General features: G+C 33.5%; 7 protein-coding genes and 1 pseudogene across 24 annotated transcripts; 5 read left to right on the forward strand and 3 right to left on the reverse strand.

The window, feature by feature from the left end:
• Positions 1–1400: 1400 nt before the first annotated feature.
• On the forward strand, positions 1401–3225 carry LOC123229129 (pentatricopeptide repeat-containing protein At1g63080, mitochondrial-like). Its single transcript, XM_044654741.1, has 5 exons — positions 1401–1462; positions 2313–2657; positions 2838–2867; positions 2925–2956; positions 3044–3225. The coding sequence occupies exons 2-5, from the start codon at positions 2348–2350 to the stop codon at positions 3215–3217; spliced, it is 546 nt and encodes a 181-aa protein (XP_044510676.1). The 5' UTR covers positions 1401–1462; positions 2313–2347; the 3' UTR covers positions 3218–3225.
• Positions 3226–10525: 7300 nt separating this feature from the next.
• LOC123229120 (pentatricopeptide repeat-containing protein At1g12300, mitochondrial-like) lies at positions 10526–107818 on the forward strand. 11 transcript variants are annotated; one of them, XM_044654723.1, is made up of 4 exons: positions 20387–21589; positions 21770–21799; positions 21857–21888; positions 21976–22294. In XM_044654723.1, the coding sequence occupies exons 1-4, from the start codon at positions 20422–20424 to the stop codon at positions 22147–22149; spliced, it is 1404 nt and encodes a 467-aa protein (XP_044510658.1). In that variant the 5' UTR covers positions 20387–20421; the 3' UTR covers positions 22150–22294. The 11 variants fall into 11 exon arrangements, 8 of the variants coding, with proteins under 8 accessions (XP_044510659.1, XP_044510658.1, XP_044510655.1 ...); XM_044654720.1 differs by having other exon boundaries at positions 20387–21799; XM_044654722.1 differs by having other exon boundaries at positions 21770–21888.
• LOC123229118 (pentatricopeptide repeat-containing protein At1g62910-like) lies at positions 38481–42813 on the forward strand. 3 transcript variants are annotated; one of them, XM_044654712.1, is made up of 3 exons: positions 38481–40513; positions 41736–41832; positions 42555–42813. In XM_044654712.1, the coding sequence occupies exon 1, from the start codon at positions 38495–38497 to the stop codon at positions 40316–40318; it is 1824 nt and encodes a 607-aa protein (XP_044510647.1). In that variant the 5' UTR covers positions 38481–38494; the 3' UTR covers positions 40319–40513; positions 41736–41832; positions 42555–42813. The 3 variants fall into 3 exon arrangements, with proteins under 3 accessions (XP_044510647.1, XP_044510649.1, XP_044510650.1); XM_044654714.1 differs by having other exon boundaries at positions 42570–42813; XM_044654715.1 differs by lacking the exon at positions 41736–41832 and having other exon boundaries at positions 42570–42813.
• On the reverse strand, positions 42912–44451 carry LOC123229131 (pentatricopeptide repeat-containing protein At5g03800-like). The gene has a single exon (XM_044654742.1). It carries the CDS (start codon positions 43912–43914, stop codon positions 43153–43155), a length of 762 nt encoding a protein of 253 aa, XP_044510677.1. The 5' UTR covers positions 43915–44451; the 3' UTR covers positions 42912–43152.
• LOC123228731 (pentatricopeptide repeat-containing protein At5g03800-like) lies at positions 43999–45489 on the reverse strand. The gene is made up of 2 exons (XM_044654195.1): positions 45261–45489; positions 43999–44858 (listed from the first exon to the last, which is right to left on the reverse strand). Exons 1-2 carry the CDS (start codon positions 45487–45489, stop codon positions 43999–44001), a joined length of 1089 nt encoding a protein of 362 aa, XP_044510130.1.
• Positions 66053–68798, forward strand: LOC123229126 (AP-2 complex subunit mu-like). The gene is made up of 7 exons (XM_044654736.1): positions 66053–66178; positions 66645–66761; positions 67486–67576; positions 67648–67790; positions 68123–68237; positions 68376–68420; positions 68490–68798. Exons 1-7 carry the CDS (start codon positions 66078–66080, stop codon positions 68568–68570), a joined length of 693 nt encoding a protein of 230 aa, XP_044510671.1. The 5' UTR covers positions 66053–66077; the 3' UTR covers positions 68571–68798.
• On the reverse strand, positions 72983–76557 carry LOC123228732 (annotated as a pseudogene).
• Positions 105389–107578, forward strand: LOC123229125 (pentatricopeptide repeat-containing protein At1g62930, chloroplastic-like). 6 transcript variants are annotated; one of them, XM_044654735.1, is made up of 4 exons: positions 105389–106590; positions 106771–106800; positions 106858–106889; positions 106977–107316. In XM_044654735.1, the coding sequence occupies exons 1-4, from the start codon at positions 105696–105698 to the stop codon at positions 107148–107150; spliced, it is 1131 nt and encodes a 376-aa protein (XP_044510670.1). In that variant the 5' UTR covers positions 105389–105695; the 3' UTR covers positions 107151–107316. The 6 variants fall into 6 exon arrangements, 5 of the variants coding, with proteins under 5 accessions (XP_044510670.1, XP_044510666.1, XP_044510669.1 ...); XM_044654731.1 differs by having other exon boundaries at positions 106771–107191; positions 107222–107316; XM_044654734.1 differs by having other exon boundaries at positions 106771–106889.
• Positions 107819–117321: the final 9503 nt, after the last annotated feature.

Below are 117321 nucleotides of genomic sequence, written 5' to 3' on the forward strand. Positions count from 1 at the left end.
CCATGTAGTCCTTCCAATCTCATAACTCTAGGACCCTCTGCACCATTTAAGGCATTTAATGATAATTGCAGTAAACTTGGCCCTTCTCCATATTCCACATCTTCAGTCTCCATTGGAAGTTCATCCTCTTCTCCTGCATCTACCTGAAGCTGCAAGTTATACAACTGTTTTTTCTTGCACTTATAGCCAAAGGTGTATTTATCATTACACCAAAAGCATAACCCTTAGCCCTTTTTTCATCTATTTCCCTACTTGTCATTGGTTCTGTAAGACTTAGAAGGGAAGGTATCTTGAAATTTGGGAATATTAAGAGTAGGTAGAAGGTCTGCTTGTGATTGAGGTTTGGTTATGGTACTTGTAGTAACATGAGAAAATGGATAATTGATGGTTGGAATATTGGAATGCTTAGATGCTGCTCCTAATTGAGGTGTCCTATGAAATGTCTTTGGTTGATCCTTCATGGCTGCTATTGTTATCTCCTGCAGCTTGGCTAAAGCATATGCTTTGGTAAGAGTCTTTGGTCGAAACATCCGAACTGGCATTTGTAAGACATCCACCAATCTTGAAAGGAAGAAACTAAGGGCCTGATCTTCACGGATACCAGCCCTTGGATACAATTCATCAAAGGCATCCAAATAACTTAGAGTGAACCATTCTGTCGCAAATTACGTAAATCGGACGAAGGATCGTCATAAGCATAAGTACCAAACCTGGCATTCAGACATTGAACATACTCTTTCCAGATTACGTTCTAACCTCCCTTGGATTTCATGAAACTTTGATGCCATTGTATGGCTCTTCCCTCCAAATGCAGAGCTGCTACTTTAACCCAATTTTCTGGTGGTGTTCCATCCACCTCAAAAAAATATTCTGCTCGTAGGAGCCAAGTATCCAGGTTTTCACCATTGAACCTTGGAAATTCCAGTTTTGTTAAGTGACCCCAGGGAAGATTATGATTCGATTCTGGTGCTCTTCCTTCCTCTGTAAGATCCACAAGCTTTTGTTTAGTGAAAATTTCTGATTGATGCCTACTGAGACCACCAATCAAGCTCTTGATTTCGTCGATAGACTCTTTCTAGTAGACGTTGTTGTCGCAACTCTGCCTCTTGCACCATCTGAGCCATTTCTCGACAGAGCTCCTGATTTCGTGTGCCATCCGCCATGTCCAGGACTTGCTCTGATACCAATTGATACAAACCTTAGGAGAACCATACCTCAAAAGCTAGCTATTGAGATGGGAGAGCCCAAGGCCATATAAACCCCACAGTAGTTGCCCATACTTTCCAATGTGGGATCCAAGTCCCATACCTTGCACTTGGGATCCTAACAGTTAGATTTTCATCTTCATCTATTCTTTCTTCAGTTTCCCAAAATCAACACACAAAATCACCACCCGAACACTTCTCCACTCTTAAGCACCATTCTCAACTTTATAATTTCCTTCGTGTAAACTGCAGGTCAGGTAACTTTTCTCTTGATGAAGCTTTTGATTCCTTCAATTATATGATTCATATGCACCCAACTCCTGCTATGTCTTCCTTCAGTATTTTGTTTTCTGCACTTGTTAAGAAAAAACATTTTGATCAACTTCTTGTGATGTACACGAGATTCATTTCAGCTGGGTTGTTTCCGGATTTCATTATTTTGAATATTTTAATTGATTGCTTAAGCAAAATGGCACGCGATTCTGATGGTTTTGTTGTTCTTCGGAGTATTTTTAGGAGGGGTTTTGACTTTTAACAATCTGATTAATGGTCTTTGTATGGCGGGCAAGATTAAGAAGGCCACTGAATTTTTTAGGAAAATGGTTTCGGTTGGTTGTAGACCGGATGTGGTTACAGTTGGGACTTTGATTACTGGGTTGTGTAGAACTGGTAATGTCACTGTTGCCCATCAGTTGTTTGAAGAAATGAATAACGGGAATGGTGAATTTGGTGTCATTTGTAAGCCTAATATTGTTTGCTATAATACAATTATTGATGGTCTTTGCAAATATGGGTTAGTAGGCAAGGCAAAGAAACTGTTTTCAGAAATGAAGACCAAGGGCATTAATCCAGACATGATTACTTACAGCACTCTAATTTATGGTTTGTGTAATACATCTAATTGGGAGGAGGCTAAAACTTTGTTTATAGAGATGTTGGAGGAAGGTGTAAAACCTAATGTGATGACATTTAGCGTGGTAATTGATAAGTCCTGTATCAATGGAAAGATGGACGAAGCCAATGGGTTGTTCCAACTAATGATTAATAGAGGTGTTTGTCCCGACACAATAACTTATAACATACTTTTGAGTGGTTTTTGCTTGGCAGGTCAAATTGATGATGCTAGAAGGCTATTTGATTCCATGGCAAGTGTGGGGTGTAAGCCTAATGTTTTTAGCTACAATATTTTGATGGAGGGTTTATGCTTGACAAATAAAATTGATGATGCCAAGGAACTTTTAGCCTCAATGTTGAGTATGGGATGCACACTTGATGTAGTTAGCTACAATACTCTGATCAATGGGTATTGCAAGAATCGAAAAATTGATGAAGCCTTGAATCTTTATGAGGAAATGACTTCAGAGGGAGTTAGGCCAGATGTTGTTACTTATAGTACCTTGCTATCTGGGTTTTTTATGAACGGTAATATCAGACATGCAAAAAAGCTATTTGGTAAGATGCAACTTAGTAATTTGCCTCCCGACTTATTTACGTATAGTATTCTTATTGATGGTTATTGCAAAAATGGTTGTGTTTTGGAGGCTGTTGAACTGTTCTATACTTTAATAAATCGAAACATTCAACCTGACATCACAACTTTCAATTGTCTCATTAATGGGTTGTGCAAAACAGGGAGACTCAATATTGCTTGGGAAATGTTCAACAGATTACATAGTAATGGCTTTGTTCCAGATGTTATTACATATAACATTATAATGCATGGATTTTGTAAGGAAGGAAAGTTAGAAATGGCAAGTAAATGTTTCTCAGATATGGAGCAAAATGGTGTTGCGCCAGATTTGGTCACTTTCAATACGCTTATGTCTGTTTTCTTGCAGAATAATGAGACTTTAAAAGTGGTGGAACTTCTTCACAAAATGAAAGAGAGAAATGTGAAACCAGATGCATCCATAGGTTCAATAATATTAGATTTACTGGGAAAGCATGAAGATTATCGTGAAGTCCTGAATTTGCTACCATCCTTTTCAACCCAAGAACCAACAGGATGTTGATTGTTGAGTAGGTGCATTTTCCAGGGGAGTATAGCTTATCAAGAGACCCCTGGCAAACGTTAAAGTTTCCATGTAAAGGTGTGTGCCAACATTGTAGTGGTGATTGTATTTATGTGAATCCATTAATGAAGAAGTCATATAATTGAAGTTATAGATTTTGTCTTCATCTCTGTTGATTTGGCTTGACTACCAAGTTGCTGTATTAGTATACATCTTTGTTTCTGACAGTTGCCTATTTTTGTTTTCAAAGGAAAATACTGACAAAGATGCTCGTAAGGTTGTAGATGGTTTAGCACCTAAGGCCACTGATCAAAATGATGCTATTGAGAAATGGTATGAACATGAATGTCTCATCTGTGTACTCTTAGTGCTACTTGTAATATACATACATAAATATAGTCTCTTCATTTGTTCGTTTTTACCAATCAATGTTAGTGGGAATCTTTATTTCTTTGGAGAGATGAATCCCCTTGATGAAGTCTCTAGTAAGAAGTTGGTGGTAGCTGATGCTAAGTTGAACTTCGATGATGATGCTGCCTTCCTGGTAGAAGGGAATCGTTCTTGTGATCCATCACTAGAGGGTCCTTGAGAGGTTTCGATACATTTACTTCTCGATTTATTGTTTACGTGGAATAATTATTCTTAATAGTAACTGCCAAACAAGTACACGAAGATTCAAGTCTGGTTAGTGATTAAGAGAGTTGTGGTGCTTTTTGGATATTCTATATGGCAACCAAATTCTTCTGATTAATTTGGCGATTTTCTTCTGCATCCTTTGATTTCTTTGCTCTTTTTGGTACCTAAGTTCAGTTATCTCAAAAATGGGCTTTTAAAGTTTGCTAGCAGAATGGAGTTTCAAATTGCGAGTGGAAGACTACTGCTATCACACAACACAAATTAGCCTTCTGCTTTAATTCATGCACTGAAAATAGGGCTTGTCTTTGAGGCTTGTGTCAAAATTAGAGTCTCTCTTCTCAGTATCATCAACAATTAGATTATAAATGTACATGAGGAACTATTAATTATGGTGTCAACAACACTAGTGTGCAACAAATTATAAAGTAGTTTCTCACTTTGCATGATGTTATAAAGTAGTTACTAACTTTTCCCACCAAACACCAAAAAGAAAAATAAAAAAGAAATTATAAAGTTCACATTTACAAAATAATAAAAATGACTTCAATTATACATATATCCACCAATAGAAAAAGCTGCATTTCACACTAATTATGTTAATGGCATTCATACAAATCCCTTAAGTGTGGTGGAGCACTAACTGGAGCGCAATCAGAATCTCGACAAAGTATACTAGCAAAGTAGCAAGATTAAGTCAGAACCCATCCACTTAAATCACATGATACTCAATAACCCTAAAATGCAATAGAAAATAAAAGAGAAAGAAGAGAATAACAAATCGTTATTAAAATTTATATAACACCTAAAAGTAACATAATCCAAATAAACCTATCAAAAAAAAAAAAGAAAGGGTAAACCAATTAAATTAGCATTAAATAGTATTCGTTTCATGAAGAACAATATTATATTTACATAATTTTTATACACAATTTAGATACATAGATGGTATATCATTATATGATTGAATATTATTTTATTTTTAATTCAAAATCATCAAATCATATAGTAATACATTATCTATGCATATAAATTATATACAAAAAAATTTTGAGCGAAGCATTATTCTTTGTTAACAAGTTTGCTTACCAGTTAGCGTTAAATATTTTGGAATCAATATAACTTTTTTTAAATTTTCTTACTCTCAATTCCTTTTTAATTTTATACATTGAAAACTTATTGCAAATTTGCGTGATTACAATAAATTAAATTGAATTAGATGATTGTTTGTTTTATTTCCCTTAAAAAACTAAGAAAAGAAAATATTATTTATTGTTAAAATATATTTTAAATATATTATTTCGGTTAGAATATATTTAAATAGATTTCGAATATATTATTTTATATATTAGAATATATTCTAAATATATTATTTCATAAGTTAACAGATATTCTAAATATATGTTTTCCATTTTTATATTATTGTATATTAATTATCTTGATTTGTATTTTCTTATATAAAATTTATGATAGATAGTTTAATCTACAAAAAAAATTATGTATTATTCAGATAGTTTAATATCCAAAAAAATACAATTTATTCATATTTTTAGATGGTATCAAAGACAAGCATCCTTCTGGCATTTTAGTTAAGCTCACTTATGTCTTCATCTCCACAGATATGGAAAGTGAAAAAATGAGTTTATTACTTTGGACACACTTATGCTTTCACCAATGTAGAAAGCGGAAATATGAGTTTTAGTTTGGGCACGCTCATACCGTCATTTGTGTAAAAAATAGGAAGATGAGTTTATTAGGTTCTCTCATGCCTTCACCTAAGTGGAAAGTGGAAAGATGAGTTTGCAAACTCAATTAAGCAAATATTACGTTTGCAAACTCATCTTTTCACTTTCCACATAGGTGAAGGCATGAGTCTGATAAACTCATCTTTTCACTTTCTACGCAGGTGAAGGCGTGACAATATTTGAATTGAAAACTCATCTTTTCACTTTCTACGCAGGTGAAGGCGTGACAATAATTAATTCTTATTTTAACATTTATAATAAATTAAATTAGATAATTTTGGCTTGTTTCTTCTTGTAAGTTGCAGTTTAAATTTGTTTAAGGATGTGTTACTAACAATATTTTCAACAATTCATTCTTCTATATATTTTTAAAAATTTTTGAATTTTAACCATGTTTAGTATCAATACCATTTCAAGGTCAATGTACAAAGATTTAAAAAACACATTATTGTTTTAGTAATTAAACATGAAAAATAATATGTATAAAAACAAATTTTATTAACTTATTTGTATAATCTAATATAACAATATGCGATTAGATAATGTTAAAATAAGATAAAAAAAATAAGCAATCATATTATTCAATTACAAATTGTCACATCAGTTTATAAAAATAAGTTGATAATATTTGTTTGTACATGTAGCTTTATTCATTAAATATATTGTTATTTGTAAATATGCAAAGTGAAGTGTTTGTTAATGTATGTGATGAGAAAATTTTAAATCTTGATCAGCAGTGACATAGTTTTTGAAATAAATGGGGAAGAAGAATGAAGCAAAATGGGCATGCATATACATAAAAGCAAGAATCAAAGCCTGAAAAGAAATATACATGAGAAGGTTAGAAGATTACCTACTCCTTTGCTTTAGATGTAGGATGATGGAATGAGTCTCTCACTTTAAAAAATCTCAAAAAAGCTGCACCTCCAAGCCAAAAACACCCAAACCCGAGGAGTAGAGAGAATGGAAAGGAATGTTGTTTTTGTGATACAAAGTTTGTTTCAAACGAGCTTAGTTCATCTAAGATAAATTAATGAGCCATTTTTATGTTGGTGGCTAATTAACAATAATGAAATTATTAATCGGTCCTTTAAATTGTTAATTTAAACTACAATCATGCATGTATATCAATTATATATCTTAGCTACCCTAATTCCCCTTCACAAACATTCTAACTTTTAAAATGTTACTTTTGTACCTATGTAACACTTTATATGATACTAATGTTAATTATCCTTCGAAAGGTGTTAGCCAATCTTAGATAATATACTCCTTACTCTTAAAAGCTTGGTTTATTAGTGTGACTCTTTAGGTTCACTATGATATAATCATGAGTCTTTTTTTGAACAATCTGAAATACATATGAAAACTCAATGATTATGATAAACATCTAGCAATGTGTCGTAGCCCCTAAACTACGACGAAAAAACACTTTATTGAACCTAATACCTTCAATCGTACATTTCATGTAGATAAGACCTTTCCATCATCTAATCTTGATCAATTTCAAGCTCATGGTTCGTCAAAGTCCTAATTTCAATTCTATACAAATCATCAATTGATATTTTCAAAACACTTCATCACAAACATCTTTCGTATAACTTATATTATTCTCTGGCTAGAGATTTTGATTTCAAATATGTATCGACATTTGTTTCGGAAATCAAATATGGGTCAAATCAATACATATCCTAAACCTAATATTTTTCGAGCCAATGGATTTTATCTTTATCATCATTTGTCTTCACATACAAACAACACATAACCAACATGGCCTTTCGTCTTGAAACTACTAGTTTGAGTATTCATGAGCATGAGCTTACCTTTCATATTAAGAAGGAAGTTGCCAACCTTATTTCAAATCATATTGAAAAAAACCTAATATAGGTATTCCAATGTTTAGATATGTCAGATTGGAACTCGGTCTTTTGAGTTGCACATTCTAGTGTACCTTTGATTTTGAACCAAGTTGAAGCAAAGTTGGGTCTTAAACCTTAGAAAGCTACACGTGACTATAAAGTGTGCTCACTAAGTATAGTAACATGTCAAGTATGATTCTAAAGTTTGTCTTGGATGAATCAAGGAAACAATCTACTAGAATTGAGTTAAAGACAACAAAAGAAAGGTTGGAATGGGGAGTGCCTTTTGAGATTGGCTTTGGTAGTATTGAGACCATGGTCTCTCATAGTTTAGGGAGGATGTGATGTGAGCTAGTTTGAGTTTGGATTGTTGTTCTGCCCAAGATTGATATCTCACTAGTATAGTGACACTTCATCTCACCATGTGGATGATTCTTCTTCTTCAATGGTTCCTCTTCGGTACTAATTCTTTTTCCTCTTTGATGACTTTTCTTTTTTTTTTTTTTGGCGTCACTTGATCATGAGTTGACCATTCTAGATGCAAGTTGAGCACAAGTCATCCACCCTTCTACATAGTGTTTACATTGTTTAAGCCTCCATAGACTTGATATACTTTGCTTTATTTTCTTTTTTATTTTAATTTTTTAAATAGTATGATTTGTTTGTGTCTTTTAATTAAAGGAAAAAGTGCTAAAGCGTGTTTAAGAGGGAAAAAAACAAAGTATGAGTTGTAAATTGTAGGTGTTTTCTATAATGAATAAAAATCAAAATTATATTTCCTCAAAGATGAAATTCATGCAATGCTTTAATATACTTACCTACGTGAAAATTTAAGAAAAGTATGATTATTTGTTAACAAGTGTGCTTACCAATTATCATTAAATATTTGAGAATCGATAATTTCTTTTTAACTTTCTTTTTCTCAATTATTTATATTTACACATTGAAAATTTATTAGAAGTTTGCATGATTACATTAAAGGTTGTCTCACTTTGTTTGTTCTGTTTCCCTTAAGAAACCGAGAGAAAGTAAAATATTATTCATAATAAATTAAAGGCCAAAATTCTTATTCCCACCTAAGATTTAGTCCATCCTCAAGCTCTCACTCACAATGTTTTAAAAATTCAAATGTTCATTCATCATTCAATTTCTATTAAAATTTTCTATTAGAGTTATGGGGTTAAAATGTAATTAATCAATAATATAATTTTTATGAAAGACGACTCTTTATCATCTAGATTTGGACAATGAAGTATCGTCCAGATCTATAAGAAGAGACGAAGGATGACAAAACATCATCTTTCGTCATGTCTAGACAATGAGACGAAGGACGACGAAGCATCGTCCTTCATCTCTTCTTACAGGTCTAGACGACGATTCGTTGTTCAGATTTAGACAACGAATGATCGTTTTTCATTATCCTTTGTAGCCAAAGAAGACCTACACTTCTTCTTGATCTCTAGTCGGTTTCCTAAGCCACTAGAGATTAAACCTCAAAAGGGGGAAAAGTGAATTTTTTAAAGTTTAATCATGGGGGTAAATGTGAGTTTTTTAAACTAAGGGTGGAATGATATAAAGTTTTTAGGTTTTAGGATTTATGGATAAAATAATGATTTTACCCCTGTCTCTGACTAAAAATTTAGATTATAGTTAGCCTATGAATAGCTATTTGGATTTTATATCTGCCGTGAATATGATTTTGAATTTCGACTAAAACTTTCGTAGAAAATTGTCCTTTTCCTGATTGAATAATGTTGAATTAAAATAAAAAATGAACAATTTAATCATTTAATCACATAATATCACATTATTATATATAAAAAAAATTAATAAAATTATTTGTACATATAGTTTTATTTATTAAATATAGGGAAAAAGACAATTTTCCACCCAAGTTTTAGTTCAAATTCAAAATTATATTCACGATAAATGAAAAACTCAAACATCCACTCATGGGCTAACTATCGTCCAAATCTTTACTTAGAAGTAAGGGTAAAATTATTATTTTACACATAAACCCTAAAACTTAAAAAAATTATATCATTTTCACCCCTTAGTTTAGAGAACTCACATTCACCTGTCATGATTAAACTTTGAAAAATTCACTTTTTTTCCCCGTTCCAGGTTTCATTTTCGGTGGCTTAGGGAACTGGTAGATGATGGGAAGAAACAAAAGTTTTCTTTGACAAAGGATGACTCTTGTCATCCAGAATGGGAAGACTCAAAAAGAAGGATGATGTTTTATCATCGAGTCTAGATGACTGTACTTCATCGTCTTTCGTAGTCAGATCTGGAAGAAAGATGAAAGGCATTGGTCATCAGTCAGAATGATGATGGGTGGAGAAGGAAACAAACCTTAGAGGTGAAATTTAAACTTTTCAAACTTTGAGAATGGATTGAATGTTAGTTTTTAAAACCTAGGGGAAAATTGATATCAATTTCAAAGTTTTAAGATTTATAGGTAAAATAACGATTTTACTCTTGTCGTTAACTGAAAATTTAGATGGTAGTTAGTTCGTGGATGGGTGTTTGGGTTTTCTATGTGTCATAGGTATGATTTTGAGATTAGACAAAAAGTTGGGTGGGAAATAGTCATTCCTTTTCCCTTAAATATATTACTAACTGTGAATATGCAAAATGAAGCGCCTTATTAATGTATGTAATAGAAAAATTTTGATTCTTGATTAACAGTGAGGTAGTTTACATGTTAAATTTTGATTAATATATTGTTAATTAATAATGAAAATATTTCCTTCATTCCATTGATAACAATTATCTTATCTTATATTTTGTTGTGATATTTATGTATCGAAATTAAAGTTGAACAAGAACAAATAGTGTTGGTGTTTGTATTTATAATTTTTAACTTTTAATCAGTTAGTTCTTCTGTTTTTAAATATGCAAATTTGTAGAGCTGCTCAAAGGGAAATTTGAAGAGAAACTATATATTGAAAAAGAAATGTTTGACAGTAAAATGTCTTATAGACGTAGTTCATGCTTTGATAAACCCGAATCGACCTGATTTGTTTCAAAAAAAAAATTGAGGGTTTTTTTTTTCAAATGTTCTCTGAAAATGTTTCTTAAAACTTCACTTGTTTCTTCAAAATCATCTTTCAATGTTAGATTTTCATCTTCATCTATTCTTTCTTCAGTTTCCCAAAATCAACACACAAAATCACCACCCAAACACTTCTCCACTCTTAAGCACCATTCTCAACTTTATAATTTCCTTCGTGTAAACTGCAGGTCAGGTAACTTTTCTCTTGATGAAGCTTTTGATTCCTTCAATTATATGATTCATATGCACCCAACTCCTGCTATGTCTTCCTTCTGTATTTTGTTTTCTGCACTTGTTAAGAAAAAACATTTTGATCAACTTCTTGTGATGTACACGAGATTCATTTCAGCTGGGTTGTTGCTGGATTTCTTTATTTTGAATATTTTAATTGATTGCTTAAGCAAACTGGCACGCGATTCTGATGGTTTTGTAGTTCTTGGGAGTATTTTTAGGAGGAGTTTTTACCCAGACGCTTTGACTTTTAGCAAGCTGATTAATGGTCTTTGTATGGCGGGCAAGATTAAGAAGGCCATTGAATTTTTTAGGAAAATGGTTTCGGTTGGTTGTAGACCGGATGTGGTTACAGTTGGGACTTTGATTACTGGGTTGTGTAGAACTGGTAATGTCACTGTTGCCCTTCAGTTGTTTGAAGAAATGAATAACGGGAATGGTGAATTTGGTGTCATTTGTAAGCCTAATATTGTTTGCTATACTACAATTATTGATGGTCTTTGCAAATATGGGTTAGTAGACAAGGCAAAGAAACTGTTTTCAGAAATGAGGACCAAGGGCATTAATCCAAACGTGATTACTTACACCACTCTAATTTATGGTTTGTGTAATACATCTAATTGGGAGGAGGCTAAAACTTTGTTTATAGAGATGTTGGAGGAAGCTGTAAAACCTAATGTGGTGACATTTAGCGTGGTAATTGATAAGCTCTGTATCGATGGAAAGATGGACGAAGCCAATGGGTTGTTCCAACTAATGATTAATAGAGGTGTTTGTCCCAACACAATAACTTATAACACACTTTTGAGTGGTTTTTGCTTGGCAGGTCAAATTGATGATGCTAGAAGGCTATTTGATTCCATGGCAAGTATGGGGTGTAAGCCTGATGTTTTTAGCTACAATATTTTGATGGATGGTTTATGCTTGACAAATAAAATTGATGATGCTAAGGAAGTTTTAGCCTCAATGTTGAGTATGGGATGCACACCTGATGTAGTTAGCTATAATACTCTGATCAATTGGTATTGCAAGAATCGAAAAATTGATGAAGCCTTGAATCTTTATGAGGAAATGACTTCAGAGGGAGTTAGGCCAGATGTTGTTGCTTATAATACCTTGCTATCTGGGCTTTTTATGAACGGTAATGTCAGACATGCAAAAAAGCTATTTGGTAAGATGCAACTTAGTAATTTGCCTCCCGACTTATTTACGTATAATATTCTTATTGATGGGTATTGCAAAAATGGTTGTGTTTTGGAGGCTGTTGAACTGTTCCATACTTTAATAAATCGAAACATTCAACCTAACATCACAACTTTCAATTGTCTCATTAATGGGTTGTGCAAGACAGGGAGACTCAATATTGCTTGGGAAATGTTCAACAGATTACATAGTAATGGCTTTGTTCCAGATGTTATTACATATAACATTATGATGCATGGATTTTGTAAGGAAGGAAAGTTAGAAATGGCAAGTAAATGGTTCTCAGATATGGAGCAAAATGGTGTTACGCCAGATTCGGTCACTTTCAATACGCTTATGTCTGGTTTCTTGCAGAATAATGAGACTTTAAAAGTTGTGGAACTTCTTCACAAAATGAAAGAGAGAAATGTGAAACCAGATGCATCCATATATTCAATAATATTAGATTTACTGGGAAAGCATGAAGATTATCGTGAAGTCCTGAATTTGCTACCATCCTTTTCAACCCAAGAACCAACAGGATGTTGATTGTTGAGTAAGTGCATTTTCCAGGGGAGTATAGCTTATCAAGAGAGCCCTGGCAAACGTTAAAGTTTCCATGTAAGGGTGTGTGCCAACATTGTAGTGGTGATTGTATTTATGTGAATCCATTAATGAAGAAGTCATATAATTGAAGTTATAGATTTTGTCTTCGTCTCTGTTGATTTGGCTTGACTACCAAGTTGCTATATTAGTATACATCTTTGTTTCTGACAGTTGCCTATTTTTGTTTTCAAAGGAAAATACTGACAAAGATGCTCGTAAGGTTGTAGATGGTTTAGCACCTAAGGCCACTGATCAAAATGATGCTATTGAGAAATGGTATGAGCATGAATGTCTCATCTGAGTACTCTTAGTGCTACTTGTAATATACATACATAAATATAGTCTCTTCATTTGTTTGTTTTTACCAATCAATGTTAGTAGGAATCTTTATTTCTTTGGAGAGATGAATCCCCTTGATGAAGTCTCTAGTAAGAAGTCTCTAGTATGATGATGCTGCCTTCCTGGTAGAAGGGAATCTCTCTTGTGATCCATCACTAGAGGGTCCTTGAGAGGTTTCGATACATTTACTTCGCTTGAGCAGGGCCCAGCTCTTTTTCAGAAGATTGAGCCTCAAGCTCGGCTCGGGCTTGCCAAGCACGGTGGAACATGGGTTAAGGTTTGGCTGACTTCTTGATTTTAAGTTTGTGATTGGCTCGTACTTATCTTGGGTTCATGTGTACTAACCAAACTTTGCTCGGGTTCACATGACTCGGCTTCGAGCTCATCTTTTGGACTCATGTCAAAACTAGAGTTCTCTCTTCTCAGTATCATTAACAATTAGATTATAAATGTACATGAGGAACTATTAATTATGGTGTCAACAACACTAGTGTGCAACAAATTATAAATTAGTTTCTCACTTTGCATGATGTTATAAAGTAGTTACTAACTTTTCCCACCAAACACCAAAAAGAAAAATAAAAAAGAAATTATAAAGTTCACATTTACAAAATGATAAAAGTGCCTTCAATTATTCATATATCGACCAATAGAAAAAGCTGCATTTCACACTAATTATGTTAATGGCAATTATACAAATCCCTTAAATGTGGTGGAGCACTAACCGGAGAACCATCAGAATCTCGACAAAGTATACTAGCAAAGTAGCAAAGCTAAATCAGAATCCATTCACTTAAATCACATGATACTCAATAACCCTAAAATGCAATAGAAAATAAAAGAGAAAGAAGAGAATAACAAATCGTTATTAAAATGTATATAACACCAACATTGACAAAGTTTGGGAAGCAAGTCTTCGACATGGTTTTCAACCTCTTACCATCCCATCAAATCAATCCTATTGCCAGCTTCATTAGATTTTGCTAGCTGCTTCCTTTGTTTTATTTGCAGACTCTCTACAACATCTCTATTATCTTATCATAGATTAGATCATGTTACTTATTTAGTCAAACGCTAATTTATTTATCGAATGTGACATATCGTACGACAAGTTGCTGAGTGTGGGAATAACCTACTTGTAATTTATTCTGGCCTTGTGTGGGAATAAACTTTTTGGCCTTTTAATTAATATGCCCTTGAAAATTGTAGGTGTTCTTTATAATGAATAAAAATCAAAACTATATTTACTCTAAGTTGAAATTTAGGCAATGCTTTAATTTTTTTGTCTATGTGGCTGAAATTTTGAGCGAAGCATGATTCTTTGTTAACAAGTTTGCTTACCAATTAGCGTTAAATATTTCAGAATCAATAAAACTTTTTTTTAATTTTCTTACTCTCAATTCCTTTTTAATTTTATACATTGAAAACTTACTACAAATTTGCGTGATTACAACAAATTAAATTAAATTAGATGATTGTTTGCTTTATTTCCCTTAAAAAACTAAGAAAAGAAAATATTATTTATTGTTAAAATATATTATTTTATATATTAGAATATATTCTAAATATATTATTTCCTAAGTTAACAGATATTCTAAATATATGTTTTCCACTTTTTTATTATTGTATATTAATTATCTTGCTTTGTATTTCCTTATATAAAATTTATGATAGATAGTTTAATATACAAAAAAATTTATGTATTATTCAGATAGTTTAATATACAAAAAAATACAATTTATTCATATTTTTAGATGGTATCAAAGACAAGCATCCTTCTAGCATTTTAGTTAAGCTCACTTATGTCTTCATCTCTACATATATGGAAAGTGAAAAAATGAGTTTATTACTTTGGACACACTTATACTTTGGACACACTTCATCTCTACATAATGCGTAGAAAGTGGAAATATGAGTTTTAGTTTGGGCACGCTCAAGTCGTCATTTGTGTAAAAAATAGGAAGATGAGTTTATTAGGCTCTCTCATGCCTTCACCTAAGTGGAAAGTGAAAAGTGGAAAGTGAAAAGTGAAAAGATGAGTTTGCAAACTCAATTAAGCAAACATTACGTTTGTAAACTCATCTTTTCATTTTCCATATAGGTGAAGGCATGAGTCTGATAAACTCATCTTTTCACTTTCTACGCAGGTGAAGGCGTGACAATATTTGAACTAAAAACTCATCTTTTCACTTTCTACATAAGTAAAAGTGTGAAAAGATGAGTTTGCAAACTCAATTAAGCAAACATCACGTTTGCAAACTCATCTTTTCACTTTCTATGCAGGTGAAAGCGTGACAATATTTGAACTGAAAACTCATCTTTTCACTTTCTATATAAGTGAAAGTGTGAATGTACCCAAACTAATGAACTCATCTTTTCACTTTTTTCATATGTGAAAGCAAGGGCGTGAGCAAGCCTAACTAAAATATATATTATTTTCTATTTTATTTGCTTACTTAAGTTTGAGGGGTGTGTTGGAATATATTTCAAATATATTATTTCAGTTATAATATATTTGAATAGATTTCGAATATATTATTTTCTATATTAGAATATAATCCAAATATTTTATTTCCTAAGTTAGCAAATATTCTAAATATATATTTTCCCTTTTTACATTATTGTATATTAATTATATAAATTTTATTTCTTTATGATATACACTTATATATTATTCAGATATTTTAATATTCTAATATACAATTAACTCATATTTTAACATTTATAATAAATTAAATTAGATAATTTTGGCTTGTTTCTTTTTGTAAGTTGCAGTTTAAATTTGTTTAAGGATGTGTTACTAACAATATTTTCAACAATTAATTCTTCTATATATTTTTAAAATTTTTTGAATTTTAACCATGTTTAGTATCAATACCATTTCAAGGTCAATGTACAAAGATTTAAAATACACATTATTGTTTTAGTAATTAAACATGAAAAATAATATGTATAAAAACAAATTTTATTAACTTATTTGTATAATCTAATATAACAATATGTGATTAGATAATGTTAAAATAAGATAAAAAAATAAGCAATCATATTATTCAATTACAAATTGTCACATCGGTTTATAAAAATAAGTTGATAATATTTGTTTGTACATGTAGCTTTATTCATTAAATATATTGTTATTTGTAAATATGCAAAGTGAAGTGTTTGTTAATAATGTATGTGATGAGAAAATTTTAATTCTTGATCAGCAGTGACATAGTTTTTGAAATAAATGGGGAAGAAGAATGAAGCAAAATGGGCATGCATATACATAAAAGCAAGAATCAAAGCATGAAAAGAAACATACATGAGAAGGTTAGAAGATTACCTACTCCTTTGCTTTAGATGTAGGATGATGGAAGGAGTCTCTCACTTTAAAAACTCTCAAAAAAGTTGCACCTCCAAGCCAAAAACACCCAAACCCGAGGGGTAGAAAGAAGGGAAAGGAATGTTGTTTTTGTGATAGAAAGTTTGTTTCAAACGAGCTTAGTTCATCTAAGATAAACTAATGAGCCATTTTTATGTTGGTGGCTAATTAACAATAATGAAATTATTAATCGGTCCTTTAAATTTTTAATTTAAACTACAATCATGCATGCATATCAATTATATATCTTAGCTACCCTAATTCTGCTTCACAAATATTTTAACTTTTAAAATGTTACTTTTGTACCTATGTAATACTTTATATGATACTAAGTTAAGTATCCTTCGAAAGGTGCTAGCCAATCTCAGATAATATACTCCTTACTCTCAAAGGTTTGGTTTATTAGTGTGACCCTTTAGGTTCACTATAACATAATCATGAGTCTTTTTTTGAACAATCTCAAATACATATGAAAACTCAATGATTATGATAAACATTTAGCAATGTGTCATAGCCCCTAAACTACGATGAAAAAACACTTTATTGAACCTAACACCGTCAATCGTACATTTCATGTAGATAAGATCTTTTCATCATCTAATCTTGATCAATTTCGGGCTCATGGTTCATCAAAGTCCTAATTTCAATTCTATACAAATCATCAATTGATATGTTCAAAACACTTCATCATAAATATCTTTCGTATAACTTATATTATGCTTTGGCTAGAGATTTTGATTTCAAATATTTATCGACATTTTTTTCAGAACTCAAATATGGGTCAAATCAACAGATATCCTAAACATAATATTTTTCAAGTCAATGGATTCTATCTTTATCATCATTCGTCTTCACATACAAACAACACATAACCAACATGGTCTTTCGTCTTGAAACTATTAGTTTGAGTATTCATGAGCATGAGCTTACCTTTCATATTAAGAAGCAAGTTACCAACCTTATTTCAAATCATATTGACAACAACCTAATATAGGTATTCCAATGTTTAGATATGTCAGATTGGAACTCGGTCTTTTGAGTTGCATATTCTAGTGTACCTATGATTTTGAACAAAGTTGAAGCAAAGTTGGGTCTTAAACCTTAGAAAGCTACATGTGACTATAGCGTGTGCTTACTAAGTATAATAACACGTCAAGTATGATTCTAAAGTTTGTCTTGGATGAATGAAGGAAACAATCTACTAGAATTGAGTTAAAGACAACAAAAGAAAGGTTGGAATGGGGAGTGCCTTTCGTGATTGGCGTTGGTAGTATAGAGACCATGGTCTCTCATAGTTTAGGGTGGATGTGATGTGAGCTAGTTTGAGTTTGGATTGTTGTTCTACCCGAGATTGATATCTCACTAGTATAGTGACACTTTATCTCACCATGTGGATGATTCTTCTTCTTCAATGGTTTTTTATGTTCTTCTTCGGTATTGATTCTTTTTCTTCTTTGATGACTTTTCTTTTCTTTTTTTTTTTTTTTGGCATCACTTGATCATGAGTTGACCATTCTAGATGCAAGTTGAGCACGAGTCATCCACCCTTCTCCATAGTGTTTACATTGCTTAAGCCTCCATAGACTTGATATATTTTGCATTATTTTCTTTTTTATTTTAATTTTTTAAATAGTATGATTTGTTTGTGTCTTTTAATTAAAGGAAAAAGTGCTAAAGCGTGTTTAAGAGGGAAAAAAAACAAAGTATGACTTGTAAATTGTAGGTGTTTTTTATAATGAATAAAAATCAAAATTATATTTCCTCAAAGATGAAATTCATGCAATGCTTTAATTTTCTTATTTATGTGGCAGAAAATTTAAGAAAAGTATGATTATTTGTTAACAAGTGTGCCTACTAATTACCATTAACTATTTGAGAATCGATAATTTTTTTTTAACTTTCTTTTTCTCAATTATTTATATTTACACATTGAAAATTTATTAGAAGTTTGCATGATTACATTAAAAGTTGTCTCACTTTGTTTGTTCTGTTTCCCTTAAGAAACTGAGAGAAAGTAAAATATTATTCATAATAAATTAAAGGCCAAAAGACTTATTCCCACCTAAGATTTAGTCCATCCTCAAACTCTCACTCACAATGTTTTAAAAATTCAAATGCTCATTCATCATTCAACTTCTATTAAAATTTTTTATTAGAGTTATGGGGTTAAAATATAATTAATAAATAATATAATTTTTATGAAGAACGACCTTTTATCATCTAGATCTAGACAATGAAACATCGTCCAGATCTATGAGAAGAGACGAACGATGACAAAACATCATCTTTCGTCATGTCTAGACAATGAGAGGAAGGACGATGAAGCTTCATCCTTCGTCTCTTCTTACAGATCTAAACGACACTTCGTTGTTCAGATTAGGACAACGAAGGGTCATTTTTCATTATCCTTTGTAGCCAGAGAAGACCTACACTTCTTCTTGATCTCTAGTCGGTTTCCTGAGCCACTAGAGATGAAACCTCAATAGGGGGAAAAGTGAATTTTTTAAAGTTTAATCATGGGGGTAAATGTGAGTTTTCTAAACTGAGGGTGGAATGATATAAAGTTTTTAGGTTTTAGGATTTATGGATAAAATAATGATTTTATCCCTGTCTCTAACTAAAAATTTAGATTACAGTTAGCCTATGAATAGTTTTTTGGATTTTATATCTGCCATGAATATGATTTTGAATTTCAACTAAAACTTTGGTGGAAAATTCTCCTTTTCCTGAATGCATAATGTTGAAATAAAATAAAAAATAAACAATTTAATCATTTAATCACATAATATCACATCATTATATATAAATAAATTAATAAAATTATTTGTACATATAGTTTTATTTATTAAATATAGAGAAAAGGACAATTTTCCACCCAAGTTTCAGTCCAAATTCAAAATTATATCCACGATAGATGAAAAACTCAAACATTCACTCATGGGCTAACTATCTTCCAAATTTTTACTTAGAAGTAAGGGTAAAATTATTATTTTACCCATAAACCCTAAAACCTAAAAAATTTATATCATTTTCACCCCTTAGTTTAGAAAACTCACATTCACCCGTCATGATTAAACTTTGAAAAATTCACTTTGTTCCCCCTTTTCAGGTTTCATTTTCAGTGGCTTAGGGAACTGGTAGATGATGGGAAGAAACGAAAGTTTTCTTTGATAAAGGATGACTCTTGTCATCCAAAATGGGAAGACTCAAAAAGAAGGATGATGTTTTACATCTAGTCTAGATGACTATACTTCATCGTCCTTCATAGTCAGATCTGGAAGAAAGATAAAAAACATCGGTCGTCAGTCATAATGATGGTGGCTGGAGAAGAAAACAAACTTTAGAGGTGAAATTTAAACTTTTCAAACTTTGAGGATGGATTGAAATGTTAGTTTTTAAAACCTAGGGGAAAAATGATATCAATTTCAAAGTTTTAAGATTTATAGGTAAAATAACGATTTTACCCCTGTCGTTAACTGAAAATTTGGATGGAAGTTAGTTCATGGGTGGGTGTTTGGGTTTTCTATGTGTCATAGTTATGATTTTGTGATTAGATAAAAAGTTGGATCGGAAATAGTCGTTTTTCCCTTAAATATATTACTAATTGTGAATATGCAAAATGAAGTGCCTTATTAATGTATGTAATAGAAAAATTTTGATTCTTGATTAACAGTGAGGTAGTTTGCATGTTAAATTTTGATTAATATATTGTTAATTAATAATGAAAATATTTCCTTCATTCCATTGATAATAATTATCTTATCTTATATTTTGTTGTGATATTTATGTATCAAAATTAAAGTTGAACAAGAACAAATAGTGTTGGTGTATGTATTTATAATTTTTAACTTTTAATCAGTTAGTTCTTCTGTTTTTAAATATGCAAATTTGTAGAGCTGCTCAAAGGGAAATTTGAAGAGAAACTGTATATTGAAAAAGAAATGTTTTTTTAGGGTTTTTTTTTTCAAATGTTTCTTAAAACTTCACTTGTTTCTTCAAAATCATCTTTCAATGTTAGATTTTCATCTTCATCTATTCGTTCTTCAGTTTCCCAAAATCAACACACAAAATCACCGCCCAAACACTTCTCCACTCTTAAGCACCATTCTCAACTTTATAATTTCCTTCGTGTAAACTGCAGGTCAGGTAACTTTTCTCTTGATGGAGCTTTTGATTCCTTCAATTATATGATTCATATGCACCCAACTCCTGCTATGTCTTCCTTCAGTATTTTGTTTTCTGCACTTGTTAAGAAAAAACATTTTGATCAACTTCTTGTGATGTACACGAGATTCATTTCAGCTGGGTTGTTGCCGGATTTCTTTATTTTGAATATTTTAATTGATTGCTTAAGAAAAATGGCACGCGATTCTGATGGTTTTGTAGTTCTTGGGAGTATTTTTAGGAGGGGTTTTTACCCAAACGCTTTGACTTTTAACAATCTGATTAATGGTCTTTGTATGGCGGGCAAGATTAAGAAGGCCATTGAATTTTTTGGGAAAATGGTTTCGGTTGGTTGTAGACCGGATGTGGTTACGGTTGGGACTTTGATTACTGGGTTGTGTAGAACTGGTAATGTCACTGTTGCCCTTCAGTTGTTTGAAGAAATGAATGACGGGAATGGTGAATTTGGTGTCATTTGTAAGCCTGATATTGTTTGCTATACTAGAATTATTGATGGTGTTTGCAAATATGGGTTAGTAGACAAGGCAAAGAAACTGTTTTCAGTAATGAAGACCGAGGGCATTAATCCAGACGTGATTACTTACACCACTCTAATTTATGGTTTGTGTAATACATCTAATTGGGAGGAGGCTAAAACTTTGTTTATAGAGATGTTGGAGGAAGGTGTAAAACCTAATGTGGTGACATTTAACGTGGTAATTGATAAGTTCTGTATCAATGGAAAGATGGATGAAGCCAATGGGTTGTTCCAACTAATGATTAATAGAGGTGTTTGTCCCAACACAATAACTTATAACAGATTTTTGAGTGGTTTTTGCTTGGCAGGTCAAATTGATGATGCTAGAAGGCTATTTGATTCCATGGCAAGTGTGGGGTGTAAGCCTGATGTTTTTAGCTACAATATTTTGATGGAGGGTTTATGCTTGACAAATAAAATTGATGATGCCAAGGAAGTTTTAGCCTCAATGTTGAGTATGGGATGCACACCTGATGTAGTTAGCTACAATACTCTGATCAATTGGTATTGCAAGAATCAAAAAATTGATGAAGCCTTGAATCTTTATGAGGAAATGACTTCCATGGGAGTTAGGCCAAATGTTTTTGCTTATAATACCTTGCTATCTGGGCTTTTTAGGAACGGTAATGTCAGACATGCAAAAATGCTATTTGGTAAGATGCAACTTAGTAATTTGCCTCCCGACTTATTTACGTATAGTATTCTTATTGATGGTTATTGCAAAAATGGTTGTGTTTTGGAGGCTGTTGAACTGTTCTATACTTTAATAAATCGAAACATTCAACCTGACATCGCAACTTTCAATTGTCTCATTAATGGGTTGTGCAAAACAGGGAGACTCAATATTGCTTGGGAAATGTTCAACAGATTACATAGTAATGGCTTTGTTCCAGATGTTATTACATATAACATTATAATGCATGGATTTTGTAAGGAAGGAAAGTTAGAAATGGCAAGTAAATGTTTCTCAGATATGGAGCAAAATGGTGTTGCGCCAGATTTGGTCACTTTCAAAACGCTTATGTCTGGTTTCTTGCAGAATAATGAGACTTTAAAAGTGGTGGAACTTCTTCACAAAATGAAAGAGAGAAATGTGAAACCAGATGCATCCATAGGTTCAATAATATTAGATTTACTGGGAAAGCATGAAGATTATCGTGAAGTCCTGAATTTGCTACCATCCTTTTCAACCCAAGAACCAACAGGATGTTGATTGTTGAGTAAGTGCATTTTCCAGGGGAGTATAGCTTATCAAGAGAGCCCTGGCAAACGTTAAAGTTTCCGTGTAAAGGTGTGTGCCAACATTGTAGTGGTGATTGTATTTATGTGAATCCATTAATGAAGAAGTCATATAATTGGAAGTTATAGATTTTGTCTTCGTATCTGTTGATTTGGCTTGACTACCAAGTTGCTGTATTAGTATACATCTTTGTTTCTGACAGTTGCCTATTTTTGTTTTCAAAGGAAAATACTGACAAAGATGCTCGTAAGGTTGTAGATGGTTTAGCACCTAAGGCCACTGATCAAAATGATGCTATTGAGAAATGGTATGAGCATGAATGTCTCATCTGAGTACTCTTAGTGCTGCTTGTAATATACATACATAAATATAATCTCTACATTATTTGTTCGTTTTTATCAATCAATGTTAGTAGGAATCTTTATTTCTTTGGAGAGATGAATCCTCTTGATGAAGTTTCTAGTAAGAAGTTGGTGGTAGCTGATGCTAAGTTGAACTTCGATGATGATGCTGCCTTCCTGGTAGAAGGGAATATCTCTTGTGATCCATCACTAGAGGGTCCTTGAGAGGTTTCGATACATTTACTTCCCTTGAGCAAGGCCCAGCTCTTTTTCAGAAGATTGAGCCTCAAGCTTGGCTCGGGCTCGCCAAGCCCGGTGGAACATGAGTTCAGTTTTGGCTCACTTCTTAATTTTAAGTTTTTGTTTGGCTTATACTTATCTTGAGTTCGTGTCTACTAACCAAACTTTGCTCAGGTTCACATGACTCGGCTTCGGGCTCGTCTTTTAGGCTCATGTCAAAACTAGAGTTCTCCCTTCTCAACATTATTAACAATTAGATTATAAATGTACATGAGGAACTATTAATTATGGTGTCAACAATACTAGTGTGCAACAAATTATAAAGTAGTTTCTCACTTTGCATGATGTTATAAAGTAGTTACTAACTTTTCCCACCAAACGCCGAAAAGAAAAATAAAAAAGAAATTATAAAGTTCACATTTACAAAATGATAAAAGTGCCTTTATTCATATATCGACCAATAGAAAAAGCTGCATTTCACACTAATTATGTTAATGGCAATCATACAAATCCCTTAAGTGTGGTGGAGCACTAACTAGAGAACCATCAGAATCTCGACAAAGTATACTAGCAAAGTAGCAAGGTTAAATCAGAATCCATCCACTTAAATCACATGAAAATCAATAACCCTAAAACGCAATAGAAAATAAAAGAGAAAGAAGAGAATAACAAATCGTTATTAAAATGTATATAACACCTAAAAGTAACATAATACAAATAAACCTATCAAAAAAAAAAAGGGTAAACCAATTAACTTAGCATTAAATAGTATTCCTTTCATGAGGAGCAATATTATACGTACATAATTTTTATACACAATTTGGATACATAGATGGTATATCATTATGTAATTGAATATTATTTTATTTTTAATTCAAAATCATCAAATCATTCCAACACTTCTAAACTACTTCTAATTTATTCTGGCCTTGTGTGGGAATAAACTTTTTGGCCTTTTAATTAATATGCCCTTGAAAATTGTAGGTGTTCTTTATAATGAATAAAAATCAAAACTATATTTACTCTAAGTTGAAATTTAGGCAATGCTTTAATTTTTTTGTCTATGTGGCTGAAATTTTGAGCGAGGCATGATTCTTTGTTAACAAGTTTGCTTACCAATTAGCGTTAAATATTTTGGAATCTATATAACTTTTTTTTAATTTTCTTACTCTCAATTCCTATTTAATTTTATACATTGAAAACTTACTACAAATTTGCGTGATTACAATAAATTAAATTAAATTAGATGATTGTTTGTTTTATTTCCCTTAAAAAACTAAGAAAAGAAAATATTATTTATTGTTAAAATATATTATTTCGGTTAGAATATATTTAAATAGATTTCGAATATATTATTTTATATATTGGAATATATTCTAAATATATTATTTCCTAAGTTAACAGATATTCTAAATATATGTTTTCCATTTTTATATTATTGTATATTAATTATCTTGATTTGTATTTCCTTATATAAAATTTATGATAGATAATTTAATATACAAAAAAATTTATGTATTATTTAGATAGTTTAATATAGAAAAAAAAATACAATTTATTCATATTTTTAGATGGTATCAAAGACAAGCATCCTTCTGGCATTTTAGTTAAGTTCACTTATGTCTTCATCTCCACATATATGGAAAGTGAAAAAATAAGTTTATTACTTTGGACACACTTATGCCTTCGCCTATGTAGAAAGTGGAAATATGAGTTTTAGTTTGGGCACGCTCATGCCGTCATTTGTGTAAAAAGTAGGAAGATGAGTTTATTAGGTTCTGTCATACCTTCACCTAAGTGAAAAGTGAAAAGATGAGTTTGCAAACATAAAAGGTGAGTTTGCAAACTCAATTAAGCAAACATCACGTTTGCAAACTCATCTTTTCACTTTCCACATAGGTGAAGGTGTGAGTCTGATAAACTCATCTTTTCACTTTCTAAGCAGGTGAAAGCGTGACAATATTTGAATTGAAAATTCATTTTTTCACTTTCTACATAAGTGAAAGTGTGAATGTACCCAAACTAATGAACTCATCTTTCCACTTTTTTCATATGTGAAAGCAAGGGCGTGAGCAAGCCTAACTAAAATATATATTATTTTCTATTTTATTTGCTTACTTAAGTTTGTGGGGTGTGTTGGAATATATTTCAAATATATTATTTCAGTTATAATATATTTGAATAGATTTCGAATATATTATATTCTATATTAGAATATAATCCAAATATTTTATTTCCTAAGTTAGCAAATATTCTAAATATATATTTTCCCTTCTTACATTATTGTATATTAATTATATTAACTTTATTTTTTTATATAAGATTTATGATAGGTATACACTTTTGTATTATTCAGATATTTTAATATTCTAATATACAATTAATTCATATTTTAACATTTATAATAAATTAAATTAGATAATTTTGGCTTGTTTCTTCTTGTAAGTTGCAGTTTAAATTTGTTTAAGGATGTGTTACTAACAATATTTTTAACAATTAATTCTTCTATATATTTTTAAAATTTTTTGAATTTTAACCATGTTTAGTATCAATACCATTTCAAGGTCATTGTACGAAGATTTAAAATACACATTATTGTTTTAGTAATTAAACATGAAAAATAATATGTATAAAAACAAATTTTATTAACTTATTTGTATAATCTAATATAACAATATGTGATTAGATAATGTCAAAATAAGATAAAAAAATAAGCAATCATATTATTCAATTACAAATTGTCACATTAGTTTATAAAAATAAGTTGATAATATTTGTTTGTACATGTAGCTTTATTCATTAAATATATTGTTATTTGTAAATATGCAAAGTGAAGTGTTTGTTAATGTATGTGATGAGAAAATTTTAATTCTTGATCAGCAGTGACATAGTTTTTGAAATAAATGGGGAAGAAGACTAAAGCAAAATGGGCATGCATATACATAAAAGCAAGAATCAAAGCATGAAAAGAAACATACATGAGAAGGTTAGAAGATTACCTACTCCTTTGCTTTAGATGTAGGATGATGGAAGGAGTCTCTCACTTTAAAAAATCTCAAAAAAGTTGCACCTCCAAGCCAAAAACACCCAAACCCGAGGGTAGAGAGAAGGGAAAGGAATGTTGTTTTTGTGATAGAAAGTTTGTTTCAAACGAGCTTAGTTCATCTAAGATAAACTAATGAGCCATTTTTATGTTGGTGGCTAATTAACAATAATGAAATTATTAATCGGTCTTTTAAATTTTTAATTTAAACTACAATCATGCATGCATATCAATTATATATCTTAGCTACTCTAATTCTGCTTCACAAACATTTTAACTTTTAAAATGTTACTTTTGTACCTATGTAATACTTTATATGATACTAATGTTAAGTATCTTTCGAAAGGTGCTAGCCAATCTCAGATAATATAGTCCTTACTCTCAAAAGCTTGGTTTATTAGTTTGACCCTTTAGGTTCACTATGACATAATCATGAGTCTTTTTGTGAACAATCTGAAATACATATGAAAACTCAACGATTATGATAAACATTTAGCAATGTGTCATAGCCCTTAAATTACGATGAAAAAACACTTTATTGAACCTAATACCATCAATCGTACATTTCATGTGGGTAAGATCCTTCCATCATCTAATCTTGATCAATTTCGGGCTCATAGTTTGTCAAAGTCCTAATTTCAATTCTATACAAATCATCAATTGATATGTTCAAAAAACTTCATCACAAATATCTTTCTTATAACTTATATTATACTCTGGCTAGAGATTTTGATTTCAAATATTTATCGACATTTTTTTCGGAACTCAAATATGGGTCAAATCAACAGATATCCTAAACTTAATATTTTTCGAGTCAATGGATTCTATCTTTATCATCATTCGTCTTCACATACAAACAACATATAACCAACATGGCATTTCGTCTTGAAACTATTAGTTTGAGTATTCATGAGCATGAGCTTACCTTTCACATTAAGAAGCAAGTTACCAACCTTATTTCATATCATATTGACAACAACCTAATATAGGTATTCCAATGTTTAGATATGTCAGATTGGAACTCGGTCTTTTGAGTTGCATATTCTAGTGTACCTATGATTTTGAACCAAGTTGAAGCAAAGTTGGGACTTAAACCTTAGAAAGCTACACGTGACTATAGAGTGTGCTCACTAAGTATAGTAACATGTCAAGTATGATTCTAAAGTTTGTCTTGGATGAATGAAGGAAACAATCTATTAGAATTGAGTTAAAGACAACAAAAGAAAGGTTGGAATGGGGAGTGCCTTTCAAGATTGGCGTTGGTAGTATTGAGACCATGGTCTCTCATAGTTTAGGGTGGATGTGATGTGAGCTAGTTTGAGTTTGGATTGTTGTTCTACCCAAGATTGATATCTCACTAATATAGTGACACTTTATCTCACCATGTGGATGATTCTTCTTCTTCAATGGCTTTTTATGTTCTTCTTCGGTATTGATTCTTTTTCTTCTTTGATAACTTTTCTTTTCTTTCGTTTTTTTTTTTGGTGTCACTTGATCATGAGTTGACCATTCTAGATGCAAGTTGAGCACAAGTCATCCACCCTTCTCCATAGTGTTTACATTGCTTAAGCCTCCATAGACTTGATATACTTTGCATTATTTTCTTTTTTATTTTAATTTTTTAAATAGTATGATTTGTTTGTGTCTTTTAATTAAAGGAAAAAGTGCTAAAGCGTGTTTAAGAGGGAAAAAAAACAAAGTATGACTTGTAAATTGTAGGTGTTTTTTATAATGAATAAAAATCAAAATTACATTTCCTCAAAGATGAAATTCATGCAATGCTTTAATTTTCTTATCTACGTGGCAGAAAATTTAAGAAAAGTATGATTATTTGTTAACAAGTGTGCTTACCAATTACCATTAAATATTTGAGAATCGATAATTTTTTTTTTAACTTTCTTTTTCTCAATTATTTATATTTACACATAGATATTCATGTAGTTTTTCAAAGTTTAATTGTGAAAAAATTTCTAGTTTTCTAAACTAAGGGAGAAAATGATATAAATTTTTAGAATTTTAGGGTTTAAAGGTAAAATGATGATTGTATCTTTACCTTTAATAGAAGTTAACCTATAGGTAGGTATTTAAGTTTTTGAAATGCCACATATGTTTTTTAGAATAGGCTAAAACTTGGATGGAACATAGTTTTTTGGCCTCACCAATATCTCTCTATTCGTTAGGTTTTGTTGTATCATTCTAACATTTCCTTCATTTTCTATCATTTCCATTATTAATTCTTCAACCATTTCCACAATGGATCCAAAGTACCAATTGTAGCCATGGAAACTAGAAAGTGCATCAAGCTACAATTTCATCTTTACCTGTCCTTACAAACCCATTATCAACAACTAACATAAAATATTACCAATTGATGTGTTGTGGGAGATTGAGATTGAGATTGTAGAGACTTATAATTAAGAAGAATCTAGAGATGGAAAGTTAACATTGATATGAAAAGGAGGTGGAAAATACTATTTATTCCATATTAATGTTTATTACAACCTTATTGTGTCTATATATGTTTTCACTAACCAACAAAAACAATCAAAAGGTGGCAACTGGCTACAACATAATACTTATTCATATATATTTTGTATATTTCCTTTCTAAAAGATGATATTGACTTCTACTCTTGTGCATTGTTCTATTGTTAGAGATTTAAATGCATGTTAGTTTTCCCCCCTTCGATAGACTTGTCTTCAAATCTAAAATCTAAAAAGTGTAACCTTATCTCATTTGTATATTTCCAAGTTGCTTTTAATGGTGCTAACCCTTGCCACTGAATAAAGAGCTAGGTAGCTACGACACTCTGTCGTTTTAACATTTGTTTGTCAAGAACTGCTATAGGAATTAAATCAGGAAAAGATAACATTCTAAGAATGTTTGGTGAAGTGTGAATTTGAGCATGACCAGGTTTAACGAGTGATACGTGAAAAACATTATGAATCTTTGAATTTAGTGGTAGTTTCAGCCTATAGGCTACAAGACTAATAGTATCCTGTATTTGGAAGGGTTCAAAATATTTGCCTTGAAGCTTGTGACTCCTCTGACATATTGTCAAATAAGGCTATAATTTAAGATATACCTAGTCACCTATTTGAAATTTCCTTTTTGTTCTTTTTTTACCTATCATCAGTTTCATCTTTTGCTGAGCTCTTGTGAGATAATGCTTTAGAATTTGCAATGTCACTTCCCCTGTCCTTAGGAGGTGTCTACTACCTTTGTTTTTGCATCATTTGGAAAGTATGGAATGTGGATGGTGGGATGTACACATATGATGCTTCAAATGGCATCATGTGAATATTGCAATGGTATGAAGTATTGTACCAAAATTCTACTAGCAACAATCACTGATTCCATGTATGTGGTAAATCTCTAGTCATGCACCTTAGATAGTTCCCTATACATTTATTCACAACATTTATCTGACCATCTGTTTGAGGATGATAGGTAGTGGACACTTGAATTCCTACCCCTTATATTCGAAACATCTTCTATCATACTCAATTCACAAAGATAGATCTCTTTTCACTAGTAATGGTACTTGGCATTCCATAAAGCTTATAAACATGGTCCATGAATGTATAAGCTATAGCTGAAACTAAGAAGGGCTGGCTAAGGCAAACAAAGTGTGCATATTTAGTTAGCCAATCCACGACCACCAGTATAGCTCATTTTCCCTTTGACTTAGGTAGCCTTTCCATAAAATCCATTGTGATATCACCAAACACACCTGTAGGCACTAGTAGGGATTATAGCAGACCAGGACATGCTATGTTTCTGGTTTGTTCCTTTAACAGACTTGACATGCCCTAACATAGTTACGTACATCCTTTTAAATAACTTTCCAATAGACCATAGATGCCAACCTCTTGACGATCACATAGACTCTAGAATGTCTCCCAACTACAATTTCATGGAAGAGTGCAATGATGTTTTGCCTCAGAGTGGGGTCTGTACAAATAACATATTTCCATTCTATTTTAATTTCCCTTGTATCCAAAAGTAATCTTTATATGTTTTGAGGCCTTACTACTTTGCTGCTATGATTGCTTGAAGTTGAGCATTTGCACTCCAGGAATTTTCAATTCTCTATAATAATTCGGATGTTAGTAAAATGGTAGTCAAACTATTAAATTCTCTTTCGGTGCTACTTGGTAGTCTAGAGAGTGCATCTGCCATCAAATTCTCTTTCCTTTTTTTGTATTGAATTTCATACTCATATCGCATGAGTTTAGCAACCCAAGCTTGCTTAGATGAAGTGGTAATCTATTGTTCCAACAAGAATTTAAGGCTTTGGTGATCTATTTTAATTACAAAGTGTTTAATCATCAAGTGAGGCTCCTTTTTTTTTTTTATAGTAAATAACATTTCCAACACCTCCTTCTCATATATGGAGAGAAGTTGATTTTTTGGAGATAAAGCCTTGCCATTATAGGCTATAAAATGCCCTACTTACATAAAGACAACTTTAATTCCATCACCACACGCATCCGTCTCCACCAAGAAGGTTTTTGTAGGGTCAGGTAACGCTAATACTGGAGCTGAAATCATGGCTGCTTTAAGCTCATCAAAAGCCTCTTGAGCTACACTACACCATTGGAATGAATCCTTCTTCAATAATTCTGCTAGAAGTCTGGCGATGTTACCATAATTCTTGACAAATTTTCTGTAGTAACCAATGAGGCCAAGGAACCTCCTGAGCTATTTAAGAGTCCGTAGACTAGGCTATGCTTAGACTGTTTCAATCTTTGTAGGGTTTGTTTTTACTCCCTTTACCGAGATAATATGCCCCAAGTATGATATTTCTGCACTCCTAAATACACATGTTCTTCTATGCAAATAGCTTATTACTTCTCAGAATTTGAAATGCAGTTTTGAAGTGTTGCAAGTGGCCTGTTTGGTTTCTACTATATATGAGTATATCATCAAAAAATACCAACACAAAACTCTTCAGATGGCTTTTGAAAATCAAATTCACTAAATTCTGAAATGTTGATAAAGCATTGGTAAGCCGAAAAGGCATAATCAAAAATTCGTAGTGGCCTTCATGAGTCTTGAAAGTTGTTTTTTTATTTTATTGAGTCTAGATGCATACAAATTTGCCAATAACCAAATTTTAGATCGATTTTGGAGAACATTATAACACCTGCAAGCTTATCTAGTAACTTATTGATAATAGGGCTAAGATATTTGTTCCTCACGGTGAGTTTGTTGAGGCTTTGATAATCAATACAAAGCCTTCAAGACCCGTCCTTCCTTTTAACCAACACAATAGTGTTGTTGTATTAGTTATTGCTGTTGCAAATGATACCTGCCCTCATCATTTCTTGCACCAATTTTTCTATGACATCCTTCTACACCCCATTATACCTGTAAGGTCTTAGATTAACAGGTTGGGCTCCTTCCTAGACTATAATCTGGTGGTCTTGGTCTTTCCTCAGTGGCAAACCTTCATGCTCCCTAAAAACATCAGAAAACTCTTCTAACAACAAGTCCAACTCTTCCCATTTAGTCTCTTATCCCCCTTTTATTGCTTGTAAACTATAAACCTCTCCTTCATTAGAAGGCAACATCACTTGGAGATTGGCTATTTATTAAGTCTTTTGTTGTATCTTTTCTAATTATAGGTTGCTAACTGCAGTCACCCTTGGTTCCTCCAATCCTTTCAAAACAAGAGGTTGTCTTTTCACTGTGAAGGTCATTTTTAGCTCCTTAAAATTTCATAATATGTCCCCTAGAGTCGATAGCCATTGAATGCCTAAAATAAGGTCATAAGTGTTTAAAGGAAGGATGTGAGCATCTATTGAAAATTGGTGTCCATGTACCTTCCAACAGAATTCTTCACACATGGAATTATAATTCAACTTCTCCCTATTAGCTACCTTCACCGTAGTCCCTTTAATCAGCTTTAATTTACAGTCTATTTTGAGAGTTATATGCTTAGTTAAGAAATTATACGTGTTGTCAGAATCCACCAAAATGTGCAATCTCATGACTTGATGGCTAGTTAGTCCCTTCAAGGCATTTGAAGATAGTTGCATTTAGGCTTAGTTTGACTACCGTTTCTCCTGCATTTCTTCCACTTCACCCTTTTCCCTTGTATCAACTTGCAACTAAAGTGTATAGACTTGCTTCTTTTTACACTTGTGGCAAAAGGAGTATCTTTCATTACACCAAAAGCATAGGCCTTTTGCTCTTTTTTCATCAAACTCCTTATTTGATAATGTTTTGCTGGGTTTTTGGGATATTGTGGTTGAAAATTGAGGGACATTTGGGGTAGGCAAAAGTCTTAGTTGAGATGATGGTTTGGTGTACGTCACAAGGTGGATGTTTGTGTTGGATTGAGAATTGAAGGATGATTTGTGTGTTTGGCTAGCGAAAGGTGTACGGGTAGATGGTTTGGGTTATTCTTTAATTGCAACAATAGTGATTTCCTATAGTTTAGCTAGAAAGTAAGCTTCAGACAGTGTACTAGGCTTAAACATACGCACAGACATATGTAGAGCATCAGTTAATCCAGCTAAAAAGAACCTAAAGGCCTAGTCCTCCTTAATTCTAGCCCTGAGATATAATTCATCAAATGAGTTTAGATATTCCTGTAGAGACCTTACTTGCTTCAGATTTTCGTAAGTGTGGATCCTAAATCTAGCATTGAGACTCTGCACATAATCTTCCCAAGCCATCGGTTGATCGTCTTTGGTTCGGATAAAGCCTTGATGCCATTAGATAGCCTTCCCTTCAAAGTGTAGAGCAGCAATCTTAACTCTGGTATCTCCTGGCATTTCGTCGATCTTAAAGAAATACTCTGCTCAAAAAAGCCAATTATCTAACTCTTCCTTATTGAATTTCAGAAACTTCAACTTAGTTGATTGATTCCACGATTACTTCTAATCAGTCACCTCTACTACAGGTAACTATACTGTCTTTTGTTTGTTGAGTATCTCTAAGGCGTTCAATTAAGCCTCTGATTTCTTTTGCCAGTTCTTGCAACTAGTGTTGTTGCCTGTTCTCTAACTCGTGCATCATTTGCATAAATTCTCGATGTAGCTCTTCGTTTTTGGTGCCCTTTGCCATGACCCAAGTCGATGCTTTGATACCACTTGATGCGTTGTGGGAGGTTGAGATTGTAGAGAATCAAAATTAAGAAGAATCTAGAAAAGGAAAGTTAACATAGATATCAGAAGAAGGGGGAAAATATGTTTATTCCATAGTAATGGTGTCTATGTATGTTTTCACTAACCAACCAAAACAATCAAAAGGTGGCAACTGGTTAAAGCATAATACTTATTCATATATATTTTATATATTTCCTTTCCAAAAGACGACATTGACTTCTACTCCCGTGCGTTGTTTTGATGCCGACGATTTAAATGCACATCACCAATGCTATATTTTATTTATAAAAAAAAAAAAGAAAACTTCTTTTCCAAATAGTTGTTAGAAGGCAACAATTAGGGAATGAAAACAGTGTCTCATTGAGGTGCTTCCTCAACCCAAAGAACCAGATTGTTGTGTCCCTCATCAATAAATTATATGACAATCACAAAATAAATATGTACTATATTGTAAACAAAATATAAGAAGCTACAACAGATGCCAAAAAACTTTGTCAAGAGAAGGGAGGGAATGTGCATCAACGAATTTCAAATGTTTTGTTCAAGTTTACTTTTACATGAATACTTGTTTGTGGAGCTACAAAAGGTGATTGAGACATGGTTATGTCGAGAAATTAAAAGAAAATAAAGGCACCCAATTGGGTATCCTAAATATGGTCTTAAATTTAGTTTTCAAGTCAGTTTTGATTTCTTAGAGAGTGAAAACAGAATCAAAATCAAAACCAGAACCTACCCAAGGTAAGTTGGCTTCATTTAGTGATCGAAATAAAAAATTGGGTGCCCATTGGGTATTCTGCTCACCTTTAGTCACACATATTGGGTTTCAATCATGTATGTTTAAAGAAAAGCAATTCAAACTTCAAAAATAAAATCAACAGACCAATTATTATAACATTGAAACTTAAAGTTAATTGTTTGTATAAAGACCTCGATGTATAAATTTTTCATCCTTGATTTCAAATTGCAAAGGCTGATTGTGAGTTAGAGAAAGTGGAAATGAGATTTCTAAAAGCTTCAGGGACTCCTTGGATCGTTTGTTCGTTTGAAAACATTTGGGTCATAAAAGGTTGGGTCAAGGGGTTCTTTTAATTAAATTTGAATTTTGCTCATATTCATGTAGACTTCGAAGTGGTGTTTAATTTCTTATACACCAGCATCGTTCCAAAGAGGTTATTTTAATTAATTTTCCTATTTAAGACAATTAATTAGTATATCTGTTAAATGTTATAAAAATAAGAATATAATTTTTGCAGATATTGGAACGTATTTGTTATTTGAAATTGAAGAGGAATTTAAAATATCTATAATTAGGGGTGTGCATAGTTTATTTTTGTGTGGTTTAAAAGATTTTAAAATGAAATAAAAAAAGACAGTTTAAAAAATTTTTAAATTAAACTAAACTAAACTAAAAGAATATAGTTTAAATTATAATTCGAACTGATTAAAATAATTTATTTTTTAATATATATTATTTAACAAAATTAATTAAATTTTAATTTTTTAAAGTATAATATAAATATATAAAATAAATAAAAAATAAATTATACATTTAATTGCTTATTAAAAAAATATGTCAAATATGGTTTTTTATATATATATGATTTATGATTTGTTTTAGTTTGAAAATTATTCAAACTGAAAAGTATTTTTAAAAAAAATTATAAATTTAAATTAAACTATTTTATAAATTGAATCAAATTAAACTATAATTTTTAAACTGTTCGATCTAATTTTATAATTTGAACCAAAATTATATACCACTCAATGCATAATCATGTACTAAGATGATATTTACTAGGATAACCATGCCTCTACGAGGTGCGGATTCCGTGAAATAAGTAAGGATATAGATGGCGATGTGCATGAAAAATTCAACAAGCAGAAACATGGGTAGAATGGAGATAGATGTTTGCCCACCTCACACCTGCCCCACTAGCACCCACCGTCTCTGCCTAATTCACTAAAATACCAATTGCATTTTATAATATTTGCCAATATTCTATTAATATATAGGCCTAAAATACTATCCCACCCAAGGTATGGTGAAACCCTAGTGACCCCTTTTAACTTTGGAAAATTCAAACAACTACGTATGAGTAAAATTCTATTAGAAAACTTAGTTAAAATTAAGGGTAGAATTATTATTTAACAAAAAAATTTAAAAAACATAAAATTAATTATATTTTCCCCTTAAGTTTTAAAAACTAATAACTTTACCTCTGTCTTAAGTTTTTAAACTTTAAAAACTAGCATTCCACCCTAAAAAAGACTTAAGGTTTTTTTTCTCCCAACTCTAGCCACCATCTCCGATGAATGACAACTTGTCTTTCTTCCTCCCAATAAGGCCTCTTCCTCCGATAACCTCTAAAGATGTCTGGATCAAAAAATCTAGACGTCTTTTGTCATAATTTTTTGACCTAAACAAAGGGTCCTTTGTCTGGATAATGAAGGTGTCATCTAGACGATAATGATGTCTTGGTCTCATCATCGTCATCTGTCATGAAGACTCATCTGGATGACACCTTTATTGTCCAAACAAAGGACCCTTTGCCTGGATCAAAAAATCTAGATGAAAGACGTCTGGATTTTTTGATCTAGACATCTTTTGAGGTTGTCAAAGGAAGAGGTTTCATCGAGAGAAAGAAAGACAAGTTGTCATTAGTCGAAGATGGTGGTCAGAGTTGGGAAGAAGAAAACCCTAAGTTTTGGGGGGGAGGGAGAAGGAATGTTAGTTTTTAAAGTCTGAAAACTTTAAGCATGAGTGAAGTTGTTAGTTTTTAAAATTTAGAGGAGAAAATATCATAACTTTTATGTTTTTAAAATTTTTTTTGTTAAATAACAATTTACCCTTAACTTTAATTGAGTTTTTTAAAGGAATTTTTCTCAAAGGTGGGTGTTTGAGGTTTCAAAAGTTAGAGGGGATCACTTTAAGGTTTCACTTTACCTTGGCGGGAAATAGTTATTTTGGCCTAATATATAAAACTCAAAAAGCTAATTCATTTTCTTCCCAAGACCTTAGTAGTCTCATTCTCTACCTACTCATTGGAGTCGATTATTTATTCTAATTGCATAAATTATTTCGAGTTTTCATGACTTCCATGGTTGATCGATAGCATGCGAATGGATTAGTTTCATTCTTTCTTTGATTCTCCCTTTTTTTTTCCCATTTGTTGTCACTCGACTCTTCTCTCATGGTTGTGAAAGGATGGGGTACTAATGGGTTAGACAATTATGGTAGGGTGTTGTTTGGTGGTTAATAGAAAATGGTTTGCTATTGCAAGGTTCCGAGTAGCGGGGTGAGATTAGATAACAAAGGCATAAAGAAATAAAGGTGTACAAAGAAAGAAAATAAAAACAAACATTAAAAAAAGGAATTAGACCTTTGACATGATCCATTAACTTGACACGATATGATACAAAAAAATCGGGTTAGAGTTATAAGTTTTGACACAAATAGTAATTTGGGTTGGGTTAGGGTTTACCATTAAAAAATGAGATTAGATTCGGATTGATACAAAACTAACTCGAATTGACTTGAATATTTAAAACAAATTATTGCATAACATGATATCATGAAAAAATCTCTAATATTATTTATTTTATTTATTTAACAAAAAGAGTTTCAATATATAATTTATATTCTTTAATTCGAATCAACAAAGAAATTGACATTATATCACCAAACGCCAAATTTGCATCACTCATCCACTGTTTCTTAAAACATTATATAGGTTAGCTAGATGTTTTTTTTTTTTTAAATAAATTTTGGATACCTACTTGGAGAAGCTAGTTTTAGACCTTTTCCAGATTTTTATCATTTTCTACTAAAGACATTCATTTTAATTTAGTAACAAACTTGTAAAAACTATTTGTAGTTTTCTTTTTTGTTGGTTTGTTATAGATACAAGTAAATTGAAATTATTATGTTTGATATGTTATATTTATATATTTGTTAATGATTTTAAATTTATGATAGTTACATTCAACATATAAAAAAAAAATTAAATTTTTTAAATATTTGACAAGTAGTTATTAATCACGTTAATTATCAATTACGTTCTTTTAAAGTTGAGATTGTAGGCTTATTTGAGTTCTTGATTATGATATTATGTTTTCATCCCTACAATTGATTATATAAAAAAACAATAAGTAAATTATTAGTATTACTTTGAAATAAAATAATTATGTTTTAACAAAATGTCATTTTATGCCAAAATGTATTTTCATATGTTATTTTGTAATAAATTGAGTGATTATTTGATATAGAAAATGTGTTATTCAATAATAAATTATGTCCTTATATGTTAGATTAAGTCTGGTCAACATGTAAATATTTGAGTTTAGTTTAAGGTTGAAAAATTTTGATACGATTTTGTTTTGGATTGGGTTAGGTGTAGGGTCTTGAATTTGAAACTCAAACTGGTAATATAATCTAATAACATGAATTATCAAGTTTAGAAGGAATACAATAATAAGAAAAAGAAGAACAATTTGTGGTAATTTTTTGTTGGGTTTATGGTTTAGCCTTTTGTGGTTCAAAGAGTTATGCATTTTGTCCATTGCTTGTTTTATGTTTGGCCAAATTGTTGTTCAAAGAGTTTGTGAAATATAATAATAATTTTTTAATTTTAGTAATAAAATATTCTAAAACTCAACATCTCTCAAACTTCTAAAACATTACCTTGAAAATATAAAATCATTTGATCTAGCTGCACTTTTGGGCTGCCAAACGCTGTCGGCCTATGGTTTTTGACCAAACTGAGGCCTAATTGGAAGTAAGCTTGATAAGCTACAGACGATTAGAAGTAAGCTTGCCATGTCAAGTTTGATTGCCCTGTTTGTTCTGGATGAACTAAGGAAAAAATCTACTCAAACTAGGTTAAATATTAAAGCAAGTAAAATTTTAGAAAATTTAACAATTATATTTTATAAAAGAATTTACTTTTAAAAAATAATTAAAAATATAAAATATCATTTTACCATACCATTTTAACTAAGATAAGTTTGCGCCTACGAATTTTAAATTGTCCCTTAATAGGCACAATGCCTACCAAATAAACCCCCATGAGATATACCATGCCCCTGATAGTATGAACTATTTAGTAAGCGTGGTTGCATCTATTGGGGTATTTCAACAATTTTCTTGTCATAATCAGAGTTTCACTTAACAAATCATAGTATATAACTTATTATAAATATTTTTTGTCAACTAACAATTAATTTCAATTTAAAAAACATTACATTATTAAACAAAATTCAAATATCTAAACTTTCTACATACTAAAAATCTACCCCTTTTTTTTAATCAAATTTCTAGATTCAACCCATGCATTACACTCTAGTCTAATGAAAAAATGTATTTCCATCAATCAACAACAAAGTTCAAACGAAGAAACGTGACATTTCTAACAAAAATTAAAAAATCTAGGCAGACCCGATTCGACCCGACCCGATTTATTTCTTCTATAAATATCACGGAATCTCACGGAGAGAGCAGATCCTAATATATATATATATATATATATATATATATATTTCAACTCTTCCCGGTCCCAAGTCAGAAGTCCCTTGTGTAAATGTTTCTTAAAAGTTCACTTGTTTCTTCAAAATCATCTTTCAGTGTTAGATTTTCATCTTCATTTGTTCGTTCTTCAGTTTCCCAACATCAACACGCAAAATCACCCAAACACACCTCTACGTCTAAACGCCATTCTCAACTTGATCATTTCCTCCATGTAAACTGCAGGTCAGGTAACTTTTCTCTTCATGAAGCTCTTGATTCCTTCGATTACATGATTCATATGAATCCCACTCCCGCTATGTCATCATTCAGCCTTTTGTTTTCTGCGCTTGGTAAGAAAAAGCATATTGATCAACTTCTTGTGCTGTACACGAGATTCATTTCAGCTGGGTTGTTGCCGGATTTAATTATTTTGAACATTTTAGTTAATTTCTTATGCAAAATGGCCCGGGTTTCTGAAGGCTTTTTGGTTTTGGGGAGTATTTTTAGGAGGGGTTTTTATCCCGATGCGGTTACTTTTAATTGTCTGATTAATGGTCTTTGTATGGAGGGGAAGATTAAGAAGGCCATCCAATTGCATAGGAAAATGGTTTTGGTTGGTTGTAGACCCAATGGGTTTACGGTTGGGACTTTGATTACTGGGTTGTGTCGAACAAGTAATGTCACTGTTGCCCTTCAGTTATTTGAGGAAATGAATAACGGGAATGGGGAATTTGGTGCCACTTGTAGGCCTGATATTGTTTCCTATTCTACACTTATTGATGGTCTTTGCAAATATGGGTTAGTAGACAAGGCAAAGAAACTGTTTTCAGAAATGAAGACCAAGGGCATTAATCCAAACGTGATTACTTACAACACTCTAATGTATGGCTTGTGTAATATATCTAATTGGGAGGAGGCTAGAACTTTGTTTATAGAGATGTTGGAGGAAGGGGTAAAGCCTGATGTGGTGACATTTAGTGTGATAATGGATAAGCTTTGTTTGAATGGAAAGATAGATGAAGCCAATGCTTTGCTCCAGCTAATGATTAATAGAGGTGTTTGTCCAGACACAATTACTTATAACACACTTTTGAGTGGTTTTTGCTTGGCAGGTAGAATTGATGATGCTAGAAATCTATTTGATTCCATGGCTAGTACGGGGTGTAAGCCTAATGTTTTTAGCTACAATATTTTGATGGATGGTTTATGCTTGGCGAATAAAGTTGATAATGCTAAGGAATTGTTTGCTTCAATGTTGAGCAAGGGATTTATGCCTAATGTAGTTAACTACAATACTCTGATCAATTGGTATTGCAAGAATCGAAAAGTTGATGAAGCTATGAATCTTTATAAGGAAATGACTTTAAAGGGAGTTAGGCCAACAGTTGTTACTTATAGCACCTTGCTATCTGGCCTTTTTATGAACTATAATGTCAGACATGCAAAAAAGCTATTTGGTGAGATGCAACTTAGTAATGTGTCTCCCAGTTTAATTACGTATAATATTCTTATTGATGGGTATTGCAAAAATGGTTGTGTTTTGGAGGCTGTTGAACTGTTCCATACTTTAATAAGTCGAAACATTCAACCTAACATCATAACTTTCAACTGTCTCATTGATGGGTTATGCAAAACAGGGAGGCTCAAAATTGCTCGGGAACTGTTTAACAGATTGCGCAATGAAGGCTTTGTTCTGAATGTCAGAACATATAACATTATGATGCATGGATTTTGTAAAGAAGGGAAGTTAGAAATGGCAAGTAATTTGTTGTTAGATATGGAGCAAGACCATTGTGCTCCAGATTTCATCACTTTTAATACTCTTATGTTTGGATTCTTGCAGAATAATGAGACTTCAAAAGTTGTTGAACTTCTTCACAAAATGAAAGAAATGTAAAGCCAGATGCAGCTATAGCTTCAATTGTATTAGATTTACTGGAAAAGCATGAAAATTATCATGAAGTCTTGAATTTGCTACCATCCTTTTCAACCCAAGAACCGACAGGATGTTGATTGTCAAGTAATTGCATTTTCCTGAGGGAATATAGCTTTTCATCAGAGCCTTGCTAGATGTCAAAGTTTCCATTTTAAGGTGTGTGCCAACATTGTAGTGGTGATTGTATTTAAATGAATCCGTTAATGAAGAAGTCATACACTTGAAAATGTTTTTGAGATAGATCTTACTAAAAACCTGTTGGGATAAATTAAATCATGATATTTTATTGACTGCAATGCACATCTCAACCTCTTAGTCATAGTCAATCTGCTAGATGAATGACTGATGGTGAATTTTGCATTCCTATTTGTGTCCAGCCTAGTGTCTCTCTTCATTCCCAAAAAACATGAGACGGTGGTGTACTAAATAATACGTTTAGTATTCAACTCACCAGTTTGTTGGTTTGCTGAAAGTCTCTCTTATTTATTTTTATAATATCCAAATCATTGAAGTTTTTAATAATTGTATGGTTGAGTGTATGCATTTTTTCTTACTGGAATAACATGTTTAATAGTAGCAGTGAAATTATTCATTTAAACACAGTGATTTAGTTTCTGAACGTAATTAATTTTAAAGTGATATTAGATAGTTAATCCATGTCTTCATCTTTGGTGATTTAGCTTGACCATCAAGTTGTTATATTAGTATGTGCCTGGCACAGTTTTGTTTCTGAGTTTGACAGGTGCTTATTGATGTTTTCAAAAGAATTACTGACGAAGATGTTTCTAGGATGTAGATGGTTAAACATTTAAGGCCACTGATTGTAATGATGCTTCTGAATCATTGAAGGAGTTGTATGAACTCTTTTGCAAATGTGAGTCTACATTACTGGAAGCTAGCTAAAACTTTTGTAAACCTAAAATTGTTGTTGATCTGTATATTCATTATTTTGTGGGTCACAAGTTCTACTTGTCATAGACTTATATATTTATATATATATTATTACCAATAGATATGTTGGTGCAACTCTCTTTGAAGAGATCAAAAATCTCTACTCTGGATCAAAACCACACTCTTTGTCAAGGTAGGTTGATTTTTACCTTTAATTTTTGTGCGTTGATTACTTTGGGGTTTGTTGTTGGTTGTGAGGATGATACTTTATTGTTATTTCAGCAAAACGTCAAGTCCTGTATAAAAGGAAAGTGAAAAGAGTCTGTTTGTCTATCCTATCATGTTCCAACCCTGCCTGTATGAACTCTAGTTGCCAATATAGTTTAGTGGTTAGATGCCAATTCCTGTCGTGCCTCAGATTATATGAGTTTGTTTCGGAAAATGAATATATTTGGGAAGGAGATTAACCTAGACTTGGCTGATTCAGGTTCCTCTTGTGGCTTCAAATAGCATTGGGACAGAAATAACCGAGACAGAGCATGGAAACAGTGATATTGCGTTTTATGGGAATTCCTTTACAGCTGGTACTTAGTTCTTGTATTACCTTGCTATTTAGAAATTAATAAGACATGCCAGTGGGAATATATCAATTAAATTACCGGAGTTGGAGCAACAACACACCTTTCCTCTAGGATTATGTCTTGTTATACAGCCTAGCAAATTGTTAGGGAACTCAGAAATGTTTTTATCCATATCTCTGCATACATTGACCATTTTCATTTATGGAATTTTGAAGCTTTTGTTGTACATTATTTTGTTTATTAACTTCTGGTTTTTATCACTTTTGCTGCTTATTTTATCACACAAATCCTTACTGGTTTAATCTTAGTGATGCTTGTTTCCTGGGAAAATCCTCAGAGGAAGTCCCTCCATGTCTCAGGCCAGTGGGCATGAAGTGCTCTCGCTTTTAAGGAACCGTTAGCCAGTCCATCTACCACTTTCTTCTCTTGGACTCTAATCATAAATTGCATTTTCTGTTTGTTTGTAATTTATATGAACAGAATACTTAAATATAAATACGGGCAGATGCTCACACACTCATGTTTCTAGTTAATTTATGGGGGGTACATGACAGGCTGCACATTTAACATGTGATATTCATTGGTGCCCATTCATATATTATAAAAATAATAAAGTTAAATATGATTTATTAATCATATATTTATAATTAGATGAAATAGTTTTTAGAAATTAATCATATAAATCAATGATTAAAATGTAATTGTTTGTGTTTATTAATCAACAGAAGGTGTAACTGCAGGAGCCAAGACAACTGCTGTCGCTAGCATTGCCACTACCATTCTGATAGGAACCCAGTGTCGGATTTCTGGTAAGCAGCTTAGACGCCTTCGATGCGGAGTATTTGGCTGTCACAACAATCAGACTATAATGGATACGAGAACAATGTAACTGTGAATGTTGTATGAAATGGTGTAGTGAACAATAGACAAATGGATGTTTTAGAATGTATCCTTGATATTGAAATAAAATAACAGTCAACGAAATCACAAGTGCTATGTTTCTCTTTCAACAAGCTTAACAATAAAGATAGAAAATCAAGAAAGTAAATACTAAAGAGACCCAAGCTCTGGACTGAAGGAACTCCAGCTCAGGACTCCACCACCAGGCTGGGCTCTCCTTCTCCTCTTTGCTTTCTGATTTTTCTCCCCATATCGCCTAGCTTTCGAGAGGCTAAGTACTCTCCTTCTCAGCTGAAGCTGCTTATTTTTTCCTGAAAAATGTCTCCTCCCTCTCTCCTCCTTTTCTTATATTTTTATACCCTTTTCTCCTCTAACTACCGTTGATTTTATTTGCCACGTGTCTGCATTTTCATAGTGGTCCAGTTACTGCCTTGCTTTTGTGTCTTCCTCTCTGTCTTGCTTTTGTGGTGTGCCTTCGTTTTGTGCCTTGCCATTATATGAAGTCTTAACAATACCTTGCCCAACAAGAATCACCTTATCCTCAAGGTGAAAGCTAGGATACTTCACCTTCATTGCTGCAAAACTCTCTTGAGCGATTTCAAAGGGAAGTACGTTCTGCCTTTTGATAAAAAACTTCTGACAATTAGTAAGCACAAAAGTTGTGACAATATTTGATAATTTTCCAGAGCTGTGGTGGTAAAGAGAAATTGCGTGTTCTGGTTGCCCATTTTGAGCATACCCACATAACATCGATGTCCAAATTATGGAGCTTTCCTGATATGATGGCCATTGGTGGAACATCTTCTCAGCATCTGCCATCCTCTTACACCTTGTCATCATATCCAAAAATGTTGCTTCAATGCAAGCATTTGAACCAAAACCAAACTTTAAAACGAACCCATGAATTTGCTCACTCAATTTTACTTCTGCGAGTGACCCACAAACGTTAATAACGCTGGTCAAAGTGAAATCCATTAAGACTAAACCTTCCTCCACCATCTTAACATAAAAATCAATTGCTCTCATGCCTTTGCTATTCTTACAAAATCCAGCTAGAAGAGCATTGTACGAAATACAATTCTTCTTTGGCATCATATCAAATGTCTCCACTGTAGAATCCACTACCCCAAATTCCATGTAGGCTATTACCATCTCCGTCCCAGTAATAACATCTCTAATAGGCATCCTCTCAAATATGGCCTCCACATCTTTTACACTTCCACACTTGGTGTAGAACCCAATAAGCCCATTGTTGACACTCAAATTGCACTATAACCCAATTCTAATAGCATGAGCACGAAGAGATTGGCCTTCCATGCAACTAAAACTTCCAGTCAAAGCCGTCAAAAGGGTCGAAATTGTGATATAATCAACTCTAAAATCATCATTTCTCTTCATATCACGGAACAATTCAAATGCTTTCTCATACTTAAGCTTCTTAACCACGCTAGAAATCACAGTATTCCAAGACGCAATGTCTCGTTGAGACATTTCATCAAACACTTTAACTACATACTCCATCAATCCACTAAATTTACCATAAAGTCCCATAAGCACATTAGCAACAAAAACATTGTCCAAATAGCCCATTTTGACTATCAAACCATGAACTTGTGAACCAAAATTCAAGTTCAAAAGTCTAATACAAGCAGTCAAAATAGCAACAAAATTGTGTTCATTAGGCTCAATACCTTCATCTCGCATCTTGAGAAATAACTCAATTGCTTCCTCCTCTGGACCAGACTTCGTAAAACCTGAAACCAGAGACGTAAAAGACACAACATTAGGGTTTGAAAGTCTAGTAAAGACTTTATAGGCATCAATAGCAAGACCCAGTTTGACATAAGCTGAAATAAGAGGATTATCGAGACAAGTATGCTCTTCTTCTTGAATTTTTTCAATTAAAGCATGCACAACTTTGGCAAGTGACACATCATCGTATTGAATTGACAAGCGAAGCAAAGTGAAGAAGTTTTCAACATCAAGGTCAATGTTGGTAGTAACGTTATCAGGTGAAGAAGAGTTGTGGATGTTGAGAGGGTAAGAAGAGATAGGTGGGTGGTGGAGTGAGGAGTGAAGGGGCTGAGGAGTAGCGGTGGAGGTGGAAGTGGGGTGAAAAGAAGGTGCGGCTATGGAAAATTTTGTGGCTTGGGAACAATTTCCTAAGCTTATTTCAGTTGGATTTTGGGTTTTTAAATTTGAGATTTTGTGGCGTAAGATTTTGGGTTGGGATATGGGTTTTTTAAAATGTAAAATATGTGTTAGGCTTGTGGAAAAGCAACTGGAAATGGGGTGGGTGAATGTACAACAAACACTTGGGCCTGGGTCATATATTTTGGTTTGGTTAGTGAGGTGATTAATAAAAAATGAAAGTTGGGTTGGGTTTGATTTGTGGAAACTAAAGTTGGGTTTATATTGAAATTGGTTTGGGTTTGAATTATGTGATAAGGCTTTTGGGTTGGGTTGGGTTTTTGGACTAGGTGGAATTCAGGTAGGGTTTTTAATTCCCACTTTTTCTTTTTCCTTTCCACCTGCAGCCTCTTTTTCTTTTCTTTTCTTCACGCTTCCAACACTAGTTTTTATCTCTTTTGATCGGAAAGCATGAAGGTTAAGCATGGGAGTTGATTCAAGTGACCGGACTTTGTCAGAACCAACAAAACCCCCATCGAAATGTACTGTTTCCACTAGATCTACCTTGATTTTGCCGAAGATTACTTCATCATCCCTGGATATTGACGCCCCTCTATCAAAATCTCCCATTTCAATTGACCCATCTTTCTTGCTCTCTGCTTCCCTACTAGTTTCCTGTTTTTGGACTGTTGTTGGTGCCCTAAGCTCTCTCAAATGCTCTTACAGTTTATTTACAGAAGAGAGACCCAACTTTCGGGCAATCCACAAAGCGTTTTCAAAAATCTTTCTCCAGTTTTTGTTCATGTCTCTATTTTTATTTGCATGTTTTTGTTTTCCAACTCTATTTTTCCTAATTCCAGATCTATCCAGGAAGGTGCTCTGATACCATATGATAGGTACCTGGTGTCAGATTTCTGGTAAGCAGCTCAAACGTCTTCGATGCGGAGTATTTGGCTGTCACAACAATCAAACTATAATGGATACGAGAACAATGTAACTGTGAATGTTGTATGAAATGGTGTAGTGAACAATAGACAAATGGATGTTTTAGAATGTATCCTTGATATTGAAATAAAATAAAAGTCAACGAAATCATAAGTGCTCTGTTTCTCTTTCAACCAGCTTAACAATAAAGATAGAAAATCAAGAAACTAAATATTAAAGAGACCTAAGCTCTGGACTGAAGGAACTCCAGCTCAGGATTCCACCACCAGGTTGGGCTCTCATTCTCCTCTTTGCTTTTTGATTTTTCTCCCCATATGGCCTAGCTTTTGAGAGGCTAGGTACTCCCCTTCTCAGCCGAAGCTATCTATTTTTTCCTAAAAAATGTCTCTTCCCTCTCTCCTCCTTTTCTTCTATTTTTATACCTCTTTCTCTTCTAACTACCCTTGATTTTATTTGCCACGTGTCTACATTTTCATAGTGGTCCAGCTGCTGCCTTGCTTTTGTGTCTTCATTTCTGTCTTGCTTTTGTGGTGTGCCTTGGTTTTGTGCCTTGTCATTACATGAAGTCCTAACGCATTCCAACAGTAAGTCTTCCAACTCTAAAGGGTGTTTATATGTCTGAGTTACCCATCCATTCTATTCCTAATCTCCTGAAAGTTTTTTAAGGGTTGGATTTATTTGCCTATCCATTGTATTCCTACGTCTGAGTTACCTGTCCATTCCATTCCTAATCTCTTGAAAGTTTTTTAAGGGTTGGATCTATTTACCAGTACATATACATGCCCTAATTTGTATACCTGAAATGGTTTAGCCTTGTTTAATAATTAAATGAATTAACTAATGTAAACACTAAAATATCCCTAATCATGCTTTTGGAAGATGTTGATGAATGAAACTGAATTGTGAGTGGTCCATCATTTACCAGATTTAACTTCATGAATTGAAATAACCAAGTTAGAGAAGAGTTCTTGAGCAAGGGAGATGAAATTAAAACAAACACACACACACAAATAAACTTACCTTGTCATGATTGTTTCGTAATTGTTTGGTGCCGCTATTAACACCCCCACACACACACACATATAAACACACACACACGTATTTCTTTCCAATGAAACCGAATTAATTTTGAAATTTATTTAATAGTGATACATTCAACTAGTATTGACAACATTAATTCAAAATTTTTCATATTCAGTACAATATTTCACATCAAATTGTATTAGGGGGATCAAAACAAGAAAAATTTGGATTTCATAATATAGATGTGTGTGTGTCTACATAGATACACACACACACACACATATATATATATATATATATATATATATATAGAGAGAGGTCTCAAGTAGAAATCAAAACCTCAAGGTCGATTCCAGGTAGGAATCAATCTTATAGGTTTTAAGTTTCGATTTCGGTTATGATTTTTTAAATTTTTACAAGATATCTAAACCTGCACCCCGTTCACCCCTACTAAAGTCAACCAAAACAGACCAAGGGCATAGTTTGTTGACCAAAGGTGTGGGAACCAAACATCCAACTAGTCATGTTTTAAAGATATTTGTGAATGTTAAAGTCTAAAACGATCTCCAAAAAATGTGAAAAGGGTAGCAAGGGAAAACTTGAAAAGGTGATTGTATTATGATGTTTGGAAGAAGTGATTTGTTAATTCATTTGGTATATTTGTATGGTGTTTTCCGTTAGCCACAGGTGGACAGGTTCGTAAAATTATAGGTAATGTTTTTTTTTAATGGATTGGGTCGGCATATGGGTTGATCTGTCTCTTGACATATCTTAAATAAGAATGTTAATTTAGGGATAAATATAATAGATAAGTTATCGATAAAAAAAATTAATAAGAAAATGGATTTATATAATAATATAAATTACTTTTAAAATGATTAAAAAAAAATTTAGACTTGTGATCATTTTGTTTAGGATAATAAAAAATTACCCTGGTATCGGTAATCTATCTATGATTATCTTAGTTCATTAGATGATAAAATATTTTAGTAATCTTTTATAATCAAAGATGATAAGAGATATAGGAATAATCTAAATTTACTCTTTCTACCTTAGGTATTTAAAAATTAATTAGATAATCTAAAATTTCTTATGATTTTATCTTATATTATTTTATTTTAAGACATAAATAATCTCATTTTATTGTAAAATAACATACAATCCAACTACTATTATTTTATATCTCCGAAAGAACTACAGATTTTGATGCCCTCAGTTTCCTTGGCCATTGGGACAAGGAGATCTGATCTTCATAATCAATGGGATGAATGTTTTGATACCTCCAATAGCGAATGAATTCCTGTCTTTTTTCACCGAAAGAGCTTAACACTTCAGGATGCATTTTCTTCGATTCCTGTTTAACCAGCTTGGCATCAGATCGTACAACCAAACGGTGCTACTCCACCAAGGAGGAATTGGGACCTGCAACATAAGACCATGTGAAAACATCTTTGTATTCACCTAGAAGAAAGGTAAGAGCAATTTTTTTCTCGTCTGATGATTGTAGCCCATAATTGAGTAAGATGGGGGCTGTCCTCGCGAGTGTGACAAATGCTGCTTCTTAGACTAGCAAGGAAGAGTCGTCTTCAATCTGAGTTGGTGTTGGTGGTAAATTCCACTTCTTTGCCAAGATTGAAACTTGTAGCGAAACAGGGTCGGCCAATTGGAATATGTTTTATGCAAGTCATGAGAAAAATGTGGTGATCGAGAGCCATCTCTTCCATCGGAGATCCCAACCCGAGGTAACGAAGAAACCAACCCCATGATTTTGACTCTTTAGGCTAGAAGTAGCTATTTCCCTTGCTGAGAACTATTAAGGTCCAGTGTGTTGGAAATGCAGCATAGATGATAGGACTTTGAAATGGAGCTATGGGTCCTCACATTCACTGGCTATTGGTACCATGCTCAAAATGCATATAAGACTTATCCTTGATGTGTTGGTGGGTTGTTCCCGTATGTATCAAGTCGGTGACTGATAGGTAGGAGATCTCGTATATATTTGGATAGATAGATAACTATAAGGAGTAGTGAGTGTGTATTCATTCATGTACAAATGTTTAGGTTATCTAGGTGGTATGTTCAGCCAGCTCATAACAAAATGTTAGACTAATCTCAAGGCTAACACAACAAAATTGATTGAGGAAAAGGAAACCCTAGTGACCAAGCACTCCTGCCCCCATAACGGAGACTGAACACCTCCAAGTTGTCGAGGACACATCTAAAAAAGAGGCGGGCGCCCTCTACCTTTTAAGTTGACCACCCTACCCACTAATGGACTATGATATGAGGAGACCAAGAACCTGAATTGCCCAAGTGAAGCCGGGAATGGGACCGTACCACAACGATTAGGACTCGTGTTGGAGAAGTTTTGAGCGTGAGCTACTACTCATGTAGTGGCAAAGGCTCGTAACTCTCGAAGGGGCCATTAACAGCCTGAATCACTGTAGTAAACCCTTTCTTTACTCAATAGATAACGCTTATCCTCTTTCAATCAACAAAATTCGAAATGGTGAAAAGAAAGAAGTCTTTATTGAAGAGGCTTTGCACTTGAAATAACACTAATGAAAATCCAGACAACGAGTTTGGGCTTTCGAAAAGATGAAGATACAAAGGGTAAAAAGAAAGAAATTTGAACAACAAACCTAACATAAGGATTCTAGCTCACCCACTTAAAGTAGATAAAGATTCTCAAACTATCGGTACTCGACATCTATTAAACAACACCAGAAACAAAGCTATACCATGCCCTCAGAGAAACTAGTGATGATTGCCATGAATGCTGCCCTCAAGGATATGTACAAGAAGGTCTTTGTCGATTCCTATCAATATGGTGCACCTCTCAGTAGAGGGGTGTGAAAACGCCATGGAGACTTTTACTGAATGAATAAGGATCAATTGATAGACATTTGATTAAGGAAGAGAATCCATCATCCAGGATGAACGCTTTTTTTGGTTTACTATGTGCTGATTGGATGCCTACTCGTGTGATCGATTGATGGATGAGGAAATTACATGAATGATGAGACCAGTCTAACCTAAAGTCAAGGCTCTTCCCTCTGGTGAATCTTGATTGACTAATATTAGGAACCGATTTGAAGAAAGAAAAAGCATGGCATGAGATAGACGATGGACAAATTTTTGATAGCAAATTACTTGACTTGATGGATGGAGGGAGGGCCCTTCAACTCAAGCACGAAATTAATGTTCAGTCTAGCACCTTGTATAGGGTTCTAAACCCATGCTTATTCAAATATCCCATAAATCAAGGTATAAGGTAGGGGTTTCAAAGCTTGACTAACAAGTGAGAAACTTGACTTTAAGAAAGAAGACGATACTTATAGGGCTTTTTCAGCTTGATCAGAATCAATTCAATGGTTAAATAGTAAAAGTGCTACTTAGTAATAGAAACTCGGAGAGACATAACCCATAACAAACAAAAGGGGAAAGCTTGTTTGTTGTAGCCTTATTTTAGTAGACTAGGCTTGGTAAGCGTAAGCTATTTAAGTAGGCTTGCAGCTTCGCCAGAAGAGACTAATCACCTATTTTCCTTCGCCAAAAGATGTTTACCCAGAAGTAACGAAAGGGGGAAGCTATCGTAAAAGCTTCACCTCTTGCTTTATAGAGATTGTTATGAACTGACTAGATTCTCCCAGAACACTAGCTATGCTAATAAATAGTATTAGTTCCCTTCAATCAAATCAATAAGCTTTTTTATTTATTGATTTATGGAAAAAACGTCCTTCTTAGAAGCCATTGAGAGGGGTCTCGACCTAGGAAAGAGAGAGTTGTCGAGTAATTAAAAACGACAGACTGTAAATATGTTAAAGTTTTTCTATGTAGGTTCGAATCTTGCCTCTCTCACTTGTTTGTTATAGACTTCAGAGAAAAGAAAGGATGTATTTGTCAATGTAGGAAAGCCCATCGAGCAAAGCTCTTTCTTTATTTTTTGGTCATGCCGTAAAGTGAAATTGTATTGTATGTTAGTTAGAGAGGTTGGCGAACTACTATGATCTATAGATTCCCCATCTATATCCAATCCCAACAAGAATAGAAACGAGTCGCTTTCGGCTTGGCTTGTAATCATATTTAGCTTATGTAGTGGTCGACCTTCCTAGATGCACATGCTTGCCAGAATGCCTCATTGATCCTATTTTGGATGAAGCCAAGCTAATATATGATAGGCGAAGGAAAGACCCCTACTTAATAGCATAGTGCCTGGGGAACGCAAGTTTGATCGAGGATTGGAGAGGAAAGGTGTAAGAAAAGGCTCGGGATAGATTTAGGAGTCTTTGTGTGAGTCATATGCAATGAGAGTCGCACGTACGATAATAGGGGGATTCACGTCTATATGTGTAGTGTGGTGGTTAGGCCTACCACCTTATTTGTTCCATAATCTATGGGTCTACTAGAGCTACCCATTTTGATCACTTAGCCAAGATTTTGACTGGATACGAAATCACAGGTGTTTGATCTAGTGGTGTGTTTATGGGGATTCTATCTATCACTGTAGGATCCTTATTCAAGATCACTATACCTTTTCGGGTAGTTGTAGGATGGATGACCGCCTATAGGTGGTAGGGTAGGGTGGGTAGTCTTGCTCAAATTACAACCAATCTTCCTAACCATGTGCAGGTCGGGCTTTCTCTGGAATGTTGTCACAACTGCTCGCCTAGAAGAGCCACTCACTCTATAGTGTTATCACACAAGATAAGTAAGTTGCTCGCCTGTTGGCCGGTGAATTGAAATTCTCTTCCAATGAACTGTCTATCCAGTCAAGTATAAAAAACATAGTAGAATCACACAACGCATGTTGTTGGTGTGCTTTTTGTTTGCAAAGAAAGAAATAAGAGCAGTAAGGTTAAGTTCAGATTTGACTGTTTGTAGAATGAGAGTTGATTACCGAAAAAATTCCTAGGAATAACTAAAAAAAATATCTCGATAACGAAAACGTTAAGGGACTATATTAGCGAGATCTAATGGTGAACAATTGCCTAAAAGAAAAATCGCTTGGAAGTTCGAGGATTTTTAATACCGTACCTTACCCTTGAACCAATAGGCTTCACGCCAAGCAAAACTACCCTTGTCCCTTTCCTTTCTCCATTCCACCTCTTTCTTTGCTTTGTTCCAATAAAGTTTAAGGCAAAGCTAAAGTGGTTCATATGCGTACTTTATCTACTTGACAAAAGGGAATGAACTTTGTTTCGTTTCCTGGTTTATGGATTGGATTTAGTCAACGTCATGACATAATCAAAAGGAAAGAGTGAAACTTTGGTTACTGGCGAAGGCTTCCAAAGGCAACCCTCTTAAGTTTTCGATTGTTTCCTAGATTGAAGTAGCATTTTGTTGACCTACCAAACGAAAGAAGTCACTATCAAAGAGCTCACCCTACTGAAGTACTGAAAGTGCGCTCCGCTCGATGACTAAGAAAGAAATTGGTTTGCATTTGAATTTTAATGTTGAGGTCGCAAAGAAGGAAGTAGGGCTCTTATTGACTAAAGGTTGGTTCTTCAATTTCCTTTAGAATGAAAGTAGCTATGAAGCCCCTATTACTTACTTTCTTTGATTCAAAAGGCGAATAACCCCTCCCCCCAACTAGTTGTATGGGGTAGGGTGCTTGTGGTAAGCTACCTTGGATGTGAGGAATTTTTAAAAAGTTTGGTATTTGACAAAGATCTTCCCATTAATAGATAGGAATTTTGGTTTGATAGAAGGGATAAGATCCATTTGCTCTTTCTCTCTCTATTTTCTTTTTAAAGAGAGCAAATAGAACGATATAAAAAGAAATTGGGAGATGATAAAGGATACATAGACATATAAAGGGATGTCATCTCCTTTTCATGGACACTATAACGTTGCGCTGTATCCTTAGGTTTTATGCTCTCATAGGCAATTGGATGCTTCTGTTAGATCAAAACTCCTCTAAGAGCTTTATCAGATGCGTTTGTGTGAACTTTAAATGGTAAGTTAAAGTCAGACAGTCGTAAAACTAGCTCTGTTGTGACTGCATCCTTTACCCTTTCAAAAGCTTATTGGTAAATGTTTGTCCACTCCTTTTTTTGATCCTTTTTCAATAAGTCAGTAAGTGGAGCCACTATCTTGGAGTATCCCTCGATAAAGTGTCTGTAATAGTTAGCCAATCCAAGAAAAGACCATAATTTGATTACCTTTGTAGGCAAGGTCTAATCCACAATGGCCTGAATTTTGCGTTTATCCATTCGGATCTACCCTTTGCTAATCTTGTGCCCCAAGAACATAATTTCTCTCATACAAAATTCATGTTTTTCCTTTTTAACGTATAGCTAGTGTTCCCATAGCCTTGCTAACACCTTTTCCAACTGTTGTACGTGATCGTTTAGAGTTTTACTATACACCACAATATCATTTAGATAGACCACCACAAATTGATTCAAAAACTCATACAACACATTATTCATCAAATTGCAAATGGCTCATACCTCGTCACCATAACAGTTTTTGCCTTATTTCTTGTAGTAATACAAACTTGCTAATAACCTGAGCGTAAGTTCAATTTGGTGAAATAACTCACCCTTGACAACCAATCAAACAAGTCAGTAACATTAGGGATAGGGTATTTGTTTTTGATGATTACTTTATTGAAGGCCTGGTAATCCATGCACATATGCAACGTGCCATCCTATTTTTTCTGAAATAGCACAGGTGCACCTTATAGGGCTTTTGATGGCTAGATGTATCCAACCTTTAGCAACTCATTCAATTGCTTTCGTAATTTAGACAACTCGAGGAATTCCATTCGATAAGGTGTATGGGTTAGAGGTTTTGCCCTAGGCTTCAACTCTATTCTATGGTCAATATTTCATCATGGAGGAAACACCTTAGGTAATTTCGATGGCATGACATCATTAAATTTGTCCAGCAGTTCAGATATACAATCAGGGACTTCAACCACTTGGTCTAGTTTAATTTCCACCAATGTTGCCAACATGACTTCCTTCCCGTGTTTAAGACATGTTCGCACCTGCATGGCAAATTGCAACATTAGTTTTTCTATAGCTTGTTTGCCATATTTGGCCTAGACAAAGCATAGGTGCATTTCATCCGTGACAAACAATTCGCGTTAAGTGTGGTATTGTAATAGCTCGTGCTTTCACAAAGGATTCAAGGCCAAGGATTAAATCAAAATCATCTAGTGTTACCTCCATAAACCCACATTCATCATCCCAATCCCCTACTTTTAGCTGGGATGTGGTGGTTTCTAGGATTAGTTGTGCCATAAAATTTACAACTTTGATTTGGCTTGAACATTTTAAAACCATTAGCCTAAGCCCTATCACAACCCGTTGTGTTATGAAATTGTTTATGGTTCTCATGTCCAACATTGCTCGAATTGCCTTTCCATTTATCAATACCTTCACATACAACAAGTCTTTATGTGTGTTGTGTTTATCCTCCATGATGGCATTAAGCAGCCATATAGGATTCAGTCTTGGGCTTCTGTCTGTTTTAGCTTTAAGGACATCATGAGTAATGAAGGTAGTAATTTTTTTCCTTCAGGGATAGTCTCTCACTTGGTGAGATCCATCATAAAGAAAGCAACCTATATTCTTTTTCCTTTGGGGTGGATCCGAACCCTTTGGTTTGGAAATGAATTCTCTTTCCTTATTTTTCTTGTCCTTCTTTCCTTCCTTATTGTATTTTTGAAGCTTTTTGCCTTCAAATTTGGGCTTTTTCTTATCATTGTTAGATGATGATGGTCCTAACTTGTAATCCATCAAACTATCAATAGTTGTAATAGCACTTGCCAAGTCTTTCACGTTTTACTTTTGTAGTTCGGCCTGTGCCCATGGCTGTAAACTTGAAAAGAAATTAAACAATTTGTCCTCACCAGACATGTTCTTAATATCCAACATTAAGGAGCTAAATTCCTTCACATACTTTCGCACTGAGCTCATGTGTTTCAACTTCTTTAAGGCATCTCTTGCTACCCAAGTAGAATTTTGGGGTAGGAATTGATCTTTCAATTCATTTTTTCATTATTTCCCACGTCTCGATCAATGGACGCCCTGCATTGACATTGTCATTTAATCGGGTGCACCACCACAATTTTGCATCACCTTTTAGGTACATGCTAGTAATCGTTACTTGTTCATCTTTCTCAATTCGGGAAGCTTTGAAATACTGCTCCGTGTCTCATAAGAAATTCTTCAATTCTTTAGCATTTTTGCTCGTACCAAACAGTTTTGGTTCAAGGACTTTCAGCTTCGAAGGAATCAAGCTACTATTACTCCTATTATAAAAGCCAATGATAGCCTTCTTTAGGATGTTTATATCCCCGTTTATATTAGTGATTCGTTCCTCCATATGGTTAACAATTAAGAGTAATTGGGATAGAACATCGTTGTATTGATCAACGAGGTATTTCTGAATAACCATGGTGAGTTGATGCAATTCAATAATTGCTTCTAAATAGAGTATAACCTACTCCAAAAAGATGTAACATCTCATGCCGACTCTCCCATTAGCACTATAAGAACTCTAATTCGATCACTAAAGGTTGACATGAATCCAACTTAGCTTTGATACCAATTTATCACGAGGCTTAGAGTTTATATGAACTGTTTTGCCTAGTGGTGGTACTAAGTTACCCATTTAGTCAACCCACCTGTAATGCACACATCGATAAAAGAAATGTAAAAGAAGAAAACTCAATATACGATAAAATTTTCAACATTTTTATTAATGTCAAAAAGGAATACAAAGGTTGCTTTAGGGAAGAGTTCATGCTCAATTTCTTCATACTGCTTCCTTACCTTTCACAGCTTTTATTTATAGGAAAATACAAGTGGTGAACATCCCCCACTTTTAGGCATTATTTAATAGCATTACTAGATCATGACTTAGGTGTCTTTCATGAAAAATTACCACCTGTCCCTCTAAGCCTAGTCAGCCACGTTTTTCCTGCCTACCATCCATGCTTTATGCTAAAGTTTTGGTTTCATAGGTCGTTTTTATGCTCCACTTCCTTTCCCTCACGTATTTGGAAAGGCTTGTTTTGGCCTCTTAGGTCACTCACCAATCTAAACACAGCAGCTTGGTCTTGCCTGTCTGGGCCTAAGCTTATCTACCTACCTGCACACTCGTGTTGTGCACGATAGTGTCTATGTAAATGTCACATGCATATGTCTCTCTACATGATGTGCACATATGTTTGTTTGAGTGTCATACGCGTACATCTGTTCGAGTGTTGCCTAGATGCCTGTCTTGTGTGCCCATGATTTTCGAGGCCTTGTTTGAATGGGATGTGCAAATATTTTGGAGCTTGTTTGAATAGTCGTATGTGTGTTTATGTGTCGTGTTATCTTACGTAGCATGGGTGTGTAGGCAAGCAGATGAGCTTTAGCCTAGATAGGTAAGACTAGGCTGTTGTGTTTGGATTGGTGAGGGACCTAAGAGGTCAAAGCAAACCCTTCCAAGCCCAAAATAGGCTCCCAAAACATGAAGAAGAGCTAAGAACGTAGAGGAAAGTAAGTGGGGTGCAAAGATGACCTATGAAATTAAAACTTTAGCACAAAGCATGGATGGTGAACAAGAAAAATGTGACTGACTGGACTCAGAGGGACAGGTGGCAATTTTGAATGAAAAACACCTAAGTCAGGATCTAGTAGTACTATCAAAAATGCCTAAAAGTAGGAGATATTTGCTACTTGTATTTTCCTATAAATAGAAGCTGTAAAAGATAGGGAAACAGTGTAAAAAAATTAAGTGTAAACTCTTCCTTACAGTAAACTTTGTATTCCTTTTTAGCATCAATAAAAAGGTTGGGAATTTTCCTGTATATTGAGCTCTCTTCTTATACATTTCTTTTGTGTGTGTGTGTGTGCATTACAGGTGGGTTGACTAAGTGGGCAACTTAGTGCCCTCACTAGGCAAAACAATTTATATGAACTTCAAGCTTGGTGACAAGTTGGTATCAGAGCCAAGTTGGGTTTATGTTGACCCTTAGTGATTGAGTTAGAGTTCTTGATGTGCTAGTGGGAGAGTTGGGACGAGATGTTACATCTCTTTCGGAGTAGGCTATGGTTCATTTAGAAACAATTATTGAATTGTGTCAACTCACTTGGGGTATCCAGAAAGACCTTATTGATTTGTACAATGATATTCTATCTTAGTTGTTCTCGATGACTGATCGTATGGAGGAACGAATCACTAATATAAAAGGGGATATAAACATCCTAAAGACGACTATCACTGGCTCTTCTAGTGGGAGTGATAGTAGTTTGATTCCTTTGAAACTGAAAGTCTTCAAACCAAAAATGTTTGGTGGAAGCAGAAATGCTAAAGAATTGAAGAATTTCTTGTGGGACATAGAGTAGTATTTCAAGGCTACCCAAATTGAGAAAGGTGAACATGTAACTATTACTAGCATGTATCTCACAGGTGATGCAAAATTGTGGTGGCGCACCCAATTAGATGACGATGCCAGTACAGGGTGTCCACTGATTGAGACATGGGAAACACTAAAGAAAGAATTAAAAGATCAATTCCTACCCCAAAATCCTGTTTGGGTAGCAAGAGATGTCTTAAATAAGTTAAAACATGTGAGCTCGGTACAGGAGTATGTGAAGGAATTCAACTCTTTGATGCTGGATATTAAGAACATGTTCGATGAGGACAAATTGTTTAATTTCTTTTCAGGTTTGCAGCCATGGGCGCAAGCCAAACTACAGAGGTAAACGTGAAAGACTTGTCAAGTACTAGTGCAGCTGCTGATGGTTTGGTGTATTACAAGTTGGGATCATTATTATCTAACAATAATAAGAAACACAAATTTGAGGGAAAAAAACTTCAAAAATACGAAAAAGAAGGAAATAAGGACAAGAAAAAAAATGAAGGAGAATTCATTTTCAAACCAAGAGGTTCGGATCCACCCCAAAGGAAAAAGAATATAGGTTGCTTCCTTTGTTATAGACCTCATCAGACGAGAGACTGTCCCTAGAGGAAAAAACTTATTACCCTTATTGCTCATGATGACTCTGAAGTTGAAACAGATAGGAGCCTAAGACTGAATCCTATACAGCTGCTTAATGCCATCATGGGGAATAAACACTGCAAACATAAAGGGCTGTTGTATGTGAAGGTGTTGATCAATGGCAATTCAGGCAATGCTGGACATAGGTGTCGCAAACAATTTCATGACACAGTGGGTTGTGGCAGGGTTTAGACTGATGGTTTCAAAATATTCATGCTGAATCAAGGCTGTAAATTCTGTGGCATTACCTATCCTAGGAACCACTACATCACAACTAAAGGTAGAGGATTAGGAGGACGAATGCGGGTTTCTGGTGGTAACATTAGATGATTTTGATTTAATCCTTGGCCTTGAATTCTTTGTTAAAGCATGAGCTATCACAATACCACACTTATGCAAATTATTTGTCATAGATGAAAGACACTTATGCTTTGTCCAACCCAAATATGGCAAACAAGCTACAGAAAAACTAATGTTGCAATCTATCATGTAGGTGCGAATAGGTCTTAAACACGAGGAGGAAGTTATACTGATAACATTAGTGGAAATTAAAGTAGACCAGATGGTTGAAGTCCCTGATTATATATCTGAAGTGTTGAACAAATTCAGTGATGTCATGCCCGTAGAATTACCTAAGGTACTTCCCCTATGGCGGAATATTGATCATAGGATAGAGCTAGAGTTTGGGGAAAGACCTTCAGCCCATGCACTTTACTGGATGACACCTTTTGAGTTGATGGAATTACGAAAACAATTAAATGAGTTGCTAGAGGTCGGATACATCCAGCGATCAAAAGCCCCATATAGTACACTAGTGCTATTTCAAAAAAAACAGGATGACACGTTGTGTATGTGTGTGGATTATTGGGTCCTTAATAAGGTAACCATAAAAAACAAATATCCTATCCCTAATGTTGCTGAATTGTTTGATAGGTTGTCAAGGGCGACTTATTTCACCAAATTGGACTTATGCTCGGGTTATTGGCAAGTTCATATTGCTGCGGGAGATGAGCCAAAAATTGTCATGGTGGCGAGGTATGGGTCATTTGAATATTTGGGTACGTTGTTTGGTTTAATTAACAACTCAGCTATCTTTTGCAATTTGATGAATGATGTGTTGTACAAGTTTCTAGATTGATTTGTGTTGGTTTATCTAGTTGATATTGTGGTGTATAATGAAACTCTAAATGACCACGTACAACACTTGGAAAAGGTGTACATTAAGAAGGAAAAGTGTAAATTTTATATGAGGGAAATTATGTTATTGGGGCACAAGAGTAGCAAAGGGCAGATCCGGATGGTTGAACGCAAAATTCAAGCCATTGTGGATTGGACCTCACTTACAAAAGTAACCAAACTACGGTATTTTCTTAGATTGACTAATTATTACAGGTGCTTTATCGAGAGATACTCCAAGATAGTGGCTCCACTCATTGACGTATTAAAAAAGGATAAAAAATGGGAGTGGCAAACCGTTGCCAACAAGTTTTTGCAAGGGTGAAGGATGTCGTCACAATAGAGCCAGTTTTACGACTACTTGACTTTAATTTACCTTTTGAAGTTCACATAGACGTATCTAACAGAGCTCTTGGAGGAGTTTTGGGCCAGGAAAAGCGTCCAATTGCCTATGAGAGCAGAAAACTTAAGGGTACAAAGCAATGTTATAGTGTTTATGAAAAGGTGATGGTTGTCATTATCCATTGTTTGGGAATTTGGAAGCATTACTTATTGGGGACCAAGTTCACAGTGGTGGCCAACACTTACTTCAAAACCCAAATAAAGTTGTTAGCAAAGCAAGCTCGATGGTAGGAATTCTTGGCCGAGTTTGACTTTGAGTGGGTGCATTAGGCAAGTAGCGAAAATAGAATGGTAGATGCACTCAGCCGTAAGGAAGTATATGGGTATGTAACTGCCCTAATTGAAGTTCAAACTGATTTTCTTGAAAAATTGAGAATGCAGACCAACGAGGACACAACTTACTATAAGTTAAAGTAGCTAGGGTTGGATTCGAGCTGAACCAGCTCGAGCTTGATATCGAGTTTGGCTCGATCGAGCCCGAAACAAGGTCGATCCCAAGCTTGAACTTGAATATTCAGAGAAATCGAGCTCAAGCTTGAATACGAACTATAAGTCGAGTAACTCGTGTAGGCTCGCAATCTTGGTGCTCAACTCGGCTCGCGAGTCGAGCTGCTCGTCTGGGCTCATGAGCAGAACAGCTCGACTCGTCTCGCGAGCCAATTCCCGTTTAACCAAAAACGGTTTTGTTTTTAGTTAAATGAAAAGGGCAATTTGCTTCCTTTCCTTCCTTCACTTCTTCTTTCTTTCAGTCGCATAAAAAGTAAAAACTCTCCTGAGATTCTAAGAACTCCAAGTGCAGCAGCTGCTTTCCAGTTCCAATTCCAGTTCCAGAGTACAACCCTCTTGAATCTTAAGTTTCGGCCTATTGTCTCCTTCGACAAGGGTTTCTCTAGTGTTCTGACGTGCCAATAGAAGACTTGTCCAGCAATCGGGATTGTGCTGGTGAGGAGTTTGGCGATGACGGCAACGTGGACGACACAAATATATTTCAGGTTTGTGTTTTTCCATTTTTTCACTTTCAATTTTTCAATTTTTGCCTTAAATTGATTGAACCCTAACTTTGGAATTAGGGTTTCTGAATTGGAATTAGGGTTTTTCAGACAGAATTACACCTTAATATCAGCACACCAACATGCCAAGAACAATCTCAGACTAGTTGCTCAAGCCAAGAAAATTTTGTCAACATCTTTTATTTTGGTTTCAAGTTAGTAAATTAAACAATCTTCTAATTAATATCATATTTGAATCATTATCCAATGTAGTATCTCTATTAAACCAACATTTAGAGGAATGTGGTGAAAGATTTTGCTCTCTATTTTGGTTAAATGCTTTATAAAAACGACGAAAAGGATGTTGTGTCATCATTATACACTAGCTATTAGAAGGCTAAATTTTTTGTCAAATTTAAGATTGAGACATAATTCATCATATTTTGTTCAGAGTTCATATGTAAACTAAATTTCATTATCACGCTAAAGGTTAATGATATTAGATTCATTTTAATGCAGTCTTTACTTTCACTTTGCTTTCTGGAAATTATATTTGTCTGCATAAGCCATGAACATGATAAGCGTATAATGGGATTTAAACGGAAGGGAGGAGGTAATTAAAATGATTAATTTCTGAAACCAACGGGTCTAATCATCTCTACTAAAACATCAAGGGTCTCTAAAAATTAACCCATTGCTAATACTGTTTACACAAACCAATGAAGGATTATGCCCCTTTCAGCAGTGTAAAAGTATGGTCAAGAGTGGTTGTCATCCAAGCAAACACACTTTTGGTAAGAACGACGATTTTGATGCAGCAGTTGAAGTCTTGCAGGATATGCTTGAAATTTAGTTATTTTGTCTGAGCTTCATGGTGGACTTGGCCAATATGGCAAAGATGATTCAGCAATGAAGCTATTGAACAAGATGGAAATTGGATGCTTTTTGCCAGACACAGGGCATCCAATTTCCATAAAACTAGTGAGAAAGGTACTTCATATCTAATTGTCGATAGTTGAATGAGCCTATTCCTTCCTGTTGATTTTTCTTCATTAAAAATTTTATCTAAAATTTGAGTGAAGAAAATAGTCGGAGACGTCAATTCCTTTTTCCCAAAATTACTGTTTCCTCCTTGGTCTGTGAATTTTAGCTAGAATCAACCTTAGAAATTATGTCAATTGTCAGTTATAAGATATTTTTTCCCGAGACCGACGGTGAAAATTGAATTGAATTTAACCCAAACTTCACTAGTTAACCGCAAAAATTTCTCCCAATGAACCCATAAAATTCTCTTAAATTTACGACAAATGATCTTAAATTTTAGACAACAGCTCCAAGATGATTTGTTCCCTTTGTCGCGAACACATAAAAATTCTAAGCCAGTCAAACCAATTTTCATCTAAAACAAAATGTATCATAGAACTACCATCTTATAAAGTTTGATTTTTCGAAGGTTTGAGTCTTAATATGGCACAATTTAATTGATTTAATTTATGGTTTTGTTAAAAGCTTCGCAATGAAGAAATTTTATTATTTATTTTAGATAGATGGATGGCTACAACGCAATGGTATAATCCTAGAGTTGAAGATTATTTTTGTATCCACCATTAAAAATAACAACTTAAATTAATTTCAGTAAATTAAAAAATTCAGGATTAAAATTATTATTATTATAAATAAAACAAAAAAAAGAAAAAAGAAATATGCCAGTTACCGACGACTAGCTGAGCCACTAGCCCTCCCTGTGTGTGTGTTTTTTTTAAAATCTTTTAATAATATTTTATTATTTTTTGTAGGTATGTTCAATTTAATGTTTAGTGTTCTTTTTAAGTTTAGGTTAAAGGTCAATGTTTGGTATGTGAAACTTGTATTTAAATTAAGTAGTTTAAGGGGTACATTTAAAATACGAGAGGATGTGAGTAAGTCAATATCAGGGAACTTTGATACTGGTTCTTTTGTTTTTACTAGCGAGTTGAGTTTATCTATTTCAGATCAGTGCTTGTATATTTTATTGTTTAATGTGATGCAGAGCAGGGTATCTTGAATTTGGACCGTTATACTATTATGTTGTTTTCTCTGACTAACCGTTGACATGTGATTGTGATGTAGAATATGACATCAAGAAGAGTAGAACCATTTGGAGCAAGTCGAGCTTCATCGCAAGCATCTACTGCAAGCACGATGGCTCCTTCTGTATGTGCATCCATTAAGAGAAAATCGGTGCAAAGTGAAGCACCTATACCTATTGAAACAGTTGGAATTGATGATGTGGATATTGATTTAGCTACAATAGGAGATTTTGATGTCTCAGCTTCAAGTGAAGAAGTCGAAGCAATTGAACGTCCTGAAGGACAAACAAAAGCACCACATTCTGTTATTCCATCTACTAAGAGGAGGAAAACATCAGTTGTTTGGGAGTGTTTTCCTAAAGATAAGTTTGTTACTATTGGAGATGCTACATATGCGGTTTGCAAGTATTGCCAGAAAAAGCTGAAGTTGCAAAAGACCAAGTCTACTTCCCATTTGACACGACATATGGGGCAATATGTTGAAAGGAAGAAAGCAATGGGGAAGGACTTACTTGTGGGGGGACAAACTATCGTGGGTTTTGAGCGTTCAACCTTAGGGGTACCTACTCCAACTGTGGTGAAAACAAAAACTAATTATGAGCATCCCAAGGTCAGTTTGAGTTCAATTAATAACATATATTGTTACTATGAAATTGTTATGAAATTAACTTTATTAACTAATGCAATGATTATGGTGTTGGTGTTTCAGGTTCGAGAGGCCTTAGCTCACATGGTTATGATATCTGAATTGTCATTTAATATAGTTGAGCATGCTGACTTCATTAATTTTTGTCATGTTCTACAACCCTTTTAGGAAAAAGTTGGAAGGAAACAAGTAAAAGCTGATTACATTAGGGTTTATCAAGCAAAGCGTGAGAGGTTGAAGAAGACTTTTGAGGAGAGTAGAAGGATTAGTATTACTACTGATCTTTGGAAGTTAGATCATCAAAATATTGAGTATATGGTACTCGCGACACATTGGGTGGACCAATCGTGGTCCTTTAATAAACGGATTATAAATTTTGTGCATCTACCTCTGCCTAAGAGAGGAATAGACATTACAGCAACAATTTTTGATTGTCTAAAGGGTTGGGGGATTGAAAACAAGGTAAAATCAAATTTACAAATTGTTTAACTTGATACACATATAATTTTATTAATATTCACTAATTTTGTTTGTAGGTGGAAACTGTCACAGTAGACAATGCTACTGCAAATAATAGTTGTGTGAGAAGATTGATAGAAGATTTTCAAATGCAGGGACCTTTGTTGTATGATGGAAAACTTTTCCATATTAGGTGCACTGCCCATATTGTAAATTGTTAGTCCAGGATGGGATGACTGTAATTAAACCCATCATAGACAATATTCGGGAAAGTGTGAAGTTTATGAAAGCTACTGAGGCAAGACAAAAAAATTTTGCGAAAATTGTTATGCAGTGTGGAATAAAAGAGAGGAAGCTAGTTTTGGATTGTGCTACACGATGAAATAGTACATACAAAATGCTAATGATAGCGCTACAGTTCAAAGAGGTCTTTCTTTGTTTTATGTTTGTTGAGTCAAGTTATATATATTGCCCGATAAGGGGAGAATGGGAGGGATTGGAGGTTGTCTGTAACTTTTTAGAAATATTTGATAATATAACAAAATTAATTTCAAAGTCGCAGTATACAATTGCAAATAGGTATTTTCAAGAAGTTTTTAGGATAAAAGAGATCCTGAAAGAGCGAGAATTTGATGAAGATTATTCTATATCAATGATGGTGCGAGCAATGTTAGAAAAATTTAACAAATATTGGGGTGAGGTGAATTTTCTTATGGCGATTGCTAGCATCATGGATCCCAAGTAATTAATTTACAATTGATTGGGTTTATTATAATATAAATGTATACAAAGAACATGTTTCTAACTAATTTGTTTGGCTTATAATGATTTCAGGATAAAGTTTCTTATGATTACTTTGGCATTTCCCATTTTACATGGTGAAGAAAATGCCCTTATGGAGATAGAAAATATGAAAAGAATGTTAGAAAAATTATACAAAGAATACGCTGACATGTTATCATCAGAAAATTCATCAACTGTATTTGCACATCCACAACATCAGATAAGGACCTAACAAGCACCATCAAGTACATCAGGTACATTAGATCATTGTCATTAAATGAAACTTTATAACATATCATAAGTTCTAACATTTAATTTGTAGGTAAATCATCAGGCTCTCGATATTTAGAGAGTAGACATCATGGTCCTAGATATAGTTGGCTGCGTTTAAAGGATCACAAAGAGAAAACATACTCAGAAGAAACCATGAAGTCTGAGTTAGAAATGTATCTGGAAGAACGTACTGTTGAGATACCTGACGATGTCAACTCAGACGACTTTAATGTGCTTCACTGGTGGAGGGACAATCAATATAAGTATAAAGTACTTTCACAATGGCAGTCGATATCTTAATAATTCCTATTACAATAGTGGCTTCGGAAAGCACATTTAGTGCAGGTAGTAAAGTGATTGACACGTACAGGTTATCTCTATTGCCAGAAACAGCCAACATGCTTATGTGTGGAGCCGATTGGATGAGAACACGTTATAATATTAAGAAACAAGATGAGATAGTCAATAACTTATCACAACTGTATGATCTTTAAATTGATTTTTCATTTAACTATTAGCAGTATGATTAATAGCTTTCATTCATTTTTAATTTCTTGAAGATGGAAGTTGAAAATGAGATTGCTGAGCTTATCTTGCCAGATAAATAAAGATATAAGGTAACAAGGTAATAGCATTTATGAACTTTTTTGTTATTATTTTGGGAATGCTATAAAGGTAATTAATTTCTTGGTTAAGTTTTTATAGTCTCTGGACAAAATGGTATGTTCTATTCATGTTATTATGATTCATATATCAACCAGCCTTTAGGATTATTAGAAGTTGTCTTTACTACTCTTGGAATGTTGTGAAAGCCATTACTCCAACTAAGAAAGCTATGAAATCAACATTTAAAATTCTTAAACAAGGACAGAATCACCAAATAGCCACATTGATTACATCCTAACTATATTTTCAGAAATGTTATTTCTTATGAAAATCTTTAATGATTTCGTTTTTGATGTTTCATCTTTCGTTCATTTTTCTGAAACATTTTCCTTCTTGTCCTTGAATAATGCATATGCTGCATCTTCCCTGTGAAAGGCTTAGTTTGTTTTTCAATGTTCATGCCATTTGAGTAGTCTCTAATATTTTGTTTGCATCACTTTGAAAATAAATAGCCCACAGATAAACCTGTACCAAATGCAACATTACAAGTTACAAGTGCAGTTGGTTGGCGCAGAGAGGGCCTTGTTTATAAGAAAAATGAGGTGATTAAATTGTTAATGTTTCTCTCATTATCTTTTTCTTGGTGTTTACCAATGTGCTGAATTTTATTGTACATTTTGTGCAGGTCTTTCTTGATATTGTGGAAAGTGTAAATCTTCTCATGTCATCAAAAGGTGGGCTTATTTTTATTAAGTGTTTGGATGAGTGTTGTCTTGTTTACAAGCAACTTGGTGATCATAGGTAGTGTTCTACGTTGTGATGTTACGGTAAATATTCTTATGAAATGCTTCCTGTCTGGAATGCCTGATTTGAAGTTGGGTTTGAATGATAAAATTGGTCTTGAGAAAGAGTCACAGCTGAAGTCCCGTCCTACTAAAAGGTACTTTCTGATGGCTTCCATGTAATATCTGCTAGAGTTGCCATGTTGCTGTTTTTTCCCCCTACTATTAGGCATTGCAATATTATTTATTTAAATTTTGGTGGGGAAACTGAGGGGTTTACTTAGCCCCACTCTTTTATTAATAATTAACTGAATGTTAGAGTTATTTGTTTACACATTGCTAAATTCTTTGTCTGAAGGATTTATCATTCTCAGAAAGTTATATATTGTTAGCTATTGTTCTGTAATTTTTCTTTTAATCTGGTTGCTTTTGAACTGTAGAAGAAGTTTTATTGAAATTAAAGAGTAGCTTGTAGAAGTATATATGAGTCAAATTTTATGCTCTGTTTCTTCATTATGTTGAGTGTCGCATTTTGTTTGAGATTATATATATCTAAAATAAAAAAACTGCAATATAATTCATTTTTTTCTTCATGTGGTTGATTGAAACTGCTATTTGCTACAGTGGTAAAACAATTGAGCTTGATGATGTTACTTTCCATCAATGTGTGAACTTGACGAGGTTTAATTCGGAGAAGACTGTGAGTTTTGTGCCACCGGATGGTGAATTTGAATTGATGAAGTAAGTTGAGAAATTGTCTAAACTCTTGTTATGCTGGCAGACTTAAATCTTGAAATCATGGTCATAGAACTGTGTGATGACATTCTATTTTATGAAAGCATGTGGACTTTCGTTTTATGTATATTGTGCAAGTGAAATTAGCTTCCTGATACCCATCCTCTGCTGAAGTGAGCTGCTTTTTATAGAATTACCAATCACTTAGCCATAAATTATAGGCCAAAAAACTACTGAGGTTGGTCAAAAAATTTGTTTAATAATATTAGCATTGGTGCATTACCAGTTGACAATTTTTTTACATCATTGTATCAGCCTAGTTGTTCTTTTCCCCATGTATTGTATTACATGTCCTTTAATAGTCCTGCCTTCCCACTTGTTCATCACATATGCTATTCGTCTTCATGTTAAATGTGCAAGTTATTTAAGCCAAACTACTTTATATTGTCTGACAAACTCAATCTTTTTGTCTTTATAAACTGTACTTGTTCTCTTTCTACTTCTTTTCTTTTTCATTAAAAAAAGTAGTTTTTTTCCCACTTTCAACCAACTTTTGTACCTTTAATTCTTAGGTTCTTCATCCATGTTGGTTACTTGGTTGTTTCATTTTGTGATGTCATCACTGTCATTATTACATGAAAGTTCTGGAAGATATTAATGTATTGTACTTGCCCGGTGGCTGCTCAAGCTTTAATTTATTTGTGCCTGATTGCTTGTATGAGTGAATTAGGTATCGTATAACTGAGGGTGTTAATCTTCCATCCCGTGTCCTGCCAACAATTAAGGAGTTTGGTCGAACACGCGAGGAAGTAAATGTTAAGGTCTGTAGTATTCAAAGTTTTCTGTAAAATGTTCATGGTTCTGCAATTAACTAATAAATTGTAAATTTTAGGTAAAGAGTGCTTTTGGTGCAAAAATGTTTGCACTTGGGGTTGTTATCAAAATTCCTGTACCAAAGCAGACAGCAAAGACAAGTTTCCAAGTGACATCAGGTCGAGCAAAGTACAATCTTGCAATTGATTGCTTGGTTTGGAAGTGAGTATTTCAGTTCATTCTGTCGGTCTTTTATTTGATCTTATATTCTGCATTATTTTGAAGTTTTCTCTATTTTGGTTTCAGTGTAATCTTCAGAAAATAGTTGTTTGCCTTATTCTCATTGGATACTTGGATGTCCCAAAAATTTACCTAATGCTTTCATCTCTCTCCCTTTTGCATCTGAAATAGATCTGATTGATGAAAGAATGGTCTCTTTTGGAAAGCTAGTTATGAACCCCGACTGAGATTGAGATGAAATGTCCCATATGGTTCATTTTTCTTAATTTATTTCCAAGACTGTTGCTTGAGTGTCATGTTTACAAAAATTTCAGGATAAGAAAATTTCCTGGCCAAACTGACCCAACCATGAGCGCAGAGATTGAGTTGATTCCCACGATGGCAGAAAAGAAGTCTTTGACAAGGCCACCAATTCAGATGGAATTCCAGGTTCCTAAATATATTCCCTTTTTGGGTTTTTCATTGATTTAGATTTTCATGTGAAGCATTCCATTGTCTCTTGTGCACAATACATTGTTCTTCTCTTTTGGAGGAAAACTCTTATAGGGTTGGTCTATGTTGTTACAGGTTCCCATGTTCACCGCTTCTGGTTTACGTGTTCGATTTTTAAAGGTATTAAATCTTTTTAAAATGCCATTGTTTTAATCAAAAAACACGGAATTGATCCCAGCATTTCTCTAGGTATGGGAGAAGAGTGGCTACAATACTGTTGAGTGGGTCCGTTATATTACTAAAGCTGGTTCATATGAGATTAGATGCTAGCAACATGCATGGGATCGCTGCAGCAGTGAGATTCTACTTGACCTAAGCAGAGATGGGAATGTTTTGCTAGTTATGTTATATCATAGATTTGCCTTGTGAGAAGGTGAATTGCCCTATAGCATCCCTCTCGAATGATACAGATCGGTTTCGCTTTCTTGTATAGTTGGGCATAGTTAATTACTCACAGTAGAGTTGTTCTGTCAATATTATTTATTGTGATTGATTATCTTGGTTTGATGTTTGTGGTGTAAAGGTGAGGCTGGCAACGTAGAAACTGGAAAGCTGAGCTCTTTTTTTTTTTGTTTACCGCTAGTTATGAATGCAAAAGCCGAAAGTTACTATGAACAAGGCGGGCGGAAAAGAAGTAGAGAATAATGGAAAAGTATATTCTGCCTTCAAAGACGCTTTAAGTTTTGAGGGTGTAGCACAAAAACAGAATTCAGCAGCGAGTTGTCCTCTTGTAGAAGAACAAACTTTAATATATCTTACAGATTCCGAACTTGCAAAAATTCCGGTCATTTTTATCCACTAAATCTATAACTAAAACTAGTTTGAAGTCCTGACGCTGTGAACTCCACGCGCATTTGAAATTTCGACTCTCAATGCAGCATGTCTACCTTTAACCAAGCTGGAATATTTTGTTGCTTAACTTTTGGCCCATCATTGCTCTTTGTTTTAGGGACAGCAAAAAGCGCTTTTGAGCTATTTTTGAAATTGCATTACACCTTCTGCCTTGCCTGGCTGATACGTAATTTGTAGGGTTTAGTTTTGGGATCTTTGATCTTATTGTCTTCTTGAGACATGCTTGGAATGTTGCCAATTGTCTCTTTTATTGGTACCGGCAACATGCGACTTTGCTTCAAATTCAATCATGCAATGCGAGTCACCAAATATACAACCACTTTTGTTTTACTATTATATGAAATGCAAGCTAGAAAACAGTTTGCGGTGGGTTAAGCATTTCTATAGTTTTTTTTATTATTCAATTGACCAAGGAAGATTTTCTTCTCTTTGCAACGTGTCACAGACTCACAGGTGGATGGATTGAAACTCACGCTAAGTTGGTCTCCTATTCCAAACTTGCTTAAAAATAGTAGGAAAATTGTTGCAAAATGAAAGTAGGAAAAACACAATCAAGAATACTGAAAGATATTGTTTATCCAATTAAAAAATTATTTTAATTTATTTAAAGAAAAAATTCCAATGAAAATTAATGTATACGGATTAAAATGGGATAAAAGAAATCAAGTCAATTAAGTTAGTACCCGAAAAATGAAAAATTATTATGAAAACCAGAAAACCCTCATTGTACACAACTAACAAACAAGAATGGAAGTTGCAGGGATTGATTATCTGTTGAATTAGTTTTGTGTTTATTCTTGAAAATATTTAAAATATATAAATAGATTGATTTACAAACAATGAAAATGTATTAAACAATGTTTAAACGAAAATAACATTTTGAAATTGAAACTGTGATCTTGTGAACAAGCTCGTTAGGCCCGGCTCGATAGCTCGCTCGATGGCGCGACTCGTTAAGAATAAGCAAGCCTACCTTGATATCTCGGATCGTGAAACATATTCGATTTTCAGCTCATTATAGGCTCACGAGTAGCTCGACTCGGTATGTATTGCGAGTCAGGCTTGTTAAAGGCTTGCGAGACGAGCTTGAAAACGAGTTTCATTTTCATTACGTTCGACGAGCTCAAGTCGTGGCTTGGCTCGAATGAACAGTTATCGAGCTGATACTGAGTTTGCCTATGTTCGAGCTCGGTTCAATTCGAATCCATCCCTAGAAGTAGTAGGTTCAAGAAGGCGTAGTCAAAAAATATTGGCTAGACCACAATTTGCCATATGCTCGTGGAGGCAGATTATACGTCCCTAAGGGTGGGAGACTTTGGCTAGACTTGTTGAAGGAGACATATGACCCATAATGAGCAGGTCATCCCAGAATAGAAAGGATGTTGGCCCTTCTAAAAAGAAGCTATTATTGGCCCAAAATGGAAGAGGATGTAGAGCTATATGTGTGCACTTGTGTCATGTGCTAGCTAGACAAAATAGAGTGGTGACGTCAAGTAGGGTTTTTACAACCACTTCCAATACCTGAAAGGCCAAAGGAATCAGTTTCCATGGATTTCATTAACGAGTTTCTAATAGTAGATGGATTGGATTCAATTTTGTTGGTGGTCAACCGCTTTTCAAAATATGTAGTCTTTATGGTTGCACCGCAGTCCTACCAAGTGAATACAACAGCGGAATTGTTTTTCAAGCATGTGGTGAAGATTTTTGAGTTGCCTAAAGACATTATAGGTGATTGGAATGCTCGTTTCACTGGTAAATTCTGGACTTGCTTATTTAAACTAATGGTTTCGAATTGAAATTTTCAATAGCAAATCATCCGTAAACTGATAGGCACACAGAGTGGATCAATACCTTGTTAGAAGAATACCTATGACATTATGTGATAACAAGCCAAAGAAATTGGGTGACATTACTTGACTCTACCCAATTTTGCTATAATATGCATAAGTCATCGGCTATAGGGATGAGCCCTACGGAGCTAGCACTCAGTCAACAATCATTGACACCGTTGGAAGTGGCAAGGTAGAAGTCCTAAAGAGAGTGTCCGACTGCCTATAAATTTGCTCAAGACAAGATCGAACTCATTGAAGAAGCCTTGGAAAGCTTGGGAAAAGCACAATGAAGAATGAAGAAATATGCAGACCAACATAGACACTCGTTGGAATTCCAGGAAGAAGATATGGTTTTGCCAAAATTGACACCATAGATTTGGAAGAAAATCACTGACCGAAGGTACTATAAGGGGTTGGTACAAAAATATGATGGGTTGTTCAAAGTGGTTAAAAAAGTAAAGGTAGTGGCACATAGACTACAACTCCCTAAACGCATGAAGCTTCACCCAACTTTCATGTTAGCTTCTTGAAGCCCTATCATGGAGACAGAGAGCAACATCAAATTTAATGAGCACTGCCAGTTGTTCAAACTAAATATGACAAACAAATTGTCATGATTTTGGACCAACGAACACAAGGCGCTATAGAAAACATCGACACACAGACTTTCTCATATAATGGTAGGGAGAAAGCAAAGAGGATACAACCTGGGAATAGGACGTAAATTTATGGCAATTTGCAGCGCGGGCGTGTAAGCAGATAGATAAACTTTAGCCTAGACAGGCAAGACCAGACTATTGTGTTTGGATTGGTGAGTCACCCATAAGGCCAAAGCAATCCTTTCCAAGCCCAAAATAGGCTCCCAAAACATAAAGAAGATCTAAGAACATGAGGGAAAGGAAGTGGGGCATAAAGATGACCCAAGAAGCCAAAACTTTAACACAAAGCACGGATAGCGGGTAGGGAAAACGTGGTTGATTAGACTCAAAGGGACAAGTGGCAATTTTCCATGAAAGATACCTAAGCTATGATCTAGTAGTGCTATTAGATAATGCCTAAAAGTGGGAGATGTCCAATACTTGTATTTTCCTATAAATAGAAACTGTGAAAGGCAGGGAAGCAGTACGTAGAAATTGAGTGTAAACTTTTCCCTGTAGCAAGCTTTGTATTCCTTTCGACATCAATAAAAAGGTTGGAAATTTTCCCATATATTGAGCTCTCTTCTTATATATTTCTTTTGTGGGTATATGCATTACAAGTGGGCTGACTAAGTGGGCAACTTAGTGTTATCACTAGGCAAAATAGTTCATATCAACTTTAAGCCTCATGACAAGTTTCTTTTTAAGATATTAAAATGGAAATCAGATAGGATAGATGGATGGATTTATATTTCTATTTATATAGATTACTCAAAAAAATAGATTTTTATATATAGTTAAGTAGCATAGCAAGAAGCCCTAAATCCTTGATTTGGCCAGGAAAGACTACACTGTTTTTGGCCCAGAAAGCGAAAGTAATGAGCTCATTCCTCCACACTGATTTTTCTTTATGCCCGTTTCGTATATGCTTCGCGCACCATTGGTACTTTGCTCTCCCCTTATTCTTCATTGGACTGTTTGGATGGGTTTCACCATTCTTTCCCAACTTAAATCGAAAAGGTTGTCTCACATCAAGATGTCAATTCATTTTTCGCCCCCAACGAGATAGGGGATTTGTAACCCCCTATTTAGACTTTTTGGCCCTTTATCTTTTTGAATCGAGGCCCAGCCCGGCTTGCATCATTTCAACAACCGGTGGGAAGCACCTTAGTATACTATCGCTTGTAGTAACTGAGAGTGCTATTACACCTAAGGCCAACTTTAATTCACCAAACCAAGGTTCATCTCGTGTAGTGATTGTGGACTCATACAAGGATATTAAGTAGACGTTTGATGTATGAAACTCGACTCTATCTTTCGTAGCATGTATTCTTATCTATGTTGTAACTGATTTGGTAAATTACGTGTCAGGTGCACGGAGAACTACCTTTGGTCCCTTAAACTGACTTACTCGTGGCAACCTTTTAACTGCCCAGCGACCTATAACACTAGTCATTACTCCTATGGGGCTAGGAAGTCAGCCCCACAACCCAAACTGACGAAGAACAAATAGAATTTACTACAAAAGTTGGCTGATAGGGGTATTCCCGCTTATGAAAACATAGTAATGGAGAAGGTAATAGCTGAAATAGGATTCATTTTGGCTAGAGAGCCTAAATCCGCTATATATTTAACACGGGTTTGTCGTAATGCTGAAACTATGGTGAATACATCTATCATCATTAATGCATAAATAAAGATACCAATTAGTAGTGAATGAATTCCTTATATGGTTTCACATGAGAAACCAGTACGAATATAACCTACATGTCCAATTTAACTATGAGCTAGAGGTTTTTTCACTTTTGTTTGGGCCATGGCAGCCAATGCTCTTATAATCATAGAAGCAATGCTGCAGAAAAATAAGATTTGTTGCAATGTAGCTCCATAGGAACCATAAATAGAAACATGTGAAATATTAGTAGAAATCAAGATTTTAGACACAATAGAAAAGAATGTTGTAACTGGGGTGGGTGAACCTTCATAGATATCAGGTGCCCATATATATAGAGTCAAAAGAGATATGAACCCTGAAAGGGAGGGGGTTTTCTTTGAGTCTCGAGAAATGGAATAAGTAGATAGGGCCCCATAAGTTTCAAATTCGTTGTTGGGGAATTCACACAAAAGGGAATGAGGAATTCTCAACGAAAAAAGTGCTCTCTGAATCAAACGTGAAAGTAATTTTCCATAAAACGGTTGTTCCCGTAACTCCACTCTCAACTTGGATTATATATCCAAAAAGGTCTCTTCTCGACCATTCCACATGCTGCCTAGCGGAGGTATGGTTATCCGAAGTATATTCTTTTTTTTTTAGTAGATGTTGAACCTGCTGCCCTATTGACTAAGAAGGGGGCAGATGTAACAGCTACATGACCCCTTCCTTGTTGCCAATGCTTTTTCTAGCAGAGCTAGAATTCTTTATTAAAAAGGTTAGGCAAAACTCGAAGGCTGTTATCCCATAGGCTAGCGAGCGGAACAAGGAAAGGCCCTAACAATCATACCACTGCGGTCAAAAAAGCCTTTCAGATAACACGCAATATAGGCCATCCTCAGCCTTCTTCGTTTTCGATAAAAAAATAAAATATCTCAATCTCTGAAAACGTTTTCCTTCCCCACGTGCATCTCCCTCCTTTCATCGAGCCTTTCCCTAGAAGCATTCCCTTATCTGAATTTGGCAGACATTCTTTCTAGCCTTATTAAATCAAATAAGGGGGGTTTGAACATAGGCTCAAACATGATTTGAAGATCGTAGCTATGACATGTGTTCAATAAAAAATCTAGAAAGGAAAGTTGTTGGGATGACAAAAAAAAGGCGTTGTCTTGTGTTGCACTGAAAAAGGACCTAAGAACAGAACATCTTCTCTTAGGTTTCTTCCTCCCACGCATGCCGCCGTTTAGCCCACGTTAGAGGGGAAGATTAGCAAAGTGAGAAAAGATAGAATAAGGCATTTTATTCTCTTCGTGAGAACTTTCAGATCGGAGAAGCATTTGGAACGGGCTCCATGTTCATTTCGTTAGCAAAAATAATCCAATCCATTTGGGGCTTTGGAGAGACAGAATTTCAATACAAGAATAGAAAAGTGTATGAGGGTGAAGTACAGATAATTCTAGCAATACAGACCGGGCCTGCTTCCCATTCATTCTTTTATAAGTATAAGGATGCTCTTCGGTTGGTCAATAAGGCGTATCGCTTTTGGTTCTGTAATAGAGGTGGTGTAAAGGGCACGTTTGGCTAACGAATAAAAACGTTAGTCCACTTTGATTGGTCTAGTCCGGTCATTGCTTATCTTTTTCTTCTCTATCGATGAATTAAGGGAAAAAGTGCACCAATTAAGGGAGGTGAAAAAGAAAGAAATAGGGGAGTATAGTAGTTGGCACACATTGGTCAATTCGCTACATACATCGCTCTCGTTCTTTCTATTCAATATCCCATTCCTGGTCGTATTTGTTTTATTCAGCTAATCCCTTGTTGCTTGCTTCATCTTGCCTTGCCTGGTCATCAGTTGTACCCTATCTTGAATCTGGAATCAAATTTGTGTTGGCATTTGTCTTACTGGTTGATGAAAGACATCCCTAGAATGCCCCATTTCATGCCTATCTCACTTGTTTACAGCTTTTACTATTTTTTTAGTGTTGCTTTCACATGATGCAATATCTAGGCCTCTTAGACCTATTCTTTCGCCCAAGCCTCATATCATATTCCAAGTACTAAGTATTCCTTGCCTGCTCAGATATGTTAATTCGTCTATCTGTACCCTTTTCCTTACATTGAGAGCTATAGTTGTTCTTGGTAAGACGAAACTAATACTGTAGATAAGGTTCATTGCTATTTTCTCTCCTGCTACGCTAGCATTTAAAAGACTATCTTAGCTTAGAGTAAGGGATCACAATAAGGAGTAACCATAGTAGGCAGTACCGCGGTGCTAGTCTATGACTACCATTTCTGTAACTTAACTTCCTTGCCCCCTATTGATTCAGTCTGATTTTTGGACTTCAAGAGCATTGAGTAAAGGGGGACACGAGGGCAGGATCTATTCATTCAAAGGGAAAGTACACCGCTTTTTTATTCTCACAAGAAGAAAAGCTAATGAAATGGACCTTTTCTTCATGCCTGCAGGGGAAAGAAAAGAGGCCCACTTCGAAAGGAGAAAGTGATTCAACTGTTAACAAGTGCAGGTTTTTCATTAAAAAAATGATTATTCAAGAAATGTCTATTGATGAGAAGGTTATACATAGTTAAAAAAGGAAACCAAAGGGCAGATTCAACTTGGGCTCCATTCGAAGAGACGACTAAAGGTCTTTCTCCCCCACATGCTCCTTCCCATAAGGAACCCTATTGGCTTCATGAACGAGAGCGTTGATCACCCTCACATAGGAAGATGAATATTGAAAGGACTGAAAAGGTAACGACGAGATGTAGATGTTGATTTTGGAGGTCACGTACTTTAGTTATATTGCCTTCTACATGGCAGAAGCTTATACTTTTCTTTGGTCCCAACATGATTGACCAAACATGACAACTACAAAAGGTATGACTGGAAAATTAATCTCCAAGTCGACAGCATGTTGGGTAGGTCAAAGGTGATCCTGTAATTTAGGGAGAATCGAGAGGTCATGAGAACAGTTGAAGAGTGATGCAAGGGAGAGTAAAGTGATCGATTCAAATCTTCAGTCTAGCTCCCCTAAGCCAAACAGTCAACCAAGATTTCTTTTAGCAGTAAAGTTGCTTAATACCCGTCATTAGCTTTTACTGAAACAGCCTGAGAATATCATGGAATGAGTTTAAAAGGTGTCATGTCAAATTCCTTTCTAAACTTATGATGTGAGAAACAAGAAAAAAGAAAGTACTGCTATTAAAAAACATCATATCGTTCAAGGTGGTTGTCATAGCTCTTTGATAAGTAGTACCAGCATTCTCAGAATCGAAAGGCCCATTATTGATTGAGGATATTAGGGCGAAAGCCTTCTTACGTGATGAAAGCGGTTTCATGTTGATTTTTCATTGGCAGTTCTAATCCGATTAACATAGGAAAATCCATCAATAAGAGACAGAAGCTACCAGCAATAATCATATCAATGTTAGGCCAACGAATAAGCGGATAGAAGATCTTTAAACAAAGACAAGTTTTCATTTCAAAACAGACTAAAGAAAACAAAATCAATCGGCTATGAAAAGAATGAGCTGGCATCTAGTTCTCTCAAGGTCGATTTCCCCTCTTTTGCATTTGATCTATGAGTACCCTTTCAAGAGAAACTTCCCTTACATCAAAAACCCATTATATTATTGATTAATAAAGTAGAAAAAATCTATCAATTAAAATAAAGAAAACCTTTTCTTTCTATTGGAGAATCTTGGATTATTTGTTTAGGAGATTGTATATGGTTGTAAATAGCTAATTGACAACTAATAACTATAATTTAGGCTGAATATAATCTTCCTAATTTAGCTAACAACTATGATTCTAATTTAAACAGATTTAATTAGTTTATGTCTGATTAGTAGGAATTAGTTTTTTTCTTAAATAGGACATTAACCTTGTACTATATTAATGTATCTTGTTTATGATCAAAAGTGAAGAAGATTTTCAATTTTCTGCTCATGGTATTAGAGCCTCTCTACGACCATTCTACACCAAAAAATCTTTCTCTAAATCTTTGGTGCTAGTTGTTGAATTCTTCTTCAGTTTTTCCCTCTTTGTCTATCATCATGTCAAAGGGTTATTCTGAGAATTAACCTACTATTATTGAGGCTAACAAAGTTGAGATGAGTTCAGTCAAAAGGAGAACTGTAGAACATTCAGCCATCCTACTGGCTCAATGGCCAAAATTATCTTCAATGGTCTCAAGTTGTTAAAACCTTTCTCAAAGGAAAGGGAAAATTGAGCCATCTTATGGGAATTGGACCTGCTACTGAGGACACCACATTTACGAAATGGGATGAAGAAGATTCCATGATCATGCCATGGTTATAGAACTCTATGACACCCAAAGTGAGTCAGACTTGCATGTTCCTCACAATAGCAAGAGAAGTTTGGGAAACGGTTCACCAAACCTATTCAAAAATACAAGATACTGCAGTGATCTATGAGATCCGAACTAAAATCAACACCACAAAGCAAGGCAATCTTTCTATCATTGAGTACTATAGTACCATGAAGGGTTTTTAGCTTGAATTGGATTATTTTCAAAACTTTAAAATGAAATATAGAGAAGATGTTGCTATGTTGTAGAAGTTTGTAGAAAGGGAGAGAATCTTTGAATTTCTTACAGGCCTCAATATTGACTTTGATCAAGTTTGAGTCCAAATTCTTGGGAAAGAAGTCCTGTTGTCCCTTGAGGGAATTTTCTCAATAATACCAGCTGAGGAAAGTTGTAAAGGAGTTATGCTTGACAATTTTGTCAATGAAGGATCAACCATGAATTCTACAAAGGATGGACAAAAGGTTGAGACCAATAGGAATGAAAGGTAGTCCAACCATGGAGGGGTTTGCTGTACTTACTACAAGAAGACGCATCACGCCAAAGATACTTGCTAGAAACTCCATGGGAAGCCCCGAGGACAAGCCTACATGACGAATGCTGAGGATGTTCCTAATGAAAAACCAAACTAAGATGGACTGGAAACTCTCAAAGAAGAGATAGAAAAGTTGAAATCCATGCTCAACTTTGTTGGGAATCTTAGCAGCTCATGTTCTCTAGCTCAAACAGGTAAGTTCTCTAATTCTTTTGCCCTTAATGCCTCTTTTCCTGTCCAAAATAGTACTTGGATCATAGATTCAGGTGCTATTGATCATATGGTTTTTTCACATCAATTTTTTACCTCATATAAGCCTTATCCTAGCAATAGAAAAATCAAAATTATCGATGGAACCTTTATTACTGTTGTAGGTCAAGGAACCATTCCTCTCTCTTCTAAAATTGTGTTAAAAAATGTTCTACATGTTCCTAAACTAGTTGTGAATCTTCTGTCCATAAAACAAGCTACATGTGATTTGAATTGTCAAATGATTTTCTATCCTACATATTGTGTACTGCAGGAGTGGATCTTGAGGGAGATGATTGGGCTTGCTAAGGAAAGAAATGGGCTTTATATCCTTGATGCTAAGGAAGGCAGTAACTATTCCCTTTCAAAATCCTATTTATCTAGTTATTCTACCAATAAAGAGGACATTTGGCTCCACCATTATCGTTTTGGTCATCCACCATTTAGTTTGCTCAAGACTATGTTTATATTATTATTCAAAAATATTGAAGTGAGTAGTTTACATTGTGATGTGTGTGAACTTGCTAAACACAAACATGCTTCTTATCCTTTAAGTAATACTAGATCTATGTCACATTTTTCTTTAATCCATTCTGATATATGGGGTCTTACTAGAATTTTGATCATTACTGAGGTAAGGTGGTTTGTTACATTTATAGATGATTGCACAAGGGTAACTTGGTCTATCTAATAAAAAACAAATCCGAAGTTAGTGAAATCTTTCCAAAATTTTTTCAAATGATCAAAAACCAATTCGGGGTGAGGATTAAAAACTTACGGAGTAATAATGCAAGAGATTACTTTAATCAAAATCTTTCATTTTTCCTTCAAAAAGAAGGAATTGTTCATTACTCATCTGGCATTAATACGCCGCAACAAAATAGGGTAATGGAGCAAAAAAATAAACACCTTTTAGAAATCACACAGGCACTCTTATTTCAAAATAATGTCCCTAAATTCTATTGAAGGGAAGCAGTTCTCACTGTAGCTCACTTGATAAATAGAATGCCCTCTAAAGTCCTTAGTTTCAAGAGTCCTATGAGTGTGTTTCATGAGCATTATCTCAATTCACAAATAGCTTCTAAATTAACCCCAAGAGTTTTTGGATGTGTGGTTTTTGTTCACATTCATGATACTAACCGAGGAAAACTTGATCCAAGAGCATTAAAATGTATCTTTGTTAGGTATTCTTCCACTAAAAAAGGGTATAAATGCTATCATCCTACTTCTCATAAATTCTTTATTTCAATGGATGTTACCTTTGTTGAAAAATAACCTTTCTATTCTAGTTCTCATCTTCAGGGGGAGAATGTGAGTGAAATGAAAGAATCTGAGCTATTTTTCCCTGATTTACAGTCTACAGTGCAGCCTCCTATATCCAAGCAGCCCCTTGATCAAAACTAACTTACACTTGAATCTTCCTGTGATCAGCCATATGACCAGCCTACTGACTCATCAGAATCAACTCCAAATATACCTCTAGTTACTAAAAAACCTATCCTAGTCTACTCAAGAAGAAGTGAGCCTATTTCTACCCAATTGCAAGTTCAAGATTCAACTCCAAAACCAGGTATGCAGATACAATTACCCTCTTCATTGATTGATGATTTAGATGTTCCTATAACAGTTAGGAAAGGAGTTCAAAATTGTACACAACATCCTATTTCTCACTTTGTTTCTTTGGATAGAATCTCACATAAACACCGTTGTTTCCTCACTAAATTAGATACCATTCCTATTCCTCAAACTATCAATGAGGCACTTGTGGACAAGAATTGGAAACTTGCCATGAATGAGGAAATGAGTGCACTTAATAAAAATTGTACATGGGAGATTGTTGATCATCCAAAAGACAAGAAACTTGTAGGATATAAATAGGTGTATACAATCAAGTTTACTACAGATGGGTCTTTAGAGAGGTATAAGGCTAGGTTAGTAGCCAAGGGGTACACTCAAACACATGGGTAGATTATCAAGGGACTTTTGCTCCGGTAGCTAAGATGAATACTATCCACATTCTTTTATCTTTGGCCACTAATTTCAATTGGTGTTTGCAGCAATTTGATGTCAAGAATGCATTTTTACATGGTGATCTTGAAGAAAAGGTATATATGGAACCTCCACCAGGTTTTGAAAAATATTTCAAAAATAATCAAGTGTGTAGGTTAAGAAAGGCACTTTACGGGCTTAAGTAATCACCTCGAGCTTGGTTTGGAAAGTTTACTAAAGTAATGCTTCGTATTGGCTTCAAACAAAGTCAAAGAGATCATACCCTTTTCTTCAAACACTCGATTGCAGGGAAACTCACATTCTTGATTGTATATGTTGATGATATCATTGTAACAGGTGATGATGATGAGGAAATTCAGAGGCTTAAGGCTAGACTTGCAAAAGAATTTGAGATTAAAGAACTTGGCAAGCTTAAATATTTTTTATGGATCGAAGTAGCTCAATCTAATGAAGGTATTTTTGTTTGCCAGCGAAAGTATATTCTTGATCTCCTATGAGAGACAGGAATGATGAGATGTAAGCCCATTGATACGCCAATTGAACAAAATCATTAGTTGAGTGAAACAAAAGACGATGAAGCTGTTGATAGAGGAAGGTACCAAAAGTTGGTAGGAAAACTGATTTACCTATCTCACACACGTCTAGATATTGCATATGTTGTAAGCATGGTGAGTCAGTTCATGCATGACCCCAAGAATGTTCACCTTCAAGCTGTATATGGGGTGATTCAGTACTTAAAAGCTACTCTCGGGAGAGGAATTATGTTTAGGAAAGGAACAGAGATGACTATAGAAGCCTACACAGATGTAGACTATGTTAACTCCCTCACAGATCGATGCTCAACCACTGGTTATTGTACTCTAATTAGAGAAAATTTAGTAACTTGGAGGAGTAAGAAACAATCAGTAGTGTCTAGATCAAATGTAGAATTTGAGTTACGTGTTATGGCTCAAGGAATTTGTGAGCTCTTGTGGATAAAGAAAATCTTAGAAGATTTACAAGTTAAATGGCATGGACTTATGAAGCTGTATTGTGACAACAAGTCTGCTATAAGCATTGGCTACAATTTGGTTTAACATAATAGAACAAAACATGTTAAAGTGGACCAACATTTTATCAAGGAAAAGGTTGAAAATGGACTGATCTGCACTCCTTATGTTCCTACAAATGGTCAGATGGCTGACGTATTCACAAAAGGATTGGATAGCTCAACCTTTCAAAATATTACTAGCAAGCTGGGAATGGAAAACATTTATTCTCCAGCTTGAGGGGAAGTGTTGGAGAATCTTGGATTATTTGTTTAAGAGATTGTATATGGTTGTAAATAGCTAATTGACAACTAATAACTATAATTTAGGCTAATTATAATCTTCCTAATTTAGCTAACAGCTATGATTCTAATTTAAACAGATTTAATTAGTTTATGTTTGATTAGTAGGAATTAGTTTTTTTCTTAAATAGGACATTGACCTTGTACTATATTAATGTATCTGGTTTATGATCAAAAGTGAAGAAGATTTTCATTTTTCTACTCACCTTTGAATGGAATGCGACCCTCTTATCCTTATTAACCTATTGAAATGTTTTGACCCTAAAAAAGAGAAAGAATTCCTTTCTACATGATCCCCAATACAATGTTATGGGGCGGACGAGTTCCTACTCAGTCATGAATTGATTGAACACACGAGAATGTTATGAGCCGGGATGGTCTTCAGCGAAATAGGAAGGTCTTTAACACCTTTTTTAGTCAACCCTTTCTTTAACCCTGTTAAATTGCCTATATGGATTGATCCATATCATTGGTAGGCATGTTGGCAATGCGTTTCATCGGGTTTACTATTTGTTGGTAAGTGTGGACTAATGCACAATAATAGTGGACTAATTTCCATTTATTCAGTAGGGGCTCTCTTTCCTTTATAGCAAAAATCACTTGGAGTGAGTGATCCATACGACCTTGCATCCAAAAGTAGGTTGAGCCCACAACGTCGTAAGGCAAAAACTAGCATAGTGAGTGATTTCCATATTTTCGTAGAGAAGTTCATGACATTAATGAATCGGATGATTACGATTTCAAATAGAATCACATAGAAGTGCTCTCGAGGTGTCGAATGGATGTATAAACAGAATGTTGAGGAAGAGATTGAACGGTCAAAGTTCTTGGAGGTTGTCATATTTCCTTCAACTGAATCAATAACCTGTACATAATGGCCTCTTCTTTCTTCCACAGTTGAAACACTCATCATTATACCGTATATATCCTGTGGACTATTGATTGTTTCGTTGATTGCCTTTATTTTGACGTCGTTGAGCTCCCCTTGCTCCAGAGCTCCTATCTCGCCACTCTTCACCCCCTCCCATTGGTTAGTTCTTATGGTCGTTGTTCACTTTCCTTGTTTTGGATCATATTTCAACTCGTGTTCGAAATTCCACTACCCTCCTTCTTATGGGGGTGGATAATCACTTCTGCACACACTCTTTCTATCAAGGAGAACCAACGCTTCCTCAGCTGGGGCATTATGCAGCATGCAATCTACTTGTATTCTACTCTTTTTTCTAAATAGTCGCAGCTTCGTCCAATAGGATTCCCTGCCCAGCTTACTGCCTGCTTTAGGCAGCAGTTGTTGATTCCTTGTTCTCGGCCTATGGGAACGAGGCTCTCTACCGCTTCTTTCCAAGACTAGACTACCGAGGAGACATAACCTTATAAGATTAAGGCTGCTTTTATGAGTGATTTTTTCTCTTAAAAAAAGAAGAAGGAAGGAATGGATGGAAGGAACCTTTATCTTGTCTCAGCAGCGAGAGTGAGAGTTTTCCGTCTTGATTGATGTGTTTGCTTGTATTTTAATACAGTGTGTTGATGTTCATTGACCTTTGGTACAACATCTAAAAATCTTTTTTCGGCTTCCTTCCTAAGCCTAAAAAGGATAAAAGACTGAAAGCGCACCATGTTTAAAACTTTAAAAGAGAGGAGGACAAAAGTGGTTACCCCCAAAACAAGAATTAAGGGTTTCGATCACCCTTGCGAACCACCCGAAATCCAAGAACGCAAAAAATCGCTCTTTAGATGAAAACCAGTAGGTTTCATCATACAACATGATAATGGTGGGCCCTACTTTGGCGAAGAAAGTAGAAAGGCTAACTTCCTTTATTCCTGTTCTAGAGCCGAGAGAAGAATACACACTACCTACCCTGAGTTGCTTGAAGATTACGAGATTAGCAATAGCAATGCTATTAAAGATAAGGCGAAAGCTTCTCTGGAATGTATGAAGGGGAAGATATACCCGAAGGCATCTTTTTAGAAGTATTTCCTACCCCGCCTGAAGCTAGCATTGTGGTTTTGAATCAATTCTTTATCAATGGCCCACCCTTTCTTTGAACTCTATCAATGATCGAACTTAAAGGTATGAACTGAGTTCTATTTGATGAGTAACTGAGAACAAAGGAGAGGGATATATAAAGAATGAAGTAATGAAAAAGGAAGTCATTGCTCGATCCATTGGTTCATATAGAATCCATGTCCTAGGTGTACCAAAAACATTAGTGAAAGGGTCCACCCTGAAACCAAGGGGGTACTAACTAACAACTGAGTCATCTCTGAACCTCAGGAGATAGTTGCCCATTATACAGCTCACTAACTTGACTTGTTTCTATGAGAGGCTTGTCTGGGCAGGTACGGATCACTTACAATACACAGCTCTATGAAAGGGGTTAAGAATGTTTTCAATATGATTCTTTTCCCGTATTTGTTCGATGAGAAATGCGAGAAGAAAAAGGAACCCATCTTTTCGACTGGGAAATATGAGTATGCTTTGTATACTTTCTCCGTCCCCCTCTATCAAAATGATCAAAAAGGAAGGCAAGCTTGCTTCTTATTCCCGTGTTCGATCTCTTCCATCTCTGACCCGCTTGTTGTCACCTATGTTAAAGAAAGGTTTGGAACCTTAACCTTATAGAGAATGAAGAGGGGACAAAGATCTTCCTCTCAATAGTGCTAGTGCTTCTTGAGGTTCTCCCCCTTGAAAAAAAGTCAGGCCCCGCTAGCCTGGGCGAAAATGGGGATAACGAATAAGGATTGAAGCCCCCTTAGCTCTGCCAGGCACTGGACAGGGGTTAGCTCAGTAAATGTGTAGAGCCAAGTGTAGTAGTAGGCACTTCTAGGCCCTTTCCCGGCTACTGGATCATTCCAGTGCTTTGGTACTACGGACCATCTGCCATCCATTGCAGTAGAGCCGTTTCATGAGCGGGGGGGCTAAGTGCAGTTCATTGAATCAAAGGTTGAATGAAATCAATTTTTTTAACCTTGTGAAATTTTTATTTCAAACAAAATTGCCCTTTGATTAACATATAAGATGAAAAAAATGTCAGATCAATTCATTTTTCATAATACTATCTCACTTTGTTTGTATTCCTTAGTAAATAGGATTGATCTCCCTTAACTTGCAACTATGACTCTAGTAATGTGACTCACATGTCATATTCTTTAATGTTATAAAGTTGTTTTTTTGTCTCCCCACACACTGATTTGAAATCTTACTTGTTTATTCATTATTGAATTTGGGTTAAAGTAGATAGTTTGATTTATGATTTAAATATATTAGGGAGGATTCGATTTATTCTTTATACTTTGTGTTTTTTCTTTGCAATTGAATTTTGGGTTTTGATGTGAGTGAATTTTTAGGGTTGATGGTATGTTTGGTTTTATTATTTTTTATTACTAATTTTACGTGACAATGTAAAATTTATGAGGAATACAAACTAAATAATTTTCAGTTATTGCCCTGATTGGTTATAGTGAAAGAACTAGTAAAGTCTTTGATTAGCTTAATTAATTATCTTCAAAAAAATATAATTTCAGAAACTCTTTCATTAAAGGAATCTATTCGTGCAAAGACTTCAAGTCCACAAGATATTGATGCTAAACGTCCCCTCCAGTTTGTTCTTCTTTTTTGTATGATTTTCTTGCACTTTCCCACGGATTCCTGTAAACAAATTAGTAAGGAGTTTTTACTTTGCTCTCCTAACAATTAGTTTCACTTCTCGTGTTATTCATGCTTATAAATCTCAATTTTGGGGCTGATTTTACATATTTTGTATTCTTTTTTATGATTATTGACAGCTTAATGTGTTTAGATCTGTTTGTTTCCTTATAAAATTCAAGAAAATGAATTCAATAAAAAATTTGTATGTTACTTTAGTTTGTGTTTTCAGCCTTTTTTTAGACTTTATTAATTAGTCATGTTAGAGTTTAATGAGATTTTTTTAAGACAATGCTTTTCAGTATACTGATTGTGGCTTGAAATTATGATTAGTTTAAATTTATTCCTGAAAGTAAAGAAAATGAACAAATTGAAAACAAAAGGATTTGTGAACCTTTAAATTACAATAAAAACCAAAAAGGAAATACTAGAGAATAAGGACAATTTTACAGTATGGTGATTTCTATATTTTGAGACGAAGACCAATTACCTATTCAATATCTACAATAAGAGACATTTCTTTGCCTTTAATTTTAAGCTTTTTACATCTTTTAATATTTTCTTTCATATGTTTGCTACATTGTCTAACATGATTGTGGTTCTTTGAAGATAATATATGGGTTTTACATCATTTCTTTCTAAATAATTCTACGTAATTTATTTATTTAATTTATATAATTTTGTTTTAATTTAGAATGATGTTATTCAGTGCATTAATGAAAAAGGATGGCCTTAGCAGGCAAGAATTGTTTGATGTTTGAGAGCATATTTTTTAGAAAAGGTACAAGATTGATTTCTTCTTCGCATTACCCATGCATTTTTTGGAGAAACCATGTGATTAAGCAAGTTTCTAAATATAATGTGTATCATCCCTTCTTCTATCCGTAAAACTGACATGTAGTTTAATATTACATAGCAATTTTTTATAGGTTATTGACTATAACTGTGACATCATTTTGTTGTTTCTTTGTTTTTTGGTCTTGTGGGCTGCTATGCCTTGGACTTGTTGAACTAGATGAAATTCCCTTACATGACATTATTATTTGTTTTAATTGCTTTGGAATCCTTAATTTGTTCAAATTTTGTTGGTTAATAGTGTTGAAAAGTAGTGACTTATACACTAATTCTAATATTTGAATACATTTCTATTTTTCACATTATTACAAAAAAAATACTTTCATGTGTGATCTTTTACATGTTTATTTGATTTTGGTAAAGGACCAAGTTTCTCTATTGTTTTGTTTTTCCAATTTTTTCAAAGGAGTCCAACTAGATGATACATGTAACACTTCTATATCACTTTTTATTTTCTTGTATTCATGTTGATGAGTTTAAAAAATTATTGGTAGCTAATTATTTTAATGTAAAGGAGATAAATGCATAATAAAACCGTTTATCAAAGATAAATGTTCAATATAAAAATAATTTAAAATAAATCAGGGTTTTAGTAATTTGGTTAGCATAGGGTAGATAAATCTCGAAATAATTCATCTCTGGATGAAAAATGAAGTAAAGAAATCAAAACATTTAATAATAAAGTGCAAAGGAAATTACACCCTTAGGGATGGTCTAGTTTGTGTGGAATTCTATAATACTCTTCCGCAAATATATATTGGATATATATCTTTACATGGAATATGATTGAAAAGACGTTCACAACTCAACTTCTTAACATGACAATAGTATATGAGCATGTATTAAAACACTTAATTAATCATGTGCATGCAAAAGGTGTAACAAATAAAAAAGTTCGACTTATAAAGTAGTCATAGTATAACTTCTTCAATATAAATCCACCACAAATTGCAATACTAAAATAACATGTCTGATTCATAAATTATGAAAATAGCAATCTTGCCCATCTGTCTCATGTAACCAACTGAATTGAACTAGTGGCTCCTTTACATGCACCATTATTCACCTCTACTTGTAAAACCATAGAAAAGAAATATGTAAGTAAAAGAACACTCAGTTAGTAGGTGGTCTCTTGGCATCTAGCAAAACGTAATTGAAATTGGCATTCAATGCTAGAAAATCTATGTGCTCATAACTCGACACCCTCATGCCTTAAAGATAGGTCATTTCACATAGTCTAATAAGACCTAACCTAAACTTCATTTATTTGACATCTTGTGAAAGCATTTGACATCTAGAGTGTCCATTAATTATTGTGTTTTGCGCATATATCGATCGAACTATCAGACCAACCAGCTATAACTTTACCTTTATCACACGCGGAGCTAATCATATTCCCTCCCTTGTCACATACGCATAATTACGAGACCACTAATTAAAAATCACCCTCGAGTGACCCCAACCACAAACACATATGTGATACATCCTATTAACGACGTGAAAAACTAACTTTAAAGCCACCCCCTTATCATATTCCCTCCCTTATCACATACGCCTTGACATCAAGTGCATAATACATCTCATGAATATCTATCTCTCATATAACCTTGTTGCTTTTACATAGTTTGTCACTTATGCACACAACTAGTGGTTATCTAACTGTATATGCTTTTCTAAACTTTTGCTATTTTTGATTTGGATCTGACTCGATAAGGTTTGATGTTGCCTTTCACATAGTGTAACACCTTTAATTGGCCAAATAACCCTTTTTCTCTTTCCTATACTTTCCTAGGCTATTCTAGTTTAAATCCCTATCATTCACTTAACTTAGGGGTAAAATGGTAATTTTTGTCTACTTTGAATAATGCTAGATGTCTTCCTCCCTCGGTCTCTAATAGCTACCACAAGCAGATGATCGTCTTATACCGAATGTTCACTCACCCTACAACCTTAGAACGAATGTCTTACATTTAAAACATATGAAGTCATCCCACGAAGTACCTTTCAAAATCCTGTTGGTGTCCTCGGGAGACAAAACTTCACGACCTAAACTAGGCCGATGCTTGGGTGAATTTTCTATTCAAGAGCCAAATACCCATTACTTAATTAATTCTTGGGTTACACTTGAAAATTTCTGAAAATTTTTAAGCATGCAACACACAAAATGTCTATGATTTTCACGGCATGGCCACTTTCATCTATTAGCAATTTTCCTCATGAATAATCCCAAACTACATAAACTTTACCAATGCTACGACTTCAATAATTTATGCCACATAATGAGCCCATGCATCCCACTCATGGAACAACTCTATAACATATTTAATAAACATCACTTACACAGTAAAAAGAACCTACACACTAGCACATTCACCCATGAAAAATCATCCCACAATTTTGCATGCATTAGCTGTATCAAAGCATCAAGATTTTGGCCACAATTCCTTCCATAAATATGTACCAAAATCCTGCAACACAGCCAACAAAAACATCTATCACAGCTGGCCAAAATCTCTAGGAAAGCAAGCAGCAAATCATCGCACACAACACATAAACATACACCTAGGTTTAACACATAAGTATTATATTTTCAAAGGTATTTCCTTACAAAGTTCTTCACCAAGAACCCAGTGTAGTAAACCAGAAAGGTTAACTTTAAATATGCACAAATCAAACAAAGATTTATACACATTGAAGGGAAAAGGATGCAACCTACATGCATGGAAAATTTCCATCGAGATTGTCGCTACAGTCACTTCTTTTTCCCCTCTTTCAAGCTACTACCAGTGGTCCTCTCCTTGGTTGTTGGTGGCGGCTTTTTTTTTTCTCTCCCCTAGTTTCCTTTTTGTTTCCTTACATCTAGGACACGAAAAAGGCAAGGAGGTGGCGGCGGTGGCTTGTTTCCTTCTTCCTTCTTTGTAGTGGCGAGCTCTCCTTATTTTCCTCAATCTTTCTTTAATTTTTGTTATTTTATTATGGAATATTAAAATTTTTGCCATAAAAAGTGAGTGTTTATACAAAAATACAACACATTTGAATGTTTAAACATTTATACCACAATAGTTATTAAGTCTAAAAAATAACCCTGCATTACTATTAGATGCGTGACTCTCTAACTTTGTTGACTATTCATTCGTGAACTGATTTTTACAACCGAAAGTCTACAAATGCAATCACACAAAACCCAAACATGGATTATTGAGAGCAAGTGAGTTATTCTTTCCGGTTGATGGCATGATTCATAGATTATTACAAATAGATGCATTATTTTGTTAGATTTAGGGTTTAGGAATAAAAATCAAGTAAGAACAGGTCGGTGAGGTCTTTAAGCCTTGGCGAAATCCTTCTAAATCGGTATTTGTGTCAATGCAGATTGGTCTCTCATTCCCACCAACATATCTTATCACATCATCATCACCTAAATCCCGTTGTTATCTATAGTGAACCTTAAATGTAGGTTTTTCCATCTTTTGCTTAAACTAAACCTAAAACATAAAACAATAACCTTGGAAAACTAATTAGAAATTCATGGATTCATGGCGACCTCACCAACGATTGGCGAGATCACCTATGGTTGGCAACCTCGCCAACCAGTTCTACATGCTGTTTTTTATCCACAATTTGGCTGGATCTTTGTCAACTCATTCCCAGTTTCACTATCAATACTTTAACTATATTATTAAAATATGAAATCACAACATTAAACAAATAACTTAAATTATATTTCACATTAATCACATACATTGTCTAGCACACATTCTTTGATTTTCAATTGTTAAACAAGAAAAGATATAACACAAAGGGTATGGATCAACATTGACCTAAGCTTAGATAATTTTCCTGCAAGATCTTTCAAAGATATATTCTTTTTTTGGTGTGAAAAGGTTGGCTTTCCCTTGTGTTTATAAGATTAAAGACAAGGTAGTTTAGGTGTTTAACCAATCTTGTGGTATAAATGTTTAGTATGTGAAAAATATGGTAAATTTATATAGGCAAACCTATTTTGTGATAAAACTTTTAATACCCCTAAAAAATCCCAACTTTGGGTGGAATTTGTCTTATGTGGAACCCTAATATAACAAGAAGTCTTATATAGGCAACTTATTTAATTAATTTATTTATTTATTTTAAACTAATTACATAAAATTCATAATTGAACTTCCCTAATATAGGCCAACTATTAAAATAAACTTCTCAATTTCAACCCAATTTTGGTCTGAATTGGATTCAGATCAAAAGCAAAATTTTTGAAATAGGCACTAATATTGTAACATCCCTCCTTAGAAGTGTTGTCTTTCGAAGGAAAAATGCTACGAATTCATATCTGGAGCGTTTATTTTAAAACGAATTTTAAAAAGAACTCGTCATTAAAAACATTCTGAAATTATTTTGAGAAAACTGCAAATTTGAAAGCAACAAAAGATGTTTATATCTCATATGAAAACTCGTATGAAAACATCTGAGATCATAAAGTAATCATATACATGCCCCTATATACAACTATACAACTATTTGAATAGAGCTAAAAGTCAACAATATCATATACATGTAACCAAAAACCATATATAACCTATCTCAGCCTGAATCTATCTTCGTTAACCTAATCCTGCCTTTCAGTTACCTCGATCACTTGTACTTACAATCATGAAAGAAATGGAAGTGAAAGATAAGAACACTCAATAAGAGGAAAGAATGAAGTAAACTATCTCCTTTCTTGTTCTAAATCACCCTCAGGACTCAATCTCACATCATAACCTTTTCAAGGAAATGAGAGGATAATCTAGTTCATCCTTTACTATTGAGTCACATTTTGTCCCCTCTGGTTTCCATTTGATACATTCTGGAAATTGACTATAGGGACTTGACACATTTCTGAACTTGAGCTCTCTTCCTTTCTCTCACTATACCATTTATGAATTTGAATTGTTTTATACTACGAGCATGCTCTATTACGGACATGTCTTACTACAGACATGCCCTACTGTGGGTAGTATAACGTAAAGTGCCCCCTTATAGTTCGTAGCATGCATGCGTGCGTTATCTCTTACTAAGCTTGTTTCCATCTAAAACTATCTATAACCCACCAAACCATACTCTTGGGATGACCCTTGAATCTTAAGCCCCAAATTCCTTTTTTTGCTTTTATTTCTTTTCTTTTTCTCTTCTTTCTTTCCTTTCCTTTCTTTCTTTTCTCCCTTTCTTTTTCTCCTCTTCTTTCTTTCTTTTATTCCAAAAACTGAAATTTATTGTTCATTAGATTGTTCATTTGGTAGGGCAGTCTTTTTGTTCATGCAATTTAACAGTCTAAACGATCTCTAATTCATACAAGTTATTGAAATCAAGATTCAAAGAGTTTTCCAATAAGCTATAATAGCACTCATGATTCATCAGATAAGGCAATCCAAATGTGAGACGAAATCAGTGACAAAACTGTAAATATTTTTTAACTCTCTATCATAGACAAAATCACACACATAGATACCCCAAATGGTAAAACAACATTTATCAACTTCAAAATCATCATTTATAACATAGAGCAAAGGAATCAAAAGTATAAAACATGAAACATATAAAAAATGATTCCACTTACCTTGTTTCAAGTCAATCTTTGTTAAGTTAGCTCCCTCATTTTTGTCTTCCTTCTTTGATCACCAAAACTACCTTAAATCAACACCAAAACACATTAACATCTTCATATAATATGCATCCAATATATATAAACATAGGTAAAAGGAAAAAAAAGAGATCTTTTGGTTACCAAGGCACCCAAAGTACTTCCTCTTTTTTTCTTTCCTTACTTTTCTTTTAAAGCCCTACAAATCATCCACTTTCCTTCCAAAAACAAAGAAAAAGCATGAAGAAGGCTGCTTTCTTATGGAAGAGACGAGAGAAGATGATGGAAAAAGGCATAAATTCTCCTTTTATGTCTTTTTTGTCTTTATATATATACATACTTTTTAATATTTATATATATTTGTCTTTTTGTAATTGTTTTATGTGTGTGTGTGTGTGTGTATATATATATATATATATATATATCCACATATATATTTGAACATATATATATTTAAAACTGAAAATATCTTAAAGCTGAGTCAAAAGACATAAATACCCCTAAAATATACTTGAGGGTATTACAAATACCCGTATAAATTATTTGTAAGTATTACAGGTTTCTCGTTACAAAAAGGAAAAAAATTACACCCTTAAAATTTTTATGTAAAATTAAATGAATCGAAGTATTTAAATGCAAAAAAAAAAAAAACCTTTCAAAGATTTTTTTTCATTTGCTAGTTTTAGATACCCTGTTATGCTTAAGAAATATTTAAAATGAAAGCTGGGTAGAACATAACTGTACATGTGTTCTAATACATGTGAACAATAAGAAACCTAATAAAACACATTTTAAAAGAACCAAAAGTGCCTGGGGGTGTTTTAATGATTTTGGATTTTTTTCTCTAAGGGTTAAAATTGTAATTTTACTGATGAAATTAGTAAAAGTTAGTATTACTAACATGATTTTTGGTAGATTTTTGGAATTTAAAAAGCCCTTTACTTGGGTGTTATTAGAAATGGATTTCCACACCTATTGATTCTTAATGTCCAAATTCAGTACACCAAATTAGGACTAATTCAAAGAAACATCTCAACCTAATAGGCCTCTTTGAATGTTCCAGTACTATCAAAAGACCTTAACTGGATACTAGGCAAGATATGGTAGTCAGGGAAGGAAGCTATAACAAGGCCATTGCAAAATATGGTCAACCTAAACAAAAAAATCACTCATTCTATCTGATATAGCACTATGGATCATCACATGTGGGTATGTATGACTACCAAAAAATTATTCAACTTAACTTGTCTTGACCTATTTATGAAATGAGTTATGTTGTATCAACAAGGTTGTAATAAAGGTGGCACTATCCTTTGTGACTCTAAAGATTTGGTTGAAAACACTAAAGATACATTTGTCCTTATTGTTTGCCTTGAAATAACTATAGATGACTTTCATTACCTTAATGAAACTGATGTCAATGTTCTTTGACCTATTCTTTGTTTGCAGATAGTGCAAAGCAAATCCAATTCTTAATGTGGAAAAACTCAATTTTGAATTAGTCTCTATAACCCCAACATTAGTGCATAATAACCTTAAAGCTATTTGTAAACCCTAACATTAGTGCTTAATTGCCTTGAAGCTATTTGTAAGAGTATTCATGAGCATGAACTTACCATTCTTATTAGAAAGCAAGTTATCAACCTTATTTCAATTCATATGGAGAAAAAACTAACTGACGTATTCCAATATTTACATATGTCAGACTGGAACTTGATATCTTGGGTTGCACCTCCTAGTAGGCTTACAATTTTGAACCAAGTTGAGGAGAAGTTGGGTTTTAAACCTAAAAGAGTTACATGTGACTACAAGTGTGCTTACGAAGTATAATAATCTATCATGTATGATTCTACAGTTTGTTTGGATTAATCAAGGAAAAAGTCAACTAGAATTGGGTTAAAGACAACAAAAGAGGGCTTGGAATGGGAGGTGCATTTCGAGATTGGTGTTGGCTTACTATTAAGATCGTGATCTTTCACAGTTTATGGTGAATGTGATCCAAGCTATTTTGAGCTCGAATAATTGTTTGACCCAAAATTAATATCTCACTAGCATCATGACATTGAATCTCACCTTATAGATGATTCATTTTATTTAGTTACTATTTGTTTTTTTTTTTTTTAAGTGATGATTTTTCTTCTTCGACAATGACTTTTCTTTTGCTTTTTTATGGTGTCACAAAATGAAAAACTTAAACAAACTGAACTCGATCTTAAGTTGACCATTATGGTTGCAAGTTGAGATATATCCATAGTGCTTGCATTGCTTAAGCCTCCATAGACTTAATATATTTGCATTCTTTTTGTTTTTTTTTTCATTTTTAAATAGTATTATTTGTTTGTCTTTTACATAAAGGACAAACTGCTAAAATGTGTTTGAGACAAAACAAAGTATGACTTGAAAATGAGATATTAATTAAAATAGACACAAAACTTTGTGCTTAAACCTTTTCAGGGAAACTTTTAATGAAATTACTTTTTTAAGCAAACTTAGTTTTTATTCCAATAATACCCATATCTGGTAATAACCTCTTTCTTCAGCAGCATTTTCTTCCGTAGCATACTCCAACATCATCACATTAATTATAAATTTGGTAACTTATGAATGAAAACATTCATAAAATTATTCAAAAACAAGTCAATTTTTTGTTTGATTGTTGATATATCCAAATCAGAACAAAAAGTAGGATAGATGAAAGTGTGAGTGTGAAGAGCACGAGAGACAACCATTTTACCCATTCATCCTTATATCTAAAATCTAATAAAACATTTCCTTTCTAAGTAGTAGCTTCATCTTGTTGCATTCAAAAAACATAAAAAGTAACGACGACTCCATTTCTTGCATTTTGAAGATCGACAAACACAATAGCATTTGACAATGTCATTTGAGGTAAGTTTGATTCCTTGTCTTGTTAAGTTTGAAATGAGTTTCTTTTTCCCCCTCAGTTTAGGGTTGTTAAGTTTGAAATGGGTGTTTTTTTGCCTCGATTTTGATTTGAGTATTACGTTTGGCTTGTGGTTTGTAGATTGTGATGATTTACTTTGTAAATAGTTGTATGCGGTATATTTTGGCTAGATTTGATTGTGTTGTCGTTAATAGAGAAGAAAACCGAATTCTGGCAGCACTCGCACCCACACTCTTTGCACTGGCACCTACACTTTTCATGGGATGGATTTTTTTTGTTTAAATGGATTAATATTGTAAATGTTTTTTTCAAGGAATTCTTGTTAATCATTAGCTTAGGGAAAGACGATATAGTGATGCTCATAGCGTCATGGCTACTTTTAAAGTTCAAAGTCACATAGAAACAATTAAGCATATAAAGAGTAATCTTAATTGTCACTAGAAAGAAATGTTCTGGGAAAGTTGTTTCGGACAAATTTTGGATCTTGAAATTCATAAGCATAACTCAACTTTGATACATTGTGTACTCTTTTGACAAGTTAATAAATGAGTGTTAGAAGAGGTATTTTGGTTTAAACTAAATGGGGTGGACTGTAGATTTGACCCTATTGAGCTTGTTATGATAACGAGGTTGAAATTTAGTAAAAAGATAGATACAAGTGATTACGTTACGATGGGGGAAGCGCAATTGAGAGAAAGGTACTTTCCAGGTGCCAAACATATGTCCTACGATGATCTACACAAAATTTTAAAAGAAAAGGCATGAGGGAATAATGATAAAGATGTGGTGAAAGTAGTTGCCTTATATTTGCTTCATTATGGATTGATGAGATCAAATAATAGGAAAGTCAAATCGAAAAAGTATCCTTAGTCTAGTTGATGATTAGGATGCGTTTAATAGATATCCATGGGTGAAAATTTTTTGGACGATGATGACAAGGTAGTATGAATTAAGCGATAAAGGAGAAGCATGATGAAGTTTCGAAAGCATATCCACCATAGAAAGAGGATATCTCTTATGGGATGATGAGATATGCAGTGACATTTTAAATAACTTAAGTATTAAAATAATGACTATTTTGCTCTTACATTTCATGAATGATTATGTAAAACTAATAATGTATTTTTAATATTGTAGTTATGGATATATAAAACTCTAAGTAATCTAGGGGGTTTTGTGGTTTGCAAGTCCAGAGACAGTGTCCCCTAAGTGTTAAGATGGAAAAGTTTGAAAGGCTTAGGGTGGGAGGATGTTGATTGCATCTTTAAGACTTCTCTTGTATGTTATTACAGTTATAACATTATACGTGAAAACAACTATTTTTATAAATTTTTAGCTAAAAATTTGTCACATGTAACAAAATGTCATGACTCTTATTTTGATTTTCTCTATGGTCGAGAAGGAATCTTCATGGTATAGAGATGTTGTGGATTATGTTGGTGGTAGTGAAGAATAAGATAATGATTATAGCCCTATAAAATCTCTCATAGAAATCTAATCTCTTCGGTCATAATATTGAAGTACACCTGTACATAGGCATCAAAAGAGTACACCTATACGTATCACATCATGTTCACTTACATGTAGTTTTGTCATGTTAACTCTTTGGACAACCAAAGAAACACGAAATTGATCAAACCTATCATATTGCGATGAGTATAAAACCATTTCTATAAGGTGGAACATAGAAATTCAAGGAACATCATCACTAGCAACTTGTGTGTGTGTTGTGCGAATGCATTAAACATATTTGTGGTTATGATATTATATCATATGCTGGGAAATAGGCACAAGCCTACCATCGATAGTCAATACCTTCCAAATAAGCTACTGCAATGGGATTTCCAGCGTTAACCATCTACACAACCTCCTCAAAGTTTTTTATTTGATATGTTTTTATGGCTTTCCAAAATAATCTTTTTATATTTTTTGTTTGTTTGTACTGATTACATAAATTCCTCTTTATATAATAGTTGCACCATAACCAACTATGGTGCATATTCAAGAACACTTCTCTCACACAATGAGTGATACCTATGTAACACTCGGAGGAATGGGATCTAAGTTATCATTTCTTCCTTTTCTCTAACACCAAATGCTAATGGATAAATTTGATTATTTTCATCCGTGCCCATAGCAATAAAAAGTATATCTTAATATCGACCTTTCAAGAATGTCTTATCAATACAAATGATAAGACGACAATAATCATAAAATAATCTAATAGAGCATTCTAAAGCCATAAGGACAAAATGGAACTGATTATCCACGTCAGTATCTATTTGTGTTATAGTATCAGGGTTTCGTTGCTCAAGATTATAACAATATGTCAGTAATAGTCTAAATGACTCTTCCGGTGAACCTTTTATCTCATTCAAAGCCTAATTCTAGGCATGCCAAGCTTGTGCATGAGAGATATCGATTTGATACCTATCCATCATATTTGTTATGATGTTTTTTGACCTATACACAAGATCACCTATAGTAAACAATGTTTGCAATATTTTTCCAAGTGGCCTTTTGTCTGCTTTTCTGTGATAAGTTCTTATGACATCCCATAGACAAGTATGTATTCCCAGCTTTCATAACACAAAAATGTCACTGTTACTTAACTTCACCCCTCCTTCTTTCCATTTGTATTGTTGATGCACACATTTTATATCCAATCTTTTTTTAATGAATCCCTAGGTAATATATCTATTAAAATTTGTTTACAAGCAAATTGATCTTTCACTTTGAATCTTCCATTTTGGGATGCAGCTGTGTGAATTTCAATTCTCTCATTTTCTACATCCTTACGAGGCTCTATACCAAAAATTGGATAAATTTTTACCTTATTATAACTTTAATCAATACTCAAATAAGAAGACACTACTTTTACATATCCATCATAATTGATTTTCCTATGAACTGAAACTAATGTCTAAACGCCACCAATATATTTAAAAATATTATCACTTTTATCAAGTCATTGCCCACCAAATCCAAGCATGTATATCACTCCTACCATTTTTCTAATCAATTAATTAATTTTTTGAAACTAACAAGTGCACAGGTTTGTTTAAATCAATTAACTTCTTGAAACAAACAAGTGTTGGTTTGTTTATAAATCAAGGGGTCAAGCCAAACTACAGTAAATAATTTCATCCGCCTCCAAATCTACCCTATCCAAACATTAATGACAAGCAATTGTTTCCATTCAATTTTTTAATTCAAAATTCAAACAATTTTGAAATACTGAAATCTCACACTCTTCACACTCACACTCGTACGATTTGCACTTACATTCACACTCAGATCTATTCTATTTTTTGTTCTAATCTAGACAAATCAATAAGCAAACCAAAAATTGACTTGTTTCTAAACAAGTTTATGAATGTTTCAATTCATAAGTAACCAAACTTACAATCAATGTAATGATGTTGGAGTATGCTATAGAAGAAAATGTTGCCAGAGAAAAAACATGATTGAAGAAAAAGATAATTACCAAATAAGGGTATTATTGGAATAAAAATTGAGTTTTCTTAAAAGAGTAAATTCATTAAAATTTCCTGAAAAGGTTTAGGCATAAATTTTTGTGTCTATTTTAATTAGGCCAAAAGACTTATTCCCATCTAAAGTATTGTAAAATCCCAAAATCATACCCTCCAACTTTCAAAAACCCACATACCCACCTATGAAGTAATTTTTATTAAAAATTTTAGTTAGAGTTCAAGATAAAATTGTTATTTAATAAAAATTTTAAAAAACTAAACTTTTATCACAATTCCCCCCCTCAATTTGAAAATCTCACAATTCCCTCCTGAAATTTTCCTTCAAAGTTTGGAAAGTGGCCTCTTTTCTTTGGTGACGATCCACCATCTTCGACTATTGACCATCCTCCCTTTAAACCCCTTTCTGACCACTGAACAACGAAATTGTTTGGATTTTTAGGCGAATTTTGTATAGATTTCCAAACAATTTTCTTCAATTGGTGGTTGGAGAAAGGCCAAGAGGGAAGACGATCGGCGGTCGAAGACGGCGAGTCCTCTTTAGGGAAAAGAGAAAAAAACCTTAGAGAAAAATTGTCATTTTTCAAACTTTGGGTAGAGGGAAATTGCAAGTTTTTAAAACTTGAGGGAGGAAAATGTGATAAAACTTTAATTTTTTTTAAAGTTATTAGTAAATGACAATTTTACCCTTAACTTTAACTGAGATTTTTAATAGAAATTATTGCATTGGTAGGTATTTGGGTTTTTGAAAGTTTGAGGGTATAACTTTGGGATTTCACTATACCTTGGGTGGGAATATGTCTTTTGGCCTTTTAATTAATATCCCCTTGAAAATTGTAGGTGTTCTTTATAATGAATAAAAATCAAAACTATATTTACTCTAAGTTGAAATTTAGGCAATGCTTTAATTATCTCTTCTATGTGGTTGAAATTTTGAGCAAAGTATGATTCTTTGTTAACAAGCTTGCTTACCAATTAGCGTTAAATATTTCGGAATCAATATAATTTTTTTAAATTTTCTTCCTCTCAATTATTTTTTAATTTTATACATTGAAAATTTACTAGAAGTTTGCGTGATTACATTAAATTAAATTAAATTAGATGATTGTTTCTTTTATTTCCCTTAGAAAACCTAGAAAAGAAAATATTATTTATTGTTAGAATATATTTTAAATATATTATTTTGGTTAGAATATATTTGAATAGATTTCGAATATATTATTTTATATATTAGAATATATCCTAAATATATTATTATTTCCTAGGTTAATAGATATTCTAAATATATGTTTTCCATTTTTATATTATTGTATATTGATTTGCATTTCTTTATATTGAATTTATGATAGGTATAAATTTATGTATTATTCAGATAGTTTAATATACAAAAAATACAATTTATTCATATTTTTACATGGTATTAGAGATGAGTATCCTCCTAACATTTTAGTTAGGCTCACTTATGTCTTCGTCTTCATGTCTGTGGAAAGTGAAAAAATGAATTTATTACTTTAGACACACTTATGCCTTCACTTATATAGAAAGTGGAAAGATTTGGGTACGCTTATGTCTTCATCTGTGTAGCAAGTAGAAAAATGAGTTTATCAGGTTCACTCATGCCTTCACATAAGTGGAAAGTGGAAAGATGAGTTTGCAAACTCAATTAAACAAACATTAAGTTTGTAAACTCATATTTCCACTTTCCACATAAGTGAATACATGAATCTGTTAAACTTATCCTTCTACTTTCTACACAGATGAAGGCGTGACCATGTTCGAGCTAAAAACTCATCTTTTCACTTTCTACATAAGTGAAGACATAAGCGTATTCAAACTAATAAACTCATCTTTCCACTTTTCTCATATATGAAAGCGAGGGCGTGAGCGAGCCTAACTAAAATATATATTATTTTTTATATTATTTGCTTATTTAAGTTTGAGGAGGGTGTTAGAATATATTTCAAATTTATTATTTCGGTTATAATATATTTGAATAGATTTCGAATATATTCTAAATAATTTATTTCCTGAGTTAACAAATATTCTAAATATATGTTTTCTTTTTTTATATTATTGTATATTGCTTGTATTAATTTTTATTATCTTATATAAGATTTATTATAGGTATAAACTTATCTATTATTTAAACATTTTAATATACTAAATATATAATTTATTCATATTTTAACATTTATAATAAATTAAATTAGATAATTTTGGCTTGTTTCTTCTTGTAGGTTGCAGTTTAAATTTGTTTAAGGATGTATTACTAATAACATTTTCAACAATTTATTCTTCTATATATTTTTAAAATTTTTTGAATTTTAACTATGTTTAGTATCAATACTATTTCAAGTTCAATGTATGAAGATTTAAAATACACATTATAGTTTTAGTAATTAAACATGAATAATAATATATATACAAACAAATTTTACTAACTTATTCGTATAATCGAATATAACAATATGTAATTGGATAATTTTAAAATAAGATAAAAATAAACAATCACATTATTCAATTTCAAATTATTATATCCGTTTGTAAAAATAAGTTGATAATATTTGTTTATACACGCAACTTTATTTATTAAATATACTGCTATTTGTAAATATGCAAAGTGAAGTGTTTTGTTAATGTATGTGATGAGAAAATTTTAATTCTTGATTAGCAGTGTCATAGTGTTTGAAATAAATGGGGAAGAAGAATAAAGCAAAGTGGACATGCATGTACATAAAAGCAAGAATCAAAGCATGAAAAGAAACATATATGAGAAGGTTAGAAGATTACCTACTCCTTTGCTTTAATCTTGATGTAGGATGATAGAAGGAGTCTCTCACTTTAAAGAATCTCAAAAAAGTTTCACTTCCAACCAAAAAAACACCCAAACCTATGGGGTAGAGAGAACAGAAAGGAATGTTGTTTTTGTGACAGAAAGTTTGTTTCAAATGAGCTTAGTTCATTTAAGATAAACTAATGAGCCATTTTTATGTTGGTGGCTAATTAACAATTATGAAATTATTAATTGGTTTCTTTAAATTTTTAATTTAAACTACGATCATATATGTATATCAATTATATATATTAGTTACCCTAATTCCACTTCACAAATATTTTAACTTTTAAAATGTTACTTTTGTACTCATATAACATTTTATCTAATACTAATTTTAATTATTCTTCAGAAGGTGTTAGCCAACCCTAGATAATTTACTCCTTACTCTCAAAAGTTTGGTTTATTAGTGTGACATTTTAAGTTCACCATGACATAGTCCTAAGTCTTTTTTTGGACAATCCAAAAGTGCATTTGAAAACTCAACGATTATGGTAAACATCTAGCGATGTGTCGTAGCCCTTAAACCAAGATGAAGAAACACTCTATTGAACTTAATATCTCCAATCGTACATTTCGTGTAGATAAGATCTTTCTATCATCTAATCCTGATTGATTTTAGGTTCATGGTTAATCAAAACTCTAATTTTAATTCTATACAGATCGTCAATTGATATATTCAAAACACTTGATCATGAACATCCTTCATATAACTTACATTATACTTTGGCCAGAGATTTTAATTTCAAATATTTATTGACATTTGTTTCGAAACTCAAATCTAGATCGAATCAGTGGATATCCTAAACTTAACATTTTCTTAGTCAACAGATTATGTCTTAATCATCATTCATCTCCACATACAAACAATGTATGTCCAACATGGCCATTTTTCCTGAAACTATTAGTTAGAGTATTCATGAGCATAAGCTTACCTTTTATATTAGAAAGCAAGTTACCAACCTTATTTCGAATCATATTGACAACAACCTAATATAGGTATTCCAATGTTTAGATATGTCAAATTGGAACTCAGTCTTTTGAGTTGCATATTTTAGTGGGCCTACGATTTTGAACCAAGTTGAAGTGAAGTTGGGTTTTAAACCTTAGAAAGCTACATGTGACTATAGAGTGTGCTCACTAAGTATAGTAACATGTCAAGTATCATTCTAAAGTTTGTCTTGGATGAATTAAGGAAAGAATTTACTAGAATTGAGTTAAAGACAACAAAAGAAAGGTTGGAATGGGGAATGCTTTTCAAGATTGGTGTTGGCAATATTGAGAAAATGGTCTCTCATAGTTTAAGGTGGATGTGATATGAGCTAGTTTGAGTTTAGATTGTTGTTCTACCCAAGATTGATATCTGACTAGTGTAGTAACACTTAATCTCACCATGTCGATGCTTCTTCTTCTTTAATGGTTTTTTATATTCTTCTTCTTCGATATTGATTCTTTTTTCTTCTTTGACGATTTCTCTTTTCATTTTTTTCTTTTTGGCATCACTCGATCATGAGTTGACCACTCTAGATGCAAGTTGAGCACAAGTCATCCACCCTTCTCCATAGTGTTTACATTGCTTGAGCCTCCATATACTTGATATACTTTGCATAATTTTCTTTTTTATTTTAGGCCAAAGGACTTATTCACCCCCACCCCCCCGTCCAAAGTATATTGATTTCCTAAGTTTTCCTTTGTTAACTTTGAAAATCTCATTTACCCACTTATGGGTGATTAAAATTAACTGAGTTCGTTAGTCATATCATTCCCCCCCCCCCCCCCAAACTTTAAAAACTAACATTGTCCCCTAACCCAAGTTTTCAAAAACAATATTTCCCCCCCAGGATTTCCAAACTTTCAAATCCAATTTTTTCGACAACGACCGGTGATCTCCAAACACCTACTCTTCCTCTCTGGTGCCTCTTCCTTCTGGTCATGCATCTTCCGACGTCATGTGGCATTGTCTTTGTCAATGACGACGACGCCACACAGTGTCAAAGTTGCACGGCTGGAAGGAGAAGGCGCCAGAGAGAAAGAGTAGATGTTTGGTCATTATCGAAAAATTAGATCTAAAAGTTTGGAAATCCTACCGGGGGAAATGTTGTTTTTGAAAACTTGGATTGGAGGACAATGTTAGTTTTTAGGTTTGGAGAGAAAATAAAATAAAATTTAAGTTTATTTTTTTATACTTCAGATAAAGTGACGATTTCACCTTTGAAACCCTTAAATTTAACCATCCGTAAGTAGGTAAATAGGATTTTCAAAATTAATGAGGGGAAACTTGAGAAATCAGTATACTTTGGTGGGAAAAAGTCCTTTGGCCTTTATTTTAATTTTTTAAATAGTATGATTTGTTTGTGTCCTTTTAATTAAAGGAAAAAGTGCTCAAGCGTGTTTAAGAGGGAAAAGAAAAAAGTATGACTTGTAAATTGTAGGTGTTTTTTATAATGAATAAAAATCAAAATTATATTTGCTCAAAGATGAAATTCTTGCAATGCTTTAATTTTCTTATCGACGTGGCAGAAAATTTAAGAAAAGTATGATTATTTGTTAACAATTATGCTTACCAATTACCATTAAATATTTGAGAATCGATAATTTTTTTTTAAAAATTTTCTTTCTCTCTATTATTTATATTTATACATTGAAAATTTATTAGAAGTTTGCATGATTACATTAAGGGTTGTTTCACTTTATTTGTTCTGTTTCCCTTAAGAACCGAGAGAAAATAAAATGTTATTCATAATAAATTAAAGGCCAAAAAACTTATTCTTATCTAGGGTTTAGTCTATCTTCAAACTCCTACTTGTAATGTTTTAAAAACTCAAAAACTCACTCATCATTCAACTTCTATTAAGATTCTCTAATAGAGTATGTAATTTAATCAATAATACATAAGTTTATATCATTTTTCTTATTAGTTTATAAAACTAATAATTTCTCCCTAAGATTAAGTTTTAAAACATTATATTCTGCCCCCTACAGTTAATAATTTTTGGCAACCTTCCATCTCTGTCTGGCTACCTTCTCTTTTCGTGATTGACCAATCCATCTTCGACTATCTTCTCTTCATCGTCTTCATCATCTCTGGGTCATCATTGTCACCAAATGGAGAAGGAAAGTCTAGCCATCCTTCATCCAAACAAAGATAAAAATGAATCATCTTTGTCTTTTTCTAAACAACAACAAATCATCCAGGCGAAAGGGATTCATTTTTGTCTATATGACAAATCCTCTGTCATCGGATGAAGCCTTCATCGGAGAGAGAGCCTTCATCGAAGATGAGGCTTGTTTCTTCTTTTAAGTTGCAGTTTAGATTTGTTTGATGCGATGCGTCAGTGTTAGCTGTTCATTTTCAAGAATTTATTCTTATGTGTATCTTTAAAATTTCTTGATTTTATTACTGTACATATTGCTGTCTACATAATTAAAATAAAAAAATATTATATACCTAAATAAATTTTATTAATTCATTTGTATAATTTAATTTATATGATTAAATAATTTTAAAATAAAATAAATTATTCAATTATTCAAGAAATGTTTGACAGTAAAATCTGAAGTAAAACCCGAATCGACCAGATTTGTTTCAAAAAAACATTTAGGGTTTTTTTTTTTTATTTATAGGTAAAATAGATTTACCCCTGTCCTTAACTAAAAATTTGGATGGTAGTTAGTTCATGGTTGGTGTTTGGGTTTTAATGTGTCATAGTATGATTTGAGAGTAGACTAAAAGTTGGGTGGGAATAGTTCTTTTTCCCTAAATATATTACTAATTGTGAATATGCAAAATGAAGTTCTTATTAATGTTATGTATAGAAAAATTGATTCTTGATTAAAGTGAGGTAGTTTACATGTTAAAATTGATTAATATATTGTAATTAATAATGAAAATATTTCCTTCATTTCATTGATAACAATTATCTTATCTATATATTGTTGTGATATTTATGTATCAAAATTAAATTTAACAAGAACAAATAATGTTGGTGTATTAATTACAATTTTTAACTTTTAATCAGTTAGTTCTTCTTTTTTAAATATGCAAATTTAGAGCTGCTCAAAGGGAATTTGAAGAGAGACTGTATATTAAAAAAGAAATGTTTTTTTAGGGTTTTTTTTTTCAAATGTCCTCTGAAAATGTTTCTTAAAACTTCACTTGTTTCTTCAAAATCATCTTTCAATGTTAGAATTTCATCTTCATCTATTCTTTCTTCAGTTTCCAAAATCAACACACAAAATCACCACCCAACACATCTCCACTCTTAAGCACCATTCTCAACTTTATAATTTCCTTCATGTAAACTGCAGGTCAGGTAACTTTTCTCTTGATGAAGCTTTTGATTCCTTCAATTACATGATTCATATGCACCCAACTCCTGCTATGACTTCCTTCAGTGTTTTGTTTTCGGCACTAATTAAGAAAAAACATTTTGATCAACTTCTTGTGATGTACACGAGATTCATTTCAGCTGGGTTGTTGCCGGATCTCATTATTTTGAACATTTTAATTGATTGCTTAAGCAAAATGGCCCGCGATTCTGATGGTTTTGTTGTTTTTGGGAGTATTTTTAGGAGGTTTTTTACCCAAACGCTTTGACTTTTACTAGTCTGATTAATGGTCTTTGTATGGCGGGCAAGATTAAGAAGGCCATTGAATTTTTTAGGAAAATGGTTTCGGTTGGTTGTAGACCGGATGTGGTTACAGTTGGGACTTTGATTACCGGGTTGTGTAGAACTGGTAATGTCACTGTTGCCCTTCAGTTGTTTGAAGAAATGAATAGCGGGAATGGTGAATTTGGTGTCATTTGTAAGCCTAATACTGTTTGCTATACTACAATTATTGATGGTCTCTGCAAATATGGGTTAGTAGGCAAGGCAAAGAAACTGTTTTCAGAAATGAAGACCAAGGGCATTAATCCAGACGTGATTACTTACACCACTCTAATTTATGGTTTGTGTAATACATGTAATTGGGAGGAGGCTAAAACTTTGTTTATAGAGATGTTGGAGGAAGGTGTAAAACCTAATGTGGTGACATTTAGCGTGGTAATTGATAAGCTCTGTATCAATGGAAAGATGGATGAAGCCAAGGGGTTGTTCCAACTAATGATCCATAGAGGTGTCTATCCCAACACAATAACTTATAACACACTTTTGAGAGGTTTTTGCTTGGCAGGTCAAATTGATGATGCTAGAAGGCTATTTGATTCCATGGCAAGTGTGGGGTGTAAGCCTAATGTTTTTCGCTACAATATTTTGATGGAGGGTTTATGCTTGACAAATAAAATTGATGATGCCAAGGAACTTTTAGCCTCAATGTTGAGTATGGGATGCACACCTGATGTAGTTAGCTACAATACTCTGATCAAATGGTATTGCAGGAATCGAAAAATTGATGAAGCCTTGAATCTTTATGAGGAAATGACTTCAGAGGGAGTTAGGCCAGATGTTGTTACTTATAATACCTTGCTATCTGGGCTTTTTATGAACGGTAATGTCAGACATGCAAAAAAGCTATTTGGTAAGATGCAACTTAGTAATTTGCCTCCCGATTTATTTACGTATAATATTCTTTTTGATGGGTATTGCAAAAATGGTTGTGTTTTGGAGGCTGTTGAACTGTTCCATACTTTAATAAATCGAAACATTCAACCTAACATCACAACTTTCAGTTGTCTCATTAATGGGTTGTGCAAAACAGGGAGACTCAATATTGCTTGGGAAATGTTCAACAGATTACATAGTAATGGCTTTGTTCCAGATGTTATTACATATAGCATTATAATGCATGGATTTTGTAAGGAAGGAAAGTTAGAAATGGCAAGTAAATGTTTCTCAGATATGGAGCAAAATGGTGTTGCGCCAAATTTGGTCGCTTTCAATACGCTTATGTCTGGTTTCTTGCAGAATAATGAGACTTTAAAAGTGGTGGAACTTCTTCACAAAATGAAAGAGAGAAATGTGAAACCAGATGCATCCATAGGTTCAATAATATTAGATTTACTGGGAAAGCATGAAGATTATCGTGAAGTCCTGAATTTGCTACCATCCTTTTCAACCCAAGAACCAACAGGATGTTGATTGTTGAGTAAGTGCATTTTCCAGGGGAGTATAGCTTATCAAGAGAGCCCTGGCAAACGTTAAAGTTTCCGTGTAAAGGTGTGTGCCAACATTGTAGTGGTGATTGTATTTATGTGAATCCATTAATGAAGAAGTCATATAATTGAAGTTATAGATTTTGTCTTCATCTCTGTTGATTTGGCTTGACTACCAAGTTGCTATATTAGTATACATCTTTGTTTCTGACAGTTGCCTATTTTTGTTTTCAAAGGAAAATACTGACAAAGATGCTTGTAAGGTTGTAGATGGTTTATCACCTAAGGCCACCGATCAAAATGATGCTATTGAGAAATTGTATGAACATGTATATCTCATCTGTGTACTCTTAGTGCTACTTGTAATATACAAACATAAATATAGTCTCTGCATTATTTGTTCGTTTTTACCAATCAATGTTAGTAGGAATCTTTATTTCTTTGGAGAGATGAATCCCCTTGATGAAGTCTCTAGTAAGAAGTTGGTGGTAGCTGATGCTAAGTTGAACTTGGATGATGATGCTGCCTTCCTGGTAGAAGGGAATCTCTCTTGTGATCCATCACTAGAGGGTCCTTGAGAGGTTTCGATACATTTACTTCTCGATTTATTGTTTACGTGGAATAATTATTCTTAATTGTAACTGCCAAACAAGTGCACGAAGAGTCAAGTCTGGTTAGTGATTAAGAGAGTTGTGGTGCTTTTTGGATATTCTATATGGCAACCAAAATTCTTCTGATTAATTTGGCGATTTTCTTCTGCATCCTTTGATTTCTTTGCTCTTTTTGGTACCTAAGATCAGTTATCTCAAAAATGGGCTTTTAAAGTTTGCTAGCAGAATGGAGTTTCAAATTGCGAGTGGAAGACTACTGCTATCACACAACACAAATTAGCCTTACGCTTTAATTAATGCACTGATAATAGGGCTTGTCTTTGAGGCTTGTGTCAAAATTAGAGTCTCTCTTCTCAGCATCATCAACAATTAGATTATAAATGTACATGAGGAACTATTAATTATGGTGTCAACAACACTAGTGTGCAACAAATTATAAAGTAGTTTCTCACTTTGCATGATGTTAAAAAGTAGTTACTAACTTTTCCCACCAAACACCAAAAAGAAAAATAAAAAAGAAATTACAAAGTTCACATATACAAATTAATTAAAATGACTTCAATTATACATATATCCGCCAATAGAAAAAGCTGCATTTCACACTAATTATGTTAATGGCAATCATACAAATCCCTTAAGTGTGGTGGAGCACTAACTGGAGTATCGTCAGAATCTCGAAAAAGTATACTAGCAAAGTAGCAAGGTTAAATCAGAATCCATTCACTTGAGTCACATGATACTCAATAACCCTAAAATGCAATAGAAAATAAAAGAGAAAGAAGGGAATAACAAATCGTTATTAAAATGTATATAACACCTAAAAGTAACATAATCCAAATAAACCTATAAAAAAAAAAAGAAAGGGTAAACCAATTAAATTAGCATTAAATAGTATTCCTTTCGTGAAGAGCAATATTATACGTACATAATTTTTATACATAATTTGGATACATAAATGGTATATCATTAAATAGTATTATTGTTTCAGATAATCACAAAATTATGTTTGTGAAAACAGTTACACAATAATAACATCTACATTTAAAAATATGCATCAGTCATATTTTTCTGATATGGTTACACAGTAATAACATCCATAGTCATATTTTTTCTGATATCTACTTCTAATTTTTGTCCCTATAATTCCAACACTTCTAAACTACTTGTAATTTATTCTGGCCTTGTGTGGGAATAAACTTTTTGGCCTTTTAATTAATATGCCCTTGAAAATTGTAGGTGTTCTTTATAATGAATAAAAATCAAAACTATATTTACTCTAAGTTGAAATTTAGGCAATGCTTTAATTTTTTTGTCTATGTGGCTGAAATTTTGAGCGAAGCATGATTCTTTGTTAACAAGTTTGCTTACCAATTAGTGTTAAATATTTCGGAATCAATATAACTTTTTTTAATTTTCTTACTCTCAATTCCTTTTTAATTTTATACATTGAAAACTTATTACAAATTTGCGTGATTACAATAATTAAATTAAATTAGATGATTGTTTGTTTTATTTCCCTTAAAAAACTAAGAAAAGAAAATATTATTTATTGTTAAAATATATTTTAAATATATTATTTCGGTTAGAATATATTTAAATAGATTTCGAATATATTATTTTATATATTAGAATATATTCTAAATATATTATTTCCTAAGTTAACAGATATTCTAAATATATGTTTTCCTTTTTTATATTATTGTATATTAATTATCTTGATTTGTATTTCCTTATATAAAATTTATGATAGATAGTTTAATATACAAAAAAATTTATGTATTATTCAGATAGTTTAATATACAAAAAAATACAATTTATTCATATTTTTGGATGGTATCAAAGACAAGCATCCTTCTGGCATTTTAGTTAAGCTCACTTATGTCTTCATCTCCACATATATGGAAAGTGAAAAAATGAGTTTATTACTTTGGACACACTTATGCCTTCACCTATGTAGAAAGTGGAAATATAAGTTTTAGTTTGGGCACGCTTATGCTGTCATTTGTGTAAAAAGTAGAAAGATGATTTTATTAGGTTCTCTCATGCCTTCACCTAAGTGGAAAGTGAAAAGATGAGTTTGCAAACATAAAAGTTGAGTTTGCAAACTCAATTAAGCAACATCACGTTTGCAAACTCATCTTTTCACTTTTCATATAGGTGAAGGTGTGAGTCTGATAAACTCATTTTTTCACTTTCTATGCAGATGAAAGCGTAACAATATTTGAACTGAAAACTCATCTTTTCACTTTCTACATAAGTGAAAGTGTGAATACACCCAAACTAATGAACTCATATTTCCACTTTTTTCATATGTAAAAGCAAGGGCGTGAGCAAGCCTAACTAAAATATATATTATTTTCTATTTTATTTGCTTACTTAAGTTTAAGGGGTGTGTTTGAATATATTTCAAATATATTATTGCAGTTATAATATATTTGAATAGATTTTGAATATATTATATTCTATATTAGAATATAATCCAAATATTTTATTTCCTAAATTAGCAAATATTCTAAATATATATTTTCCCTTTTTACGTTATTGTATATTAATTATATTAATTTTATTTTTTTATATAAGATTTATGATAGGTATACACTTATGTATTATTCATATATTTTAATATTCTAATATACAATTAATTCATATTTTAACATTTATAATAAATTAAATTAGATAATTTTGGCTTGTTTCTTCTTGTAAGTTGCAGTTTAAATTTGTTTAAGGATGTGTTACTAACAATATTTTCAACAATTAATTCTTCTATATATTTTTAAAATTTTTTGAATTTTAACCTTGTTTAGTATCAATACCATTTCAAGGTCAATGTACGAAGATTTAAAATACACATTATTGTTTTAGTAATTAAATATGAAAAATAATATGTATAAAAACAAATTTTATTAACTTATTTGTATAATCTAATATAACAATATGTGATTAGATAATGTTAAAATAAGATAAAAAAATAAGCAATCATATTATTCAACTACAAATTGTCACATCGGTTTATAAAAAATAAGTTGATAATATTTGTTTGTACATGTAGCTTTATTCATTAAATATATTGTTATTTTTAAATATGCAAAGTGAAGTGTTTGTTAATGTATGTGATGAGAAAATTTTAATTCTTGATCAGCAGTGACATAGTTTTTGAAATAAATGGGGAAGAAGAATGAAGCAAAATGGGCATGCATATACATAAAAGCAAGAATCAAAGCATGAAAAGAGACATACATGAGAAGGTTAGAAGATTACCTGCTCCTTTGCTTTAGATGTAGGATGATGGAAGGAGTCTCTCACTTTAAAAAATCTCAAAAAAGTTGCACCTCCAAGCCAAAAACACCAAAACCCGAGGGGTAGAGAGAAGGGAAAGGAATGTTGTTTTTGTGATAGAAAGTTTGTTTCAAACGAGCTTAGTTCATCTAAGATAAACTAATGAGCCATTTTTATGTTGTTGGCTAATAAACAATAATGAAATTATTAATCGGTCCTTTAAAATTTTAATTTAAATTACAATCATGCATGCATATCAATTATATATCTTAGCTACCCTAATTCTGCTTCATAAACATTTTAACTTTTAAAATGTTACTTTTGTACCTATGTAACACTTTATATGATACTAATGTTAAGTATCCTTCGAAAAGTGCTAGACAATCTCAGATAATATACTCCTTACTCTCAAAAGTTTGGTTTATTAGTGTGACCCTTTAGATTCACTATGACATAATCATGAGTCTTTTTTTGAACAATCTGAAATACATATGAAAACTCAACGATTATGATAAACATTTAGCAATGTGTCATAGCCCCTAAACTACGATGAAAGAACACTTTATTGAACCTAATACCTTCAATCATACATTTCATGTAGATAAAATCTTTCCATCATCTAATCTTGATCAATTTCGGGCTCATGGTTCGTCAAAGTCCTAATTTCAATTCTGCACAAATCATCAATTGATATGTTCAAAACACTTCATCACAAATATCTTTCGTATAACTTATATTATACTCTGGCAAGAGATTTTGATTTCAAATATTTATCGACATTTTTTTCGGAACTCAAATATGGGTCAAATCAACAGATATCCTAAACCTAATATTTTTCGAGTCAATGGATTCTATCTTTATCATCATTCGTCTTCACATACAAACAACACATAACCAACATGGCCTTTAATCTTAAAACTATTAGTTTGAGTATTCATGAGCATGAGCTTACCTTTCATATTAAGAAGCAAGTTACCAACCTTATTTCAAATCATATTGACAACAACCTAATATAGGTATTCCAATGTTTAGATATGTCAGATTGGAACTCAGTCTTTTGAGTCGCTTATTCTAGTGTACCTATGATTTTGAACCAAGTTGAAGCAAAGTTGGGTCTTAAACCTTAGAAAGCTACACGTGACTATAGAGTGTGGTCACTAAGTATAGTAACATGTCAAGTATGATTCTAAAGTTTGTCTTGGATGAATGAAGGAAACAATCTACTAGAATTGAGTTAAAGACAACAAAAGAAAGGTTGGAATGGGGAGTGCCTTTCGTGATTGGCGTTGGTAGTATTGAGACCATGGTCTCTCATAGTTTAGGGTGGATGTGATTTGAGCTAGTTTGAGTTTGGATTGTTGTTCTACCCAAGATTGATATCTCACCATGTGGATGATTCTTCTTTTTCAATGGCTTTTTATGTTCTTCTTCGGTATTGATTCTTTTTCTTCTTTGATGACTTTTCTTTTCTTTTATTTTTTTTGGTGTCACTTCATCATGAGTTGACCATTCTAGATGCAAGTTGAGCACAAGTCGTCCACCCTTCTCCATAGTGTTTACATTGCTTAAGCCTCCATAGACTTGATATACTTTGCATTATTTTCTTTTTTATTTTAATTTTTTAAATAGTATGATTTGTTTGTGTCTTTTAATTAAAGGAAAAAGTGCTAAAGCGTGTTTAAGAGGGAAAAAAAAACAAAGTATGACTTGTAGATTATAGGTGTTTTTTATAATGAATAAAAATCAAAATTATATTTCCTCAAAGATGAAATTCATGCAATGCTTTAATTTTCTTATCTACGTGGCAGAAAATTTAAGAAAAGTATGATTATTTGTTAACAAGTGTGCTTACCAATTACCATTAAATATTTGAGAATCGATAATTTTTTTTTAACTTTCTTTTTCTCAATTATTTATATTTACACATTGAAAATTTATTAGAAGTTTGCATGATTACATTAAAGGTTGTCTCACTTTGTTTGTTCTGTTTCCCTTAAGAAACCGAGAGAAAGTAAAATATTATTCATAATTAATTAAAGGCCAAAAGACTTATTCCCACCTAAGAATTAGTCCATCCTCAAACTCTCACTCACAATGTTTTAAAAATTCAAATGCTCATTTATCATTCAACTTCTATTAAAATTTTCTATTAGAGTTATGGGGTTAAAATATAATTAATCAATAATATAATTTTTATGAAAGTCGACCTTTTATCATCCAAATCTGAACAATGAAGCATCATCCAAATCTATAAGGAGAGACGAAGGATGACAAAGCATCATCTTTCGTCATGTCTAGACAATGAGACAAAGGACGACATCGTCCTTCGTCTCTTCTTACAGATCTAAACGACGCTTCGTCGTTCAGATCTAGACAACGAAGGGTTGTTTTTCATTATCCTTTGTAGCCAGAGAAGACCTACACTCCTTCTTGATCTCCAGTTGGTTTCCTGAGCCACTAGAGATTAAACCTCAAAAGGGGGAAAAGTGAATTTTTTAAAGTTTAATCATGAGGGTAAATGTGAGTTTTTTAAACTGAGGGTGGAATAATATAAAGTTTTTAGGTTTTAGGATTTATGGATAAAATAACGATTTTACCCCTGTCTTTAACTAAAAATTTATATTACAGTTAGCCTATGAATAGCTATTTGGATTTTATATCTGCCATAAATATGATTTTGAATTTCGACTAAAACTTTGGTGGAAAATTGTCCTTTCCCTGATTGAATAATGTTGAAATAAAAAAAAAAAAACAATTTAATCATTTAATCACATAATATCACATCATTATATATAAATAAATTAATAAAATTATTTGTACATATTGTTTTATTTATTAAATATAGGGAAAAGAATAATTTTTCACCCAAGTTTCAGTCCAAATTCAAAATTATATCCACGATAGATAAAAAACTCAAACATCCACTCATAGGCTAACTATCGTCCAAATTTTTACTTAGAAGTAAAGGTAAAATCATTATTTTACCCATAAACCCTAAAACTTAAAAAATTTATATCATTTTCACCCCTTAGTTTAGAAAACTCACATTCACCCGTCATGATTAAACTTTGAAAAATTCACTTTTTTCCCCCTTTCCCGGTTTCATTTTTGGTGGCTTAGGGAACTGGTGGATGATAGGAAGAAACAAAAGTTTTCTTTGACAAAGGATGACTCTTGTTATCTAGAATGGGAAGACTCAAAAAGAAGGATAATGTTTTATCATCGAGTCTAGATGATTGTACTTCATCGTCCTTCATAGTCAGATCTGGAAGAAAGATGAAAAGCATCGGTTGTCAGTCAGAATGATGGTGGCTGGAGAAGGAAACAAACCTTAGAGGTGAAATTTAAACTTTTCAAACTTTGAGGATGGATTGAAATGTTAGTTTTTAAAACCTGGGGGAAAAATGATATCAATTTCAAAGTTTTAAGATTTATAGGTAAAATAACGATTTTACCTCTGTCCTTTACTGAAAATTTGGATGGTAAGTAGTTCATGGGTAGGTGCTTGGGTTTTCTATGTGTCATAGGTATGATTTTGAGATTAGACTAAAAGTTGGGTGGGAAATAGTCCTTTTCCCTTAAATATATTACTAATTGTGAATATGCAAAATGAAGTGCCTTATTAATGTATGTAATAGAAAAATTTTGATTAATATATTGTTAATTAATAATGAAAATATTTCCTTCATTCCATTGATAACAATTATCTTATCTTATATTTTGAAACTTTAGGGTTTCGATTTTGAACAATGCTTAATATGTTTTCATTCTTGGTTGTTTTCATTGAATTGATCGAGGGGTTTTGTGTTATAGCCTATGTAGATTCGATAGATGTTGAAATTGGAGGCCGAAATGACCGATTTTTGGCCGAAAAATCGGTCCAAAGCATTCGGCACTCCGACGCTTTCCTACTGTGACGAAGAACACTCCCACTGTGACAGTGGGAGTGGGGGGTTAAGCTGATTTTTTAAAAAATTAGGGATCTGGTCGTAATAGTTTAGTCCACTATAGGCTTTTTTGAAATTTTCCATGTAACAGTGGGTTGCTGGCGAATAACAGTGGGTTGGGGTGAAAATGAAATATTTTAAAACTGCAGGGGCGGTAAAGATTCAAAAATTACTGGGGGGCAAGAGATAAATCTTGGACCTGTTTGTAATAGAAATTTTCTCAGGGGGTAAATTGATATTTCACACATCTAGGGTTTCTCGCCGTGTAGTTTTCGAATTTTATATCCGTTTTTTCTGTTTTAAGATTTTTCAATATGTAGTTTTCGATTTTTGTGTCTTTCAGATATATTTTACTATGTAATGACCTCGTATTTTTCAGATTTTCAGAGAATTTTTTGATTATTCCCATTCTAGGGTATTTCAACTTTTAGAATTCGAATTTCAGTTTTATTTTTTCGAATTTCACCGTTTTACGATATATCGACTCGTATTTTTCAGATTACCAAAGAATTGTTTGATTGTTGCCATTCTAGGGTATTTCAACTTTTAGAATTCGAATTTTAGTTCCGTTTTTTCAAATTTTACCATTTTACGATATATCGACCGTATTTTCTAGATTTCTAAAGAATTTTTCAATTGTTACCATTCTACGATTTTTCAACTTTTAGAATTCGAATTTCAATTCTGTTTTTTTGAATTTCATCATTTTATGATATATCGACTCGTATTTTTTAGATTTTCGAAGAATTTTTCGATTGTTATCATTCTAGGGTTTTTTAACCTTTAGAATTCGAATTTCAGTTCTTTTTTTTCCTTTTAACTGTTTATGAATGACTAATGAATTTTGTAAATTTTCGTAGGATATTTCTCGCAAAAGAAGACGTGTTGAAAGCGAGCTACGAATCTCTGATAAGTCCAAACACTTTTGGACAAATCTGATATGTCATGCACAACGCACTGCATTCTCTAGGATTACATCTACATTGACCCCAGAGCAGCTATGACTATTTGAGAGGATATGTTTCGGGTATCTTCTTCGTTTATCCGAGACCAAATTCTCTGGTATATTAGTTCATTCATTTCTATTGCGGCAGCTACATCGATTCTCTACCAGAGACGAGTTTTGGTTTCGGATTAGCGGTGTTGATGTTTGTTTTAGCCCGTTTGAGTTTGCTTTGGTGACAGGTCTTTCGTTTAGCCAATGCATTGATATCTTTTTATATATTCCTCGCTCCTCCAGACATAGGATCAGAGACACGTACTTTTGAGGTTGTCTAAAGGTGCAGTATCATGACCCAGAGCATGTTTTCTTATCGAGGCCATAGGGGGATGACGATATTAACGCCGTCAAGATGACCTTATTGTATGTTCTTCACATAGTTTTATTAGGGAATGATCGACAAAAGAAGGTGTCTTCAGACTATTTACAATTGATCGATCATCTGGACGGGTTTAATTCTTACCCTTAGGGTGTCCTCATGTGGCAAATGACATACGAGTCTATGTCACAGGCGAGTGACAGAGTGTGCTCTGGACGGATGCCTGAGATATGTAGATACGACCTCTACGGATTTCCTTTCGCATTTCAGGTTTGTTTAAATTTATTGATTATATATATTAATTGAAAAAAATATGAATTGGATTATTTAAATCGTAAATGATTATATTGCAGTATTGGATATATGAGACTATGGACACGTTATATGATTGGATTGACCTTGTTGATCCATATATGTCCCCACGGATGTTTAGGTGGCATACGCGAGACGTCCCTAGTTGGACTCATATAGGTCGTATTTTCACTGGTGATCCAATATGTACTCGTTAATTAATAAGTCGATTAATTCATTATATATTGCAATTATTTTGACTTATATCTCTTCATCATTAGGAGGATGTCACGTTCCCTCTTTGTTTATCATCGATCGAGTCAGGTTTACCATGGTACGTTGAGGTTCGCGAGTACACCGGTTTACCTGATGTTGATTCCTCCTCATCTTCTTTGGTTCCTCTCGCGATCGGAGACAGGGCTTCTCTAGACTCAGGACCTTCAGATATACCTGTCTAGACTTCTGAGACACATAAAGAGTCTATTCAGCCTCCTGTTATGGAGCAGCCTATATGTTCCCTTATAGTTCAGAGCCCACGGATGACAGACCATCCTGGAGTAGAAGACTGGTCTACCCATCATGCCACCGAGTAGTGTCCCCTATTCATATCACCTAGTATTTCTACATTAGATGTTACATTAGCGCACTGGGGTGCTACGATTTTACTTGAGATATCGAGTTTTCGTGATGATATCTCTTCCCAGATGACTTGA

Source organism: Mangifera indica, chromosome 11 (assembly GCF_011075055.1).
Source record: "Mangifera indica cultivar Alphonso chromosome 11, CATAS_Mindica_2.1, whole genome shotgun sequence".
NCBI lineage: Eukaryota > Viridiplantae > Streptophyta > Magnoliopsida > Sapindales > Anacardiaceae > Mangifera > Mangifera indica.

Excerpts from the sequence above, each read along its gene's own strand:
- LOC123229120 (XM_044654718.1), top strand. The coding sequence starts at position 20,422 with ATGATTCATATGCACCCAACTCCTGCTATGTCTTCCTTCAGTATTTTG. Across the intron at positions 21,800-21,856 it reads TATTGCTTGGGAAATGTTCA|ATGGATTTTGTAAGGAAGGA; the intron begins ACAGATTACATA and ends ACATTATAATGC.
- LOC123229129 (XM_044654741.1), top strand. The coding sequence starts at position 2,348 with ATGGCAAGTGTGGGGTGTAAGCCTAATGTTTTTAGCTACAATATTTTG. Across the intron at positions 2,658-2,837 it reads ACATGCAAAAAAGCTATTTG|GGAGACTCAATATTGCTTGG; the intron begins GTAAGATGCAAC and ends TGTGCAAAACAG. Across the intron at positions 2,957-3,043 it reads AGGAAGGAAAGTTAGAAATG|AATAATGAGACTTTAAAAGT; the intron begins GCAAGTAAATGT and ends GTTTTCTTGCAG.
- LOC123228731 (XM_044654195.1), bottom strand. The coding sequence starts at position 45,489 with ATGGGAGATTTTGATAGAGGGGCGTCAATATCCAGGGATGATGAAGTA. Across the intron at positions 44,859-45,260 it reads AAAAGAAAAAGAGGCTGCAG|CCGCACCTTCTTTTCACCCC; the intron begins GTGGAAAGGAAA and ends AATTTTCCATAG.
- LOC123229126 (XM_044654736.1), top strand. The coding sequence starts at position 66,078 with ATGAAATGCTTCCTGTCTGGAATGCCTGATTTGAAGTTGGGTTTGAAT. Across the intron at positions 66,179-66,644 it reads AAGTCCCGTCCTACTAAAAG|TGGTAAAACAATTGAGCTTG; the intron begins GTACTTTCTGAT and ends TATTTGCTACAG. Across the intron at positions 66,762-67,485 it reads GGTGAATTTGAATTGATGAA|GTATCGTATAACTGAGGGTG; the intron begins GTAAGTTGAGAA and ends TGAGTGAATTAG.
- LOC123229125 (XM_044654730.1), top strand. The coding sequence starts at position 105,696 with ATGGCGGGCAAGATTAAGAAGGCCATTGAATTTTTTAGGAAAATGGTT. Across the intron at positions 106,591-106,770 it reads ACATGCAAAAAAGCTATTTG|GGAGACTCAATATTGCTTGG; the intron begins GTAAGATGCAAC and ends TGTGCAAAACAG.
- LOC123229131 (XM_044654742.1), bottom strand. The coding sequence starts at position 43,914 with ATGCCTATTAGAGATGTTATTACTGGGACGGAGATGGTAATAGCCTAC.
- LOC123229118 (XM_044654712.1), top strand. The coding sequence starts at position 38,495 with ATGTTTCTTAAAAGTTCACTTGTTTCTTCAAAATCATCTTTCAGTGTT.